The sequence below is a fragment of the Tachyglossus aculeatus genome, chromosome 19 (genome assembly GCF_015852505.1).
Source record: "Tachyglossus aculeatus isolate mTacAcu1 chromosome 19, mTacAcu1.pri, whole genome shotgun sequence".
Taxonomy (NCBI): domain Eukaryota; kingdom Metazoa; phylum Chordata; class Mammalia; order Monotremata; family Tachyglossidae; genus Tachyglossus; species Tachyglossus aculeatus.
In genome coordinates this window covers 35,927,198-36,070,480 of record NC_052084.1, presented here as the reverse complement: position 1 = coordinate 36,070,480, position 143,283 = coordinate 35,927,198, and the positions used below count along the sequence as shown (strand labels likewise).

Sequence of the window (143,283 nt, the reverse complement as noted above, 5' to 3'; positions counted from 1 at the left end):
TTTTATCTTGTTGGACTTCCCAAGCTCTTAGTACAGGGTATTTATTTTCCTTGTACATACTTATTCTACTTATTTTATCTTGTTGGACTTCCCAAGCGCTTAGTACAGGGTATTTATTTTCCTTGTACATACTTATTCTACTTATTTTATCTTGTTGGACTTCCCAAGCGCTTAGTACAGGGTATTTATTTTCCTTGTACATACTTATTCTACTTATTTTATCTTCTTGGACTTCCCAAGCACTTAGTACAGTGCTCTGCACACAGTAAGCGCTCAATAAATATGAATGGATGAATGAATGAATGAATGGATGGATGAATGAATGAATGGATGAATGAATGAATGAATGAATGAATGAATGAATGGGTGAATGAATTGGTGAATGAATGAATGAGACACACTGAGCCCTCTCTCTATCTCCCCCACCTTACCTCCTTCCCCTCCCCACAGTACCTGTATATATGTATGTACGGATTTATTACTCCATGTATATATATGCCTGTACGGATTTATCACTCCATTCATTTATTTATTTTATTTGTACATATTTATTCTACTTATTTTATTTTGTTAATCTGTTTTGTTTTGTTGTCTGTCTCCCCCTTCTAGGCTGTGAGCCCGCCGTTGGGTAGGGACCGCCTCTCCATGTTGCCAACCTGGACTTCCCAAGCGCTTAGTCCAGAGAAGCAGCGTGGCTCAGTGGGAAAGAGCCCGGGCTTTGGAGTCGGAGGTCGTGGGTTCAAATCCCGCCTCCGCCAACCGTCAGCTGTGTGACTCTGGGCAAGGCACTTGACTTCTCTAGGCCTCAGTTCCCTCGTCTGTAAAATGGGGGTGAAGCCTGTGAGCCCCCCGTGGGACAACCCGATCACCTTGTAATCTCCCCAGCGCTTAGAACAGTGATTGGCACATAGTAAGCGCTTAATAAATGCCATTGTTATTATTATCATTATTATTATTCCCAAGCGCTTAGCACAGTGCTCTGCGCACAGTAAACGCTCAATAAATACGATTGAATGGATGAGTGAATGAATGAATGCCCCCAATCCCTCTGCCCCTCCGCCAAGCTCGCTCTCTTCCTCCCTTCAAGGCCCTGCTGAGAGCTCACCTCCTCCAGGAGGCCTTCCCAGACTGAGCCCCTTCCTTCCTCTCCCCCTCGTCCCCCTCTCCATCCCCCCATCTTACCTCCCTCCCTTCCCCACAGCACCTGTATATATGGATATATGGTTGTACATATTTCTTTTACTCTATTTATTTAATTTGTTTGCACATGTCTATTCTATTTATTTTATTTTGTTAGTCTGTTTGGTTTTGTTCTCTGTCTCCCCGTTTTAGACTGTGAGCCCACTGTTGGGTAGGGACCGTCTCTAGATGTTGCCAACTTGGACTTCCCAAGCGCTTAGTCCAGCGCTCTGCACATAGTAAGCGCTCAATAAATACGATTGATGATGATGATGATGAGTGAACGAACGAATGAATGAATGAATGGATGAACGAACGAACGAATGAATGAATGAATGCCCCCAATCCCTCTGCCCCTCCGCCAAGCTCGCTCTCTTCCTCCCTTCAAGGCCCTGCTGAGAGCTCACCTCCTCCAGGAGGCCTTCCCACACTGAGCCCCTTCCTTCCTCTCCCCCTCGTCCCCCTCTCCATCCCCCCCATCTCACCTCCCTCCCTTCCCCACAGCACCTGTATATATGGATATATGGTTGTACATATTTCTTTTACTCTATTTATTTAATTTGTTTGCACATATCTATTCTATTTATTTTATTAGCATGTTTGGTTTTGTTGTCTGTCTCCCCCTTTTTCGACTGTGAGCCCACTGTTGGGTAGGGACTGTCTCTCTATGTTGCCAATTAGTCCTTCCCAAGCGCTTAGTCCAGCGCTCTGCACACAGTAAGCGCTCAATAAATACGATTGACGATGATGATGATGATGAACGAACGAATGAATGGCTGGCTGACTGACTGACTGAGTGACGGAGGGCCCCGGGCGGGAGGGGGGGCGGTGCCGCGTTGGCAGCGTGCGGCGGCGCGGATTGAGCCCCGCGGGTTTCCGTGGAGCGGCGGGGGACGGTGGCCGCCGCGGTCCCGTCGCGGCAGGCGCGGGCCCGGCCGGAAACGCGCAAGGGGCGGAAGCGCGCCGGGGGCGGGACCTCCGCCCGCCGCCCTCCGCCCTCCGCCCTCCCTCCGCCCGCGGCCCTCCCTTCGTCCGTCCGCCCGTCCGCGGCCGACCGACCGAGCGACCGACCGAGCGACCGACCGACCGACCGACGGGGGTAGGGCCCGGCGCCGGTTGGGGGGTGGGGTGGGTGGTGCCTGAGCTCCCCGCCCGCCCGCCCCCCTGCTACCTCCCCCCGCTCTCGCCTCTCCTGTCTCTCCCCCTCGCCCCCGGATCGCCCACCCGTTTCCCTTCCCTGGATCCACCACCGCCCCCCCTTCCCTTCCTGCGGTCACCGACCGCCCCCCCTTCCCTTTCCCACCCCCTTCCCTTCCCGGGATCTACGACCGCACCCGCTTCCCTTCCCGGGATCCACCACCGCACCCGCTTCCCTTCCCGGGATCCACCACCGCACCCGCCTCCCTTCCTTGGATCCACGACCGGCCCCCCCCCCCCCCCCTTCCCTTTCCTGGATCGCCGACTGTACCCCTCTCCCTTTTCTGGATCACCGACTGCACCCCCTTCCCTTCCTGAGGTCACCGGCTGCACCCCTCTCCCTTCTCTGGATCACCGACTGCACCCCCTTCCCTTCCTGAGGTCACTGGCCGCACCCCATTTCCTTCTCTGGATCACCAACTGCACCCCCTTCCCTTCCTGGGGTCACCGGCTGCGTCCCTTTCCCTTCTCTGGATCACCGACTGCACCCTCTTCCCTTCCTGGGGTCACCGGCTGCACCCCTTTCCCTTATCTGGATCACTGAATGCACCCCCTTTCCTTTCCTTTCCTTTCCTTTCCTTTCCAACTGCACCCCTTTCCCTTCCCCGGATCGCCGACTGCACCCCCTTCCCTTTCTGGAGTCACCGCCTGACTGTGAGCCCACTGTTGGGTAGGGACCATCTCTATATGTTGCCAACTTGGACTTCCCAAGCGCTTAGTACAGTACTCAGCACACAGTAAGCGCTCAATAAATACAATTGAATGAACGAACCCCCTCCCCTTCCTGGAGTCACGACCTGCACCCCCTTCCGTTCCTGGGATCACCACCTGCACCCCCTTCCCTTCTTGGAGTCACCGCCTGCACCGCCTTCCCTTCCTGAGGTTACCGCCTGCACCCCCTTCCCTTCCTGAGGTCACCGCCTGCACCCCCTTCCCCTCCTGAGGTCACCGCCTGCACCCCCTTCCCTTCCTGAGGTCACCGCCTGCACCCCCTTCCCTTCCTGAGGTCACCGCCTGCACCTCCTTCCCTTCCTGAGGTCACCGCCTGCACCCCCTTCCCTTCCTGGCGTCACCGCCAGCACCCCCTTCCCTTCCTGGCGTCACCGCCAGCACCCCCTTCCCTTCCTGGGGTCCGCAGTTGCATCCCCTCCCCTTGCCGGGGTCACCGCCTGCACCCCCTTCCCTTCTTGGTGTCACCAACTGCACCCCCTCCCCTTCCTGAGGTCCCCGACTGCATCCCCTCCCCTTGCTGGGGTCACCAGCTGCACCCCCTTCCCTTGCTGGGGTCACCAACTGCACCCCTTTCCCTTGCTGGGGTCACCGACTGCATCTCCTCCCCTACTTGGGGTCACTGACTGCACCCCCTTCCCTTCCTGGGATCATCAACTGCACCCCCTTCCCTTCCTGGGGTCACCGATTGCACCCCCTTCCCTCGCTGGGGTCACCAGTTGCACCCCCTTCCCTTGCTGAGGTCACTGACTGCATCCCCTTCCCTTCCTGGGATCACCAACTGCACCACTTTCCCTTCCAGGGGTCACCGACTGTTTCCCTTGCTGCGGTCACCAGCCTCCCCCCATTCCCCTCCCCGGATCGCCCATTTGCACCCCTTCTCTTCCACCCTTACACCCCAGGATCGTCATCTGCACTCTTCTGCCGAACCCTTAATAATTAATCATAAGAACGATAGTATTTGTTAAGCGCTTACTACGTGCCAAGCACTGTTCTAAGCACTGGGGGAGATACAAGGTAATCGGGTTGTCCCATATGGGGCTCACAGTCTGAATCCCCGTTTTACAGAAGAGGGAACTGAAGCCCAGAGAAGTGAAGTGATTTGCCCAAGATTGCAGAGCTGGGAGTAGAACTCGGGTGCTTCTAACTCCGGGGCCCACGCTCTATCATCATCATCATCATCATCAATCATATTTATTGAGCGCTTACTGTGTGCAGAGCACTGTACTAAGCGCTTGGGAAGCACAAGTTGGCAACGTATAGAGACAGTCCCTACCCAACAGTGGGCTCACAGTCTAAAAGCCACTAGGCTATGCTGCCTCTCCACCTGTATTGATTTTCCTAAGGTTTCAATAATGTAACTTTAATTTAAAACACATTTTTTTGCCGCAAATGATAGACGGAAAAGTACATCCCGAAAGGGGTCACGGGCCAGCGAGGCCTCTCTGCCAGATCTCTGGGGGCTTAAGGAGCCTTAGTTCGTAGTTTAGTCACTGCCCCTAGGATTTACAGGTGGTAAATCAGTGAAGATTTACTGGGATTTAGTGAGATGGGAACTGATCATCTGGGAGGATTATCAGTCTCTACTATTTAGTCAGCCCCTGCTGTGTGCACCTTGTAGGTCACAGATACAATCCCTCCCCTTCAAGGAGTTTATAATCTCAGAAAAGACGACCTTACAGTCAGGGCGTACCATTATATTTAAAGTTAGGCACTAGTGTTTTTTATTTCCTCTTCTAGCAGTTATTGGGTATTTCTAAGGTCGGAATGCTTTCCTGAGATTTCCTCTCTAGTGACAGTCGAACCTAATCATCGATAAAAGCCCAGTTAGCAGCCCTGGTTAGCGTTCTCCTCTCTGGAACTGAATGAATTTTGGTCTTGTATTTAAATCACGAAGCAGGCCATGGTTATGTACAAGACTTTTTTAGGGGTAGCAGCAATAATCTGAGTCGCCTGGACTTTACATTCAGTTGAGAAAAAACACAAAGAAAAGTTGTCGTTTGAGGACAGGTTGGATTGGTAAATAAAAGTCTGTTCAAGGAGTTGATCATCCTAGTCTATTTTGGGAGAAACTGTTGAATATATCTATTAACCAATAGTATTTATTGAGTGCCTATTTTTGGCTGTGCTAAGTGCTTGGGAGGGTGTAATAGAATGAATATTGGGGTCCTTGCCATAAAGGATTTTAGAATCTAGTAGGGGAGGAAGTTTGAATGTCCATCTCCCCTTCCAGACTGTAAGATCCCTGTGGGCCGGGATTGTGTTTACCAACTCCTATTGTAGTCTACCAACGTTTTGCACAGGGTAGGAAGTCCATAAATACCATCGATTGATGAATTTATAAGCTATGTAGTTAGGTGCCTAGGCGGCGTGAAAGTTCCCAAGGCTATATCTGCCCTAGGGATTCAAAGAAACATCCAGAAGGCAATAATGATAATTGTGGTGCATGGGAAGTATTTACTATGTACTAAGTGCTAGGGGAGGTGGAATGTGCTGAGATCAGGTAGTGCCAAGTTTCTGTCCTTTCCCAGTAAATCCCAGATGAGGGTGAAAGCCCCATCCAGAGCTGTCCCGGAGAAGGCCAAGAGGAACAAGAGGCCCAACACGCCCCAGGATGAAGACTCCTCCGATGATATTGCAGGTAGAATCCCGGGATAGATTATAAATTATTTATATTGATGTCCGTCTCTCCATCTCCCATCCGCGCGCTCCCCCCGCCGCCCAAACTGTAAGCTTGTTGTGGGGAGGGAACGTGTCTGTCAACTCTTGAACTCAAGTGTTTAGTACAGCGGTCTGCACATAGTAAGCGCTCAACAGATACCATTCATTGACTGGGATTTTTGGACAGCATAATGTGGGTGGGGAGGAGGAGGCTGGAAGGAGAGGAGGAAAGAATAATATCCCCGTGACTTGATCCACTAGCCAATCTGGGTACCACCCTTCTGTCAACCCCACAGTCAGACGGTGACCCTTCCTCAGATACCCGCGGGCATTCCTGAGACAAGCAAATGCTGCCGAAATAATAGGGCTTCAGAAATCGGTTTTCAACGTGCACCCCAAAATGCCGAAACAATACGTCTGTCCTTTCCCAGGCTTAACTTGTCAACACGTAAGTCAAGCCGTGAACGTGCACCATGTGAAGAGGGCGGTAGCTCAGAGTGTTTGGTCAGTTTGTTCGGAGTGTTTAAAAGAAAGAAGACTTTCCGATGGGGAGCCGGTAACTCCTTCCGATACTTGGTTATGCCTCAAGTGTGGTTTTCAGGTGAGACGGTGTTTGGCGCACAGAGACTTCTCCTTCCTGTACTTCCCATGGGAATGAATTAAAGAGGCTTGTTGGGGGGTAAAGACCCAGGCTTAACCTGCTTATTCTTCAACGTAAGAATAATAATTGTGGCATTTAAGCGCTTGCTGTGTGCCGAGCATTGTACTAAGCGTTGGGGTTGATAGTAGATAACCAGGTTAGATCGAGTCCTTCCATGTTGGTGCTCACAGTCTAGGTAGGAGGGAGAACAGATATCGAATCTCCATTTTACGGATGAGGTAACTGAGGCCCAGAGAAGCGATGTGACCACTTGATGGAAGCAGCGTGGCTCAGTGGGAAGAGCCCGGGCTTTGGAGTCAGAGGTCATGGGTTCGAATCCTGCCTCCGCCAACTGTCAGCTGGGCGACTTCGGGCGAGTCGCTTCACTTCTCTCCCCCTCGTCCCCCTCTCCATCCCCCTCATCTTACCTCCTTCCCTTCCCCACAGCACCTGTATATATGTTTGTACATATTTATTACTCTATTTATGTATTTATTTGACTTGCACATATCTATTCTATTTATTTTAAGCACTTAGTACAGCGCTCCGCACATAGTAAGCGCCCAATAAATATGATTGATGATGATGTGACCAAGGCCGCCCAGCGGGCGAGGGACAGAGCTGGGATTAGAACCCAGATCCTCCGGCTCCCAGGCCCGTGCCCTTTCCACCGAACCGTGCTGCTTCTCTAATCATCCCTCTTGGTAGAGCTCAGGGGCAGTTTGCACAGGGCTGGCAAGTCATTTCCCTCTTCCCTCTTGGGCCTGCTTGGTTAGGGGAAACATAAAACAGTCTCCCTGAGGTTCGGGAAGCGTGTATACAGTTAAAGCAGACGGAACTAGACCAGATGACCCATCCAGCCAAGAAAACCCGGAACAATAATGCAAACTTGGATTTGTACGACCGTTTCCGGCTCTTGCCAGCCCGTCTCCCTTCCTAATTCTTAGCAGCCATGGTGGGTGTCTCCTATGCCCACACAGGCCTTTAGTAATCATCCTAGAGTGGCCAAAAAACTAATCCTGTTGATGTTGAGGGTGGGTTTAGGGGGGCTGCTTGCCTCCTTTCCCATAGAGCTTTGGCCCAAAGGCGTGTGAGAACACGGGGGATAATAAGTGTAATTGATGTTCAGTGCTAGTGCATTTTAAACGTCACTTAATAATAATAATGATGACATTTATTAAGCGCTTACTATGTGCAAAGCACTGTTCTAAGCGCTGCGGAGGTTACAAGGTGATCAGGTTGTCCCACGGGGGGCTCACAGTCTTAATCCCCAATTTACAGATGAGGGAACTGAGGCCCAGAGAAGTAAAGTGACTTGCCCAGAGTCACACAGCTGACAATTGGTACTTTAGGTCAGCCCTAAATAACGCTCAGCAAGTGCCCAATCTGGCCCCGTGTGCTAGAAGGGAATTCTGCTTTTTTGAAGTGCGCTGTTTTCCTCGAGCATTTAAAGAAAAACTGCCCAACAGGATTGATTTCAACCTGACCCTTGGTTTCAAGGAAGTGTGTTTTGTGTTGCCGCTCAGGGCTGCAGCCAGAACTCAGAGAGCCAGCATTCCCTGAAGCACTCCCGAACTGCACGCGCCGAGCCCCACTGTATTGTCATTAGTCTCAGCACGTGGATTATCTGGTAAGTTAATAATAAAAATGAAAATGATAATAATGATGGTGATGTACTAGGGTGAGGGCTGAGATAAAAAATAATCAGGTCGGATACAGCTCCTGTCCAACATGAGGCTCGGAATCAAGAATGGGTGTCCCAGAACTTCATCAGACTCCACAGCTTGCTGGAAATCTTCCCTGAAGTGGGATTTGAACCCAAATTAGTGTGGTTCTGTTCAGTGTCGAACCAAAAGGTCCATTGGGTACCTGTATCACGTTTTTCTCTCTTCAGATTATATTACGCATTACGCCTATCTGTTTCTGTATCACGCCTTCGTTCTAATGCTTGATAATGCAAAATATTTAAAGGGCCTTTGTTCATTGTTCAGTAATTCTTCCCCCCTTTTATTTAATAGGTGTTATGAATGTAATGAAGAACTGTCCACCCATTGTAATAAGAAGGTTTTGGCTCAGATAGTCGATTTTCTCCAGAAGCATGTTTCTAAGACAGAAGCAAGTAAGTTACCATTCTTATTTCAGGAAAAAACTCCCTTCTATTTTTTTTTTTTTAATCACTTGTGTGTATAAGTCACATCTCATATTTCAGGACAGTTAATCCCATGAAACAGTTTGGACCTAATTGATGTATTTAAGGAGATGTAAAGGATATACTTTCCTGGGTTGTGTCTTCTAACTCTAGTTTTACAAAGGGCTTAGTAGTAGTAGCTTTAGTAGTAATAGGATTTATTAAGTGCTTACTGTGTGCCACGGTCCCTCGTCCCTCAAGCTCAGCACACAGTAAGCGCTCAATAAATGCGATTTAATGAATGCACACAGTAGGTGAACAAGTAACACTATTGATTGATCAGAGTGAAATAATGCTGAATATTGCATGCAGCATGAATAGTGTATGCAGCATTTTTCTTTGAAGCAGAGAGACAGGAGGGAGGTGTGGAAGAATGTTAAGAGGATACAGTTATATTTTATAACTTTGTAATTGTGAGGCAATCTAAATATGAGTAATAAAATCCCTTAAGGAGCAATCATCAATGTTTTACAGTTCTTGTTACCATCTGTTGATTTCAGAGACCAAAATTTAAAGACTGTTCTTCCATCCTTCCACTCTGAGGACAGTATTCTCTTGAATTTATTTTGCATGATGAAACTCACGTAGTAAGATATCTGTCAAGTGGAAATTTTGACTAGGTGTTGTGTCAGAGTGGACATTAAACGTTTCAACTGGCTTGCCAATCAAATAAAACATTTAAAAACTTGGGATGGTTGACAAGGGATTAATGCTTTTGGGGAATAATTCAGGCACCTGGGGAATAAAGATAAATGAAATGCTTGTCATGGGCAGGGAGCACATCCACCAACTTTGTTGTAGTGTACCCTCCCAGGCTCTTAGTACAGTGCTCTGCACACAGTAAGCACTCAGTAAGTACCCCTGATTGATTGCTCACCAATGAGATGAACTTGCTGGTTTCAGGATCCCTGCATGTTGCTCAGCCTCTCCCAAAGCTCCCACTTCACTTCAGCTGCCAATATGTGCAAATGCCGTTATCACCGCATGACTGGCTTGAGTAATTACATTAAGCAGTCGAGATGAGCCCTGAGTGGCGGGTTCCCTAAAGAACGTTTGCGGCTGGGTGGGTTTCACATCTGATCCCCGGGTTGGTGATACTCAACAGTGGCTGGAAAAAAGGAAAATCCGGCTAGGAGGTTGTGTTGGGTCCGGGCCCGCTGCCTTCCGTGGGCCATCTTTCCGGGGAGAGGCACCCCGAAGTCGGGATTGTGGAGAGGCCAGAAGGCCGTCCACAGTGTCGCTAAGGCAGGCGTACCATTATCACGTGGCACACTTGGGAGCTTCTTATGCAAACACAGAGATTGTGCTGAAGCTGTATCACTAGGGTGGTTTTCTCAGAAACGGGATGCTCCTATGTCGACTTGCGGTCCTAAGTGGACCACTTTTCACAGGAAGAATCAGGCAATCAATCAGTGGTATTTATTGAGCACTTATCGTGGGCAGAGCACTGTCCTAAGTGCTTGGGAAGGTACAGTACAACAGTGTTGGCAGACACATCCCCTGCCCCCAGTGAGCTAAAAGTGTAGAGTGGGAGAAGACAGTAATATAAACAAATACCTTTACAGATAAGTACTAAAGTGCCATGGGGCTGAGGGAGTGGCAAATCCCAAATGGCCAAAGGGTAGGGCTCTGTGTGCATTAATACCCAGGGCCTGGCTCAAGTGAGGTTTTGAAGACCAGCTACAGCGGTTGCTGAGGGATTTTTTTTTTTTACTCCAGAATTTTTTGAAGAATTTCTTCAAGCTTCTTGTGTTGAGGGCTGTCAGCTGGGCCAGGACTTTGGGATACACTTTCAGCTGCCCTTGCAGAGGGGAAAAAAAAAAGGCAATTTAGAGGGGAAAAAAGAGGTTTTCCTGGTACACGTGCATTGAGTCTGTTTCAAGCTGTTTAAAAGCTGGGGGAGTTGTACGCTCCTGAAAGAGACACCACCCTATGCAATTTATGCGGTCCTCGCTTGAAAATTTGGAAATCCCCTTAACTGTATGAAAACAACCCCCAAAAAATTGACAAGCGTGTGTCATTTGATTATAAGCGAATGATAGGATTTTGGTTGAAACAAATCAGCGTGTCCCGCTTGGGTGAACTTTGGTTTTCTCCTGCCCAGGATAGCAGGCCGGCCAGGCCGGCTGGCCAGCTACTCCTGCGGGTGGCTGTGTGGATTGTTTGCTCGAGCCTGGGCACAGCAAGCCCAACCGCTCTCCCTCAGCAGCACCAAGAATGAACAAATGTCCCCGGATTGAGACTTTAGAGTTCTGTGATGTCAATTTAGAAAATTAACTGCTCTTCTTCCCAGACACCGAGGTCTTGAGTTGTGAAGAGTGGTGATTAGTGATATCTCTCTGACAGGCATTTCATCTTTTTCCTGGAGTCAATCAATCAATCAGTCATATTGAGCGCTTACTGTGTGCAGAGCACTGTACTAAGTGCTTGGGAAGTACAAGTTGGCAACATATAGAGACAGTCCCTACCCAGCAGTGGGCTCACAGTCTGAAAGGGGGAGACAGAGAACAAAACCAAACATACTAACAAAATAAAATAAATAGAATAGATATGTACAAGCAAAATAAATAAATAGAGTAATAAATATGTACAAACATATATACAGGTATATACATATATACAGGTGTCGCTAAGCGCTTGAGAAGTACAAGTTGGCAACATATAGAGACAGTCCCTACCCAACAGTGGGCTCACAGTCTAAAAGGGGGAGACAGAGAACAAAACCAAATATACTAACAAAATAAAATAAATAGAATAGATATGTACAAGCAAAATAAATAAATAGAGTAATAAATATGTACAAACATATATACAGGTATATACATATATACAGGTGTCGCTAAGCGCTTGGGAAGTACAAGTTGGCAACATATAGAGACAGTCCCTACCCAACAATGGGCTCACAGTCTAAAAGGGGGAGACGGAGAACAAAACCAAACATGCTAACAAAATAAAATAAATAGAATAGATATGTACAAGCAAAATAAATAAATAGAGTAATAAATATGTACAAACATATATACAGGTATATACATATATACAGGTGTCGCTAAGCGCTTGGGAAGTACAAGTTGGCAACATATAGAGACAGTCCCTACCCAACAGTGGGCTCACAGTCTAAAAGGGGGAGACAGAGAACAAAACCAAACATGCTAACAAAATAAAATAAATAGAATAGATATGTACAAGCAAAATAAATAAATAAATAGAGTAATAAATATGTACAAACATATATACATATATACAGGAGTCGCTAAGTAAAGATGAGGTGCCTGAACCAGATTTTTTTTTTTTTCAGAAATACCATCTATCGAATGGTAAAGGGCTGAAAAAGAAAACCGTTGGATAGATGAAAATCACTTTTTTGGTCAGGAAGCTGATAGGTGCTTTCATGTTATGACTGTAGTGTGCTATAGTTCCGGTACAGACAGAAATTCTCATTGCAGATATCTGGGTATTATTGCAGTATATCTTTGCTGAAGATACGTATATGTCAGGACAAAAATCAAGTGTTCAGATGTAATTGTTCCTAGGCAGATTTGCCCCCAATCCCGTCATCTCCCCTGCCGCCCCCCCCCCCCCCCCCCATTTCAGATTGACACATGAGAATCAGCAGAGTCTTGCTACTCGTGTGAAGCTGCCATTTAGCCGTGAAGCGAAATGCTTTTATCGAGCCTGCCCTGCAGGCATGGGCCGCTGTGGAAACACTGGCCATATTTGGTGGCTCTTCAGAGACGGCCAGGTGGTGCTGCAAAGCATCGCACAGTGAAGCGTGGCCAGATCTGAGGTTGACATTTGTCATCCTAGACTGCTGCAGGGAAGAGAAAAAATCTGTGTTTCCATATGTTTGTGCTGTCATTCATGCCCGCAGTTTTGTCCAGATGGCCTTGTGAACATTGTTTACTTTAAGATGCTCACCCAGATGTTTCCGAATGCCAGTGGATAAATGCCCAATTGTGGTATGGCGGTAGACACGTTATTTACACATTTTAGTTTTTTATACCGTCCATTTTCTATAGGTACCTAGTGGTACCTTTCTCTGGCTCTGACAGCTAACGGCACATTGAGCTTACCATTCTACCACTCTTATCTGGGGATTCAATCAGATAATTATCTTAGGTGAAGAATCAATCAGGCATCGATCGATGGAATGAAATAGGAAAATGCAATGGCAGTGTATTGTTAATTCATCATCATCATCATCAATCGTATTTATTGAGCGCTTACTGTGTGCAGAGCACTGTACTAAGCGCTTGGGAAGTACAAATTGGCAACATATAGAGACAGTCCCCACCCAAAAGTGGGCTCACAGTCTAAAAGGGGGAGACAGAGAACAAAACCAAACATACTAACAAAATAAAATAAATAGAATAGATATGAACAAGTAAAATAATTCCATTTAGAAATGCTGTGTGAATTTCCACTGACCCTCAAAATTTACCAGCACCGTCTTTGCTGGATTTAGTTTGGTGTTCAACCCTCCCCACTCTCCCCATTTCTCTCCCCCTCCACAGCCTATTCTCAATGAAGGTAGTATCACATGACCTCTTTTATTTAAACCTTTTTAGAAAAATGTCAGCAAATTTTAGGAAAATGGTTATTTTCAAAAATCACCAAGGGAGGTACACCGTACATTATCAGTACTGTGTCAGGTGGTCCTGAGATCAGCAATGAAGACGGTTGTTATTTTGTTTTTATCCTCCTGCTTGGACCAAATTGGGTAACTGGTTTAATTCTGTGACTTCAAGGTTCCGCTATCTTTTACTGCATTTGGGTTTTTTCCTATTACGTTTGCGAGGTGCCTTATACCTCTGGGTCTGATTAGGCAGTTTTTAATCCACTGGTGAGGAAGTAGCCACCGTAATTCTGGGGGACTACAGCACAAATTGCCCTGCACAGGGGAATTGCTTCTTTATTATACTTTAGTATGCTTGTGTTATGGACCAGAGATTCATTGATGTAATAGTTCAGGCTTTACCTATGGTTTCTGGTGGTAACTTAGAATCTCTCTGCAGGTTCACTGTCTAAAGTAATAAGGCTTCGAGAAGAAAAATGCGAAACGAGCGAAATCTGGAAAGGAAAATATCAGGTCAACAATGCGCCGCTTTCTGTGAAAGGAATTAATAATTTGGGAAACACCTGCTTTTTCAATGCAGTCATGCAGGTCAGTAGGAAATAATCACCTGAAAACGCTGCTTCAGTTTTCCGTTCAAGAAGATTTTTCAGATTTTTGTGGTAGATTGATCTCTGACTGAAATTGAAAGGGTTTCCTCCTAAAAGAAGGACAATCCAGTTTCTACAAAGAAAAGAGATTATGTTTCTAAGTGTAGGTTATCAGCACCCACGTCGCACGTTCAAGTACTGCCTCAGTCTAGTTACCATAAAGTTGTCGAACCTCAGCATGGCCCAGTGGATAAGAGTCCGGGCCTTGGAGTCTGAGTACGTGGGTTCTAATCCTGGCTCCGCTACCTGTGTGCTGCGTGCCCTTGGGCAAGTCACTTCACTTCTCTGTGCCTCAGTTACCTCATCTGGAAACTGGGGATTGACTGTGAGCCCCACGTGGGACAGGGACCCCGACCAACCTGATGATCTTTTATTTGCCCCAGTGCTTAGAACAGTGCTTGGCACATAGTAAGCGTTTAACAAATACCATCATTATTATTTTCATTATTATTATTATTGTTATTCAAGGGATAAAGATGGCTTTAAACTCTGACCTCATCCCAAACATATAACGGGAAGGACTCTTGGGCTTGGGGCACTCTTGAACTCGGACATATTCGAACAATATCATGCCATGTGAACAGGCACTTTTTGTATTAAGTTGCCAACTTATATATATGTTGCCAACTTGTACTTCCCAAGCGCTTAGTACAGTGCTCTGCACACAGTAAGCACTCAGTAAATACGATTGATTGATTAAGTGTCTGCTCTGTGCTGCAAAGCATTGCACTGAGCGCTGGGAAAATTAAACTGGTGAGAATGACTTGGTCGTAACCCCCAAGAGGCTCACAATGTAAGAATAAAGCTGAGGAGATGGGATTAGCATCAGACCCATGAAGAAAGTTGAGACAGTGGAGACACAGAAATAACATGAAATACAAGGTTCGAGATAAATAGAATAAAGGTAATAGGGTATTGCTGCCAAGTGTGGCCTGAAAATTAAGGAAATTTAAAAAATGTCCAGTAAGTCCTTTGTATGTATGCTTTTCACTTTTGGTGTAGGTGACAGATATATTGCAAATTATAGCAAAAATTCTAATACTGTAGTAAAAATACGCACTTTAAATCTTTGATTGGAGCAAGAATTTGCCTGAAGAAATGCAGTACCATTTCAGTTGGTCAAGTTAAAATGTAAATTGAGATGTCTCTTACTCTTTCCATTTCCTTTAAGAATTTGGCCCAGACTCACAAGTTAAATGAGCTGATGTATGAGATAAAGGAAAAGGGCGCAAAGCTAAAAATATTTCATTCTTCAGACACTGAATCGGTAAGTATTTATGAGGAATACAACCTCTGGGTTTTTGAACCCGCGTCGGGTAGGCCCCTGTTGAATTCCCGCTAGCCAAAATTGAGTGCTGGGTGGCCCAGTCCGCCTCCCAAATTTGTGACCCTTGGACTGGCCCGGACTTTTGGGGCGGTGACCAGCTCTGGCCTGGGATTCAGGGGGTGTTCAAGTGAACCCAGCGGGGGCAGGGTTATTTCCGGGGACCCCGGGGGTGCTCACTAGACCAAAAGTTCCTTGTGGGCAGGGAACCAGTCTCGGGTTCTCCATTGTATTCTCCCCAGTGCTCAGTACACTGTGCTGCACCCAGCGGGCGCGCAATAAATGGCATTATCACCACTTGGCAACCGGAGAGAGGCTAGATGGAACTGAGACTCTTCTCTGGAGTTGTGTGTCCCCTGGTTGTGCTGCTAGTTGGGACCACTGACCGGGGGTGGACCTGCCGAGATGTTCCGGGTGTCCTCTACGCTCCGGGAGCCCTCATGGCTCCAGAACGTCTCCGGATTAGGAGCGTAGCCTCGTTCCCGCCCACCGCCCCCTCACTGCTTGGCAATGCTGCAGTTTTCTTTGTGGCAAATCCCAGTCCCAGGGAGACGACTTCTAGGCTGTCAGCCCATCGTGGGCAGGGACCATATCCACCAGCTCTGTCGTATTGTACGCTCTCAAGCGCTCAGTACAGTGTTCTGCACACAGTAAGCACTCAGTAAATTGCCAACGAAGCCAGGGGCTGCAGCCACAGGTGCACCCGTACCGGTGCATCTTTTCCTAAGAGCCAGAAGGTTGGGCTCTCTACATAGCACAAGTGTAAGGAAGGCAAAGGTCCCGGGCTAAGCAGGGCCTCCCTTAGTCGTAGCGGCTGACCAATTCAGACCAGCGCTGCTTTGGGGTTTATTTCTGACGCTTCCTGTATTCAGATGACTGACACATAGTTTAACTTCCTTTTGAAGGATTCCTTGATGGTGACCCTGTCGAGCCCCGGACCGCTGACTTCAGCTATGTTTTTGTTTCTTCACAGCATGAAGGAGGCTGGAAAAGGACCCCTTTCCCCTAAGGCTCTCTTTAGCCAGCTTTGTCAGAAGTAAGTGCCGCTGCCTGCTCGTTCACCCATTTATTCAGTCGTATTTATTGAGCGCTCACTGTGTGCAGGGCACTGTACTAAGCGCTTGGAAAGTGCAGTTCAGCAACAGAGATAATCCCTGCCCTCAGCGGGCTCACAGGCTAGAAGGAGGGAGACAGACATCAAAACAAGTAAGCAGGCATCGATAGCATCAATATAAATAAATAGAATTATAGATATACACATCAAAACAAGTAAACAGGCATCGATAGCATCAATGTAAATAAATAGAATTATAGATATACACATCAAAACAAGTAAACAGCCATTAATATAAATAGAGTTATAGATATCCAGCGCTTAGAACAGTGCTTTGCACATAGCAAGCGCTTAACAAATGCCATCATTATTATTATTATTATTTACATATATACACAAGTGACGTGGGGCAGGGGGTAGAGCAAAGGGAGCGAGTCGGGGCGATGGGGAGGTGAGGGGGAGCTGAGGAAAAGGGCGGCTTAGTTTGGGATTGTGCGTGCTTGCTGGGATGATAGCGAGTGCTTCACGGGCCTTCAGGGTTAAACTGTATCTGCCAGGTTACCCGGTAGTGTTCCAGGAGTCGATATGTGTTAAATTTTTAAATCCATCAATCAATGGTATTTACTGATTACTTACTGTGTACAGCGTACTGTATTCAGGGGGTTGGGAGTGTACAATATAGTTGGTAGATCTGCTGCCCTCAAAAGCCTTACATTCTAGTAGATTTTGTGAATAAGTGAATAATAACTTTAAGGCACCAACCTTAAAGTTCTGTGCTTTCTCAGGCACTCAGTACAGTGCTTTGCCTGCAGTAAGTGCTCAATAAATATTGACGATGACGATGATGAAGATATTTATACAATGCTGCAGTGTATTTCAAATTTATGGCCCAAAAATCAGTAGTATAGATTTGATATATTTTTCTGTGCAGAGCACTCCACTAAGCACTTGGGAGAATACAGTAGAAGCGAAACATGCCCCCGGCCCTCAAGGAACTTACATTCTAGTGGGATGGGGGTGGGGGAGAGAGGCCGAAGGTAATTGTTTAGAAATAGTGGGAGCCGAAGGAAAAGCAAAGAGGAAAACGTTTCCTAAAAATGGTTATTGAATTTTAAACTACTGAAGAATTAGCGTGATAGGAAAGAATAAGGTTATTAGAAATATATCATTGAATAGCGGTTACCCAAAATGTTCATTCTGTGCCATGATGAGTTGTGCTTAACTCTATCCAAGTACGAGGAGCATTGTAAGCTTGGCACATGGCTTCAGATTGAAGAAATTTAGCAAGCCCCAGATGTGCTTCACAGGGTGGAAAATGTTCACAGTGCAGCTTTTTATGTGTGTACCACGTTGTGGCACAGACAGTTTTGTTTTGTACCGGGCAGATTTGAAAACTTCTCTTATTTTTTTCTTTTCCCTGTGACTTGATGATGATGATGATGGTATTTAAGTGCTTCCTACGTGCCAGGTACTTTTACTAAGTGCTGGGGTGGTTACAAGCAAATCAGGTTGGACATAGGCTGCTCTGTGACCTTGGGCAAGTTAGTTCATTTCTCTGTGCCTCAGTTACCTCTTCTGTAAAATGGGGATTGAGACTGTGAGCCCCATATAGGATAGTGGCTGTGTCCGACTTGATTTGCTTGTGTCCACCCCAGCGCTTAGTACAGTGCCTGGCATAGAGTAAGCGCTTAGTAAACACCACTAATTATTATTATTATTATTATTATTATTATCATCATCATTATTATTCCTTGTTCCTGTTGGTCATGTTCCCACTGGGACATTAGCAAGTGCGCATTAGCGAGTGTGGAGAACTCTGTGATACCATCTGCCCATTGCTAACTTTTAGCCCAAGAGAAGGTCTAAATTATGAGGAAAATGGCAACGTGCTCGCCACTGGATGCTTTGTATCATCTGTGGAACCCCCTTGCATTTTGACATATTTCTGACGCAACCAGGGTAGGAATGTGTGTCTTTTGAGAAGGAGGTTGGAGAAGGTAAATTAAAGGGAAGGAGAAAGGAAGGGGTGATTGCTTGCCATAGCAACCGCTAAGCGTCTGGTCCTAATTCATCCACTGTTAATTTTGTTAGTGTTGCAGCTGTCAAGTGTTTGCTTGGACAGATTGGGAGCATAGCTACAGGGCCCTTCTGTTTGTTTTCCACTATTCTGGATATTAAGACTGCAGACTTCTGGAGACTTTATGACTGATAAAAATGTACTGAGAGGATGTACATCTTTTGTTTATCTCGGCCGAGTGGTTGTACCTCAGGCAGCAAGTTGTTGCCACTGCCTTGTCGTTGATCAGTCAATCAGTAGTATTCATCGAGCCACTGCTGCTTGCTGAGGCTGTATTAAGCATCTAGGAGAGTAGAATAGAGAGAGAGCATGTCCAGGAGCTTACCATCTAGTGGGAAAGATAGACACTTAAATGCTAGATGGGGGTGGTAATACAGTTTAGAAGATGGCAAATAAATATCCAGTAAGGGCAGTAATATTGTGTGGGAGATATACGTACCTAAGGGATATATAGGGGGCTCTGATTACTGATGCGCTTAGGTGGTAAGGTGGGTCTCCGGCGGTCCGTTGGGAAATACAAGGAGGAAAGATTAGAGATTATCCATGAAGACCGCTTAGAGGAAATGTGATCTCAGAAGGGCATCGAAGATGAGAGGAGCAGTGGTTTGTCAGCTGTGAAGGGGGTGGACGATAGCTTCGAAAGGCACGAGAGCGAGACACGATGCGTAGGTTAGTTTGAGAGGAAAGAAGAGTGTGAGCTGGGGAATAGTGGATGAAGAGTGTGGAGAATTCGGAAAAGCGCCAATTGAGGGCATTAAATCCAATGGACGGGCGCTTTTAAAAAAAACCTTTCTTGGAAAAGCCTTTGGAGGAAAAAAGCCGAGATTTAAATGTTTGAAACTGAATTGGCAGGCAGATATTTTGGCCTTCCTGTGCTCCCCATGAATCTCTCACAGTTGTCCTTCACTACTTACGGTCAACCTGTTCCTAGCTCATTATCCTGCTGACACGGAACAACAGGTTGTGGCGCTTTGGCACTGGCTCCCATATGGCGGCACAGCTGTGATGGGCCAACTCAACGAACCGTCCAAGAGCCCTCCGTCTTTGCCAAGGATCTTGCCCCCAGCATGTTTTCGAGGAGACAAGCCCGCATCTTTTAGCCGTCAGATTTGTCCCTGTCGACGGGCATTCATTTTCCTGCTCCCAATTCGGAGGAGAGCTTATGTGAAAAGTTTTTATGGAATTCCATGGATGTGAACTACTGGGATCTTTGCCGTCTGATGAAAACTGTGGGGAAAAAAAATGTCCTCGGGGAACAGATGGAATTATAATTCTTTCAATATGGGGAACTTTGGCTGTGGATGCAAGAAAAGCTGTACATACAGACCACACTCCATATCAAGTAGCAAGACGAGGTCACAGAGTGAGGTTTTGGAACATAGTCCATCTCCTAGCATTACCATAACAGCTACCCTGGGTGGACTTAAGAGGAAAATGAGCAAAAGTAGGCACAGTCACTCAATTATATTCATTGAGTGCTTACTTTGTGCAGAGCACTGGACTAAAAGCTTGGAAGAGGACCATGCAGCAATATTAACAGACACATTCCCTGCCCACAGTGAGCTACAGTCTAGAGGGGGAGAGTACACCTTGATGTAAGTGCTGGGATAATGCTTCCTGATTGACAGATGACAACTACACCCATTAGTAAACTTGATTTTAATATACAGCAGGTGACTTTAATGGTTCTGGAAGATTAATCTTTTGCCTGAAGTAGAATTCTCTTGGTACCATTATGAACTTCTATTGTTATTTTTGAAGCCAGAGAAACATAGTAGATGCTGTTTCAAGGTGTTTTATTGCAGATGGTCCTCTTGAAAGAAAATGCATTTCACTCTGTGAGGAAATTGCAAATTGGTTTCTAAGGGGGAATTTGGCAAATACCCTTCAGGTGCCACCTGGGATATAAAATGTTGTAATCTCCTCTCAGACCTTCAATCATGTACTAACTGCTCATTTCCTTTTTCTTCCATTTCTTTGGTTTGACATTCAGATTTTTCCTTGCCTCCTTGTGGAATAATTGGTTGAAGTGGTTTAGGATTTGGGAGTGCCTTACTGTATTTCAGAATGATTTTGACTCACAGCAGTGGCAAGTTGCCGAAAAACCTTCAAATAACCACTCAACATTTCTCCTCTCTTGCCTAGGGCCCCCCGATTTAAAGGATTCCAGCAGCAGGACAGCCAGGAACTCCTCCACTACCTGCTGGATGCTATGAGAACGGAAGAAACCAAGGTCATACCGATTATCGGTGACAAACTCAAACTATTATGTTTACCAGTCCATCAATCAATAGTATTTATTGAGTGCCTACTGTCAGAACAGTGGTCCATCTAACCGTGTCTCTGACAGCAGCAATGGAAGCTTTGAAGAACAGAATGATAATTGCCCTCCTGGACATCCAGTTGAGTAGTTAGAGAGCGCATCTCTTTAGAACCTAAGGAAACCTCTTGTCCCTGAATTTTTCTAGTCACCTCTTGAATCTATTTATACTTCCGGCCTGCATCACTTCCAGTAGGAACGCATTCCATACGTTCAGAGTGTTCAGAGTGTTTCCTTTTGTATGTTAGGAAACTGCCCCCTTGCCCTGTTGCTTTGGAGTTTGGGGATTAATGATCCCATTTCCATCTTGTCCACAGCCTTCAAGGTTTTCGTGCTTTGCCTGTATCTCCTCTCAGTGTTTCCTTTTCCAGACTGAAGAGTCTTTCCAGTGTCCCTTCACACCGAGGACTGTCCCCTTCCTGGTTTATCTCTATTCCATTCTTTTGTAACGTCTTCAGCTCCATTATCTCCTTCCTAAAATATACTGACCAATCAATCAATCAATCAATCGGTAGCATTTTAATCAACAGAACAGTACGCAGTGCATAAGGTGTGGGCAGTCCACCTTTCGGTGGTTGTTTTTTCTGTCCTCTTTGCAGTGATGGCAGGCCGAGGGGAAACCCATTGGAGCTTGAGGATGGTAGAGTCAAAACAAAGGGAGACATTGCTTCACGCAGAGTGGTCAGCTAATCAATCAATCAGTGGCATTTCTTGAGTGCTTACTATGTGCAGAGCACTCTACTAAGTGCTTGGGAGAGTACAGTACCACAGAATTAGCTGACATATAACGAGTTTACGGTCTAAAGCTTATGGCAGTCATTGCTACAGGAAGCCACGCAGGTAGAGAAAATCAGGTCCAAGAGAGGATTGAATAAATCAATAAGTGAGTGGGAAATAATGAGCTACTAGAGGATGTTAGGAATATATAATAATAATGATAATAATGATGTTAAGCGCTTACTATGTGCCAAGCACTGTTCTAAGCACTGGGGTAGATACCATGCGGTTGTCCCATGCGGGGGCTCCCAGCCTTAATCCCCATTTTACAGATGAGGTGACTGAGGCCCAGAGAAGTGAAGTGACTAGCCCAGAGTCACACAGCTGACAAGTGGTGGAGCCGGGGTTAGAACCCACAACCTCTGACTCCGAAGCCCGTGCTGTTTCCGGTAGGCAAGGTTGGAGGATATGTCCCTAATTCTACGATTGGCTGTGCCATTTAATAATAATAATAATAATAATAATAATAATAATAATGGCATTTATTAAGCGCTTACTATGTGCAAAGCACCGTGCTAAGCACTGGGGAGGTTACAAGGCGATCAGGTTGTCCCATGGGGGGCTCACAGTCTTAATCCGCATTTTGCAGATGAGGTAACTGAGGCCCAGAGAAGTTAAGTGACTTGCCCAAAGTCACCCAGCTAATTGGAGGAGCCGGGATTTGAACCCATGACCTCTGACTCCAAAGCCCGGGCTATTTTCCACTGAGCCACACTGCTTCTCTATCCATTTCACAATTCCTCCAAGTGTTCTCTGGGACCGTTGGAGACTGGATAGCCCATTGTGGCCTAACCCAAAAGTGACCCTTCTATTGCACATAGTAAGCGCTCAATAAATACGATTGATTGATTGATTCTATCTCAATGGGGAAAGCATCTGTCACACTACCTTTGGCTCTGAAATAAGACTGCCAGTCACACTTGAACTTCATGCTCTGTGCAATAACTTTAATCCCCCACTAGTGAATTTTTATAGATTTAGGTATTTTAAAGAACCCTTTCTTTGCAAGCTGTTCTAGTCGGCAGTATTTCTATCATGCCAGCGGTGAGAGTTTCATTTGGAAACAGTTCTCGTAGCAATTTGCATCGAGCAGGCTCTCACGAAGAAGGGAAACCAAGTCAACGACTTGAGGAGCAGCATGGCCTATGGATAGAAAATGGGCCTAGGAGTCAAGATCTGGGTTCTAATCCTGGCTCCGCCGCTTGTCTGTTGTGTGACCTTGGGCAAGTCACTTAACTTCTGTGTGCCTGTTACCTCATCTGTAAAATGGGGATTGAGACTGAGAGCCCCACGTGGGACAGGGACCATATCCAACCTGATTTGTTTGTATCCACCCCAGCGCTTAGTACAATGCCTGGCGCATAGTAAGGCCTTAACAAATACCATAACAAAATACACACACACACACACACACACACACTCTTTCTCTCTCTCTCGCTCTCTCTCTCATACACACTCACGCACGCACCTCCCAAATATCCATAGTGCTAGATGAAGGGAAAAGGCAGGATTTTTTTTGCAGTCCTATTGTGTTGTGAGGGTGTGCCTGGAATTCCTGACACAGTTCTCGCCGAAAGATGATACCCAGGAAGGAGAGATGGGCTGTAAAGGGAAAAAAAATGAGTTGGTAGTATTCATCAAACTACCCAAGAAATGAGGAAGTGCTGAGAAAATGAAGATTCCCTTTTCTCGATGCCAAGAGCTTGTTCGCAGTTGGCTTTGCCTGATAATATTCAAAGCTGCATCCTTAGATATCCTCAGTCGATCAGGGCAAAAGACACATTAAACCCTCTTTTCTGTTTCAACCGGATCGTGTCGAACGTGGTTAAAGTGAAACAATCTCTTAGTTTCTAAGTAACCTCTAGATAAGAGTCTGCATCGTGTTCTCTCATTAGGAGTCCCATGTTTTTTTAATAGCATCAAAAGGTTTCAATAGGTCTGGAGAGATGAAGAAGTGAGGATATTAGAGCCAAGCCATGCTAATTTGAATTGCAAGATTTCTGCACGGAGATAGAGGTTTATGAACTAGTTTGAGGTTATCCAAGAATAGTCGAATCGATCAATGTTGGAATAATGAGGTTTTAATTTATTTGTTTTTTCTGCTTCTTGATGTAATAAAGTGCAGGGGTAGATAAGAAATAATCAGGGTGGGCGCAGTCCTCACATGCTAAGAAGGGAGTAGGATTTAATCCCCATTTTACAGATAAAGAAACTGAGGCCCAGAGAAATTAAGTGACTTGCCCAAGGTCACAGAGCAGACAAGCAGTGGAGCCAGGTCCTCCGACTCGCAGACCCATGCTCTTTCCACGAGGTCACGCTCCTTTTGGGTTCGCCTAGAGAACCGAGATCATTAAAGTCGAATAAAATGTGTAGTGACCTCCAAAACCCGAAGGCCTCCGGTTAGAGTTAGTCGTCTGTCACCCGGCCGGGATGTTACAGGAGTTTGTATTTTGGAATCCCGGGGACATATCAGAAGTGGCAGTCATTCATTTTCCCTTTTAGCTAATGCAGCATTTAATCTGGGAAAGCGTTAACCTGATCATACGATCGTATTTATTGAGCACTTACTGTGTTCACAGCACTGTACTGTCATCATCATCATCATCATCAATCGTATTTATTGAGCGCTTACTGTGTGCAGAGCACTGTACTAAGCGCTTGGGAAGTACAAGTTGGCAACATATAGAGACAGTCCCTACCCGAGTCCTTGGGAGAGTAGAGTATAACTGAGTGGTAAATGGGTTTCCTGCCCACAATGAGCTTACAGCCTAGAGGGGAGCTTACTCTCTGAAGACGAAATCTGAGAGCAATAGATACAGCTATATTTAGCATCCGTCTAGCAAACGGTAGGTATTTTAGAGCCGCACACGGTACCCACCTCCCCAGTCATGACACAGGCCTGGAATGGAAGAAAATCAGAGGAATTCAGATCGCATAGGAGAGCTACGATGTCTCCCGGGTGTAGCAAATTCACATTCTCTGCGGGTTGAAAATACGAGCCTTTCGACTGACCGTTTTCCCCTGTGTTGTACGGACGGATAGATAAATGTAAAAGCGCTTTCCTGCCACTTTCACTTGGGGCCTGGCGAAGCACAGTCCCACCCTCTGCCTGCGATTAAACCCCCGTTTTGCCTTAATGGCGCATTAGCGCGAACGGTGACTTTATCACCTCAGGCTGCACAGCAAGAGCCGCAACTAGTAAAAGCTCTTTTTTTCTCCGTCCCCCTTTCAGGGCAATAGATGGTGTGACAGAATTAGAATGTCAGGTCTGTGGATCTATTCAATCTTGTGAGCCACGACAGTTGTGCCGGTCGGATACAGCGAGCGGCCCAGCGGTAGCAGTATTGTCTAGCCTGGGAACCGCACAGCTGTTGATTGGGCTATTGTCGCGGAGTGTCACAACCATGTGCTTTTTGATTGAAGAAAGCCCTCAGCAATATGTCTGCCACCAGAATCCTTTAGAAAAGACGGCGGTTCCGGCCCTTCCCCTTTCATGCCGTTTTCAAACGTCTCCTTTGGAGGGTGAAGTTGAGGGGCAGCGTTGCCGCTGAATGTAAAATTTAAGGGATCGCACCTGCTGACCAGGGAACTGCCCGGCTGGCCCTCTCGTAAACTGAACGCTCTTCTTGGAAAAACGGAAAAAGGGCCGTCGGGTGATTTTGCCACGTGGAGTTTCATACTCAGGCTCTTCTTCCAACTTTGCCTTGAAACAATACGTTTACGGTTAAAAATCTATCAGCCATCTTACTCATTCTTGATTTAAAAAAAAAATTCTGTCGTTTGGGACAAACGTTGTTGCCTGAGGAATCCCAAGTTCCTTGGTTTGCCGGTCCCTTCTTGGTATTGGTGAGACTCCAACTTTGCCTTGAAATAATACATTTACGGTTAAAAATCTATCAGCCGTCTTACTCATTCTTGATTAAAAAAAAAAATTCTGTCGTTTGGGACGAAAGTTGTTGCCTGAGGAATCCCAAGTTCCTTGGTTTGCCGGTCCCTTCTTGGTATTGGTGAGACTCCAACTTTGCCTTGAAATAATACGTTTACGGTTAAAAATCTATCAGCCATCTTATTCTTGATTAAAAAAAAAAATTCTGTCTTTTGGGACAAAAGTTGTTGCCTGAGGAATCCCAAGTTCCTTGGTTTGCCGGTCCCTTCTTGGTATTGGTGAGACTGACGTTGCCCTTGTTTGGGCTGTAAAGGATCTTCCTGAAATGTACCTCCGTAGAGGAGGACTTTTTTCGAAAATCCCAAACTGTCAATGGTGCGGTCAAAATTACACCCCATCAGGACTTCCCAGTGACCGTCAAGGGACTGTTGAACATGGGGATGAAAAGTAGTTGAACCCTGCTGCTAATTGATTAATGTCTGCTGCCATTGTAAGCAATCCCCTGACCATTCAAAGACTATGTCTTTCTTTGACCTAAATAAATGGTTCAACGCACAGATCCCAACAAAAGGGCTTGCTGCTTATGGCCCTTAACCCATTTATGGCATTCAACTTGAGTGAATTACCTATTGATTAGCCCTCTTAGTATATTGTCAGCTTTAAGATGAACAAAGGGGAGCTCAAAGCAGACAGTGTTCATTCACAAGCCGGGTCACATATGCAAAAGGTGGGCGTATGACTTAATGTGGGAAATGACACCCCAGAGCCATCTTTCACGATATTTCCCCCGAAAAGGGGCAAAGGGTTTGAGAAGAGCGTGAAATCGAATTGGTAGAGATTTCAAAATATTAACGTTTCCTTTATCTTTGGAGTGGCCATCAAAGCGACTGTTTCCTTGCATAGCCGGCTCAATGAAAAATAGCCCCCTCTTGGCATAGGAAACAGCTTCTAGAAATTGGGATGGCGTGAGGGGCTGTCTTTTTTATTATTTGTCATTCTTCAAGTCCCATTAATATAAGTTCACGTCTGCCATTTTAGAACGGGTTGGTTTTCTTCTTCAGGCACAGCGACAGATTAAAATAATATAAGAATGACTGGAAAAAAATCATCTACCTATCATCTTGAGCCCCGCAATGGGAGGGAGGTACATTAAAACTTCCATGCCGTAGAAATAACTTGCAAAATGGTTATTTTGCAGTAGCCCGAAGAAGCTTTGCAGCCCAAAGAAGATCACGCACTCACCTAGAGTGAGCTTCCGTCAGGAGAACAAGATCCAACATTACTTACAATTCTTTACAATTTTAAGTAAATGACACTTGTCATTAATTGAAGAATGGGTCTTATTCAGTGGGAAGAGGCGATAATATTGTCATTAAGGCACTCAGTCTGTGCTCTCTCTCTTTCTCTCTCTTTCTCTCTCTCACCTTATCTTGCTTGCTGCTCTCCATTACAACTCAGTCTGCACACTTGGCTCCTCAATGCCAACCTACTCCCGCTACCTCCATCTCATCTATCCCGCTGCTGACCCTTTGTCCCCATCCTTCCTCTGGCCTGGAATTCCCTCTCCTTTCATAACAGACAGTCTAAAACTGCGCCCCTGATCCCCACTTTCAAAAAAAACCTCCTAACATCACGGCTCCAAGAGGCCTTCCCTGACTGAGCCCTCCTTTTCCGTACCCGCCCTCTGTATCACCCAAACGAGCATCTAAGCAGCATGGCTCAGTGGAAAGAGCACGGTCTTTCTAGAGGTCATGGGTTCTAATCCCTCCTCCGCCACTTGTCAGCTGTGGGACTTTGGGCAAGTCACTTAACTTCTCTGTGCCTCAGTTCCCTCATCTGTAAAATGGGGATTAAGACTGTGAGCCCCAGGTGGGGCAACCTGATTACCTTGTATCTACCCAGTGCTTAGAACAGTGCTTGGCACATAGTAAATGCTTAACAAATACCAACATTATTATTATTATTCCTTAAGCACTCTGATGCTCCTTGGAGCCCCGCAGCACTTAACGTACATATCCTTATCCTCTTCCATTTCCCCATCCCTGATAATGTCTGTCACGCCTTGTAGACAGTAAGCTTCTTGAGGGCAGGGATCATGCAGGGATTTGTAAGGTATTTCCCCAAGTGTTTAGTACAGTGTGAAGAGCAAACTGTAAGTGCTCAGTAAATACCACTGATGGATTGATTGATGTCTGGCTAAGGCACATATCAATCAATCAATTGTATTGAGCGCTTACTGTGTGCAGAGCACTGTACTAAGCGCTTGGGAAGTACAAGTTGGCAGCATATAGAGACAGTCCCTACCCAACAGTGGGCTCGCAGTCTAAAAGGGGGAGACAGACAACATCTAACTACATTTGATTTTGAAACTGGCTAGGTGCCCTTTTTTGAAAGTGGATTTTAGGGGTTTTTTTGGTCTCACTTAAAAAATACATCGACTGCGTCTGTTTTGCAGAGAATACAAGCCGGTATCCTAAAAGCATTCAACAACCCCACCACTAAAACTGCAGATGAGGAAACCCGAAGAAAGGTCAAAGGTAGGTGGAGTCCGTCCCCAAGATCGGATTTACAGCAGTTAGAAGTTCTGTGTTAGAGGGAAATCGGATTGCCCCTTTCCGGGTGAATTTCTCATCTGTAAAGTTTGGCTTTCCTCAAAAACCGATATTATCAATAAGCCTGAAGTGATAAAAAGTCAGGGTTTGATGTTGGGGTACTGCCACCTAGTGCCCATGGGCGGCACCACACGATCATCAATCAATCAATCAATCAATCAATCGTATTTATTGAGCGCTTCCTGTGTGCAGAGCACTGTACTAAGCGCTTGGGAAGTCCAAGTTGGCAACATATAGAGACAGTCCCTACCCAACAGAATCCCCCCCGTCCAACCAAGAGCCTCCAAAACATGTCATGATGCACTTTCATATTTATTACTCTATTTATTTATTTTACTTGTGCATATCTGTTCTATTTATTTTATTTTGTTAGTATGTTTGGTTTTGTTCTCTGTCTCCCCCTTTTAGACTGTGAGCCCACTACTGGGTAGGGACTGTCTCTATATGTTGCCAACTTGTACTTCCCAAGCGCTTAGTACAGTGCTCTGCACACAGGAAGCGCTCAATAAGTACGATTGATGATGATGATACCTCCGTGACCCCCACCTAGAAAGCCCAACTGCCTTTTTTATAGGTTGTTTTAAATAACCTCCTTTAATAATATATGGTGTGTGTTAAGCACTTACTATGTGCCAGGCACTGTACTAAGCGCCGGGGTAGATACAAGCAAGTGGGGTTGGACACGGTCCCCGTCCCACGTGGGGCTCACGGTCTCATTAATAATAATAATAATAATAATAATAATAATAATTGGCATTTGTTAAGCACTTACTATGTGCAAAGCACTGTTCTAAGTGCTGGGGAGGATACAGGGTGATCAGGTTGTCCCACGTGGGGCTCACAGTCTTAATCCCCATTTTACAGATGAGGTAACTGAGGCCCAGAGAAGTTAAGTGACTTGCCCAAGATCACACAGCAGACATGTGGCGGCGGGATTCGAACCCATGACCTCTGACTCCAAAGCCCGTGCTCTTTCCACTGAGCCATGCTGCTTCCCATTCCCTGCCCTTAGTACAGTGCTCTGCACACAGTAAGCACTCGATAAATACAATTGAATGAATGAAGGAGTTAACTGAGGCACAGAGAAGTGAGGCGATTTGCCCAAGGTCACACAGCAGACAAGTGGCAGACCTTAATTAATAAGGTATCAGCCATCCATTATCTCCCCAGTCAGTGGTATTTACTGAGGATTTACTCTGCAGAGCCTGTACTAAGAGCTTCAAAGAATACAGTGGACTAAGTAGACACCATTCTGTTAACTTGAATAATAATAATAATAATGATGGCATTTGTTAAGCGCTTACTGTGTGCTAAGCACTGTTCTAAGCGCCCGGGGGGCTACAAGGTGAATAGATTGTCCCACGTAGGGCTCACAGTCTTAATCCCCATTTTACAGATGAGATAACTGGGCACAGAGAAATTGTGACTTGCCCAAAGTCACACAGCAGACAAGTGGTGGAGTCGGGATTAGAACCCATGACCTCCGACGCCTAAGCCCGGGCTCTTTCCACTGAGCCATGGACTTGAGCAAATCCTGTCACTAGACTACAATACTAGAAAAGCCTCAGCCACTTTATTTCCGTAACAATACTTATTTAATTTATTGCCTTTTACCATGAGTCAATCAGTGGTATTTACTGAGGACTTATTACAGGAAGAGCCCTGTACCGGGACAGTACAAGTCAATAGAGTTGGTAGACGTGATCCCACTCCACAAGGAGCTTACAATCTAGTGGAAAAACATATTTTCTCAGCCAAATTTCAATAGCGAAGCCCTCCTTTTTGTAATATCCAGAATACCCTGTATTGAGTACAGTTGAGTTTTGTGTGGAAAGGACTCCTGCTCAGACCTTCGTTTCTCAGAGAGTTCGGTTTTCAAAAAGTTTGTCCTTGAACACGGACATGCCTGCATTTTTAATGTCCATCGCAGTAGGATGCTAGTTTTGAAGCCCACTGTCTGCCATTCTGTATTTCCAAAGATGGGCAGCTCAAGTCATCATCATCATCATCATCGATCGTATTTATTGAGCGCTTACTGTGTCCAGAGCACCGTACTAAGCACTTGGGAAGTACAAATTGGCAACGTAAAGAGACAGTCCCTACCCAACAGTGGGCTCACAGTCTAAAAGGGGAGACAGAGAACAAAACCAAACATACTAACAAAATAAAATAGATATGTACAAGTAAAATAAATAGAGTAATAAATATGTACAAACATATACATATATACAGGTGCTGTGGGGAAGGGAAGGAGGTAAGATGGGGGGGATGGAGAGGGGGACGAGGGGGAGAGGAAGGAAGGGGTGCTAGCAAAATGAAGCTCGCTGATGCCGGTGTGAAATTTTATGAGGATCCAGTTGGAAAGTGGGGTGGGGGATCTATTATCCAGAACTATTAAAAGATTGTTGCATAATAATGACTTAATGTATGTTTCAGGGCATGTCTTTCGGGGTGGCTAGCGGCCTGCTGAATATTTTCCTATATTGTTCAGATCACTTTTGAATCAACTGCAGGAAATATGTTGTGCTTTATAGTTAACCTTGGACATGTCTTTCACATTAAAAAAGCACTGTTTTTGCAGCATATGGAAGAGAGGGTGTGAAGATGAACTTCATAGATAGGATCTTTGTTGGTGAATTGACTAGCACTGTCATGTGTGAGGAATGTGAAAATGTAGGTATTTTGGAATGCACTTCCCTGTGGAATAGATCACAATCCCATATTGGTTTGATTGTTTTGTCTTGTATGATTTTTTACCATTGCCAAGCATTTCTGTGTGATTTCTGCTGGATTTATAATTCCGTAGTAGTTGTAAATCCCTTCCAACTGTGATATTCCCCGCCGTTGGAGGAAGAAATGTTGTCTCCTTGAATGTGAGCATGCTGATTTGAGCATGCTGGCTCAAAGTTACTATAGCTTAAAAAAGAATGTGCTTGCTATGCATTTTATGAATTGGAGGAAGAAAGGGGCTTTTTTGCATGAAATATCAGGGCTACGCCATCATGAGATCTTAAAAACACACTTTGATGTTTTAAGTAAATGTTATCCTCCAATGCAATTTTTCCAGCAGTTCCGATATTGATGTAGAATGTTGACTTGCAAGCTAAATCCTTGATTGGTTGAGCTTGATTAAATGACTTTTCCTGAAGCTTTTCTCTTGAATTCCGTGGCCATCCCTCCAGATGCCATCCTTGCTCCAATCAGCTAGTCAGTGCAAAGAACAGACACACTGTATTAATTGTCCTTTTGCTTGATGTTACGAGTTTTTCCCGATTTTGAAATGCCAGTAAGGTACCCGACCCTGTCTGCCCCTGTCAAGAGGGGAACTGGAAGGAACTGTGCATCACTTCTCCCCCGACCTCTCCGACTTCTCATCCCACGTCTGCTCTAGTGTGTCTCGAGACAAGGAGCAAAATCTTAACTATCGTCTTTGGCCTTTAATCTTTTCCGTCCGCTTTTCCGTCAGTTTCCTTGGTGAGCTTCGGCTTAACGTGCCCCACCACTGCAGTGGTTTCGGCCAAAGGAGCGTTGAGCACTTCTTGTCGGTGGCTAGTGGGTTTTATTCAATGTAACCTTTCTCAAGCCAACTTCCATTATCCCAGGCAAAAATATACTCTATCTGGGTGAGGAACTGCGCTTGTTTTGTGTTTTAGTGTGCTCAATCAGACCACAGCATCTAGTCAAACTTAAGGAAAGCCAATCCCAATATTGCTGTGAAAATTAATAATAATAATTTTAGTATTTGTTAAGCGCTTACTATGTGCAAAGCACTGCTCTAAGCGCTAGGGAGGATACAAGATGATCAGGTTGTCCCACGTGGGGCTCACAATCTTAATCCCCATTTTACAGATGAGGTAACTGGGGCACAGAGAAGTGAAGTGACTTGCCCAAAGTCACACAGCTGACAAGCGGCGGAGTCGGGATTTGACCCCATGACTCCAAAGCCCGGGCTCTTTCCACTGAGCCATTATGGTAGCTAATTTTCTATAATAGCGCTTCCATTAATATCTGTTAAGCATTTATATCTTTTGTAATATTTGTTAAGCATTTATATCTTTTGTGACTTAGCGTCCTAAAATAGAAAACCCAGAGTAAATGATAGCTTGCTCCAGGAAAAAGTGGAAATTTTCAATTTTACTATAAGGCCATTTTCTGGTATCATTGAAACTCTTAGCGTTAAATGGTGTTTGTTATTAAGATTCTTGTTCTGGTTTAATCTCTTTCTTTTCTTTCAAAGATATCTACCATGAAGGAACCTTTCCTTGATCTTTCACTTCCGATAATAGAGGAAAGGGTAAGGAAAACAAGTAACAAATGGGATCTACCAAGTTCTTTTTTTAAGTATTTCATCAATTGTTGCCGGTTATCATTTCCCTAGCCCTTAGGTTTAATTATAGTGATGGCTTTTATTAAGGGCTTCCTATGTGCTAAACCTTGGAGGTAGATGGAAAGCTATCAGTTGGGACTCACAGTTGATCTTAACCCCATTTTACAGGTGAGGAAACGGAGGTCCTGAGAGGTGAAGTGATTCCCCCAAGGTCACACAATAGGCCAATGATAATAATAATAATTATGGCATTTATTAAGCGCTTCCTATGTGCAAAGCACTGTTCAAAGTGCTGGGGAGTTTAAAAGGTGATCAGGTTGTCCCACGGGGGGCTCAAAGTCTTAATCCCCATTTTACAGATGAGGTAACTGAGGCCCAGAGAAGCTAAGTGACTGGCCCAAAGTCACACAGCTGACAAGTGGCGGAGCCGGGATTTGAACCCATGACCTCTGACTCCAAAGCCCGTTCTGTTTCCACTGAGCCACGCTGCTTCTCTGGCACTTGTCCCCAGGTCCCCTGGCTCTCAGTCCCGTGTTTTTTCCACTAGACCATGGATTTTATTTAGTAAAATATTTTCAACAATGTGCTAGGTGCTGCCCAAAATATGAAATTGGCCCCAGCCCCATCAGCTGCTTGCCTTTTCTGTGTCAGGCTGCAGTATAAAGCTTTGCAAATGAAAACAGAGGAATTTATCCTTTTGGAATTTAGACAGGTCTATCTACTCTGTCATACTCTCCCAAGCCTTCATATAGTGCCCTGTACATAGTAAGCGCTCAGTAAATACCAGGATTGATTGATTGATTGAAGAAATGCAAAAATCAGGAGTTTCTTGCCAAAGAGATTTTAATTTTTCTTTTCTCCTTTTCTTCGGGGGGCTTGCGGGGTGGGTGACTAGGTCTCAAAGCCTGTGACTTGGGGAAGAATGAGTAAATGTAAGACTTTACAAGAGGCGGAGCTTGGTCAATATAGCTATACTGCTGTGACTGCTGTCAATCATCAGCAACCAAAAGACCCCAGGAAAAACTCTCTGACGAAAGATAAGGTAAGAGAGCGTGCGCTTATTTTATGTCCGTTTTTGGTTAAACCCAGTTTAATTCAAAGTGCATGTCTGTTGTAATTTCTCCACCCCAGTAAGAGTTTTTAAGTATTAAGCTTCACGTCACCTCCTTAGAGTGGGCGACTGGTGATTTTGGAGTACTGTAAATGTAGTTTATGGGCGGAAACAGGTCAGTGGACCCCTTCTCTTTGCCCTCAGGGTTGCTGAGGAGTAGGGAAGAGAATCCGAGCAACTGAATTCTCTCCAAGCTCCTTTTCAGCTAACTGAGCCCACCACCGTCTACGATCTGTGAAGGGGCTAAATCTGCCCTTAGCAACCAGACGACTCGGTCTCTTACAGATCTTTGTAAATTCTTATTTTATTTTTTGTCCCCAGGGTTGATTTCAAAAAAACCCTTTCCGGCCCTAGACCATAAGCTCATTTTGGGCAGGGGACATATCTGCTAATTCTGTTGAATAGTACTCTCCCAAGTGCTCAGTACGGTGGTAAGTGGCCAGTCATAAGGTCATGGGTTCTAATCCCGGCCCCGCCACCTGTCTGCTGCGTGACCTTGGGCAAGTCACCTCACTTCTCTGTGCCTCAGTGATCTCATCTGTGAAATGAGGATTGAGGCTGAGAGCCCCACATGGGACAGGGACCGTGTCCAACTTGATTTGCTTGTATCCACCCCGGAGCTTAGTACAGTGTCTGGCACATGGTAAGCGCTTAATCAATCAATCAATCAATCAGTCGTATTTATTGAGCGCTTACTATGTGCAGAGCACTGTACTAAGCGCTTGGGAAGTACAAATTGGCATCACATAGAGACAGTCCCTACCCAACAGTGGGCTCACAGTCTAAAAGGGGGAGACAGAGAACAGAACCAAACATACCAACAAAATAAAATAAGTAGGATAGAAATGTACAAGTAAAATAAATAAATAAATAAATAAATAGAGTAATAAATATGTACAACCATATATACATATATACAGGTGCTGTGGGGAAGGGAAGGAGGTAAGACGGGGGGATGGAGAGGGGGACGAGGGGGAGAGGAAATATCCCTCATATCGCTTAACAAATATCACAGTTATTATTAACTCCCACGCTAAGTAGCCCCTTCCTCCAGCTGGCCCCTGATCTGAGCGAGCCCTGGAGGGGCAAGCAGTGGGTTTCCCCAGCCCCCCAGAGGGTCTCCGGCATGGATTTCCAAAGTTTGGGAGTCATCAACAGCCAGAAGAACGAAGCCACCGTTAACGGTGTATTTATTGTGTGCCGAAACATTACGCTAAGCACAGGGGACGGAACTGGGCCTGGGGCTGCCAGAGTTAAAGCAGACTTCTTACGTGACAACGATTTCCCATTTCAGAATCAACTAAACCAGGAAAGAAGGCTCAGCAGAATATCTTCCTCCGGGGAGGAGAAAACTCCGGCCCTCCTGCACCCGAGAAGAGAGACCGGAGAAATGAACGGCGGCGGCGGCGGCGGCCCCGCGGAACTGGCCCCCCAGGACGTCCATCGGGCCGAGGCGGCGGCGAACGGGAGTCAGACCGACTGCAGCGAGAGGGAAGCCAGCCATTCCGAGGGCAGCGTCGACGCCGACAGCGAGGCGTCCGAGTGGGAGAGCGTCCCCAAGGTGGCCGGCGGGCCGCACCCCCTCGGCGAGGGACGGCTCCGCGATAGCCCGGTGGTCACCGCGGCCCTGGCCCAGCTCAGCCTCGGCGCCTTGGGACCCAGGGGGGCCGAGCGGGGAGGGGCCGGGGGGCGGCCCAGGGACCTGGCCAAGAACTGGCCGGTGGCGGTGGAGAAGGGGGCCCCGCCGCCCGGTCCCCTGCACGCTTTCCAGAGCCTCTCTCAGAGCTACACCCCCGCCTCCAAAGAATGCTCCGTGCAGTCCTGCCTCTACCAGTTCACCTCCGTGGAGTTACTGATGGGCAACAACAAGCTCCTGTGCGAAAACTGCACGGAGAAGACCCCGGCTGAGCACGCCAAGACCCGTTCCTCTGGTGAGTGCTGGCCAGCAAGCGGCCTGAGGGCTCCGGGCCTTTGTGTTTCCTGAACTCTCGTGCTAATGGAGTCAAGGCCGTTATTATTTTTCAGTCCCCTGTGACCTCTCTTGCGGTTACCAAGCCGCTTCTTTTTAATGGTATTTGTTAAGCACTTGCTGTGTGGCCAAGCAGTGTACTAAGCGCTGGAGTAGATACAAGCTAATCGGGTGTCGCACAATCTCCGGCCCATGCGGGACTCCCAGTCTTAATCGCCATTTTACAAATGAGGTAACTGAGGCGTAGAGAAAAAGTCATCATCATCAATCATATTTATTGAGCGCTTACTATGTGCAGAGCACTGTACTAAGCACTTGGGAAGTACAAATTGGCAACATATAGAGACAGTCCCTACCCAACAGTGGGCTCACAGTCGAAAAAGTCAAGTGACTTGCCCAAAGCCCCACAGCGGACAAGTGGCCGGGGTTTAGGACCCACGTCCTTCTGATTCCCGGGTCTGTGCCCTCTCCACTAGGCCATGCTGTCTTAGTGTACTTACCCAAGCACTTAGTACAGTAAGAACTATTGATCACACATTAAATGCTCAGTGCATCCTATTGATTATTGATTGATTCACGGCTACCAATCCCCGAGAGCGCAGCTACTAAAGACCTGAATCTAGAGCCGAGTGTTTTCTCAGCTCGACATTTTTAGCTTTGGGTTAGTATGAGGTACTCAGCCCAGATAATAAATGTGGAATTTGTTAAGCGCTTACTATGTGCCAAGCACTGCACTGAGCCCTGGGTTAATACAGGTTAATCAATTCAGACATAGTCCCTGTTCCACTTGGGAATTTAAGTTCGCCGTTTAACTAGGATGGAGGACAGGTACTTAAACAGCGTGGCTCAGTGGAAAGAGCGTGGGCTTTGGAGTCAGAGTCATGGGTTCAAATCCCAGCTCCGCCACGTGTCAGCTGTGTGACTTTGGGCAAGTCACTTCACTTCTCTGGGCCTCAGTTGCCTCATCTGTAAAAGGGGATTAAGACTGTGAGCCCCCCTTGGGACAACCTCATCACCTTGTAACCTCCCCAGCGCTTAGGACAGTGCTTTGCACATAGTAAGTGCTTAATAAATGCCATCATTATTATTATTATTAATAAACCTCATTTTATCAATAAGGAAGCTGAGGAAGTTAAGTGACTTAGGGTCATCCAGCAGGCAATTGGAGAGCTAGAATTAGAACCCAAGTCCTGTGACTCCGTGGCCTGTGGTGTTTGGAAAGAGAGCTCAGTCTAAGCAGGAGGAAGAACAGGTATTGAATCCTCATTGTACATTTGAGGGAAACTGAGGCACAGAGAAGTTAAGTAACTCTCCTAAAGTCACACAGCAGGTGGAGCTGGGATTAGAACCTAGGTCCTCTGACTCTCAGGCCCCAGGATCTTTCTACTAGGCCACACTGCTTCCATACTGCGTTTGGTCCTTTAATACCTTTGGTTTCTCTCAGGATAATACTATTCCCTTTTTGCACCTTATTTCTCACAGCAAGGTTCCAACTGGATTTCTAAGGATTTTCTCTCTAAGAGTAATCATTCACGAAGTACGTTGTTTAATATGCCTAGAAGGTTTTGTGTTTACAGTGCGATAATGAACACCATATATCTTGTTCCTTCTGAACTGATCATTCTTGGTGACAGACTGCATACTGTATTATAAGATAATGCAGTTTTCAGGATGCAGTCATCATCATCAATCATATTTATTGAGCGCTTACTGTGTGCAGAGCACTGTACTAAGCACTTGGGAAGTACAAGTTGGCAACATGTACAGACAGTCCCTACTCAACAGTGGGCTCACAGTCTAAAAGGGGGAGACAGAGAACAAAACCAAACATACTAACAAAATAAAATAAATACAATAGATATGTACAAGTAACTTGTGAATAAGCTGACCCAGTATGAAATCATCATCATCAATCGTATTTATTGAGCGCTTACTATGTGCAGAGCACTGTACTAAGCGCTTGGGAAGTCCAAATTGGCAACATATAGAGACAGTCCCTACTCAACAGTGGGCTCACAGTCTAAAAGGGGGAGACAGAGAACAAAACCAAACATACTAACAAAATAAAATAAATACAATAGATATGTACAAGTAACTTGTGAATAAGCTGACCCAATATGAAACCATCATCATCAATCGTATTTATTGAGCGCTTACTATGTGCAGAGCACTGTACTAAGTGCTTGGGAAGTACAAATTGGCAACATATAGAGACAGTCCCTACCCAACAGTGGGCTCACAGTCTAAAAGGGGGAGACAGAGAACAGAACCAAACATACTAACAAAATAAAATAAATAGAATAGATATGTACAGGTAACTTGTGAATAAGCTGACCCAGTATGAAATGTGATTCTTTGCAGAAAAGAAACCAGAGGGAGTGTATACCAATGCCAGGAAACAACTGCTCATTTCCGTGGTGCCGGCTGTCCTCATTCTCCACCTTAAACGGTTCCATCAGGTGAAGTCACTGTGGTTGCATCTCCAAGCTGGTATTTTTTTGCGGGCGCTTCATAACTCACTCACCCCTCCAAGCCCGACAGACACAGTTTTTCCTCGTAGCCAGTCAAACAAGCACTTGTTGAGGCCTGCCAGAGAAAATCCGTCTCGGAAAACAAGACAGCTCTTTCAGACTCCGGGCATTTGCTTAATTTTTTTTTTTAAATTAAACAGTAAAATTGGATTTTTAGCTTAAGGGCCAAGATTTTTTAACTTTCGCATCAGATTTTCTTGAATAGTTAATTTCCATGGAGATTTTTATATATAAAGTATCGTTTGAGGATGTCTCTTCTATCGTCAGGCCTGCATAAGTAATCTTTTTCAATAAACTAGTGGACGTCAGCATGTTTAGGGATGGGTTCTGTTTTCCTGCTTTGTTGTGGAAAAATGGAATTATCCAATTAGATGCAATAACAATAATAGTGGTAATTGTGGTATTGAAGTGCTCACTATGTGCCAGTCACTGTACTAAGTACTGGGGTAGATACAAGATAATTAGGTTGGACAAAGTCTGAGGGGAAGGGAGAACAGGCACTTACTCGCCATTTGACAGGTGAGGAAACTGAGAAGTTAAATGGCTCGCTCGAGGTCACCCAGCAGACAAGAGGCAGATCTGGGATTAGAACCCATGTCTTCTGACTCCCATGCTTGTGCTCTTTCCACTATAGGCCATGCTGCTTCTGTGGTTTTACTGTTTTGTTTTGTTTTTTAGCAAAACAGGAGACTCTGGTGCTTCTGGAATGTGCTTAACTGTCTTCTCTTTTGAAGGCTGGCCTGAGTCTTCGGAAGGTGAACAGACATGTGGATTTCCCCCTGGTTTTGGATCTAGCACCATTCAGTTCCGTTGCCTGCAAGGTACGGCGTGCTGTGAGCACTTTTATCGGTTTTTTCTGGTGGGATTAGTCTTGCCAGGAAACATTCGGGTCCATCAGCATTTCCAGTGGCCAACTATTCGTGTGGGGTGTGGGGACAGAGGAGGTGGGCAGGCTCCAGAGAGACAGTAGGCCAGGAAGCCTCCATTGTAGGTCTTTTCAGCCTCTCTAGGAAACTCTCAGCTGTTTTGGGAGAGCTGGGATGAGCAAGGCAGGAAGGAATCCCCCTGGGGGGCAGGAAGACCCCCATTTTGCATTCCCACCCTTGGCCCTCACTCTGAAGCAACGCTTAATTTTAGTTCATCTGTTTGTCCTCTTTGTGTGGCTAATCCGTAAAATGAAATCAGCAGTTTTAAACCCTCACCAATCAACCCATCGTATTTATTGAGGATTTACTTTGCACTAAACGCTTGGGAGAGTACAACAGAACAGAGGCGGGAGACCCATTTCCAGGCCACAAGGAGCCTTCAGTTCAGAGTGGGGGACAGGCATTAAAATACATTTTGGATTTGTACATAAATGTGATGGGGCTGAGGATGGGATAAACAAATCTGGAGCACATTATTGCATACCCTGGAAAAGTAGATTTTTCCAAACTGGCCGAGAGGATAGACATCAAACTTCATAAATGCTGAAAGTTTACTGGCAGAAACCACCCCAGAGGTTCACTCTACCACCCAGTGTTTGAGAGTCAGGCCTCGTCGTAGAGCTCACGGGAAAGGCAGACCAGTTGTAAATGCTTGCACTTCCCCAATTATTCCTCCTCCTACGAACACACCCACAAAGTTCTATAACTCACCAGTGGCCTTAGGGCTGAGGGTGGATAATCAGAGTTTACCATGTAGACAGAGGTGTCTGACAGAAACCACGCACCAAGACTGCGAGAGCAGTCAGAAAAAGCAGTCTGTTCTCAAATTTAAAAGCTCTTTTAGGATATTCCAGTCTCAGGCATCTGGGAAATGTAGTCCTCCTGAACTCTGGAAGTGGAATTATTTGGGATACAGAGAGAGCTACGTAAATATGATTTTGACACTTGTCTTTATGTTTTGTTGTCTGTCTCCCCCTTCTAGCTGTGAGCCCGTTGTTGGGTAGGGACCGTCTCTATATGTTGCCGACTTGTACTTACCAAGTGCTTAGTACAGTGCTCTGCACACAGTAAGCACTGAATAAATACAATTGAATGAATGAATGATGCTCTGTACACAGTAAGCGCTCAGTAAATATGATCGAATGAACGAAATAGGTGTTTTTGCCTTCAGCAAGATGGGGAACTTTACCCCCAGGCTCTGGCCACACTCTAGAGAATGACTTGAGCGCATGCTGTGTCCCTTCAGATAAAGAATGCATAAACGGAAATTTTGCCCAGATGATCTGCCACTGTGAAATGCGGATAGCTGTTTGGTTTTTGCTTTTTTAAAAAAAATATTTTAATTTTTCTCTTTGTTTCCGGGTGACAAGAATGCTCCCGGCGGCGGAAAGGTTCTGTACACTCTGTATGGGATAGTGGAGCATAGCGGTTCAATGAGAGGGGGCCATTATACTGCTTACGTGAAGGTCCGAGGGCCACCGAAGACATCGTTGGAGCACGTCGCAGGTATTCAAAATGTCCAAGGTACGTGATGTCGAATGGCTATCTTCTGGTGGGCAAGATGGCAGTCGAACAAGTTAAAGGACTTTACTGATGTGTGCAGTGAGGAAAATTGGTTTCAAAGAGACAGTTTTCCCTGGGGAAGGGAAAGGGAAAGGCTGTGTCTGCCTTTGCTTATTTTTCATTCAGACGGTGAGCCCCATGTGGGACAAAGACTGTGTCCAACCTGATTTGCTTGTATCCACCTCAGTGCTTAGTACGGTGCCTGGCACACAGTAAGCACTTAACAAATACCAGAATTATTATTATTATTATGTGCTGTGGGAGAGAGGGTGGAAAGAATACCACTGAAATGCTTAAGGGCTAAGGATTCAGGTGCATAGATGACACAGTAGAGCCGGAGGATAGGCTGGAGAGATGAGAGATTAGTCATGGAAGACTTCCTGGAGGAGAGAAGATTTTTAGTAGGGCTTTGAAGATGGGGAGGGCAGTGGTCTGCTGGACGTGAAGGGGGAGTTCCAGACGAGAAGGAAGTAGTAAGCAAGGGGTCGATGGCGAAAGATGAGATGGAGGCACAGTGAGCGGGTTGGTTTTCGAGGAGTGAAATGGGAGGACTGGGTTGTAGTGGAAGGGGAGCGTCGCTGGGTAGGAGGGAGGATAGCTGATCGAGTGCCCTAAAGACGATGTTGAGGCATTTCTGTTTGATGCGGGATGGAAGAGGATCTTCTTTAAGTTTTAAAAATGGATTCGTTCTTTGAAATGACACCCAGAAGATGCACAAAAAGTGAAGGAGTTTCACCTTTTTTTAAATTTTTCAAGGCCTAAAGGAAGCCATGGGTGCCTGTGGCGGACAGTGGGTTTATGTCAGCGACACCCATGTGCAGATGGTGCCGGAATCCAGAGCGCTCAGTGCCCAGGCTTACCTGCTGTTCTACGAAAGGATGCTGTGAAAGTGACCCCCACCCCACCCCTCCGGCCATTACACCAAGGTCAGTCAGTCAGTCGTATTTACTGCAAGGGCTAAGGGACCCTCAGGCTACCTCATTGATTATCTCCTGTGCCTTTAGTCTATCTCTGTAGCATACATCACCCCTTCCCTCCCTAGGCTGTTGTGATCCAATGGATCCCTGGGAAACAAATGACCTCTTTTCAAAACAGGCCTATCACTTGTCCCGAAGATCCAAGCAGTGAGGAGTTTTTGACCCCAGAGACTAAACCAAAAATGACTTGAGCGACATTTGGGGTCTGATGTGCTTGAGGACCACATTCACTTTAGTAAAGAGATCCAGGAGTTGGTTCCTAAAGCTTCGAACTAAGTGGTGTTGTGGGAAAAAATATAGGTTGAGGGGGAAAGCATCCTTCACCAGTTGAAATTCTCAGCAGCTATCCTCAGGCAACCTTTCCAAAATCCAGGGCCTGAAAGACCATTGTTACATTAAAAATTAGGTTTTTTTCCAAGCTTAAAGTAGACGTCTTAGCAGTACTGTTTGTTTTCCACTGAGATATTTGAGATACCGGTATACCCGTGCAAATCCAGCTCAATCAAATCAATGGCATTTGAGCCTTAAATGTGTGCAGAGCACTGTACTAAGTGCTTGGGGGAGTACAATACCACAGAGTTAGTGGACACGTTCCCTGCCCATAACGAAATCCGTGGCATGGCCCTCAAAGCAAAGGTGACGTACTCATGGCTGGTGGAAATTAGGCTGCATGAGGGTGGAGCATTGTTTGTAGCTGCCCGATGAGCCTCTTCTCCAACTGCTGGTCTGTTGGCAGTCTCTCTGGCACCTCTCTCCATCTAAGACTATGTGCCAGACCTCTGCCCTCGTGCCACCCGCGTCTCTGGAGAAAGCCACTCTTCATCGCACAGGCTGAGGGCCCTGAAGGGGCACACTGCCACCCCATTCTCCACAGACGTGAGTTCAGGAAGTCGAGCCCAGGGATGATAATAATAATAATAGCGTTTATTAAGCACTTACTATGTGCAAAGCACTGTTCTGAGCACTTGGGGAGGTTGTAAGGTGATGAGGTTGTCCCACGGGGGGCTCACAGTCTTCATCCCCGTTTTACAGATGAGGGAACTGAGGCCCAAAGAAGTGAAGTGACTTGCCCCAAGTCAGCCGACAAGTGGCGGAGCTGGGATTTGAACCCATGACCTCCGACCCCAAAGCCTGGGCTCTTTCCGCTGAGCCACGCTGCCCAGAAAGAGGAGGGGGAACGCGGAAGAGGAAGTCACTCATTCCTACCTTATCCAACTCTTTTTCCGGCTCTCCCTTCCCCCTCCAGAACCGGGAAGTACCAGCAGGTTGAGCTTCAGGCTCCAGACCTCTGGCCCGGCACAGATACTTTTCCAGTCTCCGAAGGATCACCCCCAAATTCTGTCTAGCGAAGAGCTGAGTGTTTTGAATTGAACCCCTTGCCTCAGTGCTTTGTTAAGTGGCCAATTTGTTACAGTGCAGACACGAAGCACTTTGTAGAATAATCCTAAAGTGGTAAGGAAACAAGGCGGGTAGCTTTAGGGTGGCCTTGATGGTTTTCAGGTAGACTTTGCTCCAATCTGGAATACTCTAGATGTCACATACAGGGTGAGGCTTCCCTCAAGGGAATCAAGGTAGAAAAAAGGGAATTCACAGCAAAAGCAGCTGAAAACCATCCCAGGGACACCCCCCCGCCCCCGCTACGTTCCCGAGCTCAACGGTGTTTGAAATAAAATACGGACTCATAGATCATTTTCTCTCCGCAATCCTACAGGGTTTTTCTGATATCAGCGATGGAGCAAGAGACATAGAAATCCTAAATAGCGGGACTGACCCAGGCAGATGGAGATGGAGAGTGTCATTTCCGAAGCTCTGAACTGTCAACGAGATCGTCAAGTGGCTCATGATGTGCATTTGCCCTTCCCTTGGCATTCCCGTGGAGTCCAGGGTTGTTGGCTGTTAGCTGCATGACCCATTTCTTTGCCTAAACACTTGTTAAAAAGCAACAATGGGGTTGATTATTTTTTAAAAAATATATATTTTAGGGTTTTTGTTAGGTACCTTGATTCAGTTGGTTGGTGATGACTTTCGCAGTAGGGAAAAGCATGTGTCTAGACCACATCACAAGCCTGTTATAGTTTTAAAAGCACATATACTTTGAGTATTGCCAAAATTAATTTGATTCATTCTTTTTAATAAATTGACGAGCAAGAGTTTACAGAGGTGCCCAAAGGAGAAGGCCACTGTAAATATGATAATTTCAAATTGATCTCAAGAAATGAAACAAGTCATCGGGAACATCTCAGGTTCCCCCATATAGCTACTGTGGCTTTTGGAGCTCTGGTGTCAGAGTGGATTTTGTAAACTGAGACAGAGAAGCCTCAGAAGCCATGGTATGAGACTTGTCCTGGGTGACTGACACATGCTTAATCATTGATGATTTTCTCAATTAATGGGTCAGGGTACAATTGGAGAGGACAGGCACTTCACTGGCTTTTTTCCTGTCAGAGAACCACATCTCTGCCCATTCCCCAGCTCTGGCCATCTAAAATAAAAGCTTTAAATGGTTCTGAATATGTCCTCCTTAAGAACAGGGAAATCAGAGGAGACCAACAGTGACTAAAGGGAAAGGAGAGACAATGAAGTGTACACGTGGAGTACAGCATTGTGAATATTGAGCAGTTTGGGCCAACTTGCCTCTTTTAGTATATATCTTGATCATTTAACCTGGAGATTCACTCTTCCATTTGTTAACCAGCTATGAATTGTAGTCGACATTAAGCCTCCCTTTCGGCAATGACAACTGCCCCACTTTTTCTAAAGCTTGATATAAATGCTTTTCTTTGCATGAGATTTAGTCAGAGCTAGACTTAAATAAGACTCTGTGCAATACAAATCGAACCTCCATCAGTAAAAAGAACTGTATTTTTAGTCAGTTGGAATGTGAACTGTCCCCCGCCGGTGGACGTGTTTGTATTTATAATTCAGCAGAGATGAAAATATTTTCTTTTTCAAAAATAGATTGGTTTTAACTTCCTATCTTCCATTGCACCTGTAATATAAATATTCTGCCGTATTTTTAGAAGAAAATCACGCACCCTGTTTATAATCATTTTGATGCCCTTGATGAAATGTATGTAAATTCCTAATTAAATATTGATTTGCTATTTCCCTTACGTGCTATCATGACATTTGTCATAGGGGATAGTTATGGTACTTGTTAAGCGCTTACTACGTGCCAGGCACTGTTCTAAGCGCTGATCGTCGGCTAGAATGCAGTTTATTACCTGACGTTTTTCCAGAAACACGGAACCGATCTCACGTGGCTTGCCCAGAGGTCCACATTAAGCAGGTGAGTCGGGAAACGGATCCTGCCCATCCTGTCCCCCCCGGTGCGACCATGCCAAGATTTCACTCCCGCCCAAGGCGACCGCGGCTGGGAGGCAGTCAGCAGTGGCGGATTTGGAAAATGGTTTGACGCAGCGTCGCCAAGGCTGCTAGGGCTGGGCCCACCAATGCCCCTGATGGCCCTTCCCACCCCTTGGCAGTAAGTGGGTTTCATTTATAAAATTGTGTGCGTTTTGCAGTGTGCTGCACCCCTGCCTGTGTACGCGTTGCGCTGTGGGCCAGCAACACACGACCAGCAGAGACGAGAGCACAAGAGACACCGGGCAAGGCCCGAGCGCCACAATCGCTCCCTCGGTGCAGGCTCTGATCCTGAAAGGAGGGGCTCCTCTGATGGTTGTCTGATCCTTTGGTTCCTCTTCAGAATTTTCTCTCAAGAACAAACCTGGTTAGGAGCAGAGCCAGGTTGGACCCGACCCGCTCGGTGTCCCTCAGTTCCAAGCGGAGGACGCTCAATTAGTATACTGACTACTGATGTTGTACCTTTCAGGTAGCTAGAGCTCTGCTTGGCAGTGCTGTGGTGGGTGGCTGCCATTTCCTAGAGAAACAAGTCTCTCCCAGGTGCCTTCATCGCCCTCCTGAAACCCAGAGACGGCCGCAACCATCGCCTACAGCATCCCGAAATGGAAGAAATGGAGAACGGAATCAATCCGGCGAGAGTATTTGAGCACCCAATGTGTGCAAGAACTCCGTGCTAAGTCCTTGGGAGAGTGCAAGAGTTGGTAGACATAATCCTTGCCCTCAAGAAGTTGACAGACTAGGGATACGTAGAAGTGAAGAAATCATGGGATAGTTGTCAAAGGGGTCTGAAGGAGACAGGGAGCCCAGAACTTTTCATCTGCTTTCTAATCAGTTCGCCAGTTTAAGTTGCATGGTCCCTGGTGGTTCTCAAAATGAGTATCTCACATTTTATCACAGCGACAGCTCCAGAACTACTCCAGATCACCTAAGACAACGTGAGGTATTTGGGATCAGATTGTAAAGTTGAGGGCAGAGACTTCATCTTTCGCACGTACAGTGCCTGGCACATAGTAAGCACTTAAATACCATTTAAAACAAACAACAAAAAGTCCTACCAAGCACCTAATGCAATGCTCCTCACCCAGTCTACTTCAATATCATCATTATAGTGGGCTGATTCTCCATCCTTGGCCTTTTTGGAACAGGCATCGAGCTTGCACTTACCTACCCAGTTTAGAAGAAAAAAATTGCTTGTGGCTAAACTTAAGGTTCAGCACGGCACTGATAATGACAAATCACCTTCATTTCACCTACTAATCTGGTTTTCCCATATTAAGCTGGTTGGAAAAATAAAAGATATTATTTTAAGTACTTACTATATATGTGCCATGCTCTGTGTTAAGCATTGGGGTTAATCTAAGAAAAGATTGGACACGGTCCCTGTACCACAAGGGATTTGCAGCCAGGGAGGGGTAACAGTTCACCCTCATTTTATAGATGAGGAAACTGAGACACAGAGAATAAAAGTAATAATAATGATGATAACTGTGGCATTTGTTAAGTAATAGCTACAAGATAATCAGGTTGGACACATTAAGGTGATTTGCCCTAGGTATCAGAACAGGTAAGTGGCAGAAGTGGAATTATATCCTGGGTTTTGGTGGCTCTCAATCCATTAGGCCCTACCAGATTTCCTTTGTACCTCCTTTCTGTGCTGAGGGACTTAGTGCTATGACTGCCCTCAATGAGCTTCAACAGAAGCTGCCTGTGACAAGGACAAGAATGATAAATTCGAAATTCAAAGGTGTGTGTGCCGACCAACCGCTATTTTACCAGGTTTTTCTAATCTGGGAAGTTTTCTCTTTGTAAAGTGATGCTCCACCTGCCTACCTTACGTACCGCTGCCGAAACCCTTGGGGCAGTCTGCTTAATTTAACAGCAGGATCTTGGGAGATATTTGCCTTTGTGAACTACATCCTGTTGAATCTTGCAATCCGCCTTGGTGCAATATTTACTTCAATCCGTACAAAGCTCTGAAATGCCACCACTAAACTTAACCTGCAGTTTTAGGGACATATATTATTCAACCAAATCAAATGTTAAGAAAAATGGTGGGTTGGATAGTTAAAGGGGAATTGATTGTGTTGAAGAAGCTTGGCGATCCCCATTCCCCTAATCAGTCAACTCTATTAAGTATCTACTCTGTGCAGGGCACTACTAAATGTGAAAAAGAATTAGTAGATGGATGTTGATCCCTGCCTTCAGGTTGGGGAAGCAGACACTAAGATAAATTTCGGTTCAATACAACTTAAAGTGTGTGAGTTTCAGAGCTACTCAACTATTTTAACTCCTCAGAAAGGCTTTGGTCTGGGATTGGGCAGTAGCTAAATTCTAATCTCCTTTTTTGAACACGATTAACCTATTTGCAATTTCTCAACATTGGCGACATCCACATCCTGTTATCAACAAATGCACAAGCTTTTAAGGTTCTCTAAAGGCAGCGGATGGTTAATACATCCGTGAAGTTCATTAACTCGTGGGCAGGAAATGTGTCTGTCATATTGTACTCTTCTAAATGCTTAGTACATGTTCTGCACACGGTAAGCGCTCAATAAATGATTGATTTTTCAAAAGGTTCCAGCGACCCAGTCTCACCAGAGACTCCAGGGGACCAAGTGCCCCCCGAAACAGGCCAGTTTTGTCCAAACAGCATCTACCTTTCCAATCCAGGTGGAAAAAGGCCCAAAACGGTGATTTTTCTGACCCACTAGCTCTTAAAAGAAGTCTGTCCCCTTACTTTCCACTTTAAAATACCTGCCTCTACACTAAAAATGGATGATTGGTCATGCTGGCCTCAGGCTCAGACCCCCAAAAAGGCTTTTTTCTGTAGCCACAGTTCAGATTCTGAAGTACATATTTATTTTTCAAAGTTTTCCAAGACTGCAGCAGAATTCTAAAATTCAGATAGACTCCTCCAGATTTCCATGGCAGAAAATGTATACACTACTGAGGTTCCACAACCAGCTTTTATTTATAAATTCTGGTCCTAGAACAAACCTTTCAACACTCTCAGATTCCATGTTTTGTTAAAATGATGCAAGTGAGCGTCGATGCAAACATCTCTTTGAAGAGAACCTCCAACAAATAGGATTCCTATTAACTTTTTTTTTTAATCGATTAAGCCAACTGACCAAGCCAAGAATTCTGTTTGAATCGGAAATCCTTGCATTCAAAACTCACTGGCATCATTTATGCCCAGAATTTGTTTCCAAATTCTGTTTTCTCAAATTTTATAGAATGGGCATCTTATTTTATATTTTCTCTTTAACAGCAATAGTTACCAGGAACCCTATGATTATTTGATGGTGTGAAAGTCCAAAGGTAAGCTATATCACCACCAATGAAGTGATGAAATTATGGTTATAACAAGCAGAAAAAAATGAATGAAACTTATGAAGCTTAAATGCACAATATCACTGCATATTATCATTATGCATTTATGTACATTTTAAGAAATGTAATTTCCACATTACAACTGATGAGAAACATTCAGACCATGGCAGAATATTACATTTACCATTTTTTAGTCTATCTTGCTGAAAAATGTGCAGTGGATTTTGGGTAGCTGACACCCTAGTTTTTATTCTGAAATGCTAGTGATAAAAAATTTGATTTTAAGTGTCTCCTGTGTGCAGAATACCTAGTGTACATGAAATATGCAAGGCCCGTATAGCTGAGCTAGAACAGTTTAACCACAGAATTTATTTGCTTAGCAAATTTTTATGTGGATGTTACGTATTTTCATACCGTTATCAGTTGGATCGCATTATTCCACCCAACAGCTCCATATATAAAAATGACACTGCACATTTTCCTTCCTTTCGATTTCCTTCCTTTCCTTTTAGACTGTGAGCCCACTGTTGGGTAGGGACTGTCTCTATGTGTTGCCAATTTGTACTTCCCAAGTGCTTAGTACAGTGCTCTGCACATAGTAAGCGCTCAATAAATACGATTGATTGATTTTGATGCTGGGTGAGAGGAATGGCTTTGCTACGAGTATAGCATTTTAAATCACTTTACAATTATATTAAGAATTCTGAACAGGACCCGAAGTGGTCTAAAACAGTCATTTCACTAAACATGCATTTAATCACAGATGTATTAACGTTAGAATAAACGCATTCACTTTTGAGATTTGAGTCATAAGTATTAGAGCACTATATAAAAATGTACTTCTCACCCTCCAACCGAGAAAACAAGTGACCATGGCAATAATCTGATCTTTCTCTTTAGGTGGACCAAATGCTGATGGAAAACCACCCTTTCAACCTATTTTTCGGATAGCCCCTTATCGCCTTTAGACTAGGGAAAAATTAAAACAACAAAAGAGAGCCCTTGAAGCGTCGCAGCATCTCAAGAGGAGGAGAGCCGGACTAGGTTGAATGCCCACACATCCCCTTGCGGGTCCAGGGTTGGGTTTCATTTTGATTGCCCTGCCCGCATCACTGGCCGCGTTTTTTGGACGCTGGCCGAACTAGACCATTGTTAAGGCAAACAAGATGATGGAGATGCCGCTTTCCAAATGTATTCCTGTCCACTCTGGTTTCTGAGAACGTGGTTATGCCGCCAAAACAGAAAAAAAAAACCCCAAAACCGGCAGCTCCTAGTTCAACCTGTCTCTGTGATAACTCCAAAGGCGTTCCAATTTCGCTTTGGGAAAAGCAGGGTTCTGCCAGAGGACACGGTTCCGAGACTGCGTGCTTGTTCCGAAACGATCGCTTTCTCGCCCGTAAATCCTAGCGGCGCACTGGCGCGCGGTTGGCTTCGGCAAATTTCAATTTTCAGAGGGACCCAGCCTTTCTACTTGCACAGGGGACACTCTAAGTGGATCCAACCCGATCCCCCAAAGAGAAAAATCAAGTCTCTCTCGGCTCCTCCCCGCACCCAGATCCGGGAGACTCCTCTTGACGGATCCGTGGGCACAATTTACGAACTGCGATAAACCACTCGGGTTCAAACTGTTTTGGGTACTTCCTCTAAAACCGTTAGGCACATGCCCCGCTGTACTTTTCAGAAAGCGTACCTTCCTTTAAGTTGAAAAGCATAAAATGAAGGTACAAGAAGTTAACAAAAAATGAACTAAAAAGCTTTATTGACATCACAGTACATTCAATAGTGATTTTTTAAGAACATTACAGCTGAAAGAGAGAATGCATATTTATACTCTTAAGTACTATCTTTTGGAAAAAGAAAAGTAATACAAAGAAATCCTATTACGTAACTCGGAGCAGCATTTGGAAAAAATAGGTATATTTACAGGTTAAAAAAAAAAAAATCTGGTTTCACCTACATAGCCACAATGTGCCTCTATAATGAGACAAGCCCTTAAAACTCATGGAATTTTTTTAAACAACATCATGGCATTGGGGCCACATCACTCCTCAGCGTTTACGACGGGGAGGGGTTGTTGATCTGAAAAATAAAGGGAAAAAGAACAAGGTTAAGGACCGGAGCCGCACTTCAGGTCAACGAATCAGCAATTTAAAAAATAAGTAAATAAAAAATATGTAGGTTTTCCCACAGTTAACTTTTTTTAAAGCTAGGATTATCTTTTATCAAATACTTCATTAATGAGCGAGAGAGAGAGAAAGAGAGAGAGAAGGAAGGGGACGCTTTCATCTTTGGATCAATTCGATCAAACGTAAGCCAACCCCCCCCGCCCCCCCCCTCAAAAAAAAGGTTATGAATCAGACAGAGTACTTAAAAAAGTATACTACCTTGATCGGGACTTAGACTTGTGTTTGCGGCTTGCCTTCTTACCAGACCTTTGAGATTTCTCCACGGACTGAGACCGGCTATGCTTAGGCTTCTTAGCCTTCTTTTCTCGGCTACTTCCCGGAGACTCAGAGGTGCTCCTCGGGCTAGACTCGGAGCCTGAGTGTTTCTTACTACCTTTGGTAAAACTCCGCTTACTCTCCTGCCTGGGACCCTGGCGCACGATTTTCACCGAGATGGGCTCGCTGCGCGAAACGATCCTTTCGCCGTCCCTCTTTCTTTTCCACCTGTCATCCTGGCCGCCGCCCTTACTGTCCTTGTCCTCCTTCCTCGGCTTCTCTTTCCTCCGGTCCTGCTCCCGCTCCCTGTCCTTCCGCTTCCTGTCTCTGTCTAGGCTCTTACTCCTCTCCTTTTTCCTCTCCCGCTCCTTGCCGTCCCCCTTGGCTCGGTGGGTCCTCCCGCCCGGGCCGGCCCTCGGCTCTCGCTGCTCTCGCTGCTCTCGCTGCTGCTCTCTGGGCTCGTCCGCTTTCCGCTGCTCTCGACTCCGGCTGCGACTCCCCCGCCCGGCTCGCCTGTCCCTCGAGTGGCTTCTGCTCCTCCTCCTGTCTCGGGGCGGGCTCCAGTTTCGGCGCCGGTCTCTCTCCAGGCTGTTCCTCGAGGCCCGCCTCCTGTCTCTTACCTTGTCCCTGGCCTGGCTACCCCCGGCCTTGAGCCTACGCCCGTAACTCCTACTCCTGCTGCGCCTCGCCTTGTGAGTGGGGGACCTGCTGGGGCTGGGCCTCTTCTTCCTCCTGGGGGAGGAAGAGAGGGAAGAACTGCGGCTACTCCCTGAGCTAGAACTGTACGAGGAGCTGGAGTCGCCGCTGCTGCTGCCGCTGCCGTCGCTGCTGCTGCTGCTGCTGCTGCTGCTTCTGCTGTTGCTGCTCGTGCTACTCGAGCTCCCCGACCTACTCCTCCCTAGTCTCTCCCTGGGGTCCTTTCGGGCTTCTACGGGGGGGGGCCGCTTCGCTCGCGGGGCGTTTCTTCTCGCTAACCACGTCACCCTCCGTCTCCCTGGCTTCCAGGAGCGATAAGCTGCTGTTTGGCTCTTTGGGAACAAATTCGTTCATCTCTTTGATCAGCCTTTCGTTTTGCAGCTTTTCTTCTGAAAAAAAAAAAAACCACAGGGCCAAAGCCAGGAAAGGGGAAGTTATCAGGAAGCCAAAATACTTCTCACCTTAGGCTCAACCGACCGGGGCCATCTGGAACGACAACGGCGACGACCGAGACCGCCACAGAACACACGACGAGGTTTGTTTTTAGGAAATGATAAAATGGTGAGCCGTTGCTAATATCTTAGACGGGGAAACGTTTCGTTGATCTAGCTCAAAACAGCCCGGTCTCATCCTGAATCCTTCAAAACTTTTCACGATGTGGTTTTTTTCCCCCATAAATCCAACTGGTCCCAACTCTTCCCCCCCAAAAAAAAACACCTAATAATAATTGTGGTATTTGTTAAGTGCTTACTATGTGCCAGGCACTGTTCTAAGCACTGGGGTAGATACAAGATGATCAGGTTGGACACAGTCCCTGCCCCACATAGGGCTCACCATCTTAATCCCCATTTAACAGGTGAGGGAACTGAGGCCCAGAGAAGTGACTTGCCTAAGGTCATACGGCAGGCAGGTGGTAGAGCCGGGATTAGAACCCAGGTCCTTCTGACTCGCTGGCCCGGCTCTATCCACTAGGCCACGCTTCTTCTCTAACAAAACTTGCTTCAGTTTTTTTTGCAGTTGCCAGGCTATCATTTCTATAAACTCCACGATAAAAGGAAAGCTGGAAATCTAAGCACCCCAAACTCAGGCCCCCCTAGGACTAGCAATTTAGTCCTTGGCCCCAGGGCAGAATTTTATCTGGGTGGGAGGGAGAGGGGTGAGAGGAAGGGTAACTCTTGCCCTGGGTCCCAAAAAGGTGAGAGCTGTGGGTAGCACCTGGGAAAGAATCCGACCTGGGAAAAGGAAACAGTAAAAAAGGGGGGAAGAATAAGGAAAGAGGGGTTCCCACCCCATTGTTCCTCCAAGCACCCTTTTGGACAATATTTCAAACGGAAATGTTTACGGCATTTTAACCATTCTTTCGTTTTGTGGCCAGCAGACAGTGGCGGCCTACAAAAAATAACCTCCGAGTCTCTGCTACCACCCTTTTCAGCAGGAAAGATGGCACTCGCCCTCCTGTCCGGCCTCCAGCCGGCCCAGCTGTGCCGGAAACCGTCTTCAAGCTCCCGGAATTCTGCTCCGAGCGCGATTCAGGTACCAGAGTTTAAAAAAGGAGCACAACTTCACCGTGACTTTAAAGCTCAATCTTTCTCTGTGCCTTGAGAATCTGGCAAACGCATAAATCGGGGTTGTTCAGCGTGTTAGAGATCTTAGCTCTTTACTCCAGCCTTAGCTGCTTCTGACAGCCACGGGGGCCCGACTTTCGGTATCAGCCGAGAGGACTAAAATACGAACCTTCCACCTGTTTGTCATGCAACAGCTGCTGTTCCCTTTCTTTCCTCCAAAAGGCTTCCTGTTTGAGCCTGATCCGGTGGTGGAGCTCCTCGTCGTCGGTGTCGGACGATTCGGAGCCTCTGTCGCTCCTTTCGTCTTCACTGTCTCCTGATCCATAACCACCCAGTCCACCTGCGTGCATAAAGCCCAGTCTATCACGGGGAAAGGCCACGCCTTCATCTTAAGAAAAAAAAAAAAAGAGTTCCTGGACAGTGCCCAGAGGAAAGTTCCCACTTTCCTCTCACTGCCTCTTTGAGGAAGCTGCATCCTGGGGGTGAGGAGGCGCGGGCGTGACCCTGCTGGAGGATCCAGGCCTCGGGATCCTGTCTTACCTAGGCCTTCGGGGCCATTTCGCCTATTTCTCAGCGCTCACGCCTGGCGATAATGGCACCGTTTCACTGTCCATTATGGCCACGGCAGCTCTCCAGGGAGCCGACGACAGTCAGTGCCGTACCCAAACTCGGCCTTCTCAAACATCTCAAGATGCTCGGGGCCCCTGGCCCTGAAAACATCCCCCACAGGACGCTTTCCTCCTCCAAGCCCGAGGAATCCCGTCATGCTAACTTTTCCGGGAATTTGGGAAACGCTGGACTTCAGAGGTCCAGAAGTGACACTCGGAACGGGCCCGCTCCCCATCTCTCGCTTTGTGTCATCCAACCATCAATCACCGTGACACGGGCACGCGGTCTCGAGACACTTCTCGCAACCTTTACTGAGACCATTTTCAAGGGTGGAGATTTGATGGAAGAGAAGGTGAAGTTGGTGGCCACTGCCACCTCGTCATGCAAACAGCGCGATTTAGTATCGGCATATCAGGCTAAGTAGAGGCTAGCAACAAGAGCGTCTCTTTCCTACTGGGCCAAAATCATTCACAGCCTATATTCTAAGATGCTTAGAAAAGGTCTTCCCTACTGAACAAATGAATCCACTTATTTTGTGGGTTTTTTTCCAGCTGTTCAAAACAGAACAAAGCAAAAAACTAAATGCACCTTGCACCAGAATAACTCCAGAGGTATGCTTCCTTTCTCACAGCCTGCCCCCAGGACTAAATTACCCCAACAAGTTAAGACTATTTTGCATACGATAATTTTGCCCCCAAATGGAAAACGGAAGCCAAAAAAGGAAACAGACTTTCAGGGCTGCTGCAAAAAAATCTCTCAAGAGCCTAGTTTCATAGACTGGGTCTGCACAGCACAGTTTCAAAAACAGAACATGTAGAAAAGCAAGAACGGTGAGCTTTCCCCCTCTGAACCCTCTCCAGGAGAAGCGAAACACTTACCGAGTCCAGTAAGGGAAGCCAGTGCACTGGACTGCGCCAGCTGTTTTGCAGGAGCTTTGTATCACATCAACAACAGGAACAACATGTTAACACAAATAGCCACGATTTCATAGTCATGGGAGTCTATGGGATTTGTTAAATCTACTACTATCGCTGCTTGGTGGGGAGAGAAGAGACATTAGAAACAACATTCGTTTAAAAAACCAGTCTTAGAAGGTCTGGCTTTGAAACTTTAGCATTTCAGTGTCAACTCACACAGGGTGGACAGAGAGACAGACACAAAGACAATTCTACGCTATGCCCGGAAATTTTTTTCGCTGCTAGGTCTTATTTAAAACTTTCAACCCATCCGATACGTTATTATTTCATATTTCTAACAAAAACCCAGGAAGGGGGGGGAGAAGGGAGTGTCACCGAATGTTGAAAGGGTAGTAACTTGGAAAGAATGAAAGCACTATCGCCGAGTCACATTTCATTTTTCATCAGCGCAGGATGAGAACACGATCAATGAGCACATCTCAATGATAGCTACATAATACCGAGTGACAAATACACCCGTACCATCGGAGCTACACAAAAAAGAGTTAGGTCCACAGCTCAGACAATGGGAATTTTTCCACGATTCGTTGCAGAGGACAATGGTACGTAATTTGTGCTCTAACAATTCTAGGAAACCAATTTAGATCGCCTTTAAAGAGTTGCTACAAGTTTCAACTTTAAAATGAGGAAAAAAAGGAGACATGCGAGAGTGTTCTCCAACAGCAACAATAAGCCGATTTAAAACACCCACTTATACCTTTTGTTGCTTTCCGATGCGCATCTTTGGCCACGTAATAAATCTCTTCATTTGTGACATCGAGGAGAATTTCGGTCAGTAGCGTTTTTGTCAGCAACATCTAAGGAAAACCATTTTGAAGAACATACACAAGTCACCTCCGTTTATTATTGATAGAAACAACATTCTTCAAGCCCATTAAAACAGCTGGCAGAGCAGACGTCCGTTTTACCGAACGAAGACTTACTGGAAATTGAACCTTTTGACAATGCAAGCAGAAACGACCTTTTGAAGCAATATGATTTGACTGAAATGTAATCTTCGTGGCAACAGTGAACATTAAACCTTACCATCGGTCCCCCGGACAATAACAGTGCCTCTAATACAGGAACACAATTCGATCCTGCTTGGGACACCTCTATGCACTATTTATTACTCTATTTATTTTATTTGTACATATTTATTCTATTTGTTTTATTCTGTTAATACGTTTTGTTTCGTTCTCTGTCTCCCCATTCTAGACTGTGAGCCCACTGGTGGGTAGGGACTGCCTCTATATGTTGCCAACTTGTACTTCCCAAGCGCTTAGTACAGGGCTCTGCACACAGTAAGCGCTCAATAAATACGACTGAATGAATGAATGAATGAATGAATGCACTGCCCCAGGGCATTGCGGCCAATTCAAGGCCACGCCAGGGTACCTCTACCCAAATCGGGCTCAAAAATGCCGAGTTCTGGCTGCACGGACCCACGTTTCCATACAACTGTGGATTCAGGTTAGTCATTTGGGCCGCAGCCGGTGGTCACGTTCAGACTGGCTGGGTAGCCAACTGCCTCTATTTGGCAGTTGGCCTTAAACCCCAACACGATCAAGATGCGGCACTGAACCAAGAACGGTATCCGAGCTTTGCTTTTGGCTGTTTTACGCCGTGACCCTGAAGAATGATCTAATTCAAACAAGACCCTGTTTTCTCCTAAGGACAGAAGCCTGCAAGGTAGTATTCAACTAGTGATTCGTTTCACGTCTTTGTGTAATAGGGTCAGGGCTGCAGAGCAACAGAGTATTTTTTCTCCAAAGAATACAAAAATCCATGAGGGAAGCAGCGTGGCTCAGTGGAAAGAGCCTGGGATTTGGAGTCAGAGGTTATGGGTCGCCAATTGTCAGCTGTGTGACTATGGGCAAGTCACTTAACTTCTCTGTGCCTCAGTACCTCATCTGTGAAATGGGGATTAAGACTGTGAGCCCCCTGTGGGACAACCTGATCACCTTGTAACCTCCCCAGCGCTTGGAACAGTGCTTTGCACATAGGAAGTGCTTAATAAATGCCATTGTTATGATTATGAGGGGTAAGTAACTGTAGGATCAATACCATCTGATACTCCTTCTCTTCTTCTGTCATCTCTGGTTCGCTCTGCTCTTCTTGAGGAACCGGAGATGGACTTCGGGTCATTTTCCCACTGCTGGCCGCCTCAGCGTTTTCCATGTCTTCATCTTCCTCATCGCTGTCCTAAAATAGAACAATGCCTTTCAGATTTCATTTACATCACTCAAATGGGTAACCCTCCCAGGCTTGGGCGAGGGTCCTAATGTGTTCCCCCGGCTCCGGAAGGGCAAACACGCCCCTTTTCGAGCTTCCTCCAAGACGCTCCACGGCGGATAAGGTTCCTCTCCGGGAGCGATGCTGGGGACCACCCAGTCATCACCAGAAGCTACCCCACAACAGCCCACCCGGCAGAAGGCTGAGGGAAAGCAGGGGCAAAGAACTGCCTAAAGCCCAGTTTCTTCTCCCGAGCTCATCTTGGCGGAGGGGGGAGGGGGAAGAGAGAGGAAAATGAACCCAAATTCCTTTTCAGGAGCGCACCAAAACCAAACTGCTAGAATTAAAATAGCAACAGAGAAGCGCAGATCATTTTTCTGTCCTGACAACCGTCACCTCCTCCTCCTCCTCGTCCCGGTTGGCTCCTACTCCTTCCACTGCTGCCGTCTTCACCTCCTCTTCCCTCTGGCACCATTGGAAGAAGAGCCAGTGGGAATGGAAAGGAGCAAGAGGAGGAGGAATAATTAAACTGCAGCAGCTGTGGCTGGGACAGGAGGAACGGGAGATGGTAGAGAAAACAGTGGGGGAAAAAAAAATCCTCCTTGCCCATCTCTGTAAACTACCCTTCAAATACTAAAATAAATATCTATACCCATGGTACTTATTAAACACTTTCCTATGTGCCAAGTTCTGGGATAGATACAAGTTTACAATATTGGACGCAGAGGCCCAGAGAGGTTAAATGACTTGCCCGGGGTCACGCGGCAGGCCAGTGGCAGAGCTGGGATTATAACCTGGATTTCCTGACTTCCCATGCTCTTCCCACTATGCCAAGCTGTCTCCCCATACCTGCAGGTTGGAGGTAGGTGTAGGGAAGTGGGAGTGGGAGAAAGACAGAGAGAGACAGAGAAAGAAAGAAAACATCTCGCCTGTGCCCGACTGGGTGTTTCTAACTTCTTAAATAGCAAAACAAACAAATGACCCAGATTTACCAGATCTACTGGCTTCAAAGCTAACAAAGCCCCACACTTTTCTACCGAATTCCCAGCCAGTGCACCCATGTCCCACTTGAATGAAAGCAAATTGTTGGGGAAGGGGCTATCTCGCTACCTGACTGTGACTATTAACTCCCATTTTGACAGGTTGGGAAACAGAGGCCCAGAAGAAACAGCATGGCCTAGAGGAAAGACCACAGGCCTGGGACTCAGAGGACCTGGGCGCTAATCCTGGCTCCGTCACTCATCTACCCTGTGACCTTAGGTGAGTCACTTCATTTCCCGCTGCCTCGGTTTCCACATCTGTAAAATGGGGATCGAATACCTGTACTCCCTACTTGGACTGTGAGCCCCACTCTCTTATAGTGCACTCTCCCGAGAATAGAGTAAGGCGCACTGCACACTGTAAGTGCTTAATAAATACCACTGATCGATTGTGCCCAACTTGATTATTTTGTACCCATCCCAGTGCTTAGTACAATGTTTGGTACACAGAAAGGACTTAACAAATCTCATTATGATCGTTATTAATATCAGTAGGGCAAGTATCCCAGAGAAAAACGTGCCAGATCCTAATGGCCCTGGAAGTTCGGGAAGTCAATTCCAAATTCCCTGACAGTCTTTTATGCAAAGCCCTTGAAATGTCTACCACGTCTACCTTGAAATGTCACCGGAACGCTTGGCCCGGTCTCGGGGACAGTCGGCCAGAGCCGGCTTCTGAATGTGGTGTGGCAGGAAAAGACCGTCTCCTTTCACCTAGCTCCATTCGGCCCTAATTATCCTCCCTCCCCCGCGTCTCTGGAGGTGGTCCATGGGAACCACTGCCTAGCCAGAGTGATTCTTAGGCTGAAAATTGCATGGATACTGACCGACGGTAACACAGGAGTCTCAATTGGGTCCTGTCGGCCTACTTTCTTAATCATAATAATAATAATTACGGCATTTATTAAGCGCTTACTATGTGCAAAGCACTGTTCTAAGCGCTGGGGAGGTTACAAGGTGATCAGGTTGTACCACGTGGGGCTCACACTCTTAATCCCCATTTTACAGAGGAGGTAACTGAGGCCCGGGGAAGTTAAACGACTTGCCCAAAGTCACACAGCTGACAACTGGCGGAGCTGGGATTTGAACCCACTACCTTTGACTCTTTCCACGGAGTCACGCTGCTTCTCCTAGCCACGCTGCTTCTCCTTTTCACTTTCCTGAGGCATTCCTTTTAGACTGTGAGCCCACTGTTGGGTAGGGACTGCCTCTATATGTTGCCAATTTGTACTTCCCAAGCGCTTAGTACAGTGCTCTGCACATAGTAAGTGCTCAATAAATACGATTGATGATGATGATTACTGCCCCCAACCCTTTCTATTCAATACGCTTGAACCACAGCCTCCAGAGCGCTCTCAAACGCCTCACCTACTTCTTCAATGCCAACAGTGCCGCCCTTCAAGCCTACTCCCTGGCTCCATCAATCAATCGTATTTATTGAGCGCTTACTGTGTGCAGAGCACTGGACTAAGCGCTTGGGAAGTACAAGTTGGCAACACATAGAGACGGTCCCTACCCAACAGTGAGCTCACAGTCTAAAAGGGGGAGACGGAGAACAGAACCAAACCATACTAACAAAATAAAATAAATAGAATAGATATGTACAAGTAAAATAAATAAATAAATATGTACAAACATATATACAGGTGCTATGGGGAAGGGAAGGAGGTAAGATGGGGGGGATGGAGAGGGGGACGAGGGGGAGAGGAAGGAAGGGGGCATCTTTTAGACTGTGAGCCCACTGTTGGGTAGGGACTGTCTCTATATGTTGCCATCATCTTGTACTTCCCAAGCGCTTAGTACAGTGCTCTGCACACAGTAGGCGCTCAATAAATACGATTGATTGACTGATCTGGCCACGGGCCGCCCATCTGTAATGTCAGCCAGGTCCGCATGCGGCAAAAAAAATGGAGCTCACGAGGCTCCATCTCGTTATGCTTTTCTCCCTTGCTACGCAGAGGCACGTAATCTGCCCACACTGCCAGTGGCTAGGAGAACCTCCAATGACCTACAACAGCGAGCTTTACGAAACTCGAAGTTCATAAACATTTCATAGTATAGGAGGGCTTTTCTTCCTTTCATCAGCTCCTGCAAATGATTCCTCTCCGGGCTGAGACAAATCAAGGTCGGTACTAGGCTTTCCCTAGGATGCGGGAGGGCTAAAATGTCTGTCATCATTTAAATCACACTCCGGTCAAGTAAGTCCTCTAACTGAAGTGGAGGACATACTTACAAATTTACTTTTCTGTGGTAACCGAGGGCCATCTCCTCCTTCAGCTTCCTCAATTGCCCTCTTCTCCTTTTTGGACAACTGGGAACGCTGATGTTCCATTCTCTCCTTCTCCAACTTCTTCTGCTTTTCCCGCTCCATCTTTTCCAGTCCTTCTCGAATCCAAGCCGGAAGGGTTCTGCGTTTCACCGCATCTACATTTCAAGGGGACAATTTAAAAAGTCTGTTAAGAAAGGATAACAGCCCCCAGAACCAAAACAAACCCCACGCCTCACTGCGTTCCCTCTTTCCAGAAAATAATCTGTGCCAGCAGCACTCACGGGTTTAAATATTTTGAGAATGACTATCGAAGGGCAAAAACAAAGAATGCCTGAAAAGTGTAACTTTTTACGGTCTAGCTGTTATTCTCCCCCCTATTAGATCCTTTTATGCTGCTACACTATCTAGCGGAATTAGAAGAACGATCTAGAGTTGGTATTTTTTCTCTGTGATTTCAACTAATGAAGGACTCGGTTGCACTGAGGACGCAAGTAAAATCTCTCAACTCTCAAAATTCGGAGGTGGCTTAAAGTAATACGGAAGGGGAGCGACTGCACTCGGAGAGTTGTCGTTGTGAAAAATTTCCCCTGTGGGTTTTACTTTTTGGTGGGTGAAGACTGCCTACAAGTCTTTAGTACACGATTAAAGCTCAACGACCCCATCGGTGACCCTTTTAGAACTGGGGGTTATCGTTCGCCTTGTGAGAAGCTTTCACCGGGGGAGTTATCAGCGAAGGCCGAAATCGTTTTGCTCCTCTTAGTGGGCATCACCAGGCGATGGATATCAAATCAAATCAGGCGGCGAGTCACGCAAACCCGTTTTATATGATAAAGCCTTTTTTCCGGGGTTCAGGACACTGAAGGGTGTGCATGTGTATTATTTTCCCAAAAGGTGGCACCGAGGCTCTGGATAATTATCCGCTCTCTCACTGGATAATTTGAAGTCATGAAACCCCCTTGAGCATGTCGTCAGGGCCGACCGCTACGTCTGGTCAGCTTCCCTATCGTTCCCTACCGCAACCGGGCAACGAGTAAACCTTGAAAACTGAAGGGACGGAGGAGATTAAGCTACGGCCGAGGGCCCCATCTCCACGATAAACGGTGGAAGAAGACGTTTAGGCGGCGGGCAAATCCCACTGACGGGGGTGTGCTAAAATACAAGTGATATCTACCGATGGGAGGCGGCTCCTGCTTCACGGGCAAAGCTATGGGCGAGCGCTGCCGGTCCCTGAAAGACGGCCTTTCTCTTCGACTCTGGGGAGGCGCTGGAGGTCCCGGCGGTCCTGGTTGCCAATAAGGAGGATGAAATCCACCTTGCGGCGGACCGAAAGCAGCCCCATGCTGAAAGAGTATTGCAGTTTATTTTTCTTCACATTAATACGACACGCTCTCTTGGACACATGCGGGTCACGAATGGGGGCAGGAGAAATCCATGCGGGCAGCATTGCCATGAATTCCAAAGGGCTACCATCCACCGGTATTTCGGGGCTCTCTAGAACCTAAATTCCCTGCCCTTTTCACGGCAAATTGTCCGCCGATACCCTGTTCGGTGGATTCTGGAGAAAGCAACGTGAAGTTTTCCCCAATCGGATGTTGATTCTGAGTCCGTTTAGGGACTCGCCCTGTTCCTGGACACGGAAGGACCGAGTTCTCCTGTCCCTGTGACTGCGGGCGTAATGGCGGGACTCTACGGCTACTGGGCACACACATTTCTAGGAGCTCAACATCAAGAACCGTGCAAGTGAAAGAAGAGGAGAGGGCAGGGATCTGATCGGAAAAACGTGTGGGCTCTGGCATTCGAATTCCCGGCCAGCTACGGCTACGGTGGATCTTCACAGGGGGTGCGGAAGCCCACCGACCCTACTGAATGGGGTTCTATGTGCCTGTGAGTGAACCTTTCATTTTCGATTGACATCTATCGGAGAGGTCAATTTGTAGTGCCCCTGCGACTGAGTGAGGGGTCGGATTCGCTTCCTGTGACTGAGATGTTCACTTTTAATTACGGCGAATGCTGTGTACACCAGTGTCCATTGGAAGGCCCCTGGGTTTCTGCAGAATTTGGTGAGTTCACTCTAAAAGGTAACTGAATTTCCATAAACCCCCACTGGATGAGCTCATCCCCGGGAAATGATTTATTTTATCTGCTAACGGTGCCTGGCGCTAAAATAACGGAGCAAGGCCAAGAAGAGTAGAAAATACAAAATATCCCTGCGGACTTTGCCTCCATTCTCTGCAGAGTTTTATATCTCTGATTATAACCTGGGGGCTACGATAGGGTGGGGAACCCCCCCGCCTCGCCCCGACAAACCAATCTACATCTATGTTAACACCTAGGCTGAACCTTTTATGATTTACAGTCTTTCTGGTGCTTGGCGGGTCTTAACTACACAGTCTCCACTATCATCAAGAGTGTATTCAACTAAGGCAGGGTAGTTGAATACCCCGCCTTGTTTCTTAAGTTATTCGAAGCTTACTGACTATGTCATGGTCGAAGCAGAGCTATGAAAAGCGAGTACGGCCTTTGTAATTAGGGATTTCTGCACTTGAAGACTCACAGCTCCAAAGACCTGTTCTATGAAGGATCTCTGCACTGTTGAAAACTGGCCTGAATAAATTTCCTCCCCTGGAAAATATACGTCTAACACGGCTAGCTCTAAAAAGGAACAACAGTGACCTGGAAAATGTCTTTAGAAATGAGCTCGGTGGTTAGCGGAGCGGACCGGAAAAGTGAGATACACGACTGCGATATTTGCCGATGGAATAATTCCGGGGAATGGATTATGTGCACGTCTACAACATGAAAACAACAAAATATCTTTCACCTGATAGTCAAACTGGTTCACGGGCCCCACTGCAAAATTATCGGGTGGTCCACCAAAGTTGTGATTGTTCTGGTTAAATATATGCCTGTTGTCGGGGGCAAACTCCCCACTGTCCTGACTGTTGCTGTCTTCGGAAGGAGGAACAATGTCCATGGGGCCTGGTGTTGGTGGCATCCACTGCTGATCTGGAGGGGGGTGTGGGGGCTGGTGATGCATTCCCCATTCTATTCAGGATTTAGGTATAAAAACATTCAACACGGGGTTATAATAAGATCAGGAAACATTACGCATCTTTTAAGATCTCAAGAAACCAAGATTTTTTTTTTTTTTCAGAATAGAATGAAAGCTCTAGGCCAAACACAATCTTCCACTTCTCGGTCACAACTGCCCCCGTTCTGGCAATTACACAACTGAAAACGTACTCAACTTCAACTTTATGACAAGCCTAAGACGGCAATTCGAAGGACTGGAAAAACGGACTTCCAGGTCCTTCGAATCACCGCTTCGGGAGGGAATGCGATTAACTTCATCCGCCTAAATTCAGGAGTATCCGCTTGCGCGACACTCTCTGGAATAGAAATATATTAACTCTCTTATCATCTCCTCTTTCTTCCCGATGAAGCTTTCCACAGTGCTTCTATTCAGTGATGGCACCCAGTAAAAATAACGATGGATGGAAAGCACGGCCTTCCCCGGGAAACCGATTTATCCTCAGTTCTCTAGGAGGTGCACGAAGGGCCAAGGATTACTACGCCTATTTTGCAGGCAGGGAAATCTGAGGCACGTAGCAATTTTTACCGTTTTTAAAGGTGACCACTTTTCAGGGGCACAGAGAAAGCTAATGCTGGAACTGACAAGAGAGACCCCATCTTTTATGGCCTCCTGTTGGTCTCCTGGTTTCGAGTCCGGGGCTCTGCCCCATAGGACGCTCTGCCTATACAGTACAGCAGGCAGGGAATAAATGCATTTTGGGGGAGTCCGGACTGAAGGTTAAAACGCCCTACATTTGGCTTCGGTGTTACAATCCAACTGGGTCTGATTGGGACACTTTGGAAGAACTCCCCGAAGCATCCAGTACGAATGCCCAAATACTAGAGAGGTTGATGCAATCAGCCGACTAGTTTTCCCCTGCACAGACCAGTGAAATTAAAATGGGAGAACTATCGACCCCAAATCTTCTTAAAAACAGACAGACTTGAGTGAGGCAACAGATGGGAGGGTACGAATGACTCTCTTTAATTTGAAAAAAAGGAAAAAAAGAAAAACGCGGAGTATATTTTGACAGAGGAAGTTTCTTTCTCTCACAGTGTCCCCACGTTTTTCACTAAAGCTGGACATGACTCGCTCTGAAGCTTGCTAGTGCTGCTTCGGTAAAAGCCAGAGGTTGCTACAGAGAGTCACTAAGTGCTCTCGTCCCTAGATGCCAAGTGACATTTCCAGCGTTCCCAGCCCTGTCAGCCTAGGAATGAAGAACCAAGAAAAGAATCAAATTCGGAGGGCCAGAGAGCAGCACGCGAAGTACAGAGAGAGAGAGAGAGAGAGAGAGAGAGAGAGAGGACTTTTACCCCCCTCCCCGCCACAAATGCCAAACCCAAGCCAAAGGAAACTGACTCATTCACTTTTGAGAAATCCAAAGTCTAATTTAATGGAAGATATTGAAAGGGAAGAGTTACCTTTTCAAAAACAAAATTTCTCAAAAGCCACCAAACTGAAAGATTTTCATTGGGGGGAGAGTACAAACCTGGCTGCCACATTCGGTTAAAGTTTGGATCCCCTGGAAAATTACCATGGTTGTTTGGGCCTGGCTCGAGTTCAGGCAGCTCTTGTCCGTTGGGCAGGACTCCCGGCTGCTCGGCCACTTGCTGTCCCGAGGCTTCACGTTGGGCGATCCACGCTTGTGCTAAGGCGGCCCAGTCGATCTGGCCTACAGAAAGTTCAATTGGGAACCTTGAGCTTTCACAGAACGGGTCCGCTAGCCAACTCCAACCCGGGGAGGGCCCTCCTACAGCCCACTGGGGCCAGGTGGACAGGCCGGGGGCAGGGGGGCCAGGGAGGGGAACAGGACAATGAAGGAATCTGGATCCAGGCGGAGGAGCATCTCGGCTCTGGAAAATTGGGCTTTTGCCGGGGAACTTCCAGCGCACTGCTGCTCTCGACCTCTCCTGCCCATCTGGTTGAACTGGTACCCAAACTCATCATCATCATCATCAATAATCGTATTTATTGAGCGCTTACTATGTGCAGAGCACTGTACTAAGCACTTGGGAAGTACAAATTGGCAACATATAGAGACAGTCCCTACCCAACAGTGGGCTCACAGTCTAAAAGGGGGAGACTTCTTCCCAAACCGGGCTGGAGGCTGCTTCAACTCCACTTGATGGCCCCGAGGGAACAGACCAACGGGTAGGACCCACACCGTGGAGGGGGCAATGACACAAGCCCCTACACCTTTTGAAGGCAGGGTGGCTAGCCACTGCCAGCCCCCTGTCCAGTCCCCACGGCCCCTTGGGCTGGCAAGGGGCCAGAGGTGGAGCTTTCTCTTCTTCCACAGGGTTTCTCTCGCCCTCACAGGACTCTTTGGGGTTGAGAACGACAGCGGCCTCTGGGGCAGAACCAGAGGCCAAAGAAGGTGGCAGAAATCCCTGCAGAGGACCAGGAGAGTCTCCAAAAGGAGGGCGAGGTGGGCATAACATGTTTATCTCCCCTCTCCCTTCTTTCCCCTTCCTCATTCCCTACCCACCTTCTCATTCTCCCTCCCTCTCCATCTCCCGTCTGCCCTGGCCCCCACTCCCTCCTGCTCTCAAAATGAAAAGTTGGCCCCCTCGGGCACGCCCTCTGCAAATGAGGGGCAGTAGGCTCGGCACACCCCTCAGGGAATTAAGTTGCTAGTTAACAGAGTGATGATCCAGGCATTCACATACAAGACTCTTTGTTCCAGTGTCCCAGAGGCTGAGAATCGGTAAGCCGTCGGAAGTACCGAGTCTATGTTGCTGGAAGGAGCGATGGTGCTTCCAATTCATTCCTACTATACTACAAATGTCCTGAATAGGGGAATTTTTGTGTTTTTTTTTTTGGGGGGGGGGGGGATGCTTTTTAACACAGTCAGTTCCCTGATTTGTCCCTCACATTCACTCCAAAACACGCAGTGCCAACATAAGGTCTGACAGAACGGGGGGCATCTGAGAATACACTGACAAAACCGTTCCAGTCAAGACGACAGAAAGGCCCTGCCCGCCCCCCTAGCCCTTACTTGGATCCTGTTGGTGTTGGAATGACTGCATCCACTGCTGCTGATTCAGAGGCCACTGCTGCCAGGGCTGCCCGCCTTGATCCCACATTTTGCTTCTGGTAAGCGCTGTCTCCTATCACCAACAGATGAAACCGAATCTTAAGAGTGAAGTCCACTTTTAAATCAAAACGCCTTTAACTTCTACCTATTTCCAACCAATACATACAAAGATATCATTGTGAGAATGGAACTCGAAAGTCACCGCTTGACTATACTAGCTACTGTTTATCTCCTAAGGGGGAAACAAATTTGGTTTTTAGGAAACTAGAAACTAGAGGTAAACCTTTGGTAGCTCTGCCCTGCTTAGGACAACCCAGGTTTGTAAAAGCCTAGCAGGGCAGCAGACACAACTGCGGTCCCTGAGTGTGTTGGGGGGTGGGTGTCCAGGCTCCCCATAAATGGCTGTGTATGGGCTTTCTACCATGAAAATTGTGACTGGTCCAGCCCCCAAAGCTGGTGCTTGGACCACAGTATGTGAGTTCTAACTTGGCTTGTGCAAATCCCAAGAGCTCCTGAGGTCGTCCAGCCAGGTCCTCCACCCCGGTCTTCTAACCCAGGCGCCATCTGCTCTGCCAAGCTGAAAAGGGACCACTGCCCATGCAAAAGCCTCCCTCTCTCCCATTTCCACTCACCGTACAAATGTGCCTTTCCTTGAAAACTTGGACTGCTTCAAACTGCAGCACAGGAGCAAAGCAGCTAGCAGATTCTCATTCTGAAAGCGCGAAGAGGTGAATTGTTATTCTTGGCTCTTCAATGACCATCCTCAGCACTTAGGCATATGTTCTTTCAGCTGAACAACTAAGTACTTATCTCAATTTAGTTGTCCGTATTTTTATGTCCGTCTTCCCCAGTAACAGTGTAAGCTACTTGTGAACAGTGAATGTGACACGTCTCTAATTTCGATTTCTCAAATGCTTAGAACTTCTAACTGGAACTGGGTTTCCAGGAACACTATTTCCTTGGCAAAGGAAGAGTCTACCTGGAGTATCAACACTCCAGCACCAACTTCCCTAATCGAGAGGATACCGAAAACAGAATCTTTTAACAGGAGAAGCAAGCAAAAGATAGTAACGAATAGATGACAGCCCGGCTGTTAATCTGGAAAAAGCTCTCCCATCCCTTTCTCCGATCCCTTTGAAGCAAGGGGCAAAGTGACAGATGGGCAGCTGTTGAGCTGAGAGGCTTCCTAAGAAAGGACACTTGGGTAAGGATGAAAGAGCAAAGAGGCAGAGGGAGGCCGGGATCCCGTGTCCTTCCGCAGCTTCGAGGAGAACCGGGAGGATACGTGGACTTTGGGGGTGATGCCTACTGCCCTCAACACCACCCGCCTCGACAATAATTATGAAAATTGTCAAGCCCTGTTTCCTGGATACTGTTCAATCTATCTACCGTCTCTCTGCTGAAATTTACCCTTAGCAATTTTTGCTCTTGGCTTAAGCAAACTGTTACTTCTCAATCCTCATTTTTCTCCGAGGCTTTCTTTCCCTCCTCTATCCAACCACAACTTATTGGGCAAGAGGAACCCTCCTCTTACCTTTCCACTCCTTCATTCGGTGGGCCCGCTGTCTCCGGATTCACCAAGAGTAAGGAGGACCTGAGCTCTGCTACCCCTTTCCCCCCGCTGCCGCCAAGACCCTCTTCTCTCAAGGCTTCGCCGTTCACATCCAGGGACACATCCAAGTTACCTGCCTTGGACCGCAACCTCTGGCACTCAAAGTCATCCTTCCGTCCCCAAAGAATTTGAGATTTGGAGCTAACCGTTCTTATGAGCAAAACTCGCCAAAATAATCAAATAACAGTAAGTGCTCTGATTGAAAATTTTCAGGTTTTTTTTCTTACAATAGTGGCTTGTGGTCTAATGAGGGCAAAGCTATCATCTCTGCCTTCACAGCTGGGCTACCTTGCCCGTCTGAAACAAGACGGTGACTCTTCCTCACTCCCCTCGGCAGTCAAGGCCCAGAGGCTCGCAATGTCTCTGATGTGAGACACATGTCCATCACAGCCCCAGTCCAGACGCATTTTGGACACCCATGGGCTCCTCTCCTCCGCCCTCCCTGCCCGGTCCCCAAGACAGAGCTCATTAGATCGGGTCACCTTAGGGAATAGGCCAAGTCTGAATTAGCAGTCGGCCGTTCCCTTTCTCCCCAGTGGAAGCAGTTAATAGGCGCTTATGATGTCGACAGAGTACCTGAAACTTAGAAAATTACAAATTTACGACTGTTAAACACCACTATATACTGTAATGAGCCTTCTTTTTTCATTTTTCCAGGAGGTGACATTTCAGATTTTTATAGTTGTGGTATGTGTTAAGCTCTTATCAAGTGCCAGGCACTGTACTAAGCGCGGGGGTACAAGATACAAGATGATTGGGTCAGACGCGGTCCCTGTCCCACAGGGGGCTCGGAGTCTTAATCCCCATTTGACAGATGGGGCAACTGAGGCACCGAGAAATGAAGTGACTTGCCCAAGGTCACACAGCAGACAGTGGCCCCTGGTCTCTTGTGCCCATCCTTCCTCAGGGTGACCTCCAAGGTAAAGGGAGCCCAGGGGTGGAAGGATTCTGGGATCCCCCTCTCCATTCCCCCCATCCTTCCCTTCCCCACAGCACCTGTATATATGTATATATGTTTGTACATATTTATTACTCTATTTATTTTACTTGTACATATCTATTCTATTTATTTTATTTTGTTAGTATGTTTGGTTTTGTTCTCTGTCTCCCCCTTTTAGACTGTGAGCCCACTGTTGGGTAGGGACTGTCTCTATATGTTGCCAACTTGGACTTCCCAAGCGCTAAGTACAGTGCTCTGCACACAGTAAGCGCTCAATAAATACGATTGATGACGATTAGAACCCAGGCCCTCTGATTTCCAAGCACGTGCTCTTTCCACTAGGCCACTTCTCACGGGAGTAACAATACCGTTTGGCCGACAGACCTTTCAAATCTAAGTTGAGGTAGCATGAGAGGACATCACAATGAAGTCTTTCTGTTTTGGTCACAAAACTGCTTTTCACTTGTTTGTGAACAGGCACAAAGCGGTGCCGTAATGGGTGCTGAGACCTGCATTCACCTCCGGATCTACTACGGAGTTCTTGGTTTGACCTCCATTAAGCTGCTTAGCATCTCACTGACAGTTTCCCAGCAATAATATTGGTGGCTGCCCTGTTCTAGTGTTGTAAACGTTAAATAAGACCCTCAAAATGGTGCATCTGTAGCTCGAAGGGGGGGAGCATGCTGGAAATCCTTAGCCATTTTTCAACAATAAAATATCAAAATATGCTTCACAAAATTCTGAGCCTTTGAAGTAATTTGAAGAAGCTTTTTTTTTATAATCTACAGGGTGAGGGCACTGAATGAAGCACTTGGGAGAGTACAATCTGCTGGGTAGGTATGATCTCTGTTCCTCAATCCAGTGGGGCAGAGCGATCTCGTTTCCAAGAGTTGCTTTAAATACCCATGAAGGCATGAAAACTTGTTAGTCACTGCGTGAACCCTGCTGTTGGTCCAGGGGGAAAAAAAATCTGCTTTGGGAATCATGAGGTCCTAATTCTGACTCTGCCGCTGGCCCACCGTTTGGCCTTGTCACTCTGTGTGCCTCAGTTTCCTCAATTATAAAATGGATATTCTGTTCACCCTCCCCCTTGAGACTCTGAGCCCTACATGGTACACGGGCTGTGTCTGATCTGACTGTATTAATCCCAGTGCTCGGCATAGTGCAGGATATAAAGATTTGGGTGGAGGTCTACTCAACGGACACCACTAGAATTTCCTGGATATAAGTCATCATCATCAATCGTATTTATTGAGCGCTTACTATGTGCAGAGCGCTGTACTAAGCGCTTGGGAAGTACAAACTGGCAACGTATAGAGACGGTCCCTACCCAACAGTGGGCTCACAGTCTAAAAGGGGGAGACAGAGAACAAAACCAAACATACTAACAGAATAAAATAAATAGAATAGATGGCAGTTTCGCATCCTATTCTTGCCCGGTAAAGCTTTCTCATGACCACAGTAAAACGTGCCCATAAATAGCCCTTCAGCACTTCCAGAAATAGCCGGCTACTAAAGCCAGGGCGCTTCTGATGCATGAAAGAGCATCTTTCCTTCATTAGCAATTGATTCACTGCCTCAACAACTCATTACCCTGGAATCCCGAATGCTGGGACACTCTGAAACCAACAAGAGTCCTCCCCATGAGCAGCAGAAAATGTCACCCCCAGACGCTTCATGACACAATGTCCGGCGCACTTAATTATAACCGTAAAAATAATCAATGGCATTTGTTAAACCCTTACTATGTGTCAAGCACAGTTCTAAAAGCGGGTTCCGTACAAGAAAAGGGGGAGAACAAGTATTTAATTAATCCTACCTCAAAAGACTACTAAGAAAACTCCCCACCCCGAGAGTAATCAGACAACAAATTACAGGTGGATACGGGCATAGCCTCACGTACTGACCGCAAAGTTCCTGGAAAGAGCACGGGCTTTGGAGCCGGAGGTCGCGGGTTCGAATCCCGGCTCCGCCACATCATCATCAATCGTATTTATTGAGCGCTTACTATGTGCACAGCGCTGTACTAAGCGCTTGGGAAGTACAAATTGGCAACATATAGAGACAGTCCCTACCCAACAGTGGGCTCACAGTCTAAAATGTCTGCTGTGTGACCTTGGACAAGTTACTTCACTTCTCTGAGCCTCGGTTACCCGATCTGTAAAATGGGGATTACGACTGTGAGCCCCACGTGGGCCAACCTGATCACCTTGTATCCCCCCCGGCGCTTAGAACAGTGCTTGGCACATAGTAAGCGCTTAACAAATGCCATCATTACTGGGGAAGCGGCGTGGCTCACTGGAAGGAGCCTGGGCTTTGGAGTCAGAGGTCATCGGTTCAAATCCCGGCTTCGCCACGTGTCAGCTGTGTGACTTTGGGCGAGTCACTTCACTTCTCTGGGCCTCAGTTCCCTCATTTGTAAAATGGGGATTAAGACTGTGAGCCCCCCCCCCCACCTCCCGTGGGACAACCTGATCACCTTGTAAACTCCCCAGCGCTTAGAACAGTGCTTTGCACATAGTAAGCGCTTAATAAATGTCATCATTATTATTATTATTGAGGGCAGGTATAGTGTCTATTGTGCACACTCCACTGTGCTCTCTCAAAGTACTTGGGGACACTTCACTACAACTTTGTTGCACACTTTCTTTTTAAACTACTCAAATTGCCTGTGTTTTCTTGCAGGAATCATTCAATCGGCGGCATTTATGGAGCACTTATTGGGTGCCCGGCACTGAACTAAGCACCTGGGGGAATCCAAGAGTTGGTAGACACGCTCCCCGCCAACAACGAGCGTCTAGCGCGGTGGGGGGGCAGACATTAACAACAAAATAAACTAGGGATTTGTACTGTGCGGATGAGATTGGGGTGATTATTGGGTGCTTGGGGGTACAGATCATCATCAATCGTACTTACTGAGCGCTTACTGTGTGCAGAGCACTGTACTAAGCGCTTGGGAAGTACAAAGTGGCAACATCTAGAGACGGTCCCTACCCAACAGTGGGCTCACAGTCTCAAAGGGGGAGACAGGGAACAAAACCAAACAAACAAAATAAAATAAATAGAATAGATATGTACAAAACCAAACATACTAACAAAATTAAATAAATAGATCTGTACAATCTACATATTCTACATGAATAGATCATGGGTGAAGAGTACTCCGCTCTCGTTATTATTTAGCTGACAAGGCGAAGGCCACTCGGAAAGGTATCTTGCATCTACTACAGTGCTTACAACAGTTATTAAGAAGCAGTGTGGCTCAGTGGAAAGAGCCCGGGCTTGGGAGTCAGAGGTCACGGGTTTGAATCCCGCTTCCGCCACTACTCAGCTGTGTGACTCTGGACAAGTCACTTCAATTCTGTGTGCCTCAGTTACCTCATCTGTAAAATGGGGATGATAATAATAATAATAATAATGGCATTTATTAAGCGCTTACTATGTGCAAAGCACTGTTCTAAGCGCTGGGGAGGTTACAATAATAATAATAATAATAATGATGGCATTTGTTACGTGCTTACTAGGCGCAAAGCTCTGTTCTAAGCACTGGGGAGGTTACAAGGTGATCAGCCGCGGGGGGCTCACAGTCTTCATCCCCGTTTTAATAATAATAATAATAATAATGGCATTTATTAAGCGCTTACTATGTGCAAAGCACTGTTCTAAGCGCTGGGGAGGTTACAATAATAATAATAATAATAATGATGGCATTTGTTAAGTGCTTACTAGGCGCAAAGCTCTGTTCTAAGCACTGGGGAGGTTACAAGGTGATCAGCCGCGGGGGGCTCACAGTCTTCATCCCCGTTTTAATAATAATAATAATGGCATTTATTAAGCGCTTACTATGTGCAAAGCACTGTTCTAAGCGCTGGGGAGGTTACAATAATAATAATAATAATAATGCTGGCATTTGTTAAGTGCTTACTAGGCGCAAAGCTCTGTTCTAAGCACTGGGGAGGTTACAAGGTGATTAGCCGCGGGGGGCTCACAGTCTTCATCCCCGTTTTAATAATAATAATAATAATAATGGCATTTATTAAGCGCTTAGTATGTGCAAAGCACTGTTCTAGGCGCTGGGGAGGTTACAATAATAATAATAATAATAATAATAATAATAATGATAGCAGACTGTGAGCCCCATGTGGGACAACCTGATTACTTTCTATCTACTCCAGCGCTTGGTACATAGTATATACTATTATTATTATTATTAACACTACTTGGCACAGCAAGTGCTTAACAAATACTATTATTATTATTATAAGGGGGGAACTAGAGTTGGCAAGTGACAAGCAGCGTGACTTGGCGGCAAATGAGCTTGGGAGTCAGAGGACGTGGGTTCTAATCCTGGCTCCACCACTAGTCTGCTGGGTGACCTTGGGCAAGCCACTAACTTCTCTGTGCCTCAGTTACCTCATCTGCACAATGGGGATGACAACTAGGGGCCCGACTTGAGACAACCCTATTACCTTGTATCTACTTGGCACGTAGTAAGTGCTAACGAACACCATCATTATTAAAGTTGAAGGGCCGGAGGGAGAGAGAGAAAATAATATCAACAATAATGGTATTCGTTGAGCACTTATTATGTGCCAAACACTGTTCAAAGTGCTGCGGTAATAATAATAAAAGTGATGGTATTTGTTAAGCACTTACTATGTGCCAAGTACTGGTCGAAGCGCCGGGGTAGATACAAGGTAATAATAATAATGGCATTTATTAAGCGCTTACTATGTGCAAAGCACTGTTCTAAGCGCTGGGGAGGTTACAATAATAATAATAATAATGATGATGGCATTTGTTAAGTGCTTACTAGGCGCAAAGCTCTGTTCTAAGCACTGGGGAGGTTACAAGGTGATCAGCCACGGGGGGCTCACAGTCTTCATCCCTGTTTTAATAATAATAATAACAATAATGGCATTTATTAAGCGCTTACTATGTGCAAAGCACTGTTCTAAGCGCTGGGGAGGTTACAATAATAATAATAATGATGGCATTTGAGCCCCGCTTTGGGCTCAAAGTCTTCACCCCCATTTTACAGATGAGGTCACCAAGGCAGCCCGTTCTTGGGTAGGGACTGTCTCTACCTGTTGCTGAATTGTCCTTTCGAAGCACTTAGCACAGCGCTCTGCACACAGTAAGTGCTCAATCACTGCGGCTGAAGGAACGAATGAAGTGACTTGCCCAAAGACACACAGCGGACAAGTGGCGGAGCTGGAATTGGAACCCACGACCTCTGGCTCCCAAGCCCGGGAGAAGAAGAAAAGAAGAAAGAAAAAGAAGTAAGAAGAAGAATGATGGTATTTTTTAAGTACTTTCTATGTGCCAAGCACTAGGGACCATCTGCATTTGTACTTCCCAAGCACTTAGTACAGTGCTCTGCACACAGTAAGCGCTTAATAAATACGATCGAATGCACGAAGAACGATAGTATTTGTTAAGCGCTTACTATATGCCACGCATATAGTAAGGCACTGTTCTTTAAGGAGAACAACAGTATTTTTTAGGCGCTTACTGTGTGCCAAGCAGGATAAAAAGAATAGTATTTAAGTGCTTACTGTGTGCCAAGCACTATTCTTTAAGGAGAAGAATGATAGTATTTTTTAGGCGCTTACTGTGTGCCAAGCAGGATAAAAAGAATAGTATTTAAGTGCTTACTGTGTGCCATCTGTATTTGTACTTCCCAAGCACTTAGTACAGTGCTCTGCACACAGTAAGCGCTTAATAAATACGATCGAATGCATGAAGAATGATAGTATTTGTTAAGCGCTTACTATACGCCACGCATATAGTAAGGCACTGTTGTTTAAGGAGAACAACAGTATTTTTTAGGCGCTTACTGTGTGCCAAGCAGGATAAAAAGAATAGTATTTAAGTGCTTACTGTGTGCCAAGCACTATTCTTTAAGGAGAAGAATGATAGTATTTTTTAGGCGCTTACTGTGTGCCAAGCAGGATAAAAAGAATAGTATTTAAGTGCTTACTGTGTGCCATCTGCATTTGTACTTCCCAAGCACTTAGTACAGTGCTCTGCACACAGTAAGCGCTTAATAAATACGATCGAATGCACGAAGAATGATAGTATTTGTTAAGCGCTTACTATACGCCACGCGTATAGTAAGGCACTGTTCTTTAAGGAGAACAACAGTATTTTTTAGGCGCTTACTGTGTGCCAAGCAGGATAAAAAGAATAGTATTTAAGCGCTTACTGTGTGCCAAGCACTGTTCTTTAAGGAGAAGAATGATAGTATTTTTTAGGCGCTTACTGTGTGCCAAGCAGGATAAAAAGAATAGTATTTAAGTGCTTACTGTGTGCCATCTGTATTTGTACTTCCCAAGCACTTAGTACAGTGCTCTGCACACAGTAAGCGCTTAATAAATACGATCGAATGCATGAAGAATGATAGTATTTGTTAAGCGCTTACTATACGCCAAGCACTGTTCTTGAAGAACGATAGTATTTAAGCGCTTACTATGTGCCAGACACTGTTCGTGGAGAATGATAGTATTTCTTAAGCGCTTACTGTGTGCCAAGCATTGTTGTTGAAGAAGAATGACAGCATGTTAAGTGCTTACCGTGTGCCAAGCACTGTTCTTGAAAAAGGAGAAACAGCGTGGCTCCGTGGAAAGAGCCCAGGCTTGGGAGTCGGAGGTCCTGGGTTCTAATCCCTGTTCCGCCACTTGTCAGCTGTGTGACTCTGGGCAAATCACTTAACTTCTCTGTGCCTCAGCTACCTCATCTGGAAAATGGGGGTTAAAACTGTGAGCCCCATGTGGGGCAACCTGATGACCTTGTATCCCCCCCAGTGCTTAGACCAGTTTTTGGCATGTAATAAGCGTTTAACAAATGCCATCATCATTACTATTATTAAGTGTTTACTATGTGCCAAGCACTGTTCTCGAAGATTAATAGGATTTTTTAGCGCTTACTATGTGCCAAGCACTGTTCTTGAAGAAGGATAGTATATGTTAAGCACTTACTGTGTGCCAAGCACTGTTCTTGAAGAAGATAGTATTTTTAAGCACTGTTCTTGAAGAAAATAGTATTTTTAAGCACTATGTACCAAGCACTGTTTTTGAAGAAGAATAACAGTATTTTTTAAGGGCTTACTGTGTGCCAAGCATTATTTTTGAAGAAGAATAATAGTATTTAAGCGCTTACTGTGTGCCAAGCACTGTTCTTGAAAGATAGTATTTTTAAGCACTATGTGCCAAGCACTGTTCTTGCAAAAGGACAGTATATGTTAAGTGCTTACTATGTGCCAAGCACTGTTCTTTAAGGAGAACAATAGTATTTTTTAGGCGCTTACTGTGTGCCAAGCATTATCTTTGAAGAATAATAGTATTTAAGCGCTTACTATGTGCCAAGCACAGTTCTTGAAGAAGGATAGTATTTTTAAGCACTATGTGCCAAGCACTGTTCTTTAAGGAGAACAATAGTATTTTTTAGGCGCTTACTGTGTGCCAAGCATTATTTTTGAAGAATAATAGTATTAAAGCACTTACTATGTGCCAAGCACTGTTCTTGAAGAAGGATAGTATTTTTAAGCACTATGTGCCAAGCACCGTTCTTTAAGGAGAACAATAGTATTTTTTAGGCGCTTACTGTGTGCCAAGCAGGATAAAAAGAATAGTATTTAAGCGCTTACTGTGTGCCAAGCACTGTTCTTGAAGAAGTATAGTATTTTTAAGCACTATGTGCCAAGCACTGTTCTTGTAAAAGGACAGTATATGTTAAGTGCTTACTATGTGCCAAGCATTGTTCTTTAAGGAGAACAACTGTATTTTTTAGGTGCTTACTGTGTGCCAAGCAGGATAAAAAGAATAGTATTTAAGCGTTTAATGTGTGCCAAGCACTGTTCTTGAAGAAGGATAGTCTTTTTAAGCACTATGTGCCAAGCACTGTTCTTGCAAAACGACAGTATATGTTAAGTGCTATGTGCCAAGCACTGTTCTTTAAGGAGAACAATAGTATTTTTTAGGCGCTTACTGTGTGCCAAGCAGGATAAAAAGAGTAGTATTTAAGCGCTTACTGTGTGCCAAGCACTGTTCTTGCAGAAGGATAGTATTTTTAAGCGCTTACTATGTGCCAAATACTGTTCTTGGGAAAGGATGGTATATGTTAAGCGCTTACTATGTGCCAAGCACTGTTCTTGAAGAAGAATAATAGTATACGATAAGCGCTTACTGTGTGCCAAGCACTGTTCTTGAAGAAGGATAGTATATGTTAAGCACTTACTGTGTGCCAAGCACTGTTCTTGAAGAAGGATAGTATTTTTAAGCACTATGTACCAAGCACTGGTCTTGAAGAAGAATAACAGTATTTTTTAAGCGCTTACTGTGTGCCAAGCATTGTTTTTGAAGAAGAATAATAGTATTTAAGTGCTTAGTGTGTGCCAAGCACTGTTCTTGAAGGAGGATAGTCTTTGTAAGCACTATGTGCCAAGCACTGTTCTTGCAAAAGGACAGTATATGTTAAGTGCTTACTATGTGCCAAGTACTGTTCTTTAAGGAGAACAACAGTACTTTTTAGGCGCTTACTGTGTGCCAAGCAGGATAAAAAGAATAGTATTTAAGCGCTTACTGTGTGCCAAGCACTGTTCTTGAAGAAGGATAGTATTTTTAAGCACTATGTGCCAAGCCCTGTTCTTGCAAAAGGACAGTACATGTTAAGTGCTTACTATGTGCCAAGCACTGTTCTTTAAGGAGAACAACAGTATTTTTTAGGTGCTTACTGTGTGCCAAGCAGGATAAAAAGAATAGTATTTAAGCGTTTAATGTGTGCCAAGCACTGTTCTTGAAGAAGGATAGTCTTTTTAAGCACTATGTGCCAAGCACTGTTCTTGCAAAACGACAGTATATGTTAAGCGCTTACTATGTGCCAAGCACTGTTCTTTATGGAGAATAGTATTTTTTAGGCGCTTACTATGTGCCAAGCAGGATAAAAATAATAGTATTTAAGCGCTTACTGTGTGCCAAGTACTGTTCTTGAAGAAGGATAGTATTTTTAAGCGCTTACTATGTGCCAAGTACTGGTCTTGGGAAAGGATGGTATATGTTAAGCGCTTACTATGTGCCAAGCACTGTTCTTGAAGAATAGTAGTATATGTTAAGCGCTTACTGTGTGCCAAGCACTGTTCTTGAAGGATAGTATTAAGCGCTACGCGCCAAGCACCGTTCTTGAAGAATAGTAGATGTTAAGCGCTTACTGTGTGCCAACTGCCAAGAAGCAGTGTGGCTCGGTGGAAAGAGCCCGGGCTTTGGGGTCAGTGGTCGTGGGTTCAAATCCCGGCTCCGCCAGTTGTCAGCTGTGTGACTCTGGGCAAGTCACTTCACTTCTCTGTGCCTCAGTTACCTCATCTGTAAAATGGGGATTGACTGTGAGCCCCCCCCCCCCCGTGGGACAACCTGATCACCCTGTATCCCCCCCAGCGCTTAGAACAGTGCTTTGCCCATAGTAAGCACTTAATAACTGCCATCATTATTATTACGATTATTGTTCTTGAAGGAGAAGAATAGTATTTTTTAAGTGCTTCCTGTGTGCCATGCGCTGTTCTTGAAGAAGAATAATAGTATTTAAGCGCTTACTGTGTGCCAAGCACTGTTCTTGAAGAAGGATAGCATTTTTTAAGCACCATGTGCCAAGCGCTGTTCTTGAAGGATAGTAGATGTTAAGCGCTTACTGTGTGCCAAGTGCCAAGAAGCAGCGTGGCTCAGTGGAAAGAGCCCGGGCTCTGGAGTCAGTGGTCATGGGTTCAAATCCCGGCTCCGCCGGCTGTTAGCTGGGTGACTCTGGGCAAGCCACTTAACTTCTCTGGGCCTCAGTTACCTCATCTGTCAAGTGGGGATGAAGACTGTGAGCCCCCCGTGGGACAACCTGATATAATAACAATAATGATGGCATATCTATTCTATTTACATATCTATTCTATTTATTTTATTTTGTTAGTATGTTTGGTTTTGTTCTCCGTCTCCCCCTTTTAGACTGTGAGCCCACTGCTGGGTAGGGACTGTCTCTATATGTTGCCAATTTGGACTTCCCAAGCGCTTAGTACAGTGCTCTGCACATAGTAAGCGCTCAATAAATATGATTGATGATTTATTAAGCGCTTACTATGTGCCAAGCACTGGTCTAAGCGCTGGGGAGGTTACAGGGTGATCGGGTTGTCCCACGGGGGGGGGCTCACAGTTTTAATCCCCACCTGATCACCGTGTATATATGTATATATGTTTTTACGTACTTATTACTCTTATTTATTTACTTATTTTACTTGTACATATTCTATTTATTTTATTTTGTTAATATGCTTGCTTTGTTCTCTGTCCTCCCCTTCCCCCTTCGGGGGAAGCAGCGTGGCTCAATGGAAAGAGCACGGGCTTTGGAGTCAGAGGTCATGGGTTCAAATCCCGGCTCATCTGTAAAATGGGGATGAAGACTGTGAGCCCCCCGAGGGACAACCTGATTACCTTGTATCCTCCCCAGAGCTTAGAACAGTGCTTTGCACAGAGTAAGCGCTTAATAAAATGCCATTATTATTATTTTTACTCTAGACTGTGAGCCCACTGCTGGGTAGGGACCGTCTCTACATGTTGCCAACTTGGACTGCCCAAGCGCTTAGTACAGTGCTCTGCACACAGTAAGCGCTCAATAAAAGAATGAATGAATGACAGTGTAACCTCCCCAGCACTTAGAACAGTGCTTTGCACATGGCAGGCGCTTAATAAATGCCATCATTACTATCATTACTGTTCTTGAAGGAGAAGAATAGTATTTTTTAAGTGCTTACTGTGTGCCATGCACTGTTCTTGAACAATAATAATAATGATGCCATTTACTAAGCGCTTAATAAATACGATTGAATGAATGAATGAAGTATAACCTCCCCAGAGGTTAGAACAGTGCTTTGCACATGGTAGGTGCTTAATCAGTGCCATCATCATTATCATTACTGTTCTTGAAGGAGAAGAATAGTATTTTTTAAGTGCTTACTGTGTGCCATGCACTGTTCTTGAACAATAATAACAACGATGGCATTTATTAAGCGCTTACTATGTGCAAAGCACTGTTCTAAGCGCTGGGGAGGATACAAGGTGATCAGGCTGTCCCGCGGGGGGCTCAAAGTCTTCACCCCCATTTTACAGATGAGGGAACTGAGGCCCAAAGAAGTGAATATACCTATATATATATATATATATACACCTGCACATGTTTGTACACATTTATTACTCTATTTTACTTGTACATATCTATTCTATTTATTTTATTGGTATGTCTGGTTTTGTTCTCTGTCTCCCCCTTTTAGACTGTGAGCCCACTGCTGGGCAGGGACCGCCTCTAGATGTTGCCAACTTGTACTTCCCAAGCGCTTAGTACGGTGCTCTGCACACAGTAAGCGCTCAATAAATACGATTGATTAAGTGCTTATTGTGTGCCATGTACTGTTCTTGAACAATAATAATAATGATGGCATTTATTAAGTGCCCAATAAATACGACTGAATGAATGAATGAAGTATAACCTCCCCAGCGCTTAGAACAGTGCTTTGCTTATGGTAGGTGCTTAATCAATGCCATCATCATCATTACTGTTCTTGAAGAAAAACAGCATTTTTTAAGCGCTTACTGTGTGCCATGCACTGTTCTTAAACAATAATAATAATGACGGCATCTATTAAGCGCTTACTATGTGCAAAGCGCTGTTCTAAGCGCTGGGGAGGATACAAGGGGATCAGGTTGCCCCGCGGGGGGCTCACAGTCTTCGCCCCCATTTCACAGACGAGGGGACTGAGGCCCCTCCCCACAGCACCTGTATATATGTATATATGGTTGTACATATTTATTACTCTGTTTATTTATTTATTTATTTATTTTACTTGTACATTTCTATCCTACTTATTTTATTTTGTTGGTATGTTTGGTTCTGTTCTCTGTCTCCCCCTTTTAGACTGTGAGCCCACTATCGGGTAGGGACTGTCTCTATGTGATGCCAATTTGTACTTCCCAAGCGCTTAGTACAGTGTTCTGCACATAGTAAGCGCTCAATAAATACGATTGATTGATTGATTGATTGAAGCGACTCGCCCCAAGTCACGCGGCCGACGATGGGCAGGGGCGGGATTTGAACCCACGACCTCCGACTCCAGAGAATAAAGAAGGGGGGGGGGGGCGAAAGGCGGCCCTTTCCCGAGCTGGAGTGCGCATGCGCAGCGCCACTCCAAACGGCTGCGCGCGCGCGCGCCCGACCGCCACCCCCCCCCGCCCCCCTCGGCACGCATGCGCACTCCCCAACGGCCAGCGCGGAGCTTGCCAATTAATTTCGTCCTATGGGCGGCTTCCGCTCGCCTCTCCCCGGTATAAAAGCAGGGCGATGGGCGGCGGCGGTGGCAGCCTCCCGGGGGTCAGCGGGCCATGGCGCCCGCCCTCCCCCCTGCCGTGCCCACGGGGCCCGGACACCCACCGGCCCTCACCTCTTACCTCCTCCCGGGCCCGGCCGGCTCGGCGCGGCTCGGCTCCCTTCTCCTCCCGCGCCCCTCGGAGCGCTTCTTCACGGACCCAGCAAAGATGGCGCCGCCGCCGTCTCCCCCCGGAAGCGAAAGCTCCCCACTTCCGCCCGGAGCCCGCGGGAATCTCGGGGACCGGGGTCACGTGACTCGCCCCCCTCCCGGCCGAGCGGGCCACGTGACTCGCCCCCCGACTCCGACGCCAGGGTCACGTGACCCCCCCTCATGCCTATCTCTTTATAACGCGGGCGAGGTGCGCGCGTTGAAAATGATTATAATTATTATATAATAATAGCTCTACGCACTATCACAATTATTATATAATGATATTTTTATGCAGTATTATAACTATCCCGTAATAGTATTTTTATATGATATTGTGATTATTAGATAATATTTTATGCATTATTACGATTATTACATAATATTTTAGGCTAGAAGGGGGGAGACACAACAGAACAAAACAAGTAGGCAGGCGTTAATAATCATAATGATAGTAATAATCAATCAATCGGATTTATTGAGCGCTTACTGTGTGCGGAGCACTGTACTAAGCGCTTGGGAAGTCCAAGTTGGCAACATATGGAGACAGTCCCTACCCAACAGTGGGCTCACAGTCTAAAAGGGGGAGACAGAGAACAAAACCAAACATACTAATAAAATAAATAGAATAGATATGTACAAGTAAAATCAATCAATCAATAATAATAGTAATAATGGTATTTGAAGCGCTTTAAGCGGTCTCACTGGTTCTTTTCTTAGCCTTTGCTGGCAGCTGCTTTCGTGTGGCTTCCCTCGCCCCCCTCTCCATCCCCCGCATCTTACCTCCTTCCCTTCCCCACAGCACCTGTATATATGTATATATGTTTGTACATATTTATTACCCTATTTATTTATTTTACTTGTACATATCTATTCTATTTATTGTATTTTGTTAGTATGTTTGGTTTTGTTCTCTGTCTCCCCCTTCTAGACTATGAGCCCACTGTTGGGTAGGGACTGTCTCTATATGTTGCCAATTTGTACTTCCCAAGCGCTTAGTACAGCGCTCTGCACATAGTAAGCGCTCAATACATACGATTGATGATGATGATGATGATCTCCCCTTTGTGAGAGAGAACGAAAGTGCAGTCCTCTAGGCTCTAAGTTAGCTGTGGGCAGGGACCGTGTCTACCAATTCGGTTATATGATAGTCTCCAAAGTGCCTAGTACAGTGCTTGGCACATAGTAAGCAATTAGCTTAGCATAGTAAATGCTGCAATTATTGTTAATAATAATAATGATGGCATCTATTAGGCACTTACTATGTGCAAGGCACTGTTGTAGGCGCTGGGGAGGTTCCAAGGTGATCAGGTTGTCCCACGGGGGGCTCACAGACTGAGCCCCTTCATCATCATCATCATCATCATCAATCATATTTATTGAGCGCTTACTATGTGCAGAGCACTGTACTAAGCATTTGGGAGAGTATAATATTCCTTCCTCTCCCCCTCGTCCCCCTCTCCATCCCCCCATCTTACCTCCTTCCCTTCCCCACAGCACCTGTATATAATAATAATAATAATAATGACATTTATTAAGCGCTTCCTATGTGCAAAGCACTGTTCTAAGCGCTGGGGAGGTTACAAAGTGATCAGGTCATCCCACATGTGGCTCACAGTCTTCATCCCCATTTTACAGATGAGGAAACTGAGGCACAGAGAAGTTAAGTGACCCGCCCAAAGTCACACAGCTGACAATTGGTGGAGCCGGGATTTGAACCCATGACTTCTGACTCCAGAGCCCGGGCTCTTTCCACTGAGCCACGCTGCTGTATATATGTTTGTACATATTTATTACTCCCTCTATTGATTTTATTTTACTTGTACATATCTATTCTATTCATTTTATTTTGTTAGTAGGTTTGGTTTTGTTCTCTGTCTCCCCCTTTTAGACGTGAGCCCGCTGTTGGGTAGGGACTGTCTCTATATGTTGCCAATTTGTACTTCCCAAGCGCTTAGTACAGTGCTTTGCACATAGTAAGCGCTCAATAAATACGATTGATGATGATGATGTACATATTTATTAGTCTCTATATTGATTTATTTTACTTGTACATATCTATTCTATTCATTTGATTTTGTCAGTAGGTTTGGTTTTGTTCTCTGTCTCCCCCTTTTAGACTGTGAGCCCACTGTTGGGTAGGGACTGTCTCTATATGTTGCCAATTTGTACTTCCCAAGCGCTTAGTGCTCTGCACATAGTAAGCGCTCAATAAATACGATTGATGATGATGATGATGTACATATTTATTACTCTCTATATTGATTTATTTTACTTGTACCTATCTATTCTATTTATTTTATTTTGTTAGTATGTTTTGTTTTGTTCTCTGTCTCCCCCTTTTAGACTGTGAGCCCGCTGTTGGGTAGGGACTGTCTCTCTATGTTGCCAATTTGTACTTCCCAAGCGCTTAGTACAGTGCTCTGCACATAGTAAGCGCTCAATAAATACGATTGATGATGATGATCTATTCTATTCATTTTATTTTGTTAGTATGTTTGGTTTTGTTCTCTGTCTCCCCCTTTTAGACTGGGAGCCCACTGTTGGGTAGGGACTGTCTCTAGATGTTGCCAATTTGTACTTCCCAAGCGCTTAGTACAGTGCTCTGCACACAGTAAGCGCTCAATAAATACGATTGATTGATTGACTGATGTAACGAATCGTGAATGAATGACGAAAGGCAGTGCGGCGCCGAGGGCGGGGCCTGCGTCGGGGGGCGGGGCCTGCGTCGGCGGGCGGGGCCTGCGTCGGCGGGCGAGTCCAAAGGCGGGGGCGGGGCCTGCGCCTGTGGGCGCGACCAAAGACGGGGGAAGGGGGGAGGAGTCAACCCCGTGTCGTTGGACGGAGCGGCCTATCGCGGCGGTGGGGCCTGTAGGAGGGGTCAGGGCAGCTGTCGCCACAATGTGGAGCGTGTCCGTCGCGGGGAGGGCCGCGGGCCGGAGCTGGGGGGCGGCGCCGGGAGGTGAGTGTCCGTCCCACCCCCCCCGTCTGTCCGTCTATCTTTCTCCCTCCCGCTTCCCCCGCTCAGCGCCGTGGGCGCGCCCGATCCTGGCGGGGGCGCAGTGCGCAGGCGCGCGGCCCGTCGGGGGGCGGGGGGACGCAGTGCGCAGGCGCGGGGCCTGTCGGGGGGCGGGGACGACGCAGTGCGCAGGCGCGCGGCCTGTCCAGGCCCCGGGGTGGGGGCTCAGTGCGCAGGCGCGGGGTTCAAATAATAATGATCAATCAATCAATCGTATTTATTGAGCGCTTATCAATCAATCGTATTTATTGAGCGCTTACTGTGTGCAGAGCACTGTACTAAGCGCTTGGGAAGTACAAGTTGGCAACATCTAGAGACAGTCCCTACCCAACAGTGGGCTCACAGTCTAAAAGGGGGAGACAAAACCAAACCTACTAACAAAATAAAATAAATAGAATAGATATGTACAAGTGAAATAAATAAATCAATAAATAGAGTAATAAATATGTACAAACATATATCCATCTATACAGGTGCTGTGGGGAAGGGAAGGAGGTAAGATGGGGGGATGGAGAGGGGGGCGAGGGGGAGAGGAAGGAAGGGGCTCAGTCTGGGGTCCAAATAATAATGATCAATCAATCAATTAATCGTATTTATTGAGCGCTTACTGCGTGCAGAGCACTGTACTAAGCGCTTGGGAAGTACAAGTTGGCAACATATAGAGACAGTCCCTACCCAACAGTGGGCTCACAGTTGTTAATAATAATAATGATGGCATTTACTAAGCGCTCACAGGCTTCATCCCCATTTGACAGATGAGGGAACTGAGGCCCAGAGAATAGTAATGATATTAATGATGGCATTTATTAAGTGCTTACTATGTGCAAAGCGCTGTTTTAAGCACTGGGGAGGTTACAAGGTGATCAGGTTGTCCCACGGAGGGGCTCACAGGCTTCATCCCCATTTGACAGATGAGGGAACTGAGTCCCAGAGAATAATAATGATAATAATGATGGCATTTATTAAGCATTTACTATGTGCAAAGCGCTGTTCTAAGCGCTGGGGAGGTTACAAGGTGATCAGGTTGTCCAACGGGGGGGCGGCTCACAGGCTTCATCCCCATTTGACAGATGAGGGAACTGAGGCCCAGAGAATAATAATAATAATAATGATGATGGCATTTATTAAGCACTTACTACGTGCAAAGCGCTGTTCTAAGCACTGGGGAGGTTACAAGGTGATCAGGTTGTGCAACGGGGGCCTCACAGGCTTCATCCCCATTTGACAGATGAGGGAACTGAGGCCCAGAGAATAATAGTAATAATAATGATGATGGCATTTATTAAGCGCTTACTATGTGCAAAGCGCTGTTCTAAGCACTGGGGAGGTTACAAGGTGACCAGGTTGTCCCACATGGGGCTCACAGTCTTCATCCCCATTTTACAGATGAGGGAATTGAGGCCCGGAGAAGTGAAGTGACTTGCCCAAGGTCACACAGCTGACAAGCGGCGGAGCCGGGATTTGAACCCATGACCTCCGACTCCAAAGCCTGGGCTCTTTCCACTGAGCCACGCTGCTTCTCCTAAGCGCTTACTATGTGCAAAGCACCGTTCTAAGTGCTGGGGGTGGGGGGTGGGGGAATACAAGGTGATCAGATTGTCCCATGTGGGGCTCACAGGCTTAATCCCCATTTCACAGATGAGGGAACTGAGGCACAGAGAAGTTAAGTGACTTGCCCAAGGTCACACAGCTGACAAGTGGCGGGTCTGGGATTAGAACTCACAGCCTCTGACTCCCAAGCCCAGGCTCTTTCCACTGTCAATAAATAGAATTATAGCTATGTGCCCATCATTAAATAGAGTAGTAAATATGTACAAGTAAAATAAATAAAGTAATAAATAGGTACAAATATATCCAAGTGCTGTGGGGAGGGGAAGAGAGTAGGGCAGGTGGGGGGCGATTCTAGACCGTGATCCCATTGTTGGGTAGGGACCGTCTCTATATGTTCATTCGATCGTATTTATTGAGCGCTTACTGTGTGCAGAGCAATCAATCAATCAATCAATCGTATTTATTGAGCGCTTACTATGTGCAGAGCACTGTACTAAGCGCTTGGAAAGTACAATTCAGCAACAAGTAGAGACAATCCCCGCCCACAGCGGGCTCACAGTCTACAAAGGGGGAGACAGGCATCAAAACAAGTAAACAGGCATAATTACTCAGCCATTCATTGAGGTCCTAATTAATAAGTTACTAACATTAATTATTAACAATAAATATAACATAATAAATTAATAAGCCATAATTAGTCTTAGAACTGTCCCTGGAAGAAGCAAGGTCTAATGAGGTCGAGGGTTAAGGATCCCAAATTTAATTCTACACTTTATTTCATCTCTTCCCAACGCTGAGGCAAGTTCACAGACACGCACGACAGCACAGCTCAACATTTACCGTTGCCAATACGTTGCCAACTGGCACTTCCCAAGCGCTTAGTACAGTGCTCGGCACACAGTAAGCGCTCAATAAATGCGATCGAATGAATGAATGATTGCTTTGTGACCTCGGGCAAGGCATTTCGCTTCTCTGGGCCTCAGTTCCCGCATCTGTAAAATGGGGATCAAGACCCACGGGGGACGGGGACTGTGTCCACCCTGATCAGGTTGTAACCTGATCACATTGTATCCCCCCCAGCGCTTAGAACAGGGCTTGGCACATAGTAAGTGCTTAACAGATACCATTATTATTATTATTATTATTATTATTATTATTATTATTATTATTATTATTGTTATCATTAGCCCATCCCCGACGGCCCCAGCCCGGTAACCAGCCATCGGCCCTAGGCCTGGTGGAGGGGCATACGTAGCCTTTTCCCGCTTGGTCCCGCGGCTAGAGCCTGGGTCTGGGCGTCGGAAGGACCTGGGTTCTAATCCCACCCACCCCCTGTCTCCTATGTGACCTTGAGCCAGGCACTTCACTTCTCTGGGCCTCAGTTTCCTCATCTGGAAAATGGGGATTGAGACTGCGAGTCCTGCACGAGGCTGGGACTGGGCCCAGCCTGATTTGCTTGTATCCACCCCAGCGCTTAGTCCAGTGCCTGGCACATAGTAAGGGTTTAACAAATACCATTATTATGATTATCTCCAGTCTCAGCGTTGCCCATATATGGTTGTACATATTTATTACTCTATTTATTTATTTATTTATTTATTTATTTATTTTACTTGTACATTTCTATCCTATTTATTTTATTTTGTTGGTATGTTTGGTTCTGTTCTCTGTCTCCCCCTTTTAGACTGTGAGCCCACTGTTGGGTAGGGACTGTCTCTATGTGTTGCCAATTTGTACTTCCCAAGCGCTTAGTACAGTGCTCTGCACATAGTAAGCGCTCAATAAATACGATTGATTGATTGATTGATTCTCTGGGCCTCATCTGGAAAATGGGGCTTGAGAATGTGAACTCCGTGTGGACCAGGTACTGGCCACCCCGATTTGCCTGTATCCATCTCAGCCCTTAGAACAACGCCTGGCTCGTCGGAAGCGTTTAACAAATGCCACAATTATTGCTTATTATCTATTGAGCGTTTACTGTGTGTAGAGCTCTGCACTAGGTGCTTAGCTCTGTGCATTGGCAATTTGAATTTGAATTGATCTCCTGACTCTCAGGAGGGTGCACTTTCCACTGGGCCATGCTGCTTCCCTATTAAATAAAGTCTTAATCTGTGCTATTTATTATTATTGGTAGTATTAATCATAAGACGAATCCCTTGTCCTTACTGTGGCCACAGCCCAGATTTCACATACAGCGTATTCTGATTGTTTTATTCAACCGATAGCCCCAATTAATAAACTGTAAATTTAGGGTGCTAGATTGGAAAATGCTTGAAGACCAGTGGTCTTTGAACGAATGATTGTTTTGGTCGCTTTAAAGAAATCAGCATGGAAATGAGAAGCTAGAATTAAGGGAATCTCAAAAAAGGCTTTCGAATGGCTTCCTCTCCCCCTCGTCCCCCTCTCCATCCCCCCCATCTTACCTCCTTCCCTTCCCCACAGCTATATATGTATATATGTTTGTACATATTTATTACTCTATTTTACTTGTACATATCTATTCTATTTATTTTATTTTGTTAGTAGGTTTGGTTTTGTTCTCTGTCTCCCCCTTTTAGAGTGTGAGCCCACTGTTGGGTAGGGACTGTCTCTATATGTTGCCCATTTGTACTTCCTAAGCGCTTAGTACAGTGCTCTGCACATAGGAAGCGCTCAATAAATACGATTGATGATGATGATGAATGGCTTTCAGTGTGTTTTTCTCCTGTTTTTGCAGGGAACCCCCTCCATCAGATTCTCCGGATGAAACCTTGGGATTACATTGGTAATCGTCATCAGCCTGTGGGGCTACAGAGCAATTTTGTGACCTTCCTTGGCCTGACTGGAACGAGAAAGCCGAGGTATGCTAAGCGGGTGATGGAATTAATCTGTTTCAGAGAAAGTCTGTCTTGTGGAGGGAGAACAGACTTTGTCTTGGCAGCTCAGTAGCGATGGCCTTTGAGTTGTCAGCGTGGAGTATCAAGTGGTTTTATTTTTAGCTACTTTAATTTTGAAAATTCACGATGCCCGTCCAACCCTTGTGTAAATTGCCTTTTCACTTCATGAAAAAGGCAGCTCCTGGGACTGCTGATGATTGTAGCCGAAGAAATGATCGAGAGTAGCATTTGTTCTAAGCAGCTTTAAGCAAACGAAGGATTTTCCTAGGTTTTGTTAGTTCTACAAAATAGGTTTCCTTGAAGCAGTATGGCCTAGTGGATAGGCCCGGTGGGAGCCAGGAGGATCTGGGTTCTAATTCCAGCCCTTCCACTCGTCTACTCTATGACCTTGGGCAACTTACTTAACTTCTCTGTGACTCAGTTACCTCATCTGTAAAATGGGGATTAAGATTGTGAGTCCCATGGGGGGCGTGGACTGTAGCCACCCTGATGAGCTTGGATCTACCCCAGCGCTTAGTATAGTTCCTGGCACTAGTAAGCGCTTAACAAATAACAAAACTTATCCTTCTTGCCTCTTTTCCTTCAACGGTGGGAGTGAGAGAAGAGATAATAGCAATGAGGTCATCTGCAGGGTTCAGTCACAATCAATCAATCAATCATATTTATTGAGCGCTTACTATGTGCAGAGCACTGTACTAAGGGCTTGGGAAGTACAAATTGGCAACATATAGAGACAGTCCCTACCCAACATTGGGCTCACAGTCTAAAAGGGGGAGACAGAGAACAAAACCAAACATACTAACAAAGTAAAATAAATAGAATAGATATGTACAAGTAAAATAAATAAATAAATAGAGTAATAAATATGTACAAACATATATACATATATGCAGGTCACAAATGAATCCTTCGAGGAGAGGAATGAGTGTTTTCTGATCTTTGGTAGACTATATGATCAGAAAAGGTGCACTTCACTTGCTAACCCAACCAATTTCATTAGAGGTAGTGTGGTAACTCCTAGAGTCATTACTTATAAATAATATGGAATCCTGAAAGAGTGAGAATATAAGGGAACCGTGGAGTAAAGACATTCAAAAGAACCCCAGAATAAAGAAAGGAATCTATGAGCTGTAAGCCTATCTGTTCCGTCAAGGTGAAGAAACTGAGAAACTGAGCAGTTAAGCATCTTTCCCAAGGTCACGTCACCAGAAAGTGGTGGAACTGGTATTAAAACCCAGATCTCCGGACTCTCAGGAGGGTGCACTTTCCACTGGGACAAGCTGCTTCCCTATTAAATAAGGTCTTAATCTGTGCTATTTGGTATTATTAATCATGACGAATCCCTTGTCTTTACTGTGGCCACAGCCCAGATTTCACATTCAGCGTGTTCTGATTATTTTAGGCATGCGGTCAAAGGAACGTTCGCCACTTCACCGACGACGGTGGATCCCAACGAAATGAAAAAATTCCAGATACTGGCTCACAAATGGTGGGACGAACAAGGAGCCTATTCCCCTCTTCACTCTCTGAATGACCTGAGAGTGCCCTTTATTAGGTACGGCTTGGGAAGTCTCTCAGCCCTCGTTACCCAAAGCCCATTTCAAGCCCACCTTTTCTCTTGTTAGGTTAGAGTTTGCCCAATTTGACCCGCGCAGCCCTCCCTTGGGATCCTGCAGTGCTGTTGTCGAGGGGTAGCCTGGCCCGGGGCACTAGGCAGTGCAGATTTGGGTCAAGTGAACCTACCAAAAGCAATATTTTCCTCGAATTACATTTTAAATCCAATTCTCTCAATGCCTAAAATTAATCTTCTGTCGTGTTAGCCTCTTTGGAAAGGTCCTTCACTCTACTGGCCCACTGGGGGACTATTCATTTTGTTAATGATTTGCATTATAGCTATAATTCTATTTGTTCTGACGATTTTGATTTCACCTGTCTACGTGTTTTGTATTGTTGTCCGTTTCCCCCTTCTAGACTGTGAGCCCATTGTTGGGTACGGACTGTCTCTATATGTTGCCGACTTGTACTTCCCAAACACTTAGTACAGTGCTCTGCACACAGTAAGCGCTCAGTAAATACGATTGAATGAATGAATTTGTGCAGCACCCACTTCTGAGATTGTGCAAGCTCTTTTCATCACAATTGGTCATTCGACAGTACTTACTGAGTGCCTATCAGGCACGGCACTGTATTGAGTACCTGGAAGATAACAATCAAGTTAGAGGTTATGATCCTTTACCTAAGTTGCATGCAGCTTAATGGGGGAAGTCAGACACGAAATGACTTGCTGGTAGTTAGACAAAGCCTCCTTGATTCTCCGCTTGAAGTCGACTCACGTTGCCAAATGATTGTGAGTCTTCTCCTTTCCGCGACAGTGTCGTAGTTGTGTTTACTGAGCGCCCGCTTGGCGCGATGAACTGGACCAGATGCTTAGGAAGGACCCAATAAAGAAGCGACACATCCGCTGTCCACCAAGAGCTAGTACTATAACAGGGGAGACCAATATAAAAATATTTACAAGGAGAGAAGTCAAAATAAATAAAGCGGACACACATAAATGAACGCTAAGGAGTAGAAATGAGTTCATAAGTGCAAGATTTGGCTGAAGAGATCTGGTTTAGGGTGCTGGGAAATTAATTGGTGAAAGATTGTTGGAGGTGGGATTTGAACGATTGTGAAGGTGGAGATGTCAAGATTTTTCGGTTTATCGCCCAATTTTACGTATTTGGTGTTTTAGAGATAATCTCTTGAAAACGACTGCCAGTCATCAGCCGGGAAGTCCTTTGTCGGGAATGAAGATTCTGGATGTTGGCTGCGGTGGCGGATTACTAAGCGAAGTAAGAAATATGCCGTCTGCACCTGGGGCAAGAGAAGGGCCGGGGCAGGGATGGGGAATGTCTTCTTTCTTCACCCTGCTGTCCTCCCAGGGGAAGGGAGGGAGGGGAAGAAGTCCCGTCTTGTGTTGGGTAGGGACTGTCTCTATATGTTGCCAGTTTGTACTTCCCAAGCGCTTAGTACAGTGCTCTGCACATAGTAAGCGCTCAATAAATACGATTGATGATGATGATCTTGTGACTGGCAGCTCACGCGGCAATCATTGTCAGTCAGTGGTATCGATCGAGCACTTACTGCATGAAGAACACTGTACTAAGCGCTTGGGAGAGTATGATACAACGGAGTTGGGAGACACATTCCCTACCCACAAGGAGCTTACAGTCTAGAGGAGAAGCCAGCCGTTAAAAGAAATTCCGGCTACGGATATATGTGTTGTGAGGCTGAGGTGAATACGGAGCTTCAGAGGTGGAGGAGGAAAACACGACGAGCAATCCCTCGGTTCTGCCAGACCTAAACTTACGGTGTTTTCATGTAATATTCGTACGTAGTCATCCACGGAAACCATTTTATTGTCTTCCTGCAGCTTGGCTCTGTCTCATTAATGTATTTTTGCAGCTAAGCGCCAATCTCTTTTCCTGCCCAGAGAACCAACCAGTGTTTTTCTCACTAGCCATTAGGACGATTGGGAGCCTTGGTGACTGGCATTGATCCCCTGGAAGACAGTGTGAAAACAGCCCAACAGCATAAACGATGTGATCCGGTCTTAGACCAACAGATACAGTACAGGGCGTGTTCGGTGGAGGAGATTGCCGAAGAGTCCGCCGAAGCGTTTGATGCCGTCGTGGCCTCGGAAGTTGTGGAACACGTGGGGGATTTAGAAACCTTCATAAAGTGCTGCCACCGTGTTTTAAAGGTAAGAATTTCTCTTGTATTGGAAATAAGTGGCCTTCTTTGGTGCTATATTGTACCAGGGCTTTGGTTTTCTTTGGCATCACATGGAAATTATGATCTGAGAGTGGCAGATTCTAAAGGGAAATACAAATGGAAATTCTGAATCATTTCAGACTTCCATTTCCTGAGGAAAATCGATGACCTTTTTCAGCTCTCTCTCTCTCTCCTTCTCTCCCTCTCTCCGTCTTTCCCTCTCCCGGATTTAGTGAAGAGAGTACAGAATTGGGAGTCAGGAGACTGGGTTCTAAAAATGTTCAAGACATGTTTCCCCACTGCTCAAGAAACTCCAGTAGTTGCCCATCCACTGCCGCATTAAATAATAACTTCTCACTGTTGGCTTCAAAGCAGTCAACCCCCTTGCCCCTCCTTACCGCACCTGACTAGCCCGTTGTTGGGTAGGGATTGTCTCTATCTGTTGCCGAATTGTACTTTCCAAGCGCTTAGTACATTCATTCATTCATTCGGTCATATTTATTGAGCGCTTACTGTGTGCAGAGCACTGTACTAACCACTCTGTACACAGTAAACGCTCCATAATTGCGATTGAATGACTGAACCCATCTCTCCCACTTTCCTGCTGCACGATCTAGGGCATGTCATTTAACTTCTCTGTACCTCGGTTTACTCACCTGCAAAACGGGGATTCAGTACTTGTTCTCTCTCCCACTCAGCCTTGTCAGCCCTATGCGGGGTTAGAGGCCGTGTCTCACCTGATCATGTGTAATAATAATAACGATGGCATTTGTTATCCGAGCGCTGTTATCCGGAGCTCGGCAATATAGCTTGGCAGATAGCAAGTGCTTAGCAGATATCACTGTTATTATTCTTATTATTGCTGATAGCGAGAGGACAGCTTTGTGTGCACCTGTGGCTGACGGAACAATCCATTCTGTATTAGGTGTACTTAGGGATTGCCCACGGTCATGTCCTGTTTGCCTCTGGCAGCACCTGGTGCCGGTTTGAAATCTGCTTAATTGGTATCCATCCCTCCGTAGGCTGCTGGTTGAGGATTAGCCCCCAGCCCGTGATAACTCCCGTCGGCTCCGAAAGGCCCACTGCCATTCCACATGGAGAAATGGAGACTTGGGGAATGGAGGCCCTGGTCAAGCTGAGTGAAAAAAACAGTCCCGCGGAATAGAATTTGGATCACCCACGATTCACTCGAGCAAAGCACCCTGGCATCTGGTATCTCTCCCTGCTTTGCTGGTGCCCTGTGAGCCTCTAATCCAATATTCTTTCCGTCCGCTGTAGCCCGGGGGCTCGCTCTTCATCACCACCATGAACAAAACGCCACTCTCCTACGTCCTGGGGATCGTTTTCGCCGAGCAGATCGCAGGCATCGTGCCTAAGGGTACTCACGACTGGGAAAAGTTCGTTTCGCCTGAAGAACTAGAGAGCCGCCTGGAAGCCAGTAAGGGTCCCCTAGAGTGGCGGGGGCCCGGGAAGGGTCATTGGTGCTGTTTTGTTGTGTTGTCTGTCCCCCCGTTCTAGATTGTGAGCCCGTTTTTGGGTAGGGACCGTCTTTGTAGGTTGCCAACTTGTACTGAACCCAAGCGCTCAGTCCAGTGCTGTGCAAACAGTAAGCGCTCAATAAATACGATTGAATGAATGAATGGAATGAAATCACAGGTCCAAGATTTCCCTGTGTAATTATTGCTCACTCAAGATACCACAGGTTTCAAGCTCACCATTTAGTTGCTGGAAACTCTCAGATCTTGGAAAAGCTTTCAGAGAGAGAGAGAGAAAATGTGTGTGTGTGTGTGTGTGTGTGTGTGTGTGTGATCACATGCAAACGTGTTTCTTTTGTCTCATTTTCAGATGGGCTCCTGGTCCAGAACATAACAGGAATGCTGTATAACCCACTCTCGGGCTACTGGAACTGGATTCAGAACACCAGCCTGAACTACGCAGCTCATGCCATCAAGTCGGAGACTCAGGACTCGTCTGGATTTCCCTCGGAGACGGAGGCAAAAGAGCACCAAGGGAGAACCGCCTCTAGCACGGATGGCCACGGAGAGCCCCAGACCTAAAGGAACACACGTGGAGGTTTTTACAAGACAGATACTTGCAAGGCTCTAATTTATAGATCTACCTCCCCAATGTCGTCTTCGTCTTCTCAGGAAGCATCGTGTTTAAAGAGAAGGCCGAAGAACTGGCGTTTTAAAAATCGAATCACGTTAAGGTGTTATCTGGGAGGATTTGCAGTAAGACATCGTCTAAAAATATAGTCTTTATTTCAAGACATTTGATTCAAGTTTGCAAATAATGCATACTCTAGTGTGATCTTTGACTTACTATTTTAAGAACTTTTCCTTTCTTTACATTGAGTGCGTATATGTGTGTTTCTTTCCATTTGGTTTCATTTAGTGTCATGTCAGTATTGTGGCAGAGAAAGAGTTGGCAAAAGTCTTTCATTCAGCTCTTTTATGCTGTTTATGAGATAATAGTGTTCTTTTTTTTCCTCTATCCTACATCATCGAACAGTAAGGTCGAGATGAAATTTCACAGAACAAGCAGCTGAGTTTTTACATCATCATCATCATCAATCGTATTTATTGAGCGCTTACTATGTGCAGAGCACTGTACTAAGCGCTTGGGAAGTACAAATTGGCAACATATAGAGACAGTCCCTACCCAACAGTGGGCTCACAGTCTAAAAGGGGGAGACAGAGAACAAAACCAATTATTTACAGAAATAATAATAATAATGATGGCATTTATTAAGCGCTAACTATGTGCAAAGCACTGTTCTAAGCGCTGGGGAGGTTACAAGATGATCAGGTTGTCCCAGGGGGGCTCACAGTCTTAATCCCCATTTTACAGATGAGGTAACTGAGGCTCAGAGGAGTTAAGTGACTTGACCAGAATCACATAGCTGACCATTGGCGGAGCCGGGATTTGAACCCATGACCTCTGACTCCAAAGCCCGGGCTCTTCATCATCATCAATCGTATTTATTGAGCGCTTACTGTGTGCAGAGCACTGTACTAAGTGCTTGGGAAGTACAAGTTGGCAACATATAGAGAGAGTCCCTACCCAACAGTGGGCTCACAGTCTAAAAGGGCTCTTTCCACTGAGCCACGCTGCTTCTCTAAAGTAAAGTCATGGTGGTTCTGGGGACCAGTGATAGATTTCCGAGATGCACAGTGCCCGGCACGTAGAGCTCAACAGGTAACATAAAACAAAACAGAACAAACAGTTAAAGACTTGTGATTATCAGAGTCGAAGGGGGGACGGGCGGTGAATAAGCGCTAGCTTGCGGGGGTCTTGTTAGCTGTCATTAGCAAGTTAAACGGCGATGGGGGTACTCCAGCAAATGGCAGAGTGGCTGCTCAGTGGGCTAGTGAACTAAGAAATCATCTCTTTTTTCACCTTTAAAGCATTGAACACAGTTTATTTAGTGCCCAGTGGTCTTGCTATCAACTCTCCCGCTTCTAAGCTTTTCCCCGACCCTTCCGCCCCCCCCCGCCCGACCCCATTCTTGTAAATCCACTAGGCCACTGCTGTCTTCATCCACAAAGCCTCCTTGAAATCCTGGAAGCTTTCCCCAATTAATTTCCAACACCCCACGGCGTATCAACCCACTAGCCGCCTCGGCACAGATGTATTTAGGGCAGTAGATCAGTGGCGTTTATTGAGCGTTTACTGTGTGCAGAGCACTTGGAAGAGTACAGTACGATGGGATTGACAGACATTCCCAGAAGCAGTGTGGCCTAATGGATGGAGAACGGGCTTGGGAGTCAGAAGGACATGGGTTCTAATCCTGGCCTCCACCTCTTGTCTGCTGCGTGACCTTGGGCAAGTCATTTCACTTCTCTGTGCCTCAGTTACCTCAGCTGGAAAATGAGGACTCAGATTGTGATCCCCATGGGGGACAGGGACTATGTCCAACCTGATTTGCTTGCCAGCCCTTAGTACAGGGCCTGGCCCATAGTAAGTGCTTAATAATAAAAATAATAATAATAATAGTATGTAGGTACAGTGCCTTGCACTTAGTAAGCGCTTAACAAATACCCCAGTTATTATTACTACTGCCCACAGTGAGCTCACAGTCTACAGCAGGAAAGACGGACATTCATATAAATAATTTATAATATATCCCACGATTCTACGTTTAGGTCCATCCTCAGCACTTTGTTCATTCATTCATTCATTCATTCAATCGTATTTATTAAGCGCTTACTGTGTGCAGAGCACTGTGCTAAGCGCTTGGGCAGTCCAAGTTGGCAACATATAGAGACGGTCCCTACCCAACAGTGGGCTCGCAGTCTAGAAGGGGGAGACAGACAACAAAACAAATTAACAAGATAAAATAAATAGAATGAATATGTACAAATGAAATAAATATTCATTTATTTGTATGTAATAGATAAGGAGGTAGTTAAGACCGAGTGACAGGGTCGTCTTTGCTATACAGACAAGTACATCAGTGCAATGAGGATGGTACATTCACAATCGTTCGGGGAGTAAGAGCTAAGCAGTAGAATTTGCGTGGACGATCAAAGGCATACTCCAAGTGAGATCATGGAAAGCGAGTAAAGTGCTCACATCCCAGTCATCAAAGAGAGCAGTGAAACCACCGAGCCTAAGTGTCCATACCGTACATTAAGCATCCAGTGCAGAATGATGCCAACCACAAAGCTGCATTTGCTGGCATCAACCTCAGTCGACGACACACAGTGCCTAGCATCTCATGGATGCGATACAGAGATCTGGCGCCGGCGCATCCGTTACGCAGCCTCGCTCAAACCAACTCCGCCACGCCTAGGAGAAAAATTCCATTTTACTGGGAGAAGAATTGGGAACCGAAGATGCTTGGAAACTGGTAGCCGGTCTCAACATCACGGGGAAGACGAGACGAACAGTGTCAGTCCCCTCTCACTGTGGTTCTGCTCACTTCAAATCAGCCTTGGCTGGTTGGGTGGTTGGGTGACGGTAGGGTCCCAGGCAGCTGCTAAATGGTGAAATTGGGAAGTAGGAAGGAAGGAGGAGACACTTTCTGCTCAAAGGCCCAGACAAAACTGTGTCCTGGCTGAAACCTGGGAGACAACTGAGGCGGACAGACCCTGCTGGGTGCACAGTGGTCAAGAAAGAAAAGACTCTCTTTGAGAATACCCGTCACAGCAGAGGCACAATCAATCAATCAATCATATTTATTGAGTGCTTACTGTGTGCAGAGCACTGTACTAAGCGCTTGGGAAGTACAAGCTGGCAACATATAGTGACAGTCCCTACCCAACAGTGGACTCACAGTCTCAAAGGGGGAGACAGAGAACAAAACCAAACCTACTAACAAAATAGAATAGATATGTACAAGTAAAATAAATAGAGTAACAAATAATGTACAAACATATATACATATATACAGGTGCTGTGGGCAAAAACAGTCCCGGGCACTGTAAACGAACACATCAGCATAAACAAACACATCCGAGAAGCAGAAGCATTGTGGTTCAGTGGAAAGAGCCCGGGCTTTGGAGTCAGAGGTCATGGGTTCGAATCCTGGCTCCACCAATTGTCAGCTGTGTGCCTTTGGGCAAGTCACTTCACTTCTCTGTGCCTCAGTTCCCTCATCTGTAAAATGGGGATGAAGACTGTGAGCCCCCCCATGGGACAACCTGATCACCTTGTAACCTCCCCATTGCTTAGAACAGTGCTTTAATTGGCATTTATTAAGCGCTTACTCTGTGCAAAGCAATCAATCAAGCGCTCAATAAATACGATTGATTGCTTTGCACAGAGTAAGCGCTTAATAAATGCCAATTATGATTATTATTGTCCGAGGCCCCGCCCCACACTCTGAGGCCCCGCCCCACACCCGAGGCCCCGCCCTCTCCTCAGAGGCCACGCCCCTTCTCCGAGGCCACACCCACCGTCCCCAACCCCTGACCTATCAGGCCCCGCCTCCCGATCTCCTCAGACGGGCCCTGCCCTATCAGGCCCCGCCTCTTCTCCGAGGCCCCGCCCCCTGTCCCCGCCCCCTGCCCTATCAGGCCCCACCCCAATCTCCTCAGACGGGCCCCGCCCTATCAGGCCCCGCCCCCGACCAATCAATCAATCAATCAATCAGTCAATCAATCAATCAAATTTATTGAGCGCTTACTGTGTGCAGAGCACTGTACTAAGCGCTTGGGAAGTCCAAGTTGGCAACATCTAGAGACAGTCCCTACCCAACAGTGGGCTCACAGTCTAAAAGGGGGAGACAGAGAACAAAACCAAACCTACTAACAAAATAAAATAAATAGAATAGATATGTGCAAGTAAAATAAATAAATAAATAAATAATAATAATAAAATAATAATAAATAAATCAGGCCCCCCACCCCCAATCTCCTCAGATGGGCCCCGCCCTGTCAGGCCCCGCCCTCGGCCAATCAGGCCCCACCTCCAATCTCCTCAAAGGGGCCCCGCCCTACCAGGCCCCGCCCCTTTCCTAGGCCCCGCCTCCTTTTCCGAGGCCCCGCCCCCGACCAATCGGGACCCGCCCCCAATCCCCTCAGACCGCCCCGCCCAAACATAGGCCCCGCCCCCAATCTCCTCAGACGGGCCCCGCCCTATCAATCAATCAATCGATCAATCAATCAATCGTACTTATTGAGCGCTTACTGTGTGCAGAGCACTGCACTAAGCGCTTGGGAAGTCCAAGTTGGCAACATATAGAGACGGTCCCTACCCAACAGTGGGCTCACAGAGAAGCAGCGTGGTTCAATGGAAAGAGCCCGGGCTTTGGAGTCGGAGGTCAGGGGTTCAAATCCCGGCCCCGCCACTTGTCAGCTGTGTGACTTTGGGTAAGTCGCTTCACTTCTCTGGGCCTCAGTTACCTCATCTGTAAAAGGGGGATTAAGACTGTGAGCCCCTTGGGACAACCTGATCACCTTGTAACCTCCCGAGCGCTCAGAACAGTGCTTTGCACATAGTAAGCGCCTAATAAACGCCATTACTTATTTATTTATTTATTTAAAAGGATATCAGGCCCCGCCCCCTTTTCAGAGGCCCCGCCCTCTACCGATCAATTAGGCCCCGCCCCCAATCTCCTCGGACGGGCCCCGCCCTACCAGGCCCCGGCTCCCTTTCCGAGGCCCCGCCCCCTTTCCGAGGCCCCGCCCTATCAAGCCCCGCCCCCTTCCCGAGGCCCCCGCCCCGACCAATCAGGCCCCGCCCAGTCCCCCCCCTCAGACGGGCCCCGCCCTATCAATCAATCAACCAATCAATCAATCGTATTTATTGAGCGCTTACTGTGTGCAGAGCACCGTACTAAGCGCTTGGGAAGTCCAAGTTGGCAACATATAGAGGCAGTTCCTACCCAACAGTGCGCTCACAGTCTAAACGGCTATCAGGCCCCGCCTCCCTTTTCAGAGGCCCCGCCCCATCTCCTCAGAAGGACCCCGCCCTACCAGGCCCCGGCTCCCTTTCCGAGGCCCCGCCCCGTTTGCGAGGCCCCGCCCCCTTCCCCGAGGCCCCGCCCCGACCAATCGGGCCCCGCCCCCAGTCCCCTCAGACCCTCCCCGACCAATCATCAGGCCCCGCCCCCACCCCTCAGACCCGCCCGACCAATCAGGTCCGGCCGCCAATCCCCTCAGACCGCCCCGCCCTATCAATGAATCAATCAATCAATGAATCAATCAATCAATCAATCGTATTTATTGAGCGCTTACTGTGTGCAGAGCACCGTACTAAGCGCTTGGGAAGTCCAAGGTGGCAACATATAGAGACGGTCCTTACCCAACAGTGGGCTCACAGTCTAGGCGGCTATCAGGCCCCGCCCCCTTTTCAGAGGCCCCGCCCCGACCAATCAATCAGGCCCGCCCCCAATCTCCTCAGACGGGGCCCGCCCTACCAGGCCCCGCCCCCTCTCCGAGGCCCCGCCCCGACCAACCGGGCCAGGCCCTTCCAGGACACGCCCCTTGCCGAGGCCCCGCCCCGGCCAATCGGGCCCCGCCCCCAATCCCCTCAGACGGGCCCCGCCCTATCAATGAATGAATGAATCAATCAATCAATCGTATTTATTGAGCGCTTACTGTGTGCAGAGCACCGTACTAAGCGCTTGGGAAGTCCAAGTTGGCAACGTATAGAGGCAGTCCCTACGCAACAGTGGGCTCACAGTCTAAAAGGCTATCAGGCCCCGCCCTCTTTTCAGAGGCCCCGCCCCCAATCTCCTCAGACGGGCCCCGCCCTACCAGGCCCCGCCCCCAGTCCCCTCACACCCTCCCCGACCAATCACCAGGCCCCGCCCCCTTTCCCGAGGCCCCGCCCCGACCGATCAGGCCCCGCCCCAGTCCCCTCAGACCCGCCCCGACCAGTCACCAGGCCCCGCCCCGTCCCTCAGACCCGCCCGACCAATCGGGCCCCGCCCCCCGTCCCCTCAGACCGCCCCGACCAATCATCAGGCCCCGCCCCTCAGTCGCCTCAGACGGGCCCCGCCCCCTCCGGCCCCGCCCCCTCCCGCCGCGGCCCGGCCCGTGCGGTGCCGGCGATCGCGGCGGTCGTTTCGGTCGGGGTGGGGGGGCTCCCCCCGCTCGGTCGGTCGGTCGGTCGGTCGGTCCCCCCCCCCCCGCTCGGTCGGTCCCCCCCCCCCCCCCCGGTCGGTCGGTCCCCCGCCCCGCCCCGGTCCGCGGGTGTCCCCGCGGGGCCCCAGCATGGTGTGGGGGGTGGGCTTGGCGTCCCCCCGGCCGTGCGGCTGCGAGCGGAGCGGGCCCCGCCGCCTGGCGCTGGCGCTGGCGCTCGGGGGGCTGCGGGACGGCCAGACCCGGGAACCCCGACCCCTCCACCGGGAGCCCGGAGGAGGGTCCGCCGGGGCCGGGGCCGGGGCCGGGGGGCTGGGCCTGGTGGTCGTGGCCTTCCCGCTGCACGAGCCCGCCGCCCGGGGAGGAGCCGGAGCCGGAGGAGCCGGAGGAGGAGGAGGAGCAGCGGGCATCATGGCCGGCCTGGGCCCCGACTCCTGGTGGAAGAAGACCCTGTACCTGACCGGGGGCGCCCTGCTGGCCGCCGCCGCCTACCTGCTGCACGAGCTGCTGGCCATCAGGTCGGCTAAGGCGGGGACCCCGGGGCCGGGGAAAGGGGGCAGGGGAGGGCGGCCCACAACACCCCCCCCCAGCCTCCTCCTCCTCCTCCTCCTCCTCCCCCCCTGCAGGCAGCCCAGCGCCCCCCAAATACCGCCAGAGGACCCCCCCCCCCATGCGGCTAGCCCAGGGCTAACCCCCTCCCCCCCTGCAGACAGCCCAACTCCCCTTCCCCCAGAGACCCCCCCATGCAGCTAGCCTAGGACTACCCCCGTCTCCCCCCCATACCCCCAGAGACCCCCCGCCCATGCAGCCAGCCCAGGGCTAACCCCCTCCCCCCCTGCAGGCAGCCCAACTCCCCTTCCCCCAGTTCCCCCGGAGACCCCATGCAGCTAGCCCAGGGCCACCGCCCTTCTCCTCCCCCCCCCCCCTTGCAGGCAGGCCAGCCCCCCCCCATACCCCTAGAGACACCCCCCACCCCCGCCCGGGGCTCCCTCCTGCCCCCTCCTCCTCCTCCCCTGCAGACACCCCAGCTCCCTGTCCCCCAATGGCCCCAGAGACCCCCCCATGCAGCTAGCCTAGGGCTACTCCCCTCCTCCTCACCCCCCATACTCCTGGAGCCCCCCCCCCCATGCAACTAGCCCAGGGCTCCCTCCTTCCCCCCGCTTCTCCCCTGCAGACACCCCAGCTCCCCTTCCCCCAATACCCCCAGAGACCCCCCCCATGCAGCTAGCCTAGGACTACCCCCCTCCTCCTCCTCCACTGCAGGCAGCCCAACTCCTTTCCCCCCATGCCCCCAGAGACCCACCCTGCAGCTAGCCCAGGGCTACTCCTCCTTCTCCCCCTCAGCAGACAGCCCAGCTCCCCTTCCCCCAACAGCCCCAGAGACCCTCCATGCAGCTGGCCCAGGGCTCCCCCCCCACCCCCCAACCCACCAATAATACCCCCCAGAGACCCTCCATGCCCAGGGCCCCCTTCCCCCTTTCCAGCCGGTGGGCCTAACTAGTCTTTCCGCAGCCAGCCCAGCTCCCCTCCCCAACAACCGATGCCCCCAGAGACCCTCCATGCCAAGAGCTTCACCCCCCCTTTCCAGCCGGTGGGCCTAACCGGTCTTTCTTCAGCCAGTCCAGCTCCCCTCCCCTAAACTGATACCCCCAGAGACCCCCCCTCCCCCCCATGCAGGTAGATGAGCCCCCACCCCCCGGTTGGTGGTCCTACCCAGCCTTCCTGCAGGCAGCTTAGCTCCCCTTCCCCACAATCGATACCCCCCACCCCCACCCCATGCCCAGGGCTTTACCCCACCCTTTCCGGCCGGTGGGCCTAACCAGCCTTCCTGCAGGCAGCTCAGCTCCTGTCCCCCCAAACTGATATCCTCAGAGACCCCCCACCCCCCAATGCAGGTAGCCCCAGTGACCGCCCCTCCCCAAAGGACATCGGTGACGGTTGCAATAGGAAAGATGCGGTGGAGGGAATAAATAGGGTAGCCCCCCTCCCTCACGCCCAGCCCTCCGGCCTGGCCGGGAGATATTGTGGTAAGCAAACAAAACCTGCTTGTGTGTCCCTGATCACCCCTCGTTTGAGGGTCCCGGAGGGGCCCAAGCGACATGTTCCCCCACCATCAGCCAGTTGCAGCTCCTCCATGACGGACAGGGTTGGGGCCTTGCCAGTCTCCCTACCCACCCCATGCCCATTCATTCGTTCAGTCGTATTTATTGAGCGCTTCCTGTGTGCAGAGCACTGTACTAAGCGCTTGGGAAGGACAAGTTGGCAACATATAGAGACGGTCACTACCCAACGGTGGGCTCACAGCCCAGGCAGGACCTAGGGACTGGAGACCCGCTGGGCCAAGCGGATGGGCAGGGGGATCGGTTCAGGACTGGCTGATGTCCTTCCCTTCCCCACAGCACCTGTATATATGTATATATATGTTTGTACATATTTATTACTCTATTTATTTTACTTGTACATATCTATTCTATTTATTTTATTTTGTTAGTATGTTTGGTTTTGTTCCCTGTCTCCCCCTTTTAGACTGCGAGCCCACTGTTGGGTAGGGACCGTCTCTATATGTTGCCAACTTGTACTTCCCAAGCGCTTAGTACAGTGCTCTGCACACAGTAAGTGCTCAATAAATACGATCGATTGATTGATTGATGTCCAGGCCTGTTGGAAAGCATTGCAGCATTAGCCCCCTCTCCCCGGCCTCCGAGAGGACCAGCCCGGTTGTCTTCCAGTGCCATTGGCCGTGGGATTGGGGTGCCACCCTTAAATCCGTTAATCCTGGGGGCATCTTTGGGCCCCGAGGGCGAGCGTGCCATCATCCGCGCCCTCTGACCGGTGGCGGGAGGCTGCTGCGGTTTATTTACCGACACAGAGCTGAGCAAGGGAGAAAATGGTGGCTTGCCCAGGAAAGAAAGGAGGGAACCGTGGTCGTGGGACCCTGCGCATTTCGAGCTCAGCATCCTTTCACTCGACGATGCTGAAAAATGACACTTTAGGAAGGCCATCTCTGTTACGCGAGTTGCGGGGCCTTGAGGTTCCCATCGAGACAACGAAAGGTATTTTAAAAATCCAAACAAAAGTCCCATTCCCCCCTTCTCCTAAGCAGGAGAGGGAATCTCGATTCAGTGTAGACGGTGTTGCGCTTGTCGTCATTATCCTGACCTTTAATACGCCCCCGTTAGTGTTGGAGAAAAGAGTGTTTCTTCTGGTCACCCATTTGGGTATTTCCGCTCACTCGGTTTATAGATCATTTTTGTTCAAAATCGCTTCGGAAAAACGCTTTAAAGAGCTAGTTTTCAGCTATCAAATTGTGAAATCCGGGCAGTTGGAGAGGCTTTTTTTGTTTGCTTTTTTTCCCCCTCAGTCCGTTCTTCCTTGCATTCTCCCCAGGGCTTCTTAATTCAGTGGAAGTGATTACTCAGCTCCTTGCCATGAACAAATTAGTAAATCATGTGCTCAGAATTGAGAGCTTTGAAACTCTTGAGCTTATTTCTTTTATTCTCTTTTCGCTTTTGTTTGCCGGCTTTCCCTTCATATGAGATGATCATAGATCATTTTCAGCTCTGCCCTGTAAAGTTTAGCTAGTTTTGGGCCGGGTTTTCAGAGCTTGGCTAGAATAAGGGACTTAAATCAGCCAGCGAGCCTTTAGTTATCTGGATAACTAAGGCGAAAGGTCTTAATTAACTAGGAGAAGGAAGGATGGGTGGGGGAGGGAGGGGGAACTCTTTTTTAATGCCCCAATTCCTTGGATACCCATCTCCCGCCTGACTTTTCTGGAATTTAGCCTTCCGTCTTGTGAGTAACCCTAAATTCTTCTATTTTTTTCCCCATTGCTTAGTACAGATATTTGCAGATAGTAAAGTGTTCCGGTAATACTATTGACTGGAGAAAGCCGTGTTGCCTTTAATATTTGCGCTTAAAAATATATTTACTGGAATTAACCCTATTTTTGACAATTTTAGCCTGGGCTCTGGCTCCACTTGGCAAGTGGTGAGGAACAATATCCCACACACTTGTGAGCCTGGCTCAGCTTGCTTCTGCTGGATTTGCCCAAGTGCTTAGAGCAGTGTGAGGCACTCAACAGGCATCCCCCCTGCCCCTCGCCAATAAACATCACCCATACTCCAGGGCTAGACGTGAAATGGGGTTTACTTGGCGGGACAGTTGCCCCAGTTTTTGCCCCGTACTAAGCCAGTAGGCTTGGTGATGCAGGACAAAACCCCTTGCTTGCTCCGAATGTTTCCCTAAATATTTCCAATCGGTAGCCTCCAGCTCTGCTCCACTAGGACACCGCCCTCCCGTTTAATTTATTGTGGGTTTTTTTTGCCACTGACGTCGTCATACAGAAGCAGCGTGGCTCAGTGGAAAGAGCCCGGGCTTTGGAGTCGGAGGACATGGGTTCAAATCCCGGCTCTGCCAGTGGTCAGCTGTGTGACTTTGGGCAAGTCACTTAACTTCTCTGGGCCTCAGTTCCCTCATCTGTAAAATGGGGATGAAGACTGTGAGCCCCCCGTGGGACAACCTTGTAACCTCCCCAGCGCTTAGAACAGTGCTTTGCACATAGGAAGCGCTTAATAATTGCCATTATTATTATTATTATTGCAGGTTGAAGGATAGTGGGAAGTGAGAACCAGCCCACCGTGAACAGTTCTGGGAGCGGGATTGACAGAGGTTACAGTTCATGTAACCTCTTAGTACAGTGCTTAGTACTTAGTACAGTGCTAAGCACTTAGTACAGTGCTCTGCACACAGTAAGCGCTCAATAAATATGATTGATTGATTGATTCATGGTGGAGGGATAGCCCTACTGAGAGCTCACCTCCTCCAAGAGGCCTTCCCAGACTGAGCCCCCCTTTATCTCTCCTCCTCCCCATCCCCCCGCCCTACCTCCTTCCCCTCCCCACAGCGCCTGTATATATGTTTGTACTGATTTATTACTCTATTTTACTTGTACATATTTGCTATTCTATTTCTTTTGTTAATGATGTGCATATAGCTATAATTCTATTTATTCTGACGACTTGACACCCGTCCACGTGTTTTGTTTTGTCATCTGTTTCCCCCTTCTAGACTGTGAGCCCGTTGCTGGGTAGGGACCGTCTCTATATGTTGCCAACTTGTACTTCCCAAGCGCTTAGTACAGTGCTCTGCACACAGTAAGTGCTCAATAGATACTATTGAGTGAATGAATGAATAGTAGGCTCTCTCTAGAGCAGGTGAGGCAGACAACCTCCCTCTGCCCTTCCATCCCAGATTCTGGCCCCAACCAAGTCTTTGGTGCATGTTCTTCCAGCTGGTGAAGACACTTTTAGTTTGTCTTCAAAAGTGGCTCTACTGTAGAAATGAACTGGCAAGCTGGTCCGGCAGAGTACCATTTATTCAATCATATTTATTGAGCACTTATGCTGTGCAGAGCACTGTACTAAGCATTTGGGAGAGTATAATATTCCTTCCTCTCCCCCTCGTCCCCCTCTCCATCCCCCCATCTTACCTCCTTCCCTTCCCCACAGCACCTGTATATATGCATATATGTTTGTACATATTTATTACTCTGTTTATTTTACTTGTACATATCTATTCTATTTATTTTATTTTGTTAGTATGTTTGGTTTTGTTCTCTGTCTCCCCCTTTTAGACTGTGAGCCCACTGTTGGGTAGGGACTGTCTCTATATGTTGCCAACTTGTCCTTCCCAAGCGCTTAGTACAGTGCTGTGCACACAGTAAGCGCTCAATAAATACGATTGATGTTGATGATGATGATAAACTGACACATTTTCTGCCCACAGCGAGCTTACAGTCTAATCAATATTTATTGAAGATTTATTGGGTGCAGAGCACTGTAAGTGCTTTTCCCCCTCCAGATTATAAATTTATTGTGGGCAGGGAACGTGTCTACCCACTCTGCTATATTGTACTCTCCCCAGCACGTAGTACAGTGCTCTGCACACAGTAAGTGCTCAATAAATATGCTTGATTGATTGATTGGGAGGTTTCAGTAGAGTTAAGAGACTTCAAGTCTAACGGGAAGTCTGGCAGAGATAAGCTATTCAAAACTGATTAGTGAAAGCAAAAATAATAAGCAGATTAATTTACATTTAGATAGTTTAAGACTAAGCCTCCGTGCTCTGGGGTGTGACTATCATTGCTAAGAGTGGCTCTTTGAAGGAAGCAGCTGGGAAGGGAGAGCTTAATCAGGGAAGGCCTCCTGGAGGAGGTGGGTTTTCAGGAGGTGTTTTGAAGATGGGGAGAGCTATGGTGGGGCAGATGTGAAGTGAGGGGGAGTGGCAGACAGGAGAGCAAAGGGGATTGAAGTAGGAGAGCTAAGGAAAAAGGCACACTGATAATGTTCATTGAGGAACATTATGTTCATTATGTATATATGTTTGTACATATTTATTACTCTATTTTACTTGTACATATCTATTCTATTTATTTTATTTTGTTAGTATCTTTGGTTTTGTTCTCTGTCTCCCCCTTTTAGACTGTGAGCCCAATGTTGGGTAGGGACTGGCTCTATATGTTGCCAATTTGTACTTCCCAAGCGCTTAGGACAGTGCTCTGCACATAGTAAGCGCTCAATAAATATGATTGATTGATTGAGGAACAAAGATATTGAACTGGAGAGTAGTGGGAGGAGGAGCTGAGAGGTGAGAACGTGCTGATGGACTGCCTTCAAGCCGTTGCCTCCTAAGGTGTGCTTGAGGTGGAGAGGAGTGGGTGACCATTGAAGGTTTTTGGAGAACTGGAGAGATGGGTGCAATATGTCATCTTAAAAAAAAAACTGACCCCGGCGGCAGAGAATGATGTGTGGACTGGAGAGGGAAGAGGCTGGAGACAAGGAAAAAAGGGAGGGAGGCTGTTTTGTACTTTGTCCTCTGTGATTCTTACTCGGTCTCTTCCTGAATTCTGCCCCATCAGTGGAAAGAGCCTGGGCTTTGGAGCCAGAGGTCATGAGTTCAAATCCCGGCTCCGCCACTTGTCAGCTGTGTGACTTTGGGCAAGTCACTTCACGTCTCCATGCCTCAGTTACCTCATCTGTAAAATGGGGATTAAAACTGTGAGCCCCCCCCCCCCCGACAACCTGATCACCTTGTAACCTCCCCAGTGCTTAGAACAGTGCTCTGCACATAGTAAGCGCTTAAGAAATAGCATCATTGTTATTATTTGGCTAGTCCCGGCTCTGCCATTTGTCTGCTGTGTGACCTTGGGAAAGTTTCTTAATTGCTCTGTGCCTTAATTTCCTCAACTGTAAAATAGGGATTAAATAACGGTCCTCCCTACATGTGGAACAAGGATTGATTATCAGATCTGGTTATCTGATTATCTTGAATCTACTTCAGTTCTTAGTTCAGTACTTGCCCCATGGTAAGCCCTTAGCAAATGCCACAGTTGTTATCATTCGTTCCCTGGCACCTCAGGTTGGGGTGGAAGTAGAGTGGCTCTTCTTTTTTTTTCTATAAACACACACCGACTATGCTGTTTCTCCTCCTTGTGGGAGTTGAACGGGACCGGTTAAGAAATTCCCTAGGCTTCTGGAACCCTTGTTTCCTATAATACCTCAGGCTCCTTTCAGGTATATCCTTTCATCTCCTTCACATCCCAGGTAAAGTACATAGAGGCAGGAATAATAATAATAATAATAATAATAATAATAATGATGCCATTTATTAAGCGCTTACTCTGTGCAAAGCACTGTTCTAAGCGCTGGGGAGGTTACAAGGTGATTCGGTTGTCCCACGGGGGGCTCACAGTCTTAATCTCCATTTTACAGATGAGGTAACTGAGGCCCAGAGAAGTCAAGTGACTCGCCCAAAGTCACACAGCTGGCAATTGGTGGAGCCGGGATTTGAACCCAGGACCTCTGACTCCAAAGCCCGTGCTCCTTCCACTGAGCCACGCTGAATGATCACTCTCATACAGAGCTGGAGAAACCGAAGCACAGTTTTAATCATCATCATCCTCATGGTGTTTGTTAGCACTTACTATGCGTCAAGCACTGTCCTAAGCGCTGGAGAACAGGGAAGATAATCAGGTCAGACACAGTCTCCGTCCCTCAAAGGCTCACAATCTAAGTAGGAGGGGGAACGGATACTGAATCCCCAGTTTACAGATGAGGTGGCAGCACAGAGAAGTCAAGTGACTTGCCCAAGGTCGCACAGCAGACACTTGGCAGAGCCAGGATTAGAACCCAGGTCCTCTGACCCCCAGGCACGTGGTCTATCCACTAGGCCACCCCGCCCTCCACACAAACCTTTATTGAGCATTAATGGAAGCAAGGCACCAACTTAGGAACAAAGTGAGGTGAAAGGAAACAGAGTCAGCACGAGTTCAGGGGCTTGGACCTACTTTCTCCATTCACAAGCCACTATTTTTTCCATTACATTTTCCCGCCTTTAGAGATTTCAGTCAAGTTTCCCCCTTCCAAATCGGGTCATCCTCTTCCTTTTAGGAGGCGTTCAAGATTCCCCTAGGATTTTGATATTTTCCTATCCATCAGTAGTATTTATTGAGCACCTAATGTGTGCAGTACTAGCCACTTGTGAGAGTACAAGAGAATGAGTATGAGGCGTTCCCAGATTGAGCCCCTTCCTTCCTTTCCCCCTCGTCCCCCTCTCCATCCCCCCATCTTATCTCCTTCCCTTCCCCACAGCACCTGTATATATGTATATATGTTTGTACATATTTTTTACTCTATTTATTTTACTTGTACATATCTATTCTATTTATTTTGTTAGTATGTTTGGTTTTGTTCTCTGTCTCCCCGTTTTAAACTGTGAGCCCACTGTTGGGTAGGGACTGCCTCTGTATGTTGCCAACTTGTACTTCCCAAGCGCTTAGTCCAGTGCTCTGCACACAGTAAGCGCTCAATAAATGCGATTGATGATGATGATGATGCTGATGAATGAGTAGACGTAATCTCTGCCCTCAAGGAGTTTACAATCTAGCAGATTTTCCTATGGAGAAAGGTAGTGAAATAAAGCAACTGGTATAAAGTAGGGCCGGATCAAAATGCCAAGTATTGGCTACCTGTTTTAAAAGAGCTCCTGATATTCCCCATCAAAGCACCTAATGGATGCTCAGTTAGGGGCTCTGCGCACAGACGCTCAATAAATGTGATGGATTAATTCTATGAAAATTGAGAAGAAGCATGGCTTAGTGGAAAGATCATGGGCTTTGGAGTTACAGCACCTAGCTTCTAATTCCAGCTCTGCCATTGTCTGCTGTGTGACCTTGGACAAGTCACTTCACTTCTCTGGGCTTCAGTTCCCTCGTCTGTAAAAGACGGATTAAAGCTGCGAACTCCCTGTGGGACATGGATTGTGTCCCAACCGTATTGTCCTGTATCTACCCCAGTGTTTAGCATAGTGTCTTGCTCTTAACAAATACCATTAAAAGAACAATTAAATGCTAGCACATGTAGACATAGCACAACTATAACTGCCCTCCCCGTTGACCTCACAAAACCAAATTCTTTTTAGTTGGACACTTCAAACGTTTGCTTTTAAATAAAATCATTTTTCTGTGGTAAACATTTCCCCAAGGAGAAGAAAATCTTTTCCCTGTTCTACCCTAAACAATGTTTTTGTCAGAAGAAAAACATTTTTCAAATGTTTCAGTCGAGAAGCAGCAAGGTCTAATGGAAAGAGGAGCTGGTTTTGAATCCTGGCTCTGCCACTTGTCTGCTGTGTGACTTTGGGTAAGTCACTTCACTTCTCTGGGCTTCAGTTACCTCATCTGTAAAATAGGGATTAAGGCTGTGAGCCCAAAATGGGACAGGGACTGTGTCGAACCTGATCAGCTTGCACCTATTTCCAGTGCTTAGTACAGCGATGGCGCACCGTAAGCGCTTAACAAACACCATTAAACATGCCGTCAGTGTTTTGGGAGCAGGTTTTTGAAAATTCAGTCATGCTCCGCAACAGAGCTGTGGTGTGTTTCTTGAAAAAATGACTATATTGTGGGGTACATTTTCTCAAAAATAGGAATCCATTCTAAAACCTCTGGAAAAATGATATGAAATAGGCTCATTTGTGCTACATGCCATTGCATTAGCAATTGCATTGCGTTGCATTGGATCTGCTTGTATCCATCCCAGTGCTTAGTACAGCAATTGTAAGCACTTAACAGATACAAGGAGCTGGAGTTGGTTGGACCGGCTCTGGCACGAGAAGGGACGCTGGAGGAGATGCAAGATGAAAGTTCAGAAGCAGGATCTGCTTTACGATTATGGACTCTGATAACAGTGGTGGGAGCAGGCACTGTTCCAATCAATCCAGCAAACAGTGCTATTTTTTGAGCGCTAACAGTGTGCAGAGCACTGGACTAAGAGCGTGGAAGAGTACAATACAACAGATGTGGTAGACTCGTGTTCCAAGTCACTAGTAGGAGGGCCGTACTCAATGACTATACAATCAATCAATCATATTTATTGAGCGCTTACCGTATGCAGAACTCTGTACTAAGCTCTTGGGGGAGTACAACATAGCAATATAACAGAGTTGGCAGACCCATTTCCTTCCCACAACCATCTTACAGTCTAGAAACAGGCAGTAGTATATAAAAATTATGGATGTGTACATAATTATTTAGACTGTGAGCCCACTCTTGGGCAGGGACTGTCTCTATATGTTGCCGATTTGTACTTCCCAAGCGCTTAGTACAGTGCTCTGCACACAGTAAGCGCTCAATAAATACGATTGATGATGCTGATAATTATAACAATTATGGTACTTGTTAAGTGCTTACTATGTGGCAAGCACTATTCTAATTGCTGGGGTAGATACAAGTTAATTAGGTTGGATCAATCAATCAATCAATCGTATTCATTGAGCGCTTACTGTGTGCAGAGCACTGTACTAAGCACTTGGGAAGTACAAGTTGGCAACATATAGAGACGGTCCCTACCCAACAGTGGGCTCAGTCCCTGTCCCACATGGGGCTCACACTCTTATCTCCATTTTACGGATGAGGCACAGAGACGTTAAATGACTTACCCTAGGCCACACAGCAGACCAGTGGCAGGACCGGGATTAGAACCCAGGCCCTTCTGACTCCCAGCCCGTGCTCTATCCAAGTGTGGTGGGGTCGAGGGGGCGAATAAAGGAAGCAAATCCAAGGGTAAGGGTGGTTCAGAAGGGAGCGGGAAAAGAGGGAATACATAAAATGAGGGTATATATCCTCTGGAAATCTATTTCTTACCTCTAAACCGTGATTTGGCCTTGATACATTCCATATCTTTTCTGCTTCCGAAATGTTCAAGTTTACTAGTAAGTATTTGCAAGATTTTCAGCTCCGTTTTATTATATTGGCTCGGCTTCCTTACTGAAAGCAAGACCTTTCTTGAGTGAGTCAGGGCCTGACAAATAAAATCAATTTGCCCTCTTATTATAGAGAAACTAAGAGCTGTTGCTCTGCAGTTGCTTCCGCCTGTGCTCTCAGTATGCTGAATGTGTAATGTGGATTCTGTGGTTTTTTCATTTGTTTTGATGTGGACAGGAAGGAGCAAGAGGTTGACTCCAAAGACGCTATAATTTTACATCAGTTTTCCAGACCAAATAACGGCGTTCCCAGTCTGTCTCCCTTCTGTTTGAAAATGGAAACGTATTTGAGGATGGCCGACTTACCTTACCAGGTATTTCCAAGGGTGGTCCGTCTCCCTTTCTGTGTTTGGTCTCCCAAGGGTGATGCGGAAGGGAGCGGGGAGGTTATCCGAGGTCTTCCATCTCCATCACTGGCCCGTTGCCATGGGGAGAGGCTGGACCAGTGGCTTTCAGCTGGGGACCGGGAAGCGTCTGGCTGATCGCAGGATCTGTTCTTGATTCTTTCGGTGGCGAAGGTCCAGTCATGGTAACATTTGGTGCTGGGGGAACTTGGGCCAAGAGATTAGGCAATGAGTTGGATTTCAAAGGCAGCATTGCTAAAATCTGTTGGGATAAATGCAAATTACCTTTTCTTCCTGCTATTCTTCCTCCTGTTCAATTGTATTTATTGAGCGGCGAGATAGAGGTAGAGGCCGTTGATTGATTATAATAATAATAATAATTGAAGCATTTGTTAAGTGCTTACTATATGCCAAGAACTGTACTAAGTGTTGTGGTAGATATAGTACAATCAAATACAGTCCCCATCGTTCAAGTTGGGACTAGAACTCAGATCCTCTGACACCCAAGCCTGTGGTTTTTTCTTCTAGGCCCTGCTGTGGCTACAGGGAAACTCTCCTGTAGCATGACATTTTTGTCCTTAGAAAACCTTGTGTGAGGGGGACATCACACTTTAATCACCACTGATGCGATGGGGGTAGACAGTTCAGAGATGATGAAACTGAGGCCCAGAGAGGTTAAGTGACTTGCCGAAGGTCACCCAGCAGGCCTGGGTCAAATCTGGGTCTCATAATTCCCAGTCCTTTCTTCTTTCTGCTGGGCCATGCCGCTTCCTCCGTTGGGTAAAATGGACTCCCCGTGAGTACTGGCAACAGCTGATGGTCAAATCCAGAGAAGAAACGTATATTTCACTGTATTTCCAGTGGTCTTGACCTTCGCTCTGATGGGCTTTTCCCAGGAGAGGCTTGGGTCAATATTTAATGAGCCAATGTAGCAACTCAAGTGATGGGAGGCAGACAGATATCTGACAGGAGGGGAGGATAATGTAGTGGAAATCGACCCAAGGAGACTGAATTCCTTTATCGGGGCCTGGGCTGGTCTAGTGGGTGACTTATGGGACTGAGAACTTAGATTATGATCCTGGATGTGAGTTAAGGGTCTTGGTTTCTCCATCTGCAAAATTGTCAGGCAAATATTTTTTTTCCAAATCACGGTGATTTTTCAAGTATTCCGAGGTCCTTGGAAGAAGTTTCATCATAGCACAGAGGTGTTGTTCAGCCACTCAGTCGTATTTATTGAGCGCTTATTGTGTGTTCGGCACCATACTAAGTGCTTGGGAAGGTACAATACAACAGAATCGGTCCAAATTATGTCTTTCATTTGCTAATATAATCAGTAATAGGAGAATTGAACTAGGACAAATTTTACCCATGCTAACATAATTTCAGTTCCAGTAACAAAAGTTTTCGGCTTTAAATGTCCCTAAATTTCCCTGCCACTTCTTTCCCCACCCCCTATCAAAAAATAGACTGTATACAATTATCCTTATAAGGCACCTTTACCCGAAACTCATCATCAGTATTTATTAGTCCCTATTGTGTGCGGAGGGCTGTACTGGGTGCCTACTGTGTTCAGAGCACTGCACTGGGCACCTACTGCTGTAGCGCACTGCACTAGATGCCTGCTATGGGCAGAGCGCTGTACTGGGTACCTGTTTTGTGTGGAGCACTGTACGGGGCACTCGAGAGTATACCAATGCAAGTAATTGGGGATATTTGTTAAGCACTTACTATGTGCCGGGCATCGTAATAAGCGCTGGGGTAGATACAAGTAAGTTGGATTGGACAAAGTCCCTGTCCCACTTGGGGTTCACCATTTCAATCCCCATTTTACAGATGAGAAGGGAAGTGACTTGCTCTAAGTCACAGACCACTCAATCATCAATCAGTCGTATTTATTGAGCGCTTACTATGTGCAGAGCACTGTACTAAGCGCTTGGGAAGTACAAATTGGCAACACATGGAGACAGTCCCTAGCCAACAGTGGGCTCACAGTCTAAAAGGGGGAGACAGAGAACAGAACCAAACATACCAACAAAATAAAATAAATAGGATAGAAATGTGCAAGTAAAATAAATAAATAAATAAATGAAGACCAGACAAGTGGCAGAGCCGGGATTAGAACCAAGGTCCTTCCGACTTCCAAGCCCGTGCTCACAGTTCCAAGCGGCACTGTGCCATGCCGCTTCTCCTAGGAAACCTGGTCCTTGTCCTCAAGGAGCCCCCACATCTGACCAGGGAACACCTTTAAAAAGTGACGATCTTCCCCTCTTTGGCTTCAATTTCCACCTGAACCCAGCTCCTGTGGTTTGAGGGACATGATCCTGTCAAAACCTGCACTAGGGAAAACTACCGCTAGATTCTCCCTGTCTCTGACACCACTCACAAACCATTTCTTCCGGCACCGTGGCACTTCGTATCCGAACAGGATTCCCCAGCTGCTAGCCCAAATGTGCGGCGTGAAAGCCGCCTTTTGGCAGAGCTGAATGGACTCGGTGTCCGCCTTAGATCGATTCGAGGATCGCTTCGGATAACGCGATCCCGCCTGCTTTCTCTCCCCTGGAAGTCGCAGGTTTAAAACCCATTCCTTTCCATCCGTTTGACTTAGAATTATTTTGATGGAAAGCTTTCACCTCAAGGGAAGATGCCCTGGATCGAATACAACCGGGAAAAGGTGTCTGGCACGGAGTTCATTATCGACTTTCTGGAAGAGAAGCTGGGCGTGAATCTCAACAAGAACTTGGGCCCCCACGAGCGTGCCGTCTCCAGAGCCGTGACCAAGATGGTGGAGGAACATTTCCACTGGTGAGTAGACCGGGAGGTGAGGTGGTGGCCTTGAGCTCTCGCTCTGTCTTTTTTTTAAAATGGTATTTGCTAAGCGCCGAGGTAGGTACAAGCTATTGAGGTTGGACTCCATCCATGTCCCACATGGGGCTCACAGAAGCCGCATGGCATCCCCGAAAAAGCATGGCATAGTGGATAGAGCACAAGCCTGGGAGTCTTAAGGTCGTGGATTCTTATCCCGGCTCCCCTACTTGTTGGGTAAGTCACTTCACTTCTCTGGGCCTCAGTTACCTCATCTGTAAAATGGGGATTCAGACTGTGAGCCCCACATGAGCCAGGGACTGTGTCCACCCCTATTTGCTTGTACCCACCCCGGTGCTTAGAACAGTGTCTGGCGCATAGTAAGTGCTTAATAAATACCATGATTATCATTATTACTATTGTTATTATTTTAATCCCCATTTTACAGATGAGGGAACTGAGGCACTGAAAAGTAATGTGACTTTTCCAAGGTCCCACAGCAGAGAAGTGGCAGAGCTGGAATTAAAATTCAGGTCCTATGATTCCCAGGCCCGTGCCCTTCCCATTCCACTGCTTCTCAGCAGCATGTCATGATATTGTCATAATAGCAATAGTAATAATAATGACAGTAATGATAACGATGGGATTTGTTAAACCCCTACTAGGTGTTAGATATGAGATAAACAGGTCGGACACAGATACTGTTCCACGCGGGGCTCGCGGTTTACATAGAAGGAATCTTTGTATTTTAGGGAACACTACACCTGTTTGCCTTTTCTCTCTCCGTTCCCCATATCGCCTGCCTTTTTCAATTCTTCTCGTCACGTTTTCCTAGTCAGCGTCGGGGATAATCGGTCAATCGGCGGTACTTAGGAAGCGCTTCTTCTGGGCCCAGGCCCAGGGAGGTGTCACTGTCCCGGCCCAGGCCCAGCCTACAATGGAGGAAGGCCAGGGGATTTGGGGGAGCCCTTCTCGGTCCCCACTGGGACTCTGCGGCGTGGCCGAGGTGCCTGCGTCACTCGGCTCCCACGCTGCTGGTCTTGTATTTTGGGTTTTTCATTTCTGGTCCTGGCCCCGGGCGGCCCTCCTTCATCGCTGAGCTCCGCAGCCGCCGTTCAGAGGGAGATGGGGAGGGAGGGGAGAGGGCGAGCTGCTTCAGAGAAGCAGGTTAAGGGGCGCAGCCAGAGGCGTCGGCCGGCCGGCTGCCCGGAGCCACTGACGCGGCTCGGACGCCGTCCCCGACATGAGAAGGAGCGAGAACGCTATGGTGAGGAGACTGGGAAACCGGACGGGTACAAGAAGCTGGCCAGTTCCCGCCCTAAATGGGTTCTGGGCATGGCCTGGCTAGTCCTCAGAGAGCCGACGGAAAACCAAGCCGAGGACTGACTCATTAGCGCGTCGGACACAGGCGGCTTCTGAGAGAAGCCTTGGAGCTATTTCTGCCCTCCGTGCTGGACTGAGTTCAGCCCTCCACTTTTCCAGGATGCGAAACAAGTGAAAAATCAGACAATCAATCGTATTTATTGGGAAGTACAGGTTGGCAACATATAGAAGTGAAAAATCAATCAATCAATCAATCAATTGCATTTATTGGGAAGTACAGGTTGGCAACATATAGAGACAGTCCCTACCCAACAGTGGGCTCACAGTCTAAAAAGCTCACAGTCTAAAAAATACCAGCAACACGTTACCCTCTCGAGCTGGGGCTTAACAGGAGGCCTTAGGCCACCCTCAGATCAAGCAATCGGTGGTATTTATCAAGCCCCTACTATGGGCAGAGCACTGACCTTGGTGGAGTACAATACAACGGAATTAGTGGACATACTCCCCACACATAATAATAATAATAATGATGATGGCATTTGTTAAGCGCTTACTATGTGCAAAGCACTGTTCTAGGCGCTGGGGGGGACACAAGGTGATCAGGTTGTCCCACGTGGGGCTCGCAGTCATCATCCCCATTTTACAGATGAGGGAACTGAGGCTCCGAGCAGTTAAGTGACTTGCCCAAGGTCACACAGCGGACGTGTGGCGGAGCCGGGACTCGAACCCATGACCTCTGACTCCAAAGCCCGTGCTCTTTCCACTGAGCCACGCTGCTTCTCATAATGAGCTGATTCCTTCATTCATTCAACCGCATTTATTGAGCGCTTACTGTGTGCAGAGCACTGTACTAAGCGCTTGGGGGAGTACAGTGCCATAGCATTAGCATGCCCGTTCCCTATATTACATATATTACACATATATGTGTAATGTAATATTTACATATTGTGATTATTATTAGATGATAGTTGGGATGCTGTGAGGGCATCAAGGCTCATGCCCCATATTGTGAGTTGCCCGTAATGTGGCGTTGGTTGGAGTAGCGTGGCCTAGGGGAAAATCAGAGGACCTGGGTTCTAATCCCGGCTCCTTGCTTGCCTCCTGTGTGACTTTGGGCAAGTCGCTTTATTTCTCTGCGCCTCAGTTTCCCCATCTGTAAAATGGGGATTTTAATGCCTGTTCTCCCTCCGACTTATACTGTGCACCCCAGGTGAGTGAGGGACTGTGTCTGACCTGACCCGAGAAGCAGCATTACCAAATGGATAGACCTCGGGCTTGGGAGTCAGAAGGACCTAAACCCAGCTCCGCCACTTGTCTGCTGTGTGACCTTGGACAGGTCACTTAACTTCTCTGTGCCTCTGTTTGCTCATATGTAAAATGGGGATTAAGACTGTGATCCCTATAAGGGAAAGGGTTACCTAGTTTGCTTGTATCCACCTCAGCCCTTAGTAAGTTCCCGGCACCTTGTAAGTGCTTACCAAGGCTCCACGATTATAGCCACTATAATGATAATGCCAATTAGTTATTGCTATTACTATCAGTCCTGTGCTCTAAAATGGTATGTACTATTGGGCAAGTCACTCAACTTCTCTGTGCCTCTATTAGCTCATGTGTAAAATGGGGATTAAGAACCCCATATGGGACAGGGGCTGTGTCCAACCTAGTTTGCTTGTAACCACCTCAGCCCTTAGTAAGTGCTTACCAAAGTACCACGATTATAACCACTATAATAATAATGCCAATTATAATTATTGCTGTTACGGCTCAGGGGAAAGAGCACGGGCTTTGGAGTCAGAGGTCGTGGGTTCAAAGCCCGGCTCCGCCGATTAATAATAATAATAATAATGATGGTATTTGTTAAGCGCTTACTATGTGCAAAGCACTGTTCTAAGCGCTGTGTGACCTTGGGCAAGTCACTTAACTTCTCTGGGCCTCAGTTACCTCATCCGTAAAATGGAGATTAAGACTGTGAGCCCCCCTGTGGGACAGCCTGATCACCTCGTAACCTCCCCAGCGCTTAGAACAGTGCTTTGCACATAGTAAGCGCTTAATAAATGCCATCGTTATTATTATCATCATCATCATCAATCGTATTTATTGAGCGCTTACTATGTGCAGAGCACTGTACTAAGCGCTTGGGAAGTACAACTTGGCAACATATAGAGACAGTCCCTACCCAGCAGTGGGCTCACAGTCTAAAAGGGGGAGACAGAGAACAAAACCAAACATACTAACAAAATAAAATAAATAGGATAGACATGTACAAGTAAAATAAATAGAGTAATAAATACGTACAAACATATATACATATATATGTATATTATTATCCATCCTGTGCTCTCAAACGGCGCGTACCAGGCGGCAACAGTCCCTTAGTGACCCGTTTTTCCGAACGGTGGTTCCAGGACGCTGGCGTATTGCCAATGGGTGGACAACCTGCACGAGACCCAGAAGATGCTGTCCTTCAGCGGCCCCCTGAGCAACCTGCTCAAGTGGATTCTGTGCCACCTGACGAAAGGCATCGTGAAGCGGGAAATGTACGGCCACGGCATCGGCCGCTTCTCGGAGGAGGAGATGTACCTGCTGATGGAGAAGGACATGCGCTCCCTAGCAGGACTCTTGGGTAACGTGTCCCCAACTCGGCCCTTCGTCCCCACCGCCCGGGCCCTTCCCTGGGGCGGCCGCCGTGTTTCTCTCCACTTCAATCCATACTTCGTGCCGCTGCCCGCATTATCTTTGTCCAGAAACGCTCTGGGCATATCACTCCCCTCCTCAAAAATCTCCAATAGCTACCAATCAATCTGCGCATCAGGCAGAAACTCCTCACCCTGGGCTTCAAGGCTGTCCATCCATCCCCTGGCCCCCTCCTACCTCACCTCCCTTCTCTCCTTCTTCAGCCCAGCCCGCACCCTCCGCTCCTCCGCCGCTAATCTCCTCACCGTACCTCGTTCTCGCCTGTCCCGCCATCGACCCCCGGCCCACGTCCTCCCCCGGGCCTGGAATGCCCCCAATCCCTCTGCCCCTCCGCCAAGCTAGCTCTCTTCCTCCCTTCAAGGCCCTGCTGAGAGCTCACCTCCTCCAGGAGGCCTTCCCACACTGAGCCCCTTCCTTCCTCTCCCCCTCGTCCCCCTCTCCATCCCCCCCATCTTACCTCCTTCCCTTCCCCACAGCACCTGTATATATGTATATATGTTTGTACATATTTTTTACTCTTTATTTATTTATTTTATTTGTACATATCTATTCTATTTATTTTATTCTGTTAGTATGTTTGGTTTTGTTCTCTGTCTCCCCCTCTTAGACTGTGAGCCCACTGTTGGGTAGGGACTGTCTCTCTATGTTGCCAATTTGTACTTCCCAAGCGCTTAGTACAGTGCTCTGCACATAGTAAGCGCTCAATAAATACGATTGATGATGATGATATATGTTTGTACATATTTATTACTCTATTATTTGTTTTATTTGTACATATCTATTCTATTTATTTTATTCTGTTAGTATGTTTGGTTTTGTTCTCTGTCTCCCCCTCTTAGACTGTGAGCCCACTGTTGGGTAGGGACTGTCTCTATATGTTGCCAATTTGTACTTCCCAAGCGCTTAGTACAGTGCTCTGCACATAGTAAGCGCTCAATAAATACGATTGATGATGATGATGATATATGTTTGTACATATTTATTACTCTATTACTTATTTTATTTGTACATATCTATTCTATTTATTTTATTCTGTTAGTAGGTTTGGTTTTGTTCTCTGTCTCCCCCTTTTAGACTGTGAGCCCACTGTTGGGTAGGGACTGTCTCTATATGTTGCAAACTTGTACTTCCCAAGCGCTTAGTACAGTGCTCTGCACATAGTAAGCGCTCAATAAATACGATTGATGATGATGATGATGGTTCCCGGCGTACGGCGCCACGGACCCGGAGGGGAGCGGAGTGGCTCAGGAGCAAGGTTCAGCCCGGAGAAAAGATCTGGGTTGAGGATGGGGGAACTCAGCAGATTTCGCTGTGATGCCATTAAGAGAAGCAGCGTGGCTCAGCGGAAAGAGCCCGGGCTTGGGTGTCAGAGGTCATGGGTTCTAATCCCGGCTCCTCCGCTTGTCAGCCGTGTGACTTTGGGCAAGTCACTTCACTTCTCTGCCCACTGTTGGGTAGGGACTGTCTCTATATGTTGCCAGCTTGTACTTCCCAAGCGCTTAGCACAGTGCTCTGCACACAGTAAGCACTCAGTAAATACGATTGATTGATTGATTGATTCTCTGGGCCTCAGTTCCCTCATCTATAAAATGGGGATGAAGGCCGTGAGCCCCCCGTGGGACAACCTGATCACCGTGTATCCCCTCCAGCGCTTGGAGCGGTGCTTTGCGTATAGTAAGCGCTTAACAAATGCCATCATCATTATTATTATTATTATGTGCCTGAAATAACTCACGCAGCATCCGACGCGTCTCTGAGACCTTGGCCTGGGGAGGTGTAGGGCAGCCCAGGGAGAGGCCGGGCGAGATGTCCAATTATTTTGGAGAACATGTTTTTTTTTTAATGGTATTTAAGCGCTTATTATGTGCCAGGCACTGTACTAAGCGCTGGAGTAGATACAGCCTAATCAGGTTGGGCACAGACCACGTCCCCTATGGGGCTCACAGCCTTGTTCCCCAGTTCGAAGATGAGGTGACTGAGGCACAGAGAAGTGACGTGACTTGCCCGAGGTCACACAGCAGACACACGGCGGAGCCGGGATCAGAACCCGGGTCCTTCCGACTCCCAAGTCCGTGCTCTATCCACTAAGCCTTGCTGCTCCCAAGATGATCAACTTCTCTGTTCCTCAGCTTCCCTATGTGCGGACTGGGGGTCTTTAATCCCGTCTGGGTGGGCATCCTGAGGATGGCTTGCTGATCCCGTGACTGTCTGGGCACCCAGGGCTTGGCGGAAATGGCCCGTTTTGTTGCTAATTGTCATTCCGCGGTCCAGCCAGGAAGAATGGAGCCCTTGTAGGCTCTCTGTCTCCTTTTCTGATGGCTCCATTGAACCATTGTTGGGGAAAGGACAGACGGGGCCTGCTTTAGCCTTGCCTTCCAGATTGAGGGCATGTAAGCGCTCAATAAATACGATTGATGATGATGATGATGATGTGCCTCGCTGGATGGTGCAGATGGGGCTGGAGATGACAGACTAGGTGACCAAGTAGGAACGGACTATGACGTGGCCCCAACCCCAGGTGTTTCCGGACCGCTTCGTACACCCTGGAAAGCCTTTTCAATCCAGCAGTGGTACTTATTGAGTGCCTACTGCGTGCAGAACGCCGTCCTGAGGGCTTGGCAGAATATTCATTCGTTTATTCAGTCGTATTTATTGAGCGCTTACGGTGTGCGAAGCACTTTACTAGGCACTTGGGAGACTTCAGTACAACAACAGACACATTTATTTATTTATTTATTTCACTTTATTTATTTATTTTACTTTTATTCATTTATTTATTTTACTTGTACTTATCTATCCTATTTATTTTATTTTGTTAGTAGGTTTGGTTTTGTTCTCTGTCTCCCCCTTTTCGACTGTGAGCCCACTGTTGGGTAGGGACTGTCTCTAATGTTGCCAATTGGTACTTCCCAAGCACTTAGTACAGTGCTCTGCACACAGTAAGCGCTCAATAAATACGATTGATGATGATGATGATATATGTTTGTACATATTTATCACTCTATTATTTATTTTATTTGTACATATCTATTCTATTTATTTTATTCTGTTAGTATGTTTGGTTTTGTTCTCTGTCTCCCCCTCTTAGACTGCGAGCCCACTGTTGGGTAGGGACTGTCTCTATATGTTGCCAATTTGTACTTCCCAAGCGCTTAGTACAGTGCTCTGCACATAGTAAGCGCTCAATAAATACGATTGATGATGATGATGATGATGATTCCCTGCCCACGACGAGCTCACAGTTGAGACTACAACACAGTATGGTACAGTAGAGTCAGAAGACACGATCTCTGCCCTCAGGGGAGTGTACATTCTCACGGCATTTCCGTTCTTGCCGAGCTGATCCCGAAGGATTCATTGCTTTCTCGGGCAAATCAATCAATCAATTGAATTTATTGAGCGCTTACTGTGTGCAGAGCGCTGTACTAAGCGCTTGGGAAGTACAAGTTGGCAACATATAGAGACAGTCCCTACCCAACAGTGGGCTCACAGTCTAAAAGAGAGCAAATGAGAGCGAGGCTGAAGGTGACCTTCAGAGACGACAGCACTGGCCTCCTCGGGGCCTCTTCGTGCATCATAGTATAGTGAAAATAGAGGCCAGATGCAGTGTGCGTGGCTGCATCTGAGTTAAAATCCGTTGGCTGTTTGGACGTGAATAGCAACAAAAAGTGAAATAAGTCATCATCATCATAATAATAATCATATTTGTTAAATGCTTACTATGTGCCAAGCACTGTACTGAGCCCTGGACTAGGTACAAGATAGTAGAGCGCACACAGTCCCTGTCCCAGTCGGGGAGAGAGAACAGGTAATTAATTCCCAGCGTAAGTAAATTTTACTTGTACATGCTTACTATTCTATTTATTTTGTTAATGATGTGCACTTAGCTTTAATTCTGTTTGTTCTGACGACTTTGACACCTGTCTACATGTTTTGTTTTGTTGTCTGTCTCCCCCTTCTAGACTATGAGCCCGTTGATGGGTAGGGACTGTCTCTATCTGTTGCCAGCTTCATTCATTCAATCAATCAATCAATCAGTCATATTTATTGAGCACTTACTGTGTGCAGAGCACTGTACTAGGCGCTTGGGAAGTCCAAGTTGGCAACACAGAGAGACGCTCCCTACCCAACAGCGGGCTCACAGTCTCAAAGGGGGAGACAGAGAGCAAAACCAAACCTACTAACAAAATAAAATAAATAGAATAGATATGTACAAGTAAAATAAATAAATAAATAGAGTAACAAATATGTACAAACATATATACATATATACAGGTGCAGTGGGCAAAAACAGTCCCTGGCACTGTAAACGAACACATCAGCATAAACAAACACATCCGAGAAGCAGAAGCAGCGTGGCTCAGTGGAAAGACCCCGGGCTTTGGAGTCAGAGGTCATGGGTTCAAATCCCAGCTCCGCCACTTGTCAGCTGTGTGACTTCGGGCGAGTCACTTCACTTCTCTGGGCCTCAGTTCCCTCATCTGTAGAATGGGGATGAGGACTGTGAGCCCCACGTGGGACAACCTCATGACCTTGTGTCCCCCCCCAGCGCTTAGGACAGTGCTTTGCACATAGTCCTTTTAGACTGTGAGCCCCATGTTGGGTAGGGACTGTCTCTATATGTTTCCAATTTGTACTTCCCAAGCGCTTAGTACAGTGCTCTGCACATAGTAAGCGCTCAATAAATATGATTGATAGTAGGCGCTTAATAAATGCCATCATCATTATTATTATTATTATTTAGTAGATGAGGAGACCGAGACACAGAGAGGTTAATCAATCAATCAGTGGTATTTATTGAGCGCTTAATATGTGCAGAGCACTGCTCACTCAGTCGTATTTACTGAGCACTTACTGTGTGCAGAGCACTGTGCTACATTGCACGTAGCAATAAGCAGACTCATTTCCTGCCCAAAATGAGCGTACGGTACCTAGGCGCTTGGGAGAGCACATACAGTCCAAGAGAAATTAGCAGGCACGGTCCCTGTCCGTAACGAGCTTACTTTGCCCGCGGTCACACACGGTTCTGATGATCACACGAGAGGCTGTCCGTTGTTCTGCCAGTTGTGTTTGTCGCTTAGTAGTCGCCTCTACCTCCCTGCCTCTCACTTGCTTCTGCTCCAACAGAGTCGCAGCGTATCCCGCTGGGATGCGGTCCCCTCTAAAGCTTTCCCCCGTCCTTATCCAGGTGACAAGAAGTACATCATGGGACCCAAACTGTCCACCCTCGACGCCACCGTCTTTGGACACCTGGCCCAGGCCATGTGGACGTTACCGGGGACGAGGCCCGAGAGATTGATCAAAGGTGAGATGGGGAAAATGCCCTCCCGGGGTGGGGGGAATGTCGGGGGGAGAAGTTCGATCCTGTCGGGAAGTCAGTCGTATTTACTGAGCGCTTACGGTGTGCAGAGCACTGTACTAAGCCCTTGGGACAGTGCAGTATAACAGTATAATCAATCAATCAATCAGTCGTATTTATTGAGCGCTTACTGTGTGCAGAGCACTGTACTAAGCGCTTGGGAAGTCCAAGTTGGCAACATAGAGAGGCAGTCCCTACCCAACAGTGGGCTCACAGTCTAGAAGGGGGAGACAGGCATTAATATAAATAAATAAAATTACAGATACGTACATTAGTGCTGTGGGGCTGGGCCGGGGGATAATAATAATAATAATGATGGCATTTATTAAGCGCTTACTATGTGCAAAGCACTGTTCTAAGCGCTGGGGAGGTTACAGGGGGATCAGGTTGTCCCACGGGGGGCTCACAGTCTTCACCCCCATTTTACAGATAAGGTCACTGAGGCACAGAGAAGTCAAGTGACTTGCCCAAAGTCACACAGCTGACAGTTGGCAGAGCTGGGATTTGAACCCATGACCTCTGACTGGAAAGCCCATGCTCTTTCCACTGAGCCACGCTGATATCATCATCATCAATTGTATTTATTGAGCGCTTACTATGTGCAGAGCACTGTACTAAGCGCTTGGGCAGTACAAATTGGCAACATCTAGAGACAGTCCCTACCCAACAGTGGGCTCACAGTCTAAAAGGGGGAGGCAGAGAACAAAAGCAAACATACTAACAAAATAAAATAAATAGGATAGATATGTACAAGTAAAATAAATAAATATTGATATGTACATAAATGATATGTACATAAGTGCTGTGGGGCTGGGCAGGGGGATGAATACAGGGGGCAAGTCATGATTCATTCATCCATTCAGTCATTTATTGAGCGCTTACCCTGTGCAGAGCACTGTACTGAGCGCTTGGGAAGTACACGTTGGCAACATATAGAGATGGTCCCTACCCAACAATGGGCTTATAGTCTAGGAGGGGGAGACAGAAAACAAAACAAAACAGGGAGCGGGAGAAGAGGAAAGGGGGGCTTAGTCGGGGAAGGCTTCTTGGAGAAGAGTTGCCTTCAATAAGACTTTGAAGGTGGGGAGAGTAATTGATTTCCAGGCCAGAGGCAGGATGTGGGCGTGAAGTCAGCGACAAGATACAGGAGATTGAACTGCAGTGAGAAGGATGGCGTTACAGATGCGAATCGTGCGGGCTCCCTGTTGACCAGAAGGACCCCGTCCTGGGGTCGAGGTCTTGGAACCACTCCCCAGTCAATCGAACAGTTACATTTATTGAGCACTCACTCTCTGTAGAGTACTGTATTAAGCTCTTGGGAGAGCACAGTATAACAGACCCGTTCCCTATTAAGCTCTTGGAAGAGCATAACAGACCCGTTCCCTGCCCACGAGGAGCTTACGGTCTCCAAAACTCAAGAGTTAAGGGGGAGTTGTGAAATTAAAGGTGGGAAGGGGAGGATAATAAGAGATGGGGACTTGGGAGACATCTCACTTCGTCACCACTGACCCTGCCAAAGAGCTGTACCGCTGGGGAGGGAGTTCTTAATATCAGTCAGTCAGTGGTATTTGTTGAGCACCTGAGTGCAAGTGAGTCAGTGTGTTAAGCATTCAGGGGAATAACCCAAAGCAAGATATATGATCCCTGCTCTCAAGGAATTTACAGTCTAATGGGGATTGACCAACTTGATTTACAGGTAGTGGGAGCAGTAATAATAATTGTGGTATTCATTAAGCACTTACTACACAAAGTGCTCTGTGCTTAGTAAGCGCTCAATAAGTACCATTGATTTGATTGAGGGGATGGACAGGTACTTTCACTCATCACTGGTCTCCCTGCCTCCAGCCTCTCTCCCCTCCGGTTTGTGCTCTGTGCTGCTGGTAGGTTCATCTTATTGAAGTACAGTACTCTGCACACAGTAAGCGCTCAATAAATACGATTGATGATGAGGATGAAGTCACTCATCCTACTCCTCCCCACCCTCAGGTTCCTCCAGTGACTTCCCATTTCCCCTCCACCCACTTTAATCCAACAGACTAAAGCTCTGCCCACTTTCAGATCCCTTCTCCTCCGACAAGCCTTCCCTGATTAACTCCTCAAAACTATTAGCCACCACTAGCATTGACATATTTATTTAGGGCCTCCCTCAGCACTTATATGCATATGTGTGATCAGTTGTGCAGTCGATTTATTTATTCTGACTATCCTCTTGACAGTCCTCTAGGCTGTAAGCTAGTTGTGGACAGGGAACTGTTCACCAGCTGTGTTGTCCCGCACTCTCCCAAGAGCTTAGTACCATGCTCTGCACGCAGTAAGCACTCAATAAATGCCATTGATCAATTGATCCTACTTGAAAATCATTTTTTGTCTGCCTCCCCCGTTAAAGAGTGGAAGATCCTTGTGGACAGGACAGTCTCATGCTTCTACTGTACTTCCCAGTGCTCAGATAGTGCACTGTACAGTGGATACTCAATAAATACCTTTACTACTGTTACTACTACTTCAGTTACTACTACCAATTAACAGGAAAATTCTTTGTGAAGGTGACTTATTTTTATAAGCAATATTGCCATCTGGTGAAAAAAGGTAATTTACTAAATTTTTGTGTAACCTGAGGCTCCCATCCAGAGCTACTCTTGGGAGCTTCCTTTCCGATGAATCAAGTGATCAATCAGTGGTATTTATTAGGTGTTTACTCTACAAAGCACCCTGCTAACACCTGGGAGGTACAATGGAGAAAGCAAACACCGTCCCTGCCCCCAGAGAGTTTGCAGTCTAGTGGTCCAGTCAGACACTAAAATAAATTGTAGGAAGGGGAAGCAACGGAGTATGAAGATATAAAGGTATATACAAAATTCTATTTTGTATATGTATAAAAGGGGGAGATATATTCTCCCCCTTTTAGACTGTGAGCCCACTGTTGGGTAGGGACTGTCTCTATATGTTGCCAACTTGTACTTCCCAAGCGCTTAGTACAGTGCTCTGCACACAGTAAGCGCTCAATATATACGATTGATGATGATGATACAAAATGATGAGGGAGTGGGTGGGGTGGGTAACTAAGTGATTAGAGAAGCAGCATAGCCTAGTGGAAAGAGCGTGGGGCTGGAAGTCAGAGGTCCTGGCCTCTAATCCCAGCTTCTGTGTGACCATGGGCAAGTCATTTCTCTGTGCCTCGGTTTCCTCATCTTTAAAAAAAGGGGATGAAATCCTACTCTTTCCTACCTAGACTGTGAGCCCCCATGTTTTACAGCTCCCCTTCCCTTCCGCGTCACCTCGACTCACTCCCTTTGCTCTTCCCCCCTTCTCCCCGCCCCACAGTACTTATGTATATATATGTGATACATACATATGTGATACATACATGATATACATACATATATATGTATATATACACACACATAAATGTATATATATATATATATAATTCTACTTATTTATACTGATGCTTTTAGACTGTGAGCCCACTGTTGGGTAGGGACTGTCTCTATATGTTGCCAATTTGTACTTCCCAAGCGCTTAGTACAGTGCTCCGCACATAGTAAGCGCTCAATAAATACGATTGATGATGATGATGCCTCTTTACTTGTTTTAATGTCTGTGTCCTCCCCTCTAGACTGTAAGCCCATTGTAGGCAGGGATTGTCTCTCTCTATTGCTGTATTGTACTTTCCAAGCGCTTAGTACAGTGCTCTGCCCACAGTAAGCACTCAATAGAAACGATTGAATGAATAAATGAATACAGGTACTGTGTCCAGATGGATAACCCTGTAGATACCCCGGTGCTTAGAAGACTGTAAACTTGTTGTGGGCAGGGAACACGTCTACCAACTCTGTTGTATTGTACTCACCCAAGTGCTTAGTACAATGCTCTAGGTGCTCAATAAATGATTGATCGATTGACTGATTGCAGGGGAGCTGATTAATGTATTGTTCTCACCCAAGTGCTTAGTATAATGCTCTAAGTGCTCAATAAACGATTGATCGATGGACTGATTGCAGGGGAGCTGATTAACCTGGCCATGTACTGCGAGAGGATCCGGAGGAAATTCTGGCCAGAGTGGCACCTCGATGACGACAACACCACGTACGAGTCCGAGGAGAGCAGCGACGGCAGCAAGGTGGGCAACTCCCTGCTGCGGGACCTCAGCTTTTACTCGAGGACAGAGACGTTTGACGACGAAGGGGCGGAGAACAGTGTCTCCCGGACGCCCGACACGGACTTCACGGGCCAGTCGCTCTTCGACTCGGACGTGGACATGGATGACTGCACGGACCACGAACAGTGCAAGTGAAGCCTGGCTGGGCAGACCCTCTCCCTGGCCGAGCCGCCCCTCGGGGGGCCTTTCCAGTCTCCCCGCTCACTCTTCCAGTCCGCCGGGGAAGAGGTCATCGCGTTGGGCACCGTTTTCCCACCCTAATCGAACTCCGTCACCCTTACTTCATTTTGTAAAAACAACATTTGGAATCGTGTGTGTTGGGGGCGGGGAGGGGGGGGTCTGAAGTCAACGGTTAAAATACAGACAGGTCAGCGTGATTCGCCAACCACCTTCACCAGAAAACCCGACTCCGGAGAGAACAGAACGGATTGGAAGAGTCTCTTGAGGTGCTCGTCGGAAATAGCGGAGGCTCGTTTGGAGCACTGAGTCTTATAAGCTTCCTCCACCTATCGTGGGTCTGAGGTGATGGGGAGAAGTCAGCAAAAAATCAAATGAGACAGGCTTCCTGGGTTGTTTACAGAGTGCAAGTGTGGATGTGTTACGTTGTGCATTTCAAAGCAGCGTAGCCCGACTTCCAGTTCCGCCCCGGGCTTTCGACCTCTGCGTGCCTCAGTCACCCCACCTGTAATAGGGGGAGCAGGACACTTTCCACGTACCTACCTCACAGGGTTGTTGTGAGGGTCCATAAGATCGACTTGTGAAGCTCTTTGAGCCCGTAGGAAGAAAATCTCTTTGTCGACTTGATGTTCGTGGTTGTGCGTCTCACGGGGGTAGCTGTGAATGTGTACAGGAGGGAACCAGAACTTCCCGAGCTGTCGGGAGTAGAAAGACGAAGATCACCTGCCATCCCCTTGAGGCTATTACTCTTCAAGACCCTGCTGAAATCTTTCTTGGAAAGGATGCTAGGAACCCCTCTCGGACCCTGAAGATCACTGCTAGGACTGCAAAGTTTTCCTTCCTTTCCCGGGTACTCACCCAACCCGTGATTTCCATTCAGCTTCCATAACTGGTACATCCTTGGTGAGGATGAAGCGCAGGCTTGTTGGTGTTTGGGTTGGAGGGGTGGGAAGGGAGGGAGGAAGAGGGGTGACGCAGGAGTCGGTAGGATTTTATTAGCAGGGTTAGGGAAGTAGGGTCTTCTCTGTAACGGACCCCCTTAATGAAGTGGCTTTCTGGAAGAGGATAGATGGAAAAGGTTTCGTTAGGAGGAAAGATCCGTAATGGATAGCTAAACATCCGGCTTCTCTGGTCCCGACGTGTAACAGCTTGATTGATGCTTCTGGAGCAAATTGTTTTCAAGGCACTTAAACTGCGGAGCCTAGGAGTGTGCCACTGAATTTTTTATGTCTCCACTTCAAGTAGACCAAAATTTTCATTCATATTCTCTCTCTCTGCCTCTATTTTTTCACATCAGTAAGTGCTCAGTACAGTACTTTGCACACAGTAAGTGTTCAGTACAGTTGAATGAATCAATCAGTGGTATGTACTGAGTGCTTATTGTGTGCAGAACACTGTTCTAAGCACTTGGAAGTGTACAGTACAGTAGTGTTGGTAGACACAATGTCTCTTTCCTCCCTTATTTCTGCAACTCTGCCTCTCCTCTTCCCCATTTCTCCATCTTTTTCTCTTCCTTTCCTCCCCTATCTCTCTCCATCTTTCCTCCCCTATTTGCCTCAGCTTTTTAAAAATGGTATTTGTTTAGCGCTTGCTATGTGCCAGGCACTGTACTAAGCGCCAGGATAGATACACGCTAGTCAGGTTGGACGCAGTCCGTGTCCCGCAGATGAGGTAACTGAGGCACAGAGATGTACGGTGACTTGCCCAAGGACATTCAGCAGACAAGTGGGGGAGCTGGGATTAGAACCCAGGTCCTTCTGACTCTCAGGCCTGTGCTCTATCCACTAGGCCACACGGCTTCTCTCCTTCATAATTTTTGAGGACGTGAAGGACTGTTTTAGGACACCGGCCGACGGCTGTGGGTTTGAGCCAGAAGATAAAGCAACCATTCAGTGGCTTTACGATAAAAGAACATTTCACTGTCTACAACTCCGAGAGTCACAAACTAATGGACAGAGCCAAATTGGAAAGGGTGTGTTTCAGGCTCCACTCTTCTCAAAACTCCTTATGTAGCCTACCGATTCTTTCAAAATGATTTTTTTTTGAGTTAAATTGAGTCTCAGCTGGAAAATGAGGTGGTGGTGTCGAAAGGAAACGGGAGCATGGGTGGGACTCAGATCGTTGGTGCTCAGCAAGAGGCTGGATCAGTGTGTGTATTTCACAGATCACAGGCACTGCTCTTTGTGGGGCAAAGCCAGATAAAATGCTGCTGTTTCGGTTCCAAGTGACAACTAAGTGAACAGAAGAGGGGAAGACTCGCTTCGGACTCTTTGCGTCGCTTTCCGTCGCACCTTTTATAGTTGGTCACTGCTGGCAACAGGCCCATTGGACTGGGAGATAAATGTCTGGCAAATACCAGAGTACTGAATCGTCATCCTCTGCAGTGGCTTCTTTCGAAGATGCTTTCTCTGGCAGAAGAGGGTAGTAATAGCACTGATTGAGCCACCGCTGGCTTGAGAAGTACCAAATAATCAGGTGGCACGTTCCCTGCCCACAAGGAGCTTCCCTCTAAGGAAGTAGCCCTGGCCAATCTGGCCAAGTGAGGACCCGCCGTTCTGCTGGAACGTGGGATAATATCAATAGGACGGAGGGATGGAAAGCGACACGAAGAGTCCAAAGCGAGTCTTCCCCTCTTCTGCTCACTTAGTTGTCACAGAGAAGCAGCGTGGCTCAGTGGAAAGAGCCCGGGCTTTGGAGGCAGAGGTCATGGGTTCAAATCCCGACTCCACCAGTTGTCAGCTGTGTGACTGTGGGCAAGTCACTTAACTTCTCTGCGCCTCGGTTACCTCCTCTGTCAAATGGGGATTAAGACTGTGAGCCCCATGTGGGACAACCTGATCACCTTGTAATCTCCCCAGCGCTTAGAACAGTGCTTTGCACATAGTAAGCGCTTAATAAATGCCATTATTATTATTATTATTACTATTATTATGGCTTCAAATCCCAGCTCCGCCAATTGTCAGCTGTGTGACTATGGGCAAGTCACTTAACTTCTCTGCGCCTCGGTTACCTCATCTGTCAAATGGGGATTAAGACTGTGAGCCCCATGTGGGGCAACCTGATCACCTTGTAATCTCCCCAGCGCTTAGAACAGTGCTTCGCACATAGTAAGCGCTTAATAAATGCCATTATTATTATTATTATTACTATTATTATGGCTTCAAATCCCAGCTCCGCCACTTGTCATTTATGTGACTATCCCACATGGAGCTCACAGTCAAAGTAGGAAGAAATAGGATTTAATCTCCATTTTACAGATGAGGTAACTGAGACACAGAGATGTTAAGTGGTCACACAGCAGACAAGTGGTGGAGCCGGGATTAGAACCCAGATCCTCTTACTTCCAGGCCCATGCTCTTTCCACTAGACCTCGCTGCTTCCGTGTTCCAAAAAACGTTGAAGAAAAATAAATTAACGTGGCATTTGGAGAAGCAGCGTGGCCTAGTGGAAAAGAGCGCGGGCCTGGGTGTCAGAGGACCTGGGTTCTAATCCCATCTCCACCACTTACCTGCCGCGTGACCTTGGACAAGTCACTTAACTTCTCTGTGCCTCAGTTATCTGTGAAACTGGGATTAAATCCCACTGCTTCCTACTTACACTGTGAGCTCCATGTGGGACAGGGACTGTGTGCCAACCTGATTAATTGTATCTACCCTGGTGCTTAGTATAGTGCTTGACTCAAGAAGTATTATAATTATTTTGAGGGGGAAATTATTTCCCTTAATGCACCCTTTCCCTCCCCAACAACCCAAAGTGTTACGGTGGGGGAAAAGGAACGATGGGTACCCAAATTGCATAGGTGGGGAGAAGTGTTGAAATTTCAGTTGGGGGAATATAAGGTGGGGGGATGAATAATTAATTGAGGCACCGCATAAGTCCTAGTGATTGATAGATGCAGTCTACACTGCCTGCCTGACTGTTTGAGGATTTAAAGGCATTTTTTAGTGATAAAGAGACCAAAAGAATGTTTCTGTTTTTGGTGACACTCTAGTTAGGGGCTGTCTATGAGGCATCTCTGGATCAGAATAGTGAAGCAGCCGTGTGTGTTTCCCCCCCCCCCCACCCCCGGGAGTCTATTTTAGGCGAGAAAAGTGTCGCTGCATTTCGTTTTAGGTTCTGAAGTGTGACTTTCAGCAAAGACAAAGGGAGAGAAGCAGTTTAGATTTATCTTTTTCAAGAGACCTCTTCCGGGCTGTATTTTCTATGCTGTGATGTCAGGTGAGTCTTAATCATGGTTAAAGGTTTGGTGAATCTTTTCACAGAGAAAACAGAGGCGGATAGGCTGAAACTGCTCCACCTGCCACCTAAAATATCAGGCTTTTTAACTTCTTTGAAGGGAAACACAATCTTTAATCGTCATTGGGGGAGCAGAAAGCTGTGGCCGTGTTTGCTCATCTGAACCTTTTGTTCCGAGTTTGCTGTACTGACCAAGTGTTTAATATGGTGCTGTAGATACTTAATCTGATATTTTCAAGCTCTTTCTGTGTGCAGTACACTGTACTAAGAGCTTGGGAGATCACTCTACAACAGAGTTGTGTACCCTGCCCACAAGGAGCTTACATTTTCTAGGAGTAGCTGAGAAATACTATCGATTGATTCCTCTGCTCTTTTTGTGACGTTTTATGTCTGAGAGTCCTGAGGTGTAGTGTAAGTTCTTTTTGAGCAGGGAGTGTGTCCCTTCCTTGTGTTGAACTTTCCGAACATTTAGTATAGCACATCACACTTAGTGACACTTGGTCACTGCTATTATTATAACGGTATTTTGGGTTTGATTTCTGGGATGTTTGAGCTGAAGCAGGAATGGCCACTTTCTCCTCTATTTGAGTTCTAGTTTGGACGTAGAGAGGAAGTTGTGTAGACAAGTGGAACAACTGACTAGAAGCTGTGAATTTTTTTTTAATGGTGTTTAAGCACTTACTGTGTCAAGCACTGTTCTAATGACTGGGGTAGATACAAGTTAAGTTGGACACAGTCCCTGTCCCTCATGGGACTCTCCCAGGCTAAGTAGGAGGGAGGACAGGAGAATTGAGGCACAGAGAAATTAAGTGATTTTCCCAAGGTCATACAGCAAGTATTTGGCAGAGTCGGAATTCGAATCCAGGACCTCAGACTTCCAGGCCTGTGCTCTTTCCACTAGGTCGTGCTCGCCTCTCAAACTCAAGGAACCGGTGAATCTCTGATGGAGGACTCTAGTCTGTTTCTGGGCCTGTAGGAGACATACGTTATTTTAGCACTGTTATTACTACTAGTTTCTAAAGCCATATTTGAACTTGTACACTTGATTGTAAGATAGATTGGAATTGCTCACTATGTTGATCACTGTATATAAATGTTAAAATCTGTATATTTGGTCTCGATGCTCCATGTAGTTGATGTGTAAAAGATATCGAATGGATATGAAATACCTTTCTGGGAATGTCTTGATTCCATATGCACATAATAATAATAATACTACTAATGCTGCTGCTGCTGATGGTATTTATTAAGCACTTACTATGTACCAACTACTTCTCTTTAAATAATAATAATAATAACAATAATAATGTGCCAAGCACTGTTCTAAGCACTGGGGGTAGATATAAGGTAATCAGGTTGTCTCACATGGGGCTCACAGTCTTCATCCCCATTTTACAGATGAGGGAACTGAGGCCCAGAGAAGTTAAGTGACTTGCCCAAAGTCACACAGCTAAGTGGCGGAGCTGGGATTTGAACCCATGACCTTTGACTCCAAAGCCCGTGCTCTTTCCACTGAGCCATGCTTTACAAATGCAAGTGCTTTAACTCTGTGCTAAGGGAGAAATCTGAAACTTCTGCCTGGTTTGTTCACCACCCAACCTCATTTCCTTCCCCTCGTTGTGCTGTCTCTAAACCTGGGAATCAGGTGAAAAAACGAAAAACAAAGAAACCTTCCTTATCTTCAAGGCCCAGTGAGGACTCCCATGTACCGAGCTCAAAGGAGTTAAACACCGTTGAGGGCCACAGTCACCTTCTTCAGTACCCAGGTAGGGAAACTGAGGCACAGAGGATAAAAGACGCCATGAGTCAGCAGAGAAACTGGACCTGAAATTTAATCCACCAGCTCCTGCTTTGGAAGGGTGTAAGAGGGGGAAATGTAGGGAATCCTGCATTTTGCTCCAGGCAATTTATGGGCAACTTACATCCGCTGACTGATGCGTTTATTGCTCTGAAGACTTCTGCCGAGTTGCTTTCAGCTGAGAAAAAGTTGGGTTTATAACTGGTGGATTAGTCTGTTAACAGATCCTGTGTTGGAGTCTCTGACTCTCTCCTCTCTGGGGTTCTGCCTCTCCTTTTTTGTTCAGTTTCTGTTTTTCCCTTTCCCTCTCTCTCTGGATCTTTCTCTCTCCTTCCTTCTCTCTCTTTCTCTGGGTCTCTGTCACTCCTTCCCCTCCCCTCTGGGTTTCTGTGTCTCCTCTTTCTTTATACATCTTCATCTCTTCCTCACATTCCTCTGGGTGGTCTCGGTGTCTCCTTCCCATGGATATATATATATATATATATATATATATATATATATATATATATATATATATGTATTTATATGTATGTGTGTGTGTCTGGGACCCTGGGGAAGCTACGGACCAAGTGTGGTGGTGGTGGTGGAAGTAGTGGTTCTTAATGAGCCATTTTCCTTGGTTTTCTGGCAGGCCTGGATGTCCAGAGCTTGGCATTGGGCAGCCTGCACCGGTAAGCCAGTGCTGCATAATGGATCTGCCCAAGTTCACCCAGGGGGTTCCTTCTTGAAGTTCGTTGAGGGCAGGGAACGTGTCTACCAACTCTGTTATAGCGTACTCTCCCAAGCGTTTAATGCAGTGCTCGGCACATAGTAAGCACTCAATCAATATCATTGATCGATCGTTTGAAAGGGCCTCCTCTAAAATCAGGGCAGGCAAGGGGCATCCTCGTGTCTGGTTTCTCAACCTCCCACACCCCATTCCGGAATTAGGGAGGTCCCGAGGAAACTGGATGGTGTTTAGAGCCCGGGATTTTGAGCTCGAGTCCCCAGAGGGGACTTCGCTAGAAATCAAACTTTGATAATGACTCTTCTAGACCGCGAGCCCACTGTTGGGCAGGGACCGTCTCTATATGGTGCCAACTTGTACTTCCCAAACGCTTAATACAGTGCTCTGCACACAGTAAGTGCTCAATAAATATGATTGATTGATTGACTCAGGGGTAAGTACTGTTCCCCTGACTCTTCTAGAGCAGTTTGGATTTCAGCCCTGCAGTCTGGAGAGGGGAGAAGGCAGTGTGGTGCCCACCCAGGGCTGGAAGGGGCAGCTCCAGTTTCCTCCTGGGAGGAAAAGGATGTCTTATCCTCTGAAGGGCTGAGGGTGAGTGAAGGGTTGCCTCCTGATCCACCCTCTCCATTTCCCCAGGAGCTGTTCAGGCCAAGAGCCTCCTTGCTTTTTAAGAGGAACTGGAAAAGAATCCACCTTGAAACACAAGAAGGCAGCAGGTGAACTTGTAATGCCGCATTTAAGGAGGGCAGAAAAAAGGAAAGTGTGTTGAGAATTCATTCATTCTTATTTATTGAGTTCTTACTGTGTGCGAAAGTGCAGTGTAACAACAAGACACATTCCTGCCCACAACGAACTCACGGTCTGGAGATGATGATGATGGTATTTAAGCGCTTACTACGTGCAAAGCACTGTTCTAAGCAAGGTGATCGGGTTGTCCCATGTGGGGCTCACAGTCTTAAACCTCATTTTACAGATGAGGCAACTGAGGCACAGAGAAGCGACTTGCCCAAAGTCACACAGCTGATAGGTGGCGGAGCCGGGATTAGAACCCACGACCTCTGCCTCCCAAACACGGGCTCTTTCCACCGAGCCACGCTGCTTCTCATGATGAGGGTATTTGTTAAACACTTACTATGTGCAAAGCACCGTTCTAAGCCCTGAGGGGGATACAAGGTGATCAGGTTGTCCCCTGTGGGGCTCACAGTCATTTTACAGATGAGGTAACTGAGGCACAGAAAAGTTAAGTGAGTTGCCCAAAGTCACACAGCTGATAGGTGGTGGAGCCGGGATTAGAACCCACGACCTCTGACTCCCAAGCCCACGACTTTTCCACTTCTCTATGAGCTCACCGTCTAGGAAAATGGAATAGACCGCAGTGTGACTCTTAGAGGAGCTAGTGAACTTTGTCCTCGAGGAATTTACGGATTTCTAAAATTACATCCTGTGCTTACGTCCCCAGTGTTACAGGGAATAACAAAGGGTGAGCGAGACCTATTTCCTACCTTCAGAACGCTTTCTGCTTAAGTAAGCACACAGTAAGCGCTCAATAAATACGATTGATTGAATGAATGAATGAATCTCTCATCTCCACCCTGTCCCCTGTCAGCTGCCATTTCAGCCCTTCCCCTAGGACCTAAGCACATAAATACACATCTTAATACTCTGTTGCTTCCTCATAGCTCTAATTTTGTTTTAATAACCAATTAATAAAGCACTACGTGCCGAGTACTGGGATAGATACAAGGTCATCAGGCCAGCAGTCTCGGTTCCATACGAGGCTCACAGTCGGAGGGAGGGAGAGCGGGAATTGAAACCCCATTTTATAAATGTGGAAACGGAGGCATAGATTAAATGACTATCTTAAGGTCACAAAGCAGGGATGTGCAGTGTGGCCTAGTGGAAAGAGCACGGGCTTGAAAGTCAGAGGACCTGGGTTCGAATCCCTGCCCCACCACTTGTCTGCTGTGTGATCATGGGCAAGCCACCTAACTTCTCTGTGCCTGTTACCTCATCTGTAAAATGGGGATTAAGACTGTTAGCCCTATGTGGGACATAGACTGTGTCCAACCTGATTATGTTTTATGTACCCCAGGGTTTAGTACATGCCTGGCACATAATAAGTGCTTAAAAAATACCGTTAAAAAAAAAAAGCGGCAGAGTTGGGATTAGAACCCAGGTTCTCTGACTCCCAAAAGCATGCTCTTTCCCTTAGAGCATGCTGCTTCTCCAATAGCATTTATTAAGCGCTTATTGAGTGTAAATCACTCTACTAAGCACAGAAAATGAACACACAGGTCCTCGGCCCTTGAGTGGCTCACAACCCAAGTTTAGTGTCTGTCTCTCCTGAAGGCAGTAGAGTAGACGAAGAAGTAGAGAGTAGAAGTCGAGAGTAGAAGCAGCGTGGCTCAGTGGAAAGAGCAAGGGCTTTGGAGTCAGAGGTCATGGGTTCGAATCCCGGCTCCCCCACGTGACTGCTGTGTGACCTTGGGCAAGTCACATAACTTCTCTGAGCCTGTAAAATGGGAAATTAAGACTGTGAGCCCCACCTGGGACACACTGATCATCTTCCCTTTTTCGACTGTGAGCCCACTGTTGGGTAGGGACTGTCTCTATATGTTGCCAACTTGTACTTCCCAAGCGCTTAGTCCAGTGCTCTGCACACAGTAAGCGCTCAATAAATACGATTGATGATGATGAAGGCACATCCCCTCCAAGAAGCCCTCCCTGACTAGTCCCTCATTTCCTCTTCTTCAGCTCCCTTCTGCTTCTCCCTTGCATTTGGATTTGTATTATGGAGAAGCAGCGTGGTTCGGTGGAAAGAGCACAGGCTTTGGAGTCAGAGGTCATGGGTTCAAATCCTGACTCCGCCACTTGTCAGCTGTGTGACTTTGGGCAAGTCCTCCTCACTCTCGGCTGCAAGGAGGCAAAAACTCCTCACTCTCGGCTTCAAGGCCCTCGCCCTCTCCTACCTCACCTCCCTTCTGTCCTTCTCCAGCCCAGCCCGCACCCTCCGCTCCTCCGCCGCTAATCTCCTCACCGTTAGGCCTCGTTCTCGCCTGTCCCGCCATCGACCCCCGGCCCACGTCACCCCCCGGGCCTGGAATGCCCCCAATCCCTCTGCCCCTCCGCCAAGCTCGCTCTCTTCCTCCCTTCAAGGCCCTGCTGAGAGCTCACCTCCTCCAGGAGGCCTTCCCAGACTGAGCCCCTTCCTTCCTCTCCCCCTCATCCCCCTCTCCATCCCCCCCATCTTACCTCCTTCCCTTCCCCACAGCACCTGTAAGTATGTATGTATATATGTCTGTACATATTAATTAATTAATTTATTTATTTTACTTGTACTTATCTATTCTATTTTATTTTGTTGGTATGTTTGGTTTTGTTCTCTGTCTCCCCCTTTTCGACTGTGAGCCCACTGTTGGGTAGGGACTGTCTCTACATGTTGCCAACTTGTACTTCCCAAGCACTTAGTACAGTGCTCTGCACACAGTAAGCGCTCAATAAATACGATTGATTGATTGACTGATCCGCCAAGCTAGCTCTCTTCCTCCCTTCAAAGCCCTACTGAGAGCTCACCTCCTCCAGGAGGCCTTCCCAGACTGAGCCCCTTCCTTCCTCTCCCCATCCCCCTCCCCATCCCCCCCGCCCTACCTCCTTCCCCTCCCCAGAGCACCTGTATATATGTTTGTACGGATTTATTCCTCTATTTTACTTGTACATATTTACTATTCTATTTATTTTATTTTGTTAATATGTTTTGTTTTGTCGTCTGTCTCCCCCTTCTAGGCTGTTAGCCCATTGTTGGGTAGGGACCGTCTCTATATGTTGCCAACTTGTACTTCCCAAGCGCTTAGTCCAGTGCTCTGCACACAGTAAGCGCTCAATAAATTTGAATGAATGAATGAATGAAGGTCCCTTAACTTCTCTGGGCCTCAGTTCCCTCATCTGTAAAATGGGGATTAAGACTGTGAGCCCCCCCCGTGGGACAACCTCATCACCTTGTAACATCCCCAGTGCTTAGAACAGTGCTTTGTACATAGTAAGCGCTTAATGAATGCTATCATTATCATTATTATTTATTCACCCCTCTCTCAGCCCCAGCACTTACGTACTTATCCGTAATTTATTTTAATGTTTGTCTCCCTTCTAGACTGTAAACTCGTGGTGGGCAGGAAACGTGTTCACCAACTCTGTTATATTGTAGTCTCCCAAGTGTTTAGTACGGTGCTCAGCGTGCGGTAAGCGCTCAATAAATATCACTGATTAACTGAGGGCAGGAATTGGGTCCACTATATTGTACTCTCCCAAGTGCTTAGTACAGTGCTCTGCACACTCAGTAAGAGCCCCTGGTTGATTGGTAGTTCGATTCCCGTGCTACATCGGATCTCAAGAACTCGCTGGCAAAATATGTTCATAGAGAAGCAGCGTGGCTCAGTGGAAAAAGCCCGGGCTTTGGAGTCAGAGGTCACGGGTTCAAATCCCGGCTCCACCACTTGTCAGCTGTGTGACTTTGGGCAAGTCACTTCACTTCTCTGGGCCTCAGTTCCCTCATCTGTAAAATGGGGATGAAGACTGTGAGCCCCACGTGGGACAACCTGATCACCTTGTAAATTCCCCAGCGCTTAGAACAGTGCTCTGCACATAGTAAGCGCTTAATAAATGCCATTGTTATTATTATTATATTGTTTCTTCCAATAGAGCGATCCATTCTATTTTGCATTCTCTCTCTGACGGATGAGTGCCCTTGTGCTCTTCGGCAACTCTACAGATGCGCTTTTTAGCTTAGGCTAAGATGATAAAACTCTCCGGTTTGCAATTATTTGGGGAATAGATTTTATGGGATGCCGGCTCACGCAGAGAAACTGATTCATCCTTCTGTTAAAAACAAATATCCTCCAAAATATCCCCCACCACCACCTGCCGACATCAGTCTGCTGACAGATATTGGATATGAGAAGGCAGTTTGTTTACTAAGTGCCGGAGTTGCGGTCTATCACACCGGTACGGCTGATTTTTATGCGGGAAATCCATTAGGGTTTAGGTTCCTGCTGTAGATCACAACAGAGAATACTGTACTAGGTTACAGTATCGTGAAGAGACTTGTTAGTGGTGTTGAGAAGCAGTGTGGCCTAGTGGAAAGAGCCTGAGCCTGAGGATCTGGGTTCTAAGCCCAGATCTGCCACTTTCTTTTTTTAAAAAAAGGTATTTGTTAAGCACTGTTCTATGTCCATGTCCCATATGGGGCTCACAGTCTTAATCCCCATTTTACAGATGAGGTAACTGAGGCACAGAGAAGTGAACTAATTTGCCCAAGGTCACACAGCAGACAAGTGGCAGAGCTGAACTTGAACTCAGATCCTCCTGGCTCCCAGGTTTGTGCTGTATCCACTAGCTCCACACTTAATAATGCTGGCATTTGTTAAGCGCTTACTATGTGCAAAGCACTGTTCTAAGCGCTGGGGGGGGGATACACGGTGATCAGGTTGTTCCACGTGGGGCTTACAGTCTTAATCCCCATTTTACAGATGAGGGAACTGAGGCTCAGAGAAGTTAAGTGACTTGCCCAAGGTCACACAGCAGACATGTGGATGAGTCGGGATACGAACCCGTGACCTCTGACTCCAAAGCCCGTGCTCTTTCCACTGAGCCATGCTGCTTCTCTATTAGTGATGTTCTAGTTCATCATCATCATCATCATCATCATCATCATAATGGCATTTGTTAAGCACTTACTATGTGCAAAGCACTGTTCTAAGTGCTGAGACGATCAGGTTGTCCCACGTGGGGCCCACAGCTCTAATCCCCATTCTACAGATGAGGTAACTGAGGTGCAGAGAAGTTAGGTGACTGGCCCGAAATCACACAGCTGACAATTGGCGGAGCTGGGATTGTCTGCTGTGTGACCGTGGGTAAGTCACTTCACTTCTCTGGGCCTCACTGGCACACAGTGTTATCAAATGCCATTATTATTATTGTTTTTATTGTTGGTGACTTCAGCTGCTCCCAGGCAGAGGTCAGGCCGGCTTTCCACCTTCCAGGAGCCACACTTGGAGGACTACCAGGAAGCTTTCTGGGAATATCTATCTCACCAGATTGGGAGTATAAAAATTTGGAAGCTTGGCTGAGATTACCAACACCCAGGCCTCAACTCTGACTGTGGGAAAAGACCCTCCACCTCTCTTCATTTCCCGTTTTAAAGGTCAAAACCCTAATTTCCTCCTCCTAAAGTTGTTTAATTAACGAGGATGAATTAGCTAATGCTAACAGGCTTTGAAGAGGTGGAAAAGCTTCCCCCTCTATTAGTAATTTTCTCGTGTGGATTTGAGGCATTCAGCTTGGGCGTTTAAACTTTCCGGAATGAAGTTGAATTGTAAATATTGTTAAGGCCGTCTTCCCCGTTAGAGGGTAAACTCTGTGTGTGTCCCATCTTTGGGGTGAACTTTCCCAAACCCTTAGTACAGTGCATTGCATCCAAGAGGAGCAAGGTAAGGTACTGTAGCTACTATTCGTGAAGGAAAAGGTTGAAAGGCTGGTGTCAGAACTGAAATATCCCTTTGTCAACATTGCATTGTGTTCGGCAATTAATTTTTCATATTTGCCCTTTTTCCCGGGAGAGTAAGGCGCGGCAGTCTTCCTGAATATGCTGTTCCATCCGACTCAAAATGGCAATGACAAGTTGCATTCTGAAGCCTTGAGCTGCATAGTTCTCACATGATGGTGAAAGAGCATCAACTTTCTGCACCCTAAAACCACATTAGGTGTCTTATGCCTTTTTTTAATGGTATTTGTTAAGTACTTACGAAGTGCCAAGCACTGTTTGAAGGTTAGGGAAGATACAAATTAGACTGGACGCGGTCCTTGTTCAGCATGGGGCTCACAATCTGTCTTTTTTTTTTATAATGGCATTTGTTAAGCACTTACTATGTGCAAAGCACTGTTCTAAGCGCTGGGGAGGTTACAGGGTGATCAGGTTGTCCCACGTGGGACTCACAGTCTTAATCCTCGTTTTCCAGATGAGGTAACTGAAGCTCAGAGAAGTTAAGTGACTTGCCCAAGGTCACACAGCAGACATGTGGCGGAGCTGGGACTCGAACCCATGACCTCGGACTCCAAAGCCCGGGCTCTTTCCACTGAGCCACGCTGCTTCTCTTATGACCACTGGTCTCCCCGGGGTAAAGGGGAGAAGGAGGCGAAAAACAATTAGTGTAAAACTGTCATTCATTCATTCGGTCATATTTATCGAGCGCTTACTGTGTGCAGAGCACTGTGCTAAGCGCTGGGGAAGTCCAAGTTGGCAACGTATAGAGACGGTCCCTACCCGACAGCGGGCTCACAGTCTAGAAGGGGGAGACAGACAACGAAACAAAACATATTAGCAGAATAAATATGTACAAATATATATACATATATACAGGTGCTGTGGGGAGGGGAAGGAGGTAAGGGAGGGGAAGGAGGGGGAGAGGAAGGCGGGGGCTCGGTCTGGGAAGGCCTCCTGGAGGAGGTGAGCTCTCAGTAGGGCTTTGAAGGGAGGAAGAGAGCTAGCTTGGCCAATGTGTGGAGGGATTGGGGGCATTCCAGGCCAGGGGGATGATATGGGCCGGGGGTCGATGGCGGGACAGGTGAGAACGAGGTACGGTGAG

General features: G+C 46.9%; 4 protein-coding genes across 9 annotated transcripts; 3 read left to right on the top strand and 1 right to left on the bottom strand.

Annotated features, from left to right (window-relative positions):
* Positions 1-2,251: 2,251 nt before the first annotated feature.
* USP45 (ubiquitin specific peptidase 45) lies at positions 2,252-44,364 on the top strand. Of its 5 annotated transcripts, none has more exons than XM_038760764.1 (19): positions 2,252-2,278; positions 5,637-5,746; positions 6,198-6,214; positions 7,933-8,036; positions 8,425-8,525; positions 13,610-13,758; positions 14,989-15,084; positions 16,047-16,177; positions 20,418-20,505; positions 27,711-27,792; positions 30,449-30,540; positions 32,105-32,161; positions 33,090-33,236; positions 34,600-35,236; positions 37,636-37,733; positions 38,540-38,626; positions 40,102-40,255; positions 41,051-41,220; positions 42,983-44,364. In XM_038760764.1, the coding sequence occupies exons 2-18, from the start codon at positions 5,647-5,649 to the stop codon at positions 41,179-41,181; spliced, it is 2,271 nt and encodes a 756-aa protein (XP_038616692.1). In that variant the 5' UTR covers positions 2,252-2,278; positions 5,637-5,646; the 3' UTR covers positions 41,182-41,220; positions 42,983-44,364. The 5 variants fall into 5 exon arrangements, with proteins under 5 accessions (XP_038616692.1, XP_038616691.1, XP_038616693.1 ...); XM_038760763.1 differs by having other exon boundaries at positions 6,198-6,367; XM_038760765.1 differs by lacking the exons at positions 30,449-30,540; positions 34,600-35,236; positions 37,636-37,733; ... (2 more) ...; positions 41,051-41,220; positions 42,983-44,364 and having other exon boundaries at positions 6,198-6,367; positions 33,090-33,176.
* Positions 44,365-49,698: 5,334 nt separating this feature from the next.
* Positions 49,699-81,007, bottom strand: PNISR (PNN interacting serine and arginine rich protein). The gene is given in 14 exon segments (XM_038760738.1): positions 49,699-50,046; positions 50,352-51,346; positions 51,348-51,493; positions 52,839-53,009; positions 54,157-54,210; positions 54,953-55,052; positions 56,302-56,439; positions 59,740-59,930; positions 60,947-61,115; positions 62,597-62,820; positions 64,383-64,520; positions 65,847-65,958; positions 66,518-66,597; positions 80,904-81,007. Coding segments are annotated over 12 exon segments (2,445 nt in total). The 5' UTR covers positions 65,935-65,958; positions 66,518-66,597; positions 80,904-81,007; the 3' UTR covers positions 49,699-50,015.
* Positions 81,008-83,829: 2,822 nt separating this feature from the next.
* COQ3 (coenzyme Q3, methyltransferase) lies at positions 83,830-94,480 on the top strand. The gene is made up of 7 exons (XM_038761190.1): positions 83,830-83,940; positions 88,265-88,388; positions 89,827-89,979; positions 91,159-91,258; positions 91,927-92,169; positions 93,459-93,618; positions 94,026-94,480. Exons 1-7 carry the CDS (start codon positions 83,880-83,882, stop codon positions 94,235-94,237), a joined length of 1,053 nt encoding a protein of 350 aa, XP_038617118.1. The 5' UTR covers positions 83,830-83,879; the 3' UTR covers positions 94,238-94,480.
* A 6,524-nt stretch (positions 94,481-101,004) lies between these two features.
* FAXC (failed axon connections homolog, metaxin like GST domain containing) lies at positions 101,005-130,202 on the top strand. 2 transcript variants are annotated; one of them, XM_038761175.1, is made up of 6 exons: positions 101,005-101,229; positions 112,206-112,341; positions 114,977-115,173; positions 118,902-119,119; positions 124,379-124,495; positions 128,551-130,202. In XM_038761175.1, exons 1-6 carry the CDS (start codon positions 101,123-101,125, stop codon positions 128,841-128,843), a joined length of 1,068 nt encoding a protein of 355 aa, XP_038617103.1. In that variant the 5' UTR covers positions 101,005-101,122; the 3' UTR covers positions 128,844-130,202. The 2 variants fall into 2 exon arrangements, with proteins under 2 accessions (XP_038617103.1, XP_038617102.1); XM_038761174.1 differs by lacking the exon at positions 101,005-101,229 and adding an exon at positions 103,716-103,764.
* Positions 130,203-143,283: the final 13,081 nt, after the last annotated feature.

Bases quoted from the DNA above. Each gene is read 5' to 3' on its own strand.
- USP45 (XM_038760763.1), top strand. From the start codon at position 5,647: ATGAGGGTGAAAGCCCCATCCAGAGCTGTCCCGGAGAAGGCCAAGAGG. The intron at 8,037-8,424 runs GTAAGTTAATAA...TTTATTTAATAG, and splicing joins CTCAGCACGTGGATTATCTG to GTGTTATGAATGTAATGAAG. The intron at 13,759-14,988 runs GTCAGTAGGAAA...ATTTCCTTTAAG, and splicing joins TTTTCAATGCAGTCATGCAG to AATTTGGCCCAGACTCACAA.
- COQ3 (XM_038761190.1), top strand. From the start codon at position 83,880: ATGTGGAGCGTGTCCGTCGCGGGGAGGGCCGCGGGCCGGAGCTGGGGG. The intron at 88,389-89,826 runs GTATGCTAAGCG...TGATTATTTTAG, and splicing joins ACTGGAACGAGAAAGCCGAG to GCATGCGGTCAAAGGAACGT. The intron at 91,259-91,926 runs GTAAGAAATATG...TTTTCTCACTAG, and splicing joins GTGGCGGATTACTAAGCGAA to CCATTAGGACGATTGGGAGC.
- FAXC (XM_038761175.1), top strand. From the start codon at position 101,123: ATGGCCGGCCTGGGCCCCGACTCCTGGTGGAAGAAGACCCTGTACCTG. The intron at 101,230-112,205 runs GTCGGCTAAGGC...TGATGTGGACAG, and splicing joins CACGAGCTGCTGGCCATCAG to GAAGGAGCAAGAGGTTGACT. The intron at 115,174-118,901 runs GTGAGTAGACCG...CGGTGGTTCCAG, and splicing joins GTGGAGGAACATTTCCACTG to GACGCTGGCGTATTGCCAAT.